The 121,896-nt window shown below is 46.2% G+C and overlaps 1 protein-coding gene across 1 annotated transcript; it reads right to left on the reverse strand.

Moving 5' to 3' along the window:
- Positions 1 to 17,851: 17,851 nt before the first annotated feature.
- On the reverse strand, positions 17,852 to 121,265 carry ULK3 (unc-51 like kinase 3). The gene is made up of 16 exons (XM_063926376.1): positions 120,965 to 121,265; positions 120,318 to 120,458; positions 119,314 to 119,434; positions 106,794 to 106,898; positions 104,776 to 104,919; positions 103,034 to 103,116; positions 100,362 to 100,517; positions 100,053 to 100,158; positions 38,333 to 38,373; positions 38,070 to 38,172; positions 37,217 to 37,281; positions 37,062 to 37,137; positions 29,366 to 29,406; positions 18,431 to 18,472; positions 18,249 to 18,315; positions 17,852 to 17,959 (listed from the first exon to the last, which is right to left on the reverse strand). The coding sequence occupies exons 1-16, from the start codon at positions 121,058 to 121,060 to the stop codon at positions 17,943 to 17,945; spliced, it is 1,404 nt and encodes a 467-aa protein (XP_063782446.1). The 5' UTR covers positions 121,061 to 121,265; the 3' UTR covers positions 17,852 to 17,942.
- Between the last annotated feature and the right edge of the window lie 631 nt (positions 121,266 to 121,896).

Raw genomic sequence — 121,896 nt, forward strand, 5'->3', positions numbered from 1 at the left:
ACGCACATCCTGTAAATCAGCAATCTTTCACTGAAACCATACAGTTAATGCTGATACTTGAACTCTCAAGGAAGCTACTTTCAAACCCTTATCCAATCCTGCTTGAAGGAAATCCAAAATCCTGGATACTTTAAAAGATCTTGGATTCAAACTTTTTCCACTACACCAATGAATATAGGCTTGCCATACTCGATGATAAATACGAGCTGAAGAAGGTTTTCTTGCTCTAAGCATAGTTTGAATTACTTGTTTTGAAAATCCTCTAGCTTCTAGGATAGAGGTTTCAACAGCCACACCGTCAAAGACAGACGAACCAGATGGCTGTGACAAGGACCCTGCATTAGCAGATCTGGATGTTGAGGGAGCAGTATCGGTGCTTCCACGGACATTCTCAGTAGATCTGTGTACCAATGCCTTCTTGGCCAAGCTGGAGCTATTAGAATAATGGCTCCCTTTGCTTGCTTTATTTTTCTCACTACTCTGGGTAACAGAGATATTGGAGGGAACAGATACGCCAGATGAAATTTCCAATTCACTGACAGTGCGTCTACAAGGACCGCTCCGGGATCCTTTGTTCTTGATCCGTACCTCGGAACTGTGTTGTTTAGACGAGACGCCATGAGATCTATCTCCGGTAGACCCCATCTGTTCACTATGGTCTGAAACACTTCTGGGTGTAATGTTCATTCGGTTTCCTGAACGGTGTGTCGACTGAGAAAATCCGCTTCCCAGTTCAGTACACCTGGAACAAACACTGCTAACAATGCTGGAAGATGGAGTTCTGCCCACTTTAGTATGGGAGTTACCTCCTCCATTAATCTTTTGCTGTGAGTTCCTCCCTGATGATTGAGGTACGCTACTGCTGTCGCATTGTCTGTGCGAATCTGGACCGGTCTTCCTTGCAGACTATACTTTGCCTGAACTAGCGCCATATAAATGGCCCTTATTTCCAACAGATTTATTGGCAGGCGACTTTCCCTTATGGACCATTTTCCCTGGAATCAAAGGCTTTCGAATACCGCACACCAGCCTTAAAGACTGGCATCTGTTGTCAGGACTTGCCATTCTTTTATCCAAAAGGGTCTCCCCTTGTTTAAATGGTCTGTCTGTAGCCACCACGCTAGAGACCTTTTTACGTTTACTGGAAACTTTATCATATGCTTTTTTATTGTCTGATGATTTCCATTCCATTTCTACAGAATAAGGTACTGTAATGGTCTGGAGTGGAATTGCGCATATTCCACCATGTCGAAGGTTGATACCATCAGACCCAACAGTCGCATTGCTGCATGGTCCGACATTGTCTGAGTGTGCAACGCTTCCTGAGTCATGACCTGCACCTTGACTATCTTCTTCTCTGGTAAGAAAACTCTCTGTAGACCCGAATCCAATATGGCCCCCAAATGAACCATCCGCTGTGACGGATTCAGAGACGACTTTTCCCAATTTATGAGCCACCCGTGTCTCTGTAAACAAACTACTGTCTGTTGAAGATGGCTCAAAAGTAACTCCTGCGAATGTGCTAGGATTGATAGGTCGTCGAGGTATGGAAATATTCTTATCCCCTGCTTGCGGAGATAAACTGCCATCACCACCATAATTTTGGTAAACACCCTGGGTGCTGTTGCTAGCCCGAAGGGCAAGGCTTGGAACTGAAAATGTTCCTGGAGGATGGCAAATCTGAGGTAACATTGATGGGACCGTGCTATAGGCACATGTAGGTAAGCATCCTGTATATCCAGAGACACCATGTAATCTCCCGGTTCCATAGCCAACATTATGGAGCGTAATGTCTCCATGTGGAACCTTGGAATCCAAATGTATTTGTTTAACATTTGGAGATTGAGAATTGGTCGGAATGACCCATTTGGCTTCTGAATCAAAAATAAGAATTTACTTACCGATAATTCTATTTCTCGTAGTCCGTAGTGGATGCTGGGGACTCCGTAAGGACCATGGGGAATAGCGGCTCCGCAGGAGACAGGGCACAAAAGTAAAAGCTTTAGGATCAGGTGGTGTGCACTGGCTCCTCCCCCTATGACCCTCCTCCAAGCCTCAGTTAGGATACTGTGCCCGGACGAGCGTACACAATAAGGAAGGATTTTGAATCCCGGGTAAGACTCATACCAGCCACACCAATCACACTGTACAACCTGTGATCTGAACCCAGGTAACAGCATAATAACAGCGGAGCCTCTGAAAAGATGGCTCACAACAATAATAACCCGATTTTTGTAACAATAACTATATACAAGTATTGCAGACAATCCGCACTTGGGATGGGCGCCCAGCATCCACTACGGACTACGAGAAATAGAATTATCGGTAAGTAAATTCTTATTTTCTCGGACGTCCTAAGTGGATGCTGGGGACTCCGTAAGGACCATGGGGATTATACCAAAGCTCCCAAACGGGCGGGAGAGTGCGGATGACTCTGCAGCACCGAATGAGAGAACTCCAGGTCCTCCTCAGCCAGGGTATCAAATTTGTAGAATTTTGCAAACGTGTTTGCCCCTGACCAAATAGCAGCTCGGCAAAGTTGTAAAGCCGAGACCCCTCGGGCAGCCGCCCAAGATGAGCCCACCTTCCTTGTGGAATGGGCATTTACATATTTTGGCTGTGGCAGGCCTGCCACAGAATGTGCAAGCTGAATTGTACTACACATCCAACTAGCAATCGTCTGCTTAGAAGCAAGAGCACCCAGTTTGTTGGGTGCATACAGGATAACAGCAAGTCAGTTTTCCTGACTCCAGCCGTCCTGGAAACATATTTTCAGGGCCCTGACAACATCTAGCAACTTGGAGTCCTCCAAGTCCCTAGTAGCCGCAGGTACCACAATAAGCTGGTTCAGGTGAAACGCTGACACCACCTTAGGGAGAAACTGGGGACGAGTCCGCAGCTCTGCCCTGTCCGAATGGACAATCAGATATGGGCTTTTGTGAGACAAAGCCGCCAATTCTGACACTCGCCTGGCCGAGGCCAGGGCCAACAGCATGGTCACTTTCCATGTGAGATATTTCAAATCCACAGATTTGAGCGGTTTAAACCAATGTGATTTGAGGAATCCCAGAACTACGTTGAGATCCCACAGTGCCACTGGAGGCACAAAAAAGGGGTTGTATATGCAGTACTCCCTTGACAAACTTCTGGACTTCAGGAACTGAAGCCAATTCTTTCTGGAAGAAAATCGACAGGGCCGAAATTTGAACCTTAATGGACCCCAATTTGAGGCCCATAGACACTCCTGTTTGCAGGAAATGCAGGAATCGACCGAGTTGAAATTCCTCCGTGGGGGCCTTCCTGGCCTCACACCATGCAACATATTTTCGCCAAATGCGGTGATAATGTTGTGCGGTCACCTCCTTCCAGGCTCTGACCAGGGTAGGGATGACCTCTTCCGGAATGCCTTTTTTCCCTTAGGATCCGGCGTTCAACCGCCATGCCGTCAAACGCAGCTGCGGTAAGTCTTGGAACAGACATGATCCTTGCTGAAGCACGTCCCTTCTTAGTATCTCTTGAAGTTCCGGGTACCAAGTCCTTCTTGGCCAATCCGGAGCCACGAGTATAGTTCTTACTCCTCTCCGTCTTATAATTCTCAGTACCTTGGGTATGAGAGGCAGAGGAGGGAACACATACACCGACTGGTACACCCACGGTGTTACCAGAGCGTCCCAGCTATTGCCTGAGGGTCTCTTGACCTGGCGCAATACCTGTCCAGTTTTTTGTTCAGACGGGACGCCATCATGTGCACCTTTGGTCTTTCCCAACGGTTCACAATCATGTGGAAGACTTCCAGATGAAGTCCCCACTCTCCCGGGTGGAGGTCGTGCCTGCTGAGGAAGTCTGCTTCCCAGTTGTCCACTCCCGGAATTTACACCGCTGACAGTGTTATCACATGATTTTTCGCCCAGCGAAGAATCCTTGCTGCCATTGCCCTCCTGCTTCTTGTGCCGCCCTGTCTGTTTACGTGGGCGACTGCCGTGATGTTGTCCGACTGGATCAGCACCGGTTGACTTTGAAGCAGAGGTCTTCCTAGGCTCAGAGCATTGTAAATTGCCCTTAGCTCCAGTATATTTATGTGGAGAGAAGTCTCCAGACTTGACCACACTCCCTGGAAATTTCTTCCCTGTGTGACTGCTCCCCAGCCTCTCAGGCTGGCATCCGTGGTCACCAGGACCCAGTCCTGAATGCCGAATCTGCTGCCCTCTAGTAGATGAGCACTCTGCAGCCACCACAGAAGAGACACCCTTGTCCTTGGAGACAGGGTTATCCGCTGATGCATCCGAAGATGCGATCCGGACCATTCGTCCAGCAGATCCCACTGAAAAATTCTTGCGTGAAATCTGCCGAATGGAATCGCTTCGTAAGAAGCCACCATTTTTCCCAGGACTCTTGTGCATTGATGCACTGACACTTGGCCTGGTTCTAGGAGGTTCCTAACTAGCTCGGATAACTCCCTGGCTTTCTCCTCCGGGAGAAACACCTTTTTCTGGACTGTGTCCAGAATCATCCCTAGGAACAGCAGACGTGTCGTCGGAATCAGCTGCGATTTTGGAATATTTAGAATCCACCCGTGCTGTCGTAGAACTACTTGAGATAGTGCTACTCCGACCTCCAACTGTTCTCTGGACCTTGCCCTTATCAGGAGATCGTCCAAGTAAGGGATAATTAAGACGCCTTTTCTTTGAAGAAGAATCATCATTTCGGCCATTACCTTGGTAAAGACCCGGGGTGCCGTGGACAATCCAAACGGCAGCGTCTGAAACTGATAGTGACAGTTCTGTACCACGAACCTGAGGTACCCTTGGTGAGAAGGGCAAATTGGGACATGGAGGTAAGCATCCTTGATGTCCAGGGACACCATATAGTCCCCTTCTTCCTGGTTCGCTATCACTGCTCTGAGTGACTCCATCTTGATTTGAACCTTTGTATGTAAGTGTTCAAAGATTTAGAATAGGTCTCACCGAGCCGTCTGGCTTCAGTACCACAAATAGTGTGGAATAATACCCCTTTCCTTGTTGTAGGAGGGGTACTTTGATTATCACCTGCTGGGAATACAGCTTGTGAATTGTTTCCAATACTGCCTCCCTGTCGGAGGGAGACGTTGGTAAAGCAGACTTCAGGAACCTGCGAGGGGGAGACGTCTCGAATTTCCAATCTGTACCCCTGGGATACTACTTGTAGGATCCAGGGGTCCACTTGCGAGTGAGCCCACTGCGCGCTGAAACTCTTGAGACGACCCCCCACCGCACCTGAGTCCGCTTGTACGGCCCCAGCGTCATGCTGAGGACTTGGCAGAAGCGGTGGAGGGCTTCTGTTCCTGGGAAGGGGCTGCCTGCTGCAGTCTTTTTCCCTTTCCTCTACCCCTGGGCAGATATGACTGGCCTTTTTGCCCGCTTGCCCTTATGGGGACGAAAGGACTGAGGCTGAAAAGACGGTGTCTTTTTCTGCTGAGACGTGACTTGGGGTAAAAAAGGTGGATTTTCCAGCTGTTGCCGTGGCCACCATGTCCGATGGACCGACCCCAAATAACTCCTCCCCTTTATACGGCAATACTTCCATGTGCCGTTTGGAATCTGCATCACCTGACCACTGTCGTGTCCATAAACATCTTCTGGTAGACATGGACATCGCACTTACTCTTGATGCCAGAGTGCAAATATCCCTCTGTGCATCTCGCATATATAGAAATGCATCCTTTAAATGCTCTATAGTCAATAAAATACTGTCCCTGTCAAGGGTATCAATATTTTCAGTCAGGGAATCCGACCAAGCCACCCCAGCGCTGCACATCCAGGCTGAGGTGATCGCTGGTCGCAGTATAACACCAGTATGTGTGTATATACTTTTTAGGATATTTTCCAGCCTCCTATCAGCTGGCTCCTTGAGGGCGGCCGTATCTGGAGACGGTAACGCCACTTGTTTTGATAAGCGTGTGAGCGCCTTATCCACCCTAGGGGGTGTTTCCCAACGCGCCCTAACTTCTGGCGGGAAAGGGTATAACGCCAATAATTTTCTATCGGGGGAAACCCACGCAACATCACACACTTCATTTAATTTATCTGATTCAGGAAAAACTACCGGTAGTTTTTTCACACCCCACATAATACCCTTTTTTGTGGTACTTGTAGTATCAGAAATATGTAACACCTCCTTCATTGCCCTTAACATGTAACGTGTGGCCCTAATGGAAAATACGTTTGTTTCTTCACCGTCGACACTGGAGTCAGTGTCCGTGTCTGTGACGACCGACTGAGGTAATGGGCGTTTTAAAGCCCCTGACGGTGTTTGAGACGCCTGGACAGGTACTAATTGGTATGCCGGCCGTCTCATGTCGTCAACCGACCTTGCAGCGTGTTGACATTATCACGTAATTCCCTAAATAAGCCATCCATTCCGGTGTCGACTCCCTAGAGAGTGACATCACCATTACAGGCAATTGCTCCGCCTCCTCACCAACATCGTCCTCATACATGTCGACACACACGTACCGACACACAGCACACACACAGGGAATGCTCTGATAGAGAACAGGACCCCACTAGCCCTTTGGGGAGACAGAGGGAGAGTTTGCCAGCACACACCAAAACGCTATAATTATACAGGGACAACCTTATATAAGTGTTTTCCCTTATAGCATCTTAATATGTAATAATATCGCCACAAAAATGCCCACCCTCTCTGTTTTAACCCTGTTTCTGTAGTGCAGTGCAGGGGAGAGCCTGGGAGCCTTCCCACCAGCAGTTCTGTGAGGGAAAATGGCGCTGTGTGCTGAGGAGAATAGGCCCCGCCCCCTTTTCGGCGGGCTTCTTCTCCCGTTTTTCTGACAACCTGGCAGGGGTTAAATACATCCATATAGCCCCAGAGGCTATATGTGATGTATTTTTAGCCAGCATAGGTACTTTCATTGCTGCCCAGGGCGCCCCCCCCAGCGCCCTGCACCCTCAGTGACCGTTGGTGTGAAGTGTGCTTGAGAGCAATGGCGCACAGCTGCAGTGCTGTGCACTACCTTAAGAAGACTGGGAAGTCTTCAGCCGCCGATTTCTGGACCTCTTCTTTCTTCAGCATCTGCAAGGGGGCCGGCGGCGCGACTCCGGTGACCCATCCAGGCTGTACCTGTGATCGTCCCTCTGGAGCTAGTGTCCAGTAGCCTAAGAAGCCAATCCATCCTGCACGCAGGTGAGTTCACTTCTTCTCCCCTAAGTCCCGCGTTGCAGTGAGCCTGTTGCCAGCAGGACTCACTGAAAATAAAAAACCTAACAAAACTTTTACTCTAAGCAGCTCTTTAGGAGAGCCACCTAGATTGCACCCTTCTCGGCCGGGCACAAAAACCTAACTGAGGCTTGGAGGAGGGTCATAGGGGGAGGAGCCAGTGCACACCACCTGATCCTAAAGCTTTTACTTTTGTGCCCTGTCTCCTGCGGAGCCGCTATTCCCCATGGTCCTTACGGAGTCCCCAGCATCCACTTAGGACGTCAGAGAAAATAGATTGGAGTAAAAACCCTGTCCCCTTTGTGATGGAGGTACTGGGACAATCACACCTGACTGCAGTAATTTTTGGACTGCTTCTTGCAAGGCATTGGCCTTCGACTCTATGCGAGACGGGCTGGTGCAAAAAAATCTTTGAGGAGATTGCCTCCTGAATGGGAACCCATACCCGTGAGATACCTTCTGCACCCAAGCATCTGTTGTCGACTGTTGCCATATGTGTGCAAAATGAAGGGGTCGACCCCCAACCCTGGAGTCCTCCAGGCGGAGGCCCGTCTCTTCAGGCTGAGGGTTTCTGTTCAGGCTTGGAAGCTGGCTTTCTATTAGCCCATTGCTTCTTACCACTGGTCGATCTATTGAACTGGGGTTGCTTAGACTCCTCTTTAGCCTTTGCTTTGCCTTGCCATCGAAATGGCCGAAACTTTGAACCCCTAGTATTAGGGTTATAACTAGCTGGAAATCTGACCTTTTTGGATTCAGCTTCCGATTCTAGAATATCAGATAATTGTTTCCCAAACAATATATTACCATTGAAAGGCAATGCTTCCAATTCTTTCTTGGATTCAGCATCTGCTTTCCAAGTGCATAGCCAAACTGCTCTACGAGCGGCTACTGTCAAGGCTGATGCTTTAGAAGCAATCATACCCATATCAATTGCTGCTTCTTCCATATATTGGGCAGCTTGTCTTAAACGGCCTAAATGATACTCCTGCTCCCTATTAAGGGAGGAGAAGCCATTCTCTAGTTCCTCCATCCATTCTACCATTGCCTTTGGCATCCAGGCTGAAGCCATAGCAGGCCTTACCACTGCTCCTGAGAGAGAATATATACTTTTCAAGAAGCTATCTACCCTTCTGTCTGTGACATCATTTAGTGAGGTAGATGACAATGGTAAAGCAGATTTATGCACCAGTCGCAGTACATGTGCATCTACTTTCGGAGGAACTTCTCTTTTTGAACAATCTGCAGCAGGAAATGGATAATAAGAATCCCATTTTTACTGAATCTTATATTTTTTACTGGGCGTCGCCCAAGATTCTTCCATCATTTCCGTCAGATCCTCTGACGCTGGGAATTCAGTCTTAACTGTTTTTGTTCGTTTAAACACACGTGCTTTAGATTTTGACACTGTTTTGGCTGTTTCTTCCAAAGAGAGAATAGCCTTCATTGCATCAATAAGTTCAGCTACATCCTCTGAGCTGAAACTCTGCGATTGATCATCATACGGAATATTTGAATATATTGTATCATCATCTGTTGTATCATCTTGTGTAGTCTGCAACATAGACGTATCTGTCTTAGTCTTACCTGTACCTTGGTTACTTGTAGAAGCTACTGGAACCAGACCGTAGGAAGGGAGCTGCATGTATGGGTTAATAGTGTAACCTATCCCCTGGGGTGGTGCTGCCGGAGTTAACCTGTCCGCTATTGAAGACAAAGTCTGTACGAACATACTCCATGGTGGCTCTGCTGACATTGTCATATGAGAATACAATCACCATCATAATAACTTACAAGTAAGTAGGAAAATTGTATTTCTGTTTTTAACTGTTTTTTTTTCAAACATCACATGCAGAACACAGTAATATACAGGTCTCATATGCAATATGTACCAAAATTAACAATTCATACTAACAAGTAGAGAGAATTTTTAGTACTGTATACCCTTCCTCCATAGAGCGGGATACAGGGAGGCTCACCACACTTCCATATCCAACAAATACGCTCGCAAGACGCTGAGTGGATTCAGATGCTACTGGTGTACACTGCCGTTCTGATAACGGATGAAAAGACACGGACGCTCACTAACGGACACGGACGCTCAGTGAATGCCATGTGTATGTAGACGCTAAGGCCTGCGACTCGGTCTGGCAATCTAGTGTACACAACGGCAGCATCTAAGCTGCGACCTAGTACCCTCGTGGTAGCGTCTGAGACGGAAGTGAGGTCATTCAGTTCATGGACGGGAGACGCACGGAAACTGGTCATGAACTTGGGGGAGGGGTGGCCAGGAGAGCGTCTGATTCCCCCGTTGACTTAAACTTTAAGGATCGCGGCCTCAACCTAGTCCTGGCGTCTATGATCCCTAAAGCATAGCGCTGTCGCACCTAAGAGTGTACGGCGCATCAACACACTGTTTGTAGTCTCCACCAATACAGTGTAGCTGTGTCCGGAACAACTAGTAAGAGGAAATCCATAGACTTACCTTCTCCCCATGCTCCGGCCAGAGCCTGGTTACGTTCGCTGGACCTGCTAGAACATCCGACACAGACGCCCGTCGAGACAGCACTGTACCGCGAAGGTAAGCGTTGTTGCGACCCAGTGGGGAGTTGTTGGAGCGACTCTTTCTAATATGCGTTTAAGACGCTGTTAAGAAAAGTCACCCAAAAAACCATAGTAAGACTATAAAAATAAATTAATAAAAAGCTACAGGCTGCTATAACAGCAGCCCTGTGACCATGGTCCGGCTCCTGCCGCACCAAACAAAAAACTGATTTGACTGAGTCAGTGGCCGGGATTATATGGTGAAGCCCCGATACATCCTGGGAGGCCAGAAAGCTCGTGACCGTTTGGCTCCATTTCCGCTGTCGCTCCGGCATATCCCAATGTTATCCTGTGGATAACCTGTGGACACAGCCAGAGAAAATAGGATTTTGGTACTTACCAGGTAAATCCTTTTCTTTGAATCCATAGGGGGCACTGGAGTACTCTTGGGATATGGACGGCTTCCACAGGAAGTAGGCACTGAATAAATTAATTTTGGAACTATACCTCCCCTCCATATCCCCGAGTACCTCAGTGTTTTTTACTGAGCCGAACAGGAGCGATAGAGAGGTTGACAATGGAGCATTACATATAACATAACGGACAACAATAAAGTTGCCCCAACATTACTGACAACTAACCAGTTGACACCATAACTTGTTAATCTGAACCAGTCGGTGAAAGTGTGTTACCATAAGATCTATTGAACCTACCCCAAACCAGGTAAACTGCTCTGGGTGGGCGTCCAGTGCCCCCTATGGATTCAAAGAAAAGGATTTACCTGGTAAGTACCAAAATCCTATTTTCTTTTTCATCCACTAGGGGTCACTGGAGTACTCTTGGGACGTACCAAAGTTTCCCCCCCGTGGGCGGGAGAGCTGTTTGGCACCTGTAACACTAGGCGGCCAAAGCTAGATGCTGATGCCGCAAACGTATCAAACTTGTAGAGGCGCACAAACGTGTGCACCGAAGACCATGTAGCCGCCCGGCAAAGCTGTGTCGTAGAAGCTCCACGACTCGCTGACCATGATGTTCCCACAGCACGTGTGGAATGAGCTGTTATTGATGTAGGCGGCTGTAACCTAGCATGAAGGTAAGCCTGACGTATGGTCACTTTAATCCAACTGGATAAGGTCTGCCTAGAAGCTGGCCAACCCATCTTGGCAGCATCATAGAGAGCAAACAACGTATCCGTCTTACGAACGGTCGACGTTCGGGATACATAAATGCGTAATGCGCGTACCACATCCAACCTACCAGAGTCTCCTGTTAACATAGGAACTACTATTGGTTGATTGATGTGAAAAGATGACACTACCTTTGGTAGAAAAGCGGAATTCGCCCGGAATTCCGCTCTGTCATCATGAAACACTAAATACGGTGGTTTGCACGACAAAGCACCCAATCTGAAACACGCCTTGCTGACGCTAAGGCTAAAAGAAACATTATTTTCCCAAGTGAGAAATTTAATATCCACTTGTTGTAAGGGTTCATAATAAAAAGACTAAGAAATCTAAAAACCAGATTCAAGTTTTATGGCGCAGTAGGTAGAGTGAATGGAGGCTGAACTCTGAGGACACCCTGCATAAAAGGTGTGAACAGACGGCAATAGGGCCAATCTACTATGAAAATAAATGGACAACGCCGATATCCGCACTTTTAGTGTGGATAAACTCAGACCTCTATCTAACCTAGGCACGCCACATTCTGTAATAATGAGCTGCCGTAACCGGCTTCCTAGCTCGTAACATGGTTGGAATACCTGATTCTGGAATGCCCTCTCTTCTTAAGAGGGCTGTCTCAACAGCCACCCCGTCAAACACGGCCGCGCTAAATCGGGTAAAAGGAACGGACCCTGCTGTAACAGGTCAGAACGTAGTGGGAGCGGCCAAAGACCGACTGCGAGTAGACCGCAGAAATCCGAGAACCAAGCTCTCCGAGGCCAAAGAGGCGCCACTAGTATAACTGTGACGGACTCTCCTTTGATCCGTTTTAGCCACAGAGGGAGCAGCGGAAACGGTGGAAATAGATACGTGAGACTGTATGGCCACGCGATTGTGAGAGCATCCACCGCCACTGCCTTTGGATCTCTCGTTCTGGACACGACCTAGGGCGTTTGATGATTGTGGCGAGATGCCATCAGGTCTACCTGCGGGTAACTCCACTTCTGGACCAGCATGTGAAATACTTCTGGATTTAATGCCCATTCTCCTGGATGAAAATTCAGACGGCTGAGATAATCCGCCTCCCAGTTGTCCACTCCCGGAATGACTACTGCCGACAATATCATTTGGTGATACTCGGCCCAATAGAGGATTCAAGCTACAGATGTGGCTACTTACACCTTTGCCTTTTTTTTTTTTTTTTTTTACAAATTTGGCACAACATGCAAAACACAGCTAAACTGTTTTTCATGAGAAGTGAGTGGATGAATTTTAAAATTTTTGTTTGCCATAAAATAATATGTATAAAGTCACATATTAAGGAGGCAAATTAAGAAAAAAAAACACAAGACATGACTAAATCTCTGAGTATATAGCATGCAAAACCGTGCCATACATGACGGGACACAGCAAAGATGCACGTGGACACATCTGTACCTCCAGCATTGCCATACGGCTTTTCGTTCCTCCTTGTTTGTTGATGTATGTGACTGCTGTCGCATTGTCTGACTGCACCTGAACAGCCTGAGCCTGCAGCCTGTGCACTGCTTGTCGTAGCGCATTGTAAATTGCCCGGAGTTCCAGGACATTTATAGACAGCAATCTTTCGTGATCCGCCCAGAGACCCTGGAGCTGATAATTTTGAACTACAGCTCCCCAACCTCTGAGACTTGCGTCTGCCGTGAGAATTATCCAATTCCAGGCACCGAACCGTTTCCCTGCGGTTAGATTCTGTACTTTGAGCCACCAGAGTAGAGACTCTCTGGCCCTTGGAGACAACCTCACTTCTGCAGTAAATCTGCAGATGCGAGCCCGACCACTGTGCGAACACATCCAATTGAAAAGGACGTGAGTGAAGTCCTCCGAACTGAAGCGCTTTGAAAGCCGCCACCAATGTCTAATAGGCGAATGCACAAGTGAACCGAGACTGTGCGTGGCTTGAGCACTAATTGTACCAGATGATGAATGACCTGTACTTTCTGTTCGGGTATGTAAATTCTTTGATTTACCATATTGAGAATCATACCTAGGAATTGAAGTCGTTGAGACGGAATCATTCAGGAATTCGCATAGACAATGGTAGAAAATCAGATTTTCCTCCCCACTTGGTCTGCGATCTATCTCGTTTGGAATCCGACTCCGCCTGTTAGGAACGTAGCCAAAGTGGACGTTATGCGCTACTAGCGAAGCTGAAAACGCAAGAACCAATTGCCAACGTCCAAAGAAGCTGTAGGCAGCAAGAAGTGTAAGGTGGTCTTTATTTAGGGCAAACCTGAACTGGAATGCCCTGCTATTACAGCCTTGTTACCTCAAACCCTTACCAAAGCAGGGTGAAGCAACAGCCCTACTGCTGTGTAGGGCAGGCATTCCCAACCACGGTCCTCAAGGCACACTAACAGTGCAGGTTTTTGTGATATCCAGGCTTCAGCACAGGTGACTTAATTAGTAGCTTAGTTATTTTGATTTAACCATCTGTGCTGCAGCCTGGATATCACTAAAACCTGCACTGTTGGTGTGCCTTGAGGACCGTGGTTGGGAATGCCTGGTGTAGGGTATACTCCGATATGTAGTAAAACACCCAATAAATGCAATTGTCTCTGATTGGAAATTGTTCAGCCTTCGCTGAGAACCTGACGTACTGGCCTGGTGCTATGAGGGCTGGCGGCAAATCGACCGCAACAATGTAACTGAAACTGTCTGTGCAGTCTTTACGCAGAGTACTAACCACTATACGATCACGGCAACTTAAACGAGCCAGGTAGGAGACGAACCTACAATCTTGTTATGCATAGTCAGATGCGTTATACATTGCGCCACTGGCCCAGATTCGTATTTGTCCGACACACTGTGTGACCGACTTTGCAGCGAAGCTGCTTGTTTGATTATGCATAAATGCATATAGCAGAGGATAGTTTCAATCTGCCTACCTCTGGGTTATGGGCCCAGCATGCTTCCATTGCAGTACTCTGCTGCACATGTAAGTGCAAGAGATCATGTACTCCAACCAGTAAGTACACCACGGAAGTAACGTGTGTATAAACCTGCATTACCGTGCATGTGGTTACCAGCAATAGTGAATCTTCCTGTAGAGTCATGCTGTACAAAAACAATTAATAAATTAAACTCCTAACACCCCGCTCATCCAGAGTCTAAGTGTTGTAGGGCAGCAACTTCCGAGAAAGAACCAGGAAGTAACATTACAAGAAAAAGTTGTCCTACCATGTTTTTTTTTTTTTTTTTTAAACACCTGTTAAACCAGGATCTGAACCAGTGTCATGCAAACACAATGTTCACTGTGGCCGGAAAGCCTAACCACTTGGCTACAGAGCCACCTGTAAAAACAATAAGCAAAGCTGCTGCGGTGTGGCCATGTTTGCAGTGCTCAACAGATACTGTTAATAAGCACTGAGTGCTGACCAATTATTCTTGCTTACTGCAAAATAGACTTTTAATGTCAGCATATTATATATATATATATATATATATATACACACACACACATACATACAACAATGTATATTCACACATGTTCAGACTTTAATAAATATATATATATGCATACATACACACATATATATATATATATATATATATATATATACCCCTATACACATATCCTGATACACAGGTATAATACATTTTTACAAGTCTGAAACTAAATGTGACCTCGCACAGGCTTAAAACCTGAGATGACTGCTGCTTGACCACAGCTTAGTTAATGGGCCCTTCTAGTGGCCGGCGCCGGGAGCGCGCTCTGGAGAGCTATCCTGACTGTAAAACCTATGGTAGGTTTATATTGATAGTGTAAGCCCAAACTGAGCTATTTTTAACAGTTTAAACTAGCCTGTATTAGTATGCAATCTAGTTGGATCACCAGTTTCCCCCAGATGGCAAAACAGTATGCAACCCTGCTTAGCTTCCAAGCTCAGATGAGTTTGGGCGTATCAAGTGTGGTGTGGCTGTAGATTAAAAATACCTACAGCACCTTGTACTCCCAGGTGGCTAATCAGGCCCAACACTGCTTAGCTTCCAAAATCAGATGAGATTGGGCGTATCCAGTGTGGTGTGGCCAAGTGAATTAAGCCAAAGTTGCTGCAGGTGAGACCTGAACTCACACTGCTCCACAGATACTGTTTTATAAGCACCATGTGCTGACCAATTGTTATAACATATCTTACTTTACAACACTGAACAAAGCCAGTATTTGGCTGCCACAACCATGATTCAGATTTGCAGTCTTTTGGATAATATCATTATAAACAGTTATGATATAAATAATTATGTATATCCAAGTTTTAGACATGGCAGGGAAACTGCTTATTAGTAATTGCTGGTGTCTTACTCATGCAGACAGACAATACAAAAAAAACAAACCAAAAACAAAGACAGACAACTTGCACGACTCAGTAAATAGCACTAAGGTGTCTCTATAAATATATATCTGGCCAAGTGCAGTGCACGCCAGCCATATGCCTGCTCCCAAATTCCCCTTAACACCCCTGCGCCTTCAATGGAGGAGAGATGTAACACAGGAAATTCTGGAAATACAACAGGAAACATGGTTAATCTTGTTTTAACAAAGACTTCATAGCCTTTTGTAATACATATGCAGCGCTGCTGTATTCCCTTATCAATAAGAGTTGAATCATGAGATTTTATCCAGTGACCCTGACATTTCTGTGTGCAGGGAACATCACTGTGGCAGCAAAGTTACTCACTAGGCTAAGAAACCTGCCTTTTGACTCTCATTTGTGTCCCCCCCCCATGCTCCGTATACCGTTCTCTATACACGGAGCCGGGCTATGGTGGAGAGGGAGCCCGAAGCGGCATCGAGGGCCTGGGCCACACACACACACACAGTATCCCACACAGTGGGGCGGCAGCGTGAGCTGACCGCCCCGTTCAACATACCTGGACCCTGTGGTGAGGGCTATGACGGGGCTTCTCTGTAAGTTCCGTCCAGCCTTTACTGCAGGTTTTAGTCCTGCAGGTGGTAGTGAGGGAGCTCTTTTTAGAGAGGTCCGACACCCACAGCTGCTAAAGCAGCCTTCACTTATCCCGGACCCACGCCTATTGGAAGGGGGGAAGGGATGTGGTAAATCGTTGAAAAAAGAAAAAACTTAGAAAAAATCCAATGAAATGTGGACCTCTGTGGCAGCAAAGCCACAAGCCTACTAACTGTGTCGAGCACAGAAAAAACACTGAGGTACTCAGGGATATGGAGGGGAGGTATAGTTCCAAAATTAATTTATTCAGTGCCTACTTCCTGTGGAAGCCGTCCATATCCCAAGAGTACTCCAGTGACCCCTAGTGGATGAAAAAGAAAAACACATTTACTAATTTACTAACATTTACATAATTGGATTTTTTTCTTTTCTTTTTTATGTACTCACCATAAAATTCTTTCCTTGTCATCCACCTGGGGGACACTGCTCGCTGATGCTGGGTTAAGTGGGTTGGTCCACAGCAGTAGGCACTAGAAGACTAATGTAACTGGCTCCAATCCCCTCCTGCTTCTCCGAAGCCTAAAGCTTGGTACACACTGGCAGATATATTGGCCAATCAATTGATCGGCAAATATATCTTTTGCTTATCTGCAGGTGTGTACAAGCAATATGTCTGTAAAAGATGTATTTCACAGATATATTGCATCTGCTGTGCAACACAGCAGATGGCCAATATATCTGCAGATATATTGCATCTGCTGTGCAACACAGCAGATGGCCAATATATCTGCAGATATATTGGTGCATCTTTCTGTGTGTATGAACAACCCCCATCTGCATATATAGCTGCAGATAGATTGAACAGCAGATATATCTTTAAGATATATTGGTGCATCTTTGTGTGTATGAACAACCACCATCAGCAGATATGTCTACAGATCGATTGAACTGCAGCTATATCTGCCAGTGTGTACCCGGCTTAAGTTATCGCTAACAAAGCTAACTAAAGAGCAAATAAACAAAGTGCATCAGCCACTAGGAAACAACTGAGGCTTCAGGGAAATGGGAGGGATAATGTGTGCAGGGATGGAGCCAATCAGATTAGTCTTCTAGGGCCTACTCCGCTGGACAAACCCACTTAACCCAGCGTCAGCTAGCAGTGTCCACCAGATCTGATGATGAGGAATTAATCTAAAAAAAAATCACCTGTTAAGCTGGGTTACACACTGGAGCCATGGGCATTCGTTCTGACATTGGAAACGAATGCCCTTGAGCCCAGGTTGAGTGTACACACAGGAATGAGTTTAATGAAGGCCTGAACGATCATGCCCTGTCCTTTATTAGCATAAACAAGATCACTAGCATTATCGCTAGGTTTGATGAGCAGCACATCAAACCTAGTGGCCATCGCTATCGCCTGCAGGAGCATGCAATCACCTGTACACACTAAGCAATGTAGGCTATTTGTCATTAAGAAGCAATAAATCGGCCCAACATCGCTCTAGTGTGTACCCAGCTTTAATAAATGTGTTTCCGCCCCTGAAACCCAACATCAATTGAGATCGATTTTCATTGGGTTATTTTAGTTGTCACTGATCTCTATGATAAACATGATCTCCATACTCAAGAAATGGACACAACCAGTGGTGACTCCAGAGGTGGGGGAGCCACACCGATCTCCAGTGAGTCCCGCCTGGTGATGTTTGGGTGGCAGTTGGTGTGGCTCCACTATGTGAATTTTGGACTGCGCTGCAGCCCCACCTCTGGACACAACTAATATTTTATAGCCTGCATTTTAGTGGCATTTAAGGCTCATGATGGTCTTGGTCGTCATATGGAACCCCCGTCTCAACAGTGGCAAGGTTCCAGCTTTCAGTGGAGACTCGAACTGTACTGGATGTAAAATGCTATTGCTTTACGCTGTGCATAAGCATCAGAAGAACTCCCACTTCTGAGTAGGTGGGCTGTTAGAATATAATAGACATGATGCATGAGAGTAAAAAATAATTTAATTAATACACAGTATCACTAAGACAAAACATACAAGAGAATTCCAGCTTGCTGGTAGTCCTAGCAGAGGTCACTGCACAGAGCACGCTGAAAGAGAGGGGAAGAAATGTCAGAGAGGAAAGTTCTCCCCAATGCACACCTTCACCTGTAACCCAAAGCACAATATTTCTTATTTCAGTATCATTTTCCTATAGTTATTACTGCATGGGGTTACAGCTTAAATGGCATAAAGTAATAAAACTTAAAGCTAGGGACCCCAGATGGTATGCTTCCTCTTACCTTGGACTTGTGAAATTAAATAGATTAGTAAATGAAGACAGACTGCTAAGTCAATTATTCATAAAATAAGTGTTATATGGTAATTTAGTGAACTTACAACTTCGCACAGACTCAGACAGCATTTCCTGCCCCAGAGATTCACATTTCCAGTCAGAAGTTTTCATCTGCAGGTAGAAAATGGAAGATAACACCTGACTCGCTGCACGGGCTGTCACACCCACTCCCTGGCATGTCATCAACACATTTGCTCTTTTCCTTTTAATGTACTGTTATTCTTACCTGCTCCTTTAGGAATTCTGCCCGTTTCATTAGTGTCTGAACCTGCAGGATAGAAGCAGATCTAGATTAAATCAGGTAATGAGAGATCTGCAGATCCAGAACGTTCCTTGAAAAATAATAAAAACAATCATGGATACTTTGTGTCCATTTAAAAAAAACTATACAGTGTACAATACAATGGCAGTGTAACAACAACATTGTATTTGTCCTGATGACGGAGCTTTGAGCTCCGAAACGATCGTTGACATGAAATATATGTTTTGACCTGCTGCTGTCTCAGAGTGCCGTCCTGTGACTGGACTTCTACATACTGAGTGTTCTGGCACCTGAGCAAGTTGACAGTTCTTAGGAGTGCCGGCTGCTGCTGCTGTATATATATATATATATATATATATATATATATATTCACACACACACACACACACACACACACACACACACACACACACACACACACATATATACACACATATACTTGTAGAATCCACCGACACTCTGCGTAACAGAGATAAATGCCTGGGTGCCCTCCTAAGAATGATACAACAATTAATCTTTCCCCACCTGTGGCTCAGGTGTTAGCAGCAAAGGAATAGAGGCGGCACTCCAAGGACTTTGTAGAACAAACATGCTCAAAGAAAGGTTACAGGCATCTTACAACGTTTCAAGGCATGGCAGCCTTTACATCAGGTAAGGTAACCCTATGCAGTGAAAAGAACCACTCTTTCTCCACTCGTTTTCACTGCACAGGGTTACCTTACCTGATGAAAACGTTGAAACGTTGTAAGATGCCTGTAACCTTTCTTTGAGCACGTTTGTTCATCTTGCCACATGATTTGAATACAAGTTTGTTCTACAAAGTCCTTGGAGTGCCGCCTCTATTCCTTTGCTGCTAACAACTGAGCCACAGGTGGGGAAGGATTAATTGTTTATATATATATCTATATCTATATCTATAGAGAGAGAGAGAGAGAGAGAGAGAGAGAGAGAGAGAGAAAGCCACTAGTATGAATTTTAATCTTCGAAATATACACATTGTGGGATTTGCTAATCATGTTAGACGGCTTGCCTCCACACATCTTCTCAGTCCCTGTGTGATCTTATATTACTGTACAATAGAGGACATACAGATGTGTCCTCATACACCTAGCCTCAATATGCCATCTCCTGGCTGTCCTCCTACCTCTCTGAACGTTCCTTCTCTGTCTCCTCTCATGACTCCACGTCCCCCCCACTTCCACTAACTGTAGGTTCGGTTGTTGGTCCTCTACTTTTCTCTCTCTATACATCCTCTTTAGATGAGATCATTGCTTCTTTTGACTTACAATATCATCTCTATGCTGATGATACTCCGTTCCACCTTTCCTCCCCGGACCTTTCTCTCGCTCTCCTCACTCGTATCTCTAGCTGTCTCTCTGCTATCTCTTCTTGGATGTCCCAGCGCTTTCTTAAACTTAACATGTCTAAGACTGAGCTGATCATCTTCCCACCATCCCGCACAACATTGAATAAGAAAAAGGGGGGTTTTAGGGTTTGTTGGCGCTGTGTACGTAGGTACAATTATAAGCCTGTATATCAGCAGCCACCTGATAAACAGGTAGCCAGCCTCTTCTAAATAGCAAAAACTAGGAGAAATGGAAAATATACCAGGTAGGCGCTTGATAACAGGACGATTTGATAAGAAAAAAATAGGATTTTGATTACCTATCGGTAAATCCTTTTCTCGTAGTACGTAGAGGATGCTGTGGTCCACATTAGTACCATGGGGTATAGACGGGTCAACCAGGAGCCATTGGCACTTTAAGAATTTGAGAGTGTGGACTGGCTCCTCCCTCTATGCCGCTCCCACCACACGCAGTCTAGAAACTGTGACCGAGGAGACGGACATCTTCGAGAGAAGGATTTTACACAGATAGTGGCGAGATTCAATCCAGCTCACATACAAGGCACATCAAGCTAACTAGCTTGAAACTCAGCACCCGCTGAAACATTACTTACCAAGTAACAAAGCAGTACTCAACTAAAACGAAGTTGTACTGAACCAAATAACAATAGCAGTAAAAATAAGCGCTGGGCGGGCGCCCAGCATCCTCTACAGACTACGAGAAAATAGGATTTTAATACCTACCGGTAAATCCTTTTCTCCTAGTCCGTAGAGGATGCTGGGGTCACATCAAGAACCATGGGGTATAGATGGGATCCACAGGAGACATGGGCACTTTAAGACTTTCAAAGGGGTGTGAACTGGCTCCTCCCTCTATGCCCCTCCTCCAGACTCCAGTTATAGGAACTATGCCCAGGGAGATGGACATTTCGAGGAAAAGGATTTATTGTTAAACTATGGTGAGATACATACCAGCTCACACCTCAAGCACGCCGTACAACATGGCATTTAACACAACGCAAGTCAACGGCATGAACAACATCAGCAACAGGTTGACTATAAACGTAACACAACATGTGTGTAACCAGAACTAATAACTGCAGATACAGTACGCACTGGGACGGGCGCCCAGCATCCTCTACGGACTAAGAGAAAAGGATTTACTGGTAGGTATTAAAATCCTATTTTCTCATATGTCCTAGAGGATGCTGGGGTCACATCAAGAACCATAGGGTTATACCAAAGCTCTAGAATGGGCGGGAGAGTGCGGATGACTCTGCAGCACCGATTGACCAAACATGAGGTCCTCATCAGCCAGGGTATCAAACTTGTAGAACTTCGCAAAGGTGTTTGAACCCGACCAAGTAGCTGCTCGGCAAAGTTGTAATGCGAGACCCCCCGGGCAGCCGCCCAGGACAAGCCCACCTTTCTGGTAGAATGGGCCTTCACCGATTTCGGTAACGGCAATCCAGCTGTAGAATGAGCCTGCTGAATCGTATGACAGATCCAGCGTGCAATAGTCTGCTTGGAAGCAGGAGCCCCAATTTTATTGTGAGCATACAGGACAAACAGAGCCTCCGTTTTCCTAAACTGAGCCATTCTGGCGACATAAATTTTCAAAGCTCTTACTACATCGAGAAACTTTAGATTCCAGCAAGGCGTCAGTAGCCACTGGCACCACAATAGGTTGCTTCAAGTGGAACGACGAAACCACTTTCGGCAGAAACTGCTGACGAGTCCTCAACTCTGCTCTATCTTCATGGAAGATCAAATAAGGGCTCTTGTGAGACAAGGCCGCCAATTCAGACACCCGCCTTGCGGATGCCAAGGCCAACAGCATGACCACTTTCCAAATAAGGAATTTCAACTCTACCTTCTGTAAAGGTTCAAACCAAGATTGAAGGAATTGCAACACCACGTTAAGTGCCACAGGGGGCACAAAGTAGGTTGGATGTGCAACACGCCTTTCACAAAGGTCTGAACTTCTGGAAGGGAGGCCAATTGTTTTTGGAAGAAAACCGATAAAGCTGAAATTTGAACTTTAATTGAGCCCAACTTTAGGCCCGCATCCACACCGGCTTGTAGAAAATGGAGAAAACGTCCTAACTGAAATTCTTCCGTAGGAGCCTTCTTGGATTCACATCAAGACACGTATTTTCTCCAAATACGGTGGTAATGTTTAGACGTTACTCCTTTCCTGGCCTGAATAAGAGTGGGGATGACTTCCTTGGGAACACCCTTTCGGGCTAGGATCCGGCGTTCAACCTCCAAGCCGTCAAACAAAGTCGCAGTAAGTCTTGGAACACGCACGGCCCCTGCTGTAACAGATCCTCCCTCAGAGGAAGAGGCCAGGGATCTCCCATGAGTAATTCCTGAAGATCTGGATACCAAGCCCTTCTTGGCCAGTCTGGAACAATGAGGATCGCTTGAACCTTTGTGTTCTTCTTATGATCTTTATCACTTTTGGAATGAGTGGAAGCGGAGGAAACACATACACCAACTGAAACACCCACTGTGTCACTAGGGCGTCCACTGCTATTGCTTGAGGGTCTCTCGACCTGGAACAATATATCTGAAGTTTCTTGTTGAGGCGAGACGCCATCATATCTATTTGAGGAATTCCCCAAAGACTTGTCACTTCTGCAAAGACCTCTTGATGAAGACCCCACTCTCCTGGATGGAGATCGTGTCTGCTGAGGAAGTCTGCTTCCCAGTTGTCCACTCCTGGAATGAAGATCGCTGACAGAGCGCTTGTATGCCTTTCCACCCAACGGAGCACCTTTGTGGCCTCTGCCATTGCCGCTCTGCTCTTTGTTCCGCCCTGGCGGTTTATGTACGCTACTGCTGTTATGTTGTCCAACTGAATCAAGACGGGCCAATTGCGAAGAAAATGTTCCGCTTGCAGAAGGCCGTTGTGAATGGCCCTTAACTCCAGGATGTTTATGTGTAGACACATTTCCTGGCTTGACCATCTTCCCTGGAAGCTTTCCCCCTGCGTGACTGCTCCCCAGCTTCGGAGACTCACATCCGTGGTCACTAAGATCCAGTCCTGGATCCCGAACCTGCATCCCTCTAGGAGGTGAGAGCTGTGCAGCCACCACAGGAGTGAGATTCTGGTCTTGGAAGACAGGGCTATCCTTCGGTGCATGTGCAGATGGGACCCGGACCACTTGTCCAACAGGTCCCACTGAAACACTCTGGCATGGAATCTGCCAAACTGAATGGCCTCGTAGGCCGCCACCATCTTTCCCAGCAACCGAGTGCATTGATGGATCGATACTCTTGCTGGTTTCAGCATTTGTTTGACCAGGTTCTGAATTTCCAGAGCCTTTTCCACTAGAAGAAAGACTCTCTGTAATTCTGTGTCCAGAGTCATTCCCAAAAACGACAGCCGTCTCGTCGGAACCAACTGTGATTTTGGCAAGTTTAGGAGCCAACCATGCTGCTGCAGAATTGTCAGGGAGAGCGTAATTGGTAATGACAATCCCGAACTGCAAACCTCAGGTAAGCTTGATGTGGTGGATAAATGGGAACATGCAAGTAGGCATCCTTTATGTCTGCCGACACCATAAAATCCCCCTCCTCCATACTGGAGATCACTGCCCAGAGAGATTCCATTTTGAATTTGAAATTTTTTTAGGTATAAATTGAGGGATTTGAGGTTCAGGATTGGTCTGACTGAGCCATCTGGCTTCGGGACCAAGAACAGGCTCGAATAAAAGCCTTCTCCCTGTTGTGACGGGGGAACCCTGACAATGAGAAGCTGGTAAGGCTGATTTGAAAAATCGGTGAGGGGGGACGTCTTGAAACTCCAGTTTTATCTTGAGACTCAGATTTATCCAATCTTTTATTTATCAGAGCCACATTTGCATTCAAAGCACTCAAAACATTCACCCAATCAGGTGTCGGCGGTGCCGACAGGGTTACTCCCACAGCCGTTTGTGTCCTTAACATAGTCTCCTCCTGGGGAAGAGCACTCCACCTCAGACATGCCGACACACACGCACCCACCACACGCAGATACACTGGGCCTACAGGGGAAAGACCCACAGTAAAGCCTGTTAGAGAGACACAGAAGGAGATATTGCCAGCTCACACCCCAGCGCCCAAACCCGGTCTGAAAACACTACAGAAAATGTCCCAGACCTGCAGCGCTTTTATAGGTTACATATAATGCACCAAAATCACTGTGCCCCCCCGTTTTTCACCCTGTTACTTGTACAGCAGTGTGAGGAAGGACCAGCATCTCTGCAGCCTTGTGTAGAGAAAATGGCGCCGGGCTGTGTGCTGTGAGGGCTAAGCACCGTCCCCGTAATGGCGCGCTTCAGACCCGCTCTTTTAAAAAAAAAAAAAATTATACTGGCGGGGGTCCGGACAGTGTCCTGGCACTTAGTCCGCTCTTGCCAGGTAGTTATTTGAGGCTAAAATGCTGCCCAGGGCGCCCCCCCCTCACGCCCTGCACCCTGTAGTGCCGCTGTATGTGGGAGCATGGCGCGCAGCGCGGCCGCTGTGCGGTACCTCAAAGCCGTCACTGAAGTCTTCTGATCTTCTTCTACTCACCTGTCTTCTGACTTCTGGCTCTGCAAGGGGGGGACAGCGGGCTCTGGGAACGAGCATCTAGGCGTACCTAGCGATCAGACCCTCAAGAGTTAATGGTGTCCTGTAGCCAAAGAAGTAGAGCCTTTAAACTCACAGAAGTAGGTCTGACTTCTCTCCCCTAAGTCCCATGAAGCAGGGAGACTGTTGCCAGCAGTTCTCCCTGAACATAAAAAACCTAACAAAGTCTTTTCAGAGAAACTCAGTAGAGCTCCTCAGTGTGCATCCAGTCTGCCTGGGCACAGATTCTAAACTGGAGTCTGGAGGAGGGGCATAGAGGGAGGAGCCAGTTAACACCCCTTTGAAAGTCTTAAAGTGCCCATGTCTCTTGTGGATCCCGTCTATACCCCATGGTTCTTGATGTGACCCCAGCATCCTCTAGGACGTATGAGAAAAGGATTTACTGGTAGGTAACCAAAATCCTTTTTTCTATTACGTCCTAGAGTATGCTGGGGTCCACATTAGTACCATGGGGATGTACCAAAGCTCCCAGAATGGGAGGGAGAGCGCGGAGGCTCCTGCAGAACTGATTGACCAAACTTCAGGTCCTCAGCGGCCAAAGTATCGAACTTATAGAACTTTGCAAACGTGTTCGACCCAGACCAAGTAGCCTCTCAGCAAAGCTGTAAAGCCGAGACACCCCGGGCAGCCGCCCAGGAAGAACCCACCTTACGAGTAGAGTGGGCCTTAACAGACGTAGGACACGGCAATCCTGCCGTAGAATACACAAGCTGGATAGTGAACCTGATCCAGCGAGAGACTGTCTGCTTAGAAGCAGGACATCCAAGTTTCTTGGGATCATATCGGATAGAGTCCGATTTTCTGTGACGGGCAGTCCTCTTCACATACATTTTCAGAGCCCTTACAACATCCAAAGACTTTGATGAAATTGAGGAGTCAGTAGCAACTGGCACCACAATAGGTTGGTCGATATGAAATGCCGACACAACCTTCGGAAGAAACTGCTGACGTGTCCGAAACTCAGCCCTATCTTCATGGAAGATCAAGTATGGCCTTCTACAGGACACAAAGCCCCCAACTCCGACACACGTCTAGCAGAAGCTAAGGCCAACAAAGCGACAGCCTTCCACGTAAGAAACTTGACCTCAACCTCTTGTAGAGGCTCAAACCAGTCCAACTGGGGGAACTGCAACACCACGTTAAAATCCCAGGGCACCGTAGGTGGCACAAAGGGAGGTTGGATGTGCAGAACTCCCTTCAAAAAAGTCTGAACCTCAGGGAGGGCAGCCAACTGTTTCTGGAATAAAATGGATAGGGCCGAAATTTGGACTTTTATGGATCCCAACCTCAGGCCCATATCCACACCTGCTTGCAGGAAGAGGAGAAAACATCCCAGTTGAAACTCCACTGTAGGAAACTTCTTGGATACATATTTTTTCCAAATACTATGGTAATGTTTAGACGTAACTCCTTTCCCAGCCTGCATCAGGGTAGGAATAACCTTGTTCGGAATGCCCCTCCAAGCTAGTATCCTGCGTTCAACCTCCATGCCGTCATGCTGCAGCAGGTCCTCCCAAAGAGGAAGAGGCCTCAGCTCTTCTAGCAGTAGATCCGTGTATCAAGACCTCCTTGGCCAGTCTGGAGCAATAAGGATCGCTTGAACCCTTGTTCTCCTTATGAGCTTTAGCACTCTTGGAATGAGTGGGAGTGGTGGAAACACGTAAACCGACTGGAAAACCCACGGAGTCACCAGGGCGTCCACCGCCACTGCTTGCGGGTCCCTTGACCTGGAACAATATCGCCGAAGCTTCTTGTTGAGAAGAGAGGCCATCATGTCGATTTGAGGTACACCCCAAAGATCTGTTCTCTCCGCGAACACCTCTGGATGGAGTCCCCACTCTCCTGTGCCTCCACCAACTTCTGGACGGCTGTCTGCAGCCTGATTTGAAGAATCGGTGAGGAGGGAGATCTTGAAATTCCAGCCTGTACCCCTGGGACAAGATATCTTGCACCCAGGGATCCAGGCCGGACGACACCCAGTCGTGACAGAAAAGCCTGAGTCTCGCTCCCACCGGCCCCACCTCCGGGGAGTGCAGTCCACCGTCATGCTTAGGACTTCGGCATACCTGAATCAAGTTCCTGGGAACCTGCCGCAGCCGGTTTCTTGGATTTGGGCCAGCCTCCCCTAAAGAAGGTGTTGGACGGTCTGGCCTTTCGTAGCTTGGCAGCCCGAAAGGGCTGTGATGCAGTTGAAGAAAAGGGTTTCTTCGTAGCAGGTGCAGCTGAGGGAAGAAAAGGTGACTTACCCACTGTAGCCGTGGAGAGCCACGCATCTAACGCTTCCCCAAAGAGAGCCTGACCTGTGTAGGGTAGGGTCTCCACACCTCTCCTGGATTCCACGTCGGCAGACCACTGTCGCAGCCACAGTCCTCGACGAGCTGAGACAGACATGGAAGAAATTCCTGCAGCCATGGAACCCAGCTCTTTCATGGATTCTACCAGAAATCCTGGCGAATCCTGAATGTTACGCAAAAACAATTCAACATCAGATTTATCCATAGTATCCAAATCTTCAAGTAATGTGCCTGACCACTTTACTATAGCTTTGGCAATCCAAGCACTGGCAATAGTGGGATGTAATATAGCCCCTGAAGTCATGTACATGGATTTGAGCGTATTATCAATTTTACGATCAGCCGGCTCTTCCAAGGCGGTGGATCCTGGAACAGGTAAAACCACCTTTTTTGAGAGTCTGGATACAGACGCGTCAACAATGGGCGGGTTTTCCCATTTTTTTTCTATCCTCCACAGGGAAAGGAAATGCCACTAGGACCATTTTAGGGATCTGGAATTTTTTCTCTGGGTTTTCCCATGCTTTTTCAAAAATCGCATTTAATTCTTTTGACGCAGGGAAGGTTAGCGAGGCTTTCTTATTTTCAGTAAGTCTCCTCAACCTGTCTCACCAATATTCCTTCATTCCAGGGGTCTGCCGTCCATTTCCTCCTAAGGAAGCCCTAGTGCACTGCCTTGAAGTAATCCTTGACTCCTCCCTCTCCTTCAAACACACATTTAGCACCTCTCACAAACCTGCCATTTTCATCTAAAAAATATTTCCAGGGTCAAACGCTCTCTCAACCAGGATGCTACTAAGACCACTCACTGGTCATCTCCAGACTAGACTACTGTAATCTCCTCCTGACTGACATCCCTGACAAATGCCTCTCCAATCTATCCTCAATGCTGCAGCATCTTCCTCACCAAACACACTACGTCCACCTTCCCTCTCCTACAAGCCCTTCACAGGCTTCCCTTCCCTTTCAGAATCCAATTCAGGCTTCTCACACTGACCTACAAAGCCCTCTCCCATTTCCCCCACATTTACATCTCTGACCTTATCTCCCTTTACACTCCCGTCCATCCTCTTTGCTCTGCTAATGCACGCTACCTCTCATGCCTGATTATTTCCTACCTCCAAGCTTTTTTACATGTTGCTCCCTTTCGCCTGAATTCTCTACCTCTCCCACTCAGACTCTACAGAACTTCAAACAGGCTCTCAAGACCCACTTCTTCACCAAACCCAGCCAAATCTCATCCTAGCCCTCTGCTCCACGCTCTCTGTCTACCCCATTTTGTGTCACCCCTGTCTGTCTAACCCTCCGCTTTAGAATGTAAGCTCTCACAGTAGGGCCCTCTTCCCTCATGTGCTTATCCTTATCTTACTTTAAACATCTTCGACTGCACCAAATTCTGTGTTTTTCTGCCACCCTGATACTTATTTCATTGTCGTCTGCTGATGTAGCTATGTTTATTTACCATGTACTGGTCCTATATTGTATTTCAACTGTAAGTAACTGTTTTACGGTTTTGACTATTTGTGTCACCATATACATAAAAGATAATAATAACAAAAATAATGATGCGAGATGCCTGGCATGAGTAAGTTGACAAATGACAATTGACCATTTGCTCCGAAATGCCAGAAAACGGACAAAAAACGTTATTCAGACAAATTGGTTAAATCAAATGGATTTAACCAATTTATCTCACTGGACATTTTTGCCTGATTTTCACTGCTTGGCAGAAAATGGTCAATTGTCATTTGCTCTCATCCATTACCAGATTTTCGCTCCAACCAGCCAGATCGGACAATAAATCTTTAGGTGTATGGCCAGCTTAAGGCACATTTTTGGGTAAAATAACACAAAATACATGCCCATCGCTATCAGAGTAGCACTAGAACGTGAGTGCCAAGAGAGGCATTTTGGCACGACTGCAGCAATAATGTATGAGGACACGGGAAGAATTGAGAACAATCCTACCACTTAAATAACACATAAAAATCCTGAAAGATCTGAAGTGTTTATACCAATTTAAATATATCAATTATGCTCTCATTCTCCTCACTATATACAAATTCTATGTTAGGGAGAAGGTGCTTTGCTAACTGAGCAGGCGTGAGGGACATTTCTGCAGGCCTGAAACTTTCTTTTGTGCTTGTATAAAAAGGTTTAGATATGACATACAGATGTGTCCTTATGCAGTGTACGCCCCACTATGCCATTTGGTTCAATAGGAGTAGTGTGCACATGTGCCCGCCTCCCAATGATTCCTATGGTAGCCGGCAGTGATGCGATCTGACGCAACATGCCACGCTGCGTTCACATTGCAGTCCCGCTACAGCACACTGCTATATACAGCAAGGCTGTAGCGGCACACATCTGTACTACAATTTTCCACTGTGGAGACTTTCTGCTCCATTTGTCATTTCACTGATCTCTGTAATAAGTGTTGCATGCTGTGACATTTTGTTTCATTGTCTGTTACATTATTATTGTCCACACTGTTTCTATTAGACATTGTCCATTGGTATTGTATGTCTAGATTGTATATTTTACTGCATGGAATGTGCAGTAAAAAAAATAAAAATTAAGGAACTTGCTAGTTTCCCTTTATATGTCATTCCAGCTCCACTCTATTAACCAAGAATCTGCACTTACTTCAGCATGCAATAACTCCCGTCTCCTTCCAGCTTGTTCTGCTGCAAAAGACCAAAATAAAATAGTCATGCAGTAAGCGCAAAATGTAAAAAAATGGAATTTAAAAACTGTTAATCATAAAAGTAAGAATTTACTCACCGGTAATTCTATTTCTCGTAGTCCGTAGTGGATGCTGGGGACTCCGTAAGGACCATGGGGAATAGACGGCTCCGCAGGAGACTGGGCACATCTAAAGAAAGATTTAGGTCTATCTGGTGTGCACTGGCTCCTCCCCCTATGACCCTCCTCCAAGCCTCAGTTAGGACACTGTGCCCGGAAGAGCTGACACAATAAGGAAGGATTTTGAATCCCGGGTAAGACTCATACCAGCCACACCAATCACACCGTATAACTCGTGATAGGAACCCCGGTTAACAGTATGATAACAACGGAGCCTCTGAACAGATGGCTCGCAATAACAACCCGGTTTGTGTAACAATAACTATTTACAAGTATTGCAGACAATCCGCACTTGGGATGGGCGCCCAGCATCCACTACGGACTACGAGAAATAGAATTACCGGTGAGTAAATTCTTATTTTCTCTGACGTCCTAGTGGATGCTGGGGACTCCGTAAGGACCATGGGGATTATACCAAAGCTCCCAAACGGGCGGGAGAGTGCGGATGACTCTGCAACACCGAATGAGAGAACTCCAGGTCCTCCTCAGCCAGGGTATCAAATTTGTAGAATTTTGCAAACGTGTTTGCCTCTGACCAAGTAGCAGCTCGGCAAAGTTGTAAAGCCGAGACCCCTCGGGCAGCCGCCCAAGATGAGCCCACCTTCCTTGTGGAATGGGCTTTTACAGATTTAGGCTGCGGTAGTCCCACCGCAGAATGCGCCAGCTGAATAGTGCTACAAATCCAGCGCGCGATAGTCTGCTTAGAAGCAGGAGCACCCAGTTTGTTGGGTGCATACAGGATAAACAGCGAGTCAGTTTTCCTGACTCCAGCCGTCCTGGAAACATAAATTTCCAGGGCCCTGACTACGTCCAGTAACTTGGAATCCTCCAAGTTCCTAGTAGCCGCAGGCACCACAATAGGCTGGTTCAAGTGAAACGCTGATACCACCTTCGGGAGAAACTGAGGACGAGTCCTCAACTCTGCCCTATCCATATGGAAAATCAGATAAGGGCTTTTATAGGACAAAGCCGCCAATTCTGACACACGCCTGGCCGAAGCCAGAGCCAACAGCATGACCACTTTCCACGTGAGATATTTCAAATCCACAGTCTTAAGTGGTTCAAACCAATGTGATTTCAGGAACTCCAAAACCACATTGAGATCCCAAGGTGCCACTGGGGGCACAAAAGGAGGCTGAATACGCAGAACTCCTTTGACAAAAGTCTGAACTTCAGGCAGTGAAGCCAGTTCTTTCTGGAAGAAAATCGACAGGGCCGAAATCTGGACTTTAATGGACCCCAATTTGAGGCCCAACGTCACCCCTACTTGCAGGAAATGCAGGAATCGACCCAGTTGAAATTCCTCCGTTGGGGCCTTCCTGGCCTCACACCAAGCAACATATTTCCGCCAAATGCGGTGATAATGTTTTGCGGTGACATCCTTCCTGGCTTTGATCAGGGTAGGGATGACTTCCTCCGGAATGCCCTTTTCCTTCAGGATCCGGTGTTCAACCGCCATGCCGTCAAACGTAGCCGCGGTAAGTCTTGGAACAGACAGGGCCCCTGCTGCAGCAGGTCCTGTCTGAGCGGCAGAGGCCAAGGGTCCTCTGAAAGCATCTCTTGAAGTTCCGGGTACCAAGCTCTTCTTGGCCAATCCGGAAAACCACGAGTATAGTTTTCACTCCTTGCCTTCGTATTATTCTCAGTACCTTGGGAATGAGAGGCAGAGGAGGAAACACATAAACCGACTGGTACACCCACGGTGTTACTAGAGCGTCCACAGCGATCCTGAGGGTCTCTTGACCTGGCGCAATATCTTTTTAGCTTTTTGTTGAGGCGGGACGCCATCATGTCCACCTGTGGTCTTTCCCACCGGTTTACCAGCATTTGGAAGACTTCTGGATGAAGTCCCCATTCTCCCGGGTGGAGGTCGTGCCTGCTGAGGAAGTCTGCTTCCCAGTTGTCCACTCCCGGAATAAACACTGCTGTCAGTGCTAACACATAATTTTCCGCCCATCGGAGAATCCTTGTGGCTTCTGCCATTGCCCTCCTGCTTCTTGTGCCGCCCTGTCTGTTTACATGGGCGACCGCCATGATGTTGTCTGATTGGATCAGTACCGGCTGGTTCTGAAGCAGGGGCCTTGCTTGGCTTAGGGCACTGTAAATGGCCCTTAGCTCTAGAATATTTATGTGAAGCGAAATCTCCTGATTTGACCACAGTCCTTGGAAATTTATTCCCTGTGTGACTGCGCCCCAGCCCCGAAGGCTGGCATCCGTGGTCACCAGGACCCAGTCCTGTATTCCGAATCTGCGGCCCTCTAGTAGATGAGCCCTCTGCAGCCACCACAGCAGCGACACCCTTGTCCTTGCCGACAGGGTTATCCGCTGTTGCATCTGGAGATGGGACCCGGACCATTTGTCCAACAGGTCCCACTGGAAAGTCCTTGCGTGGAACCTTCCGAATGGAATTGCTTCGTACGAAGCTACCATTTTTCCCAGGACTCGTGTGCATTGATGTACCGACACCTGTCCCGGTTTTAGGAGGTCTCTCACTAGAGATGACAACTCCTCGGCTTTTTCCACTGGAAGAAACACTTTTTTCTGGTCTGTGTCCAGAATCATTCCCAGGAACAGAAGACGTGTCGTCGGGACCAGCTGTGACTTTGGAATATTGAGAATCCAGCCGTGCTGTTGTAGCACTTCCCGAGAAAGTGCTACCCCCACTACCAACTGTTCCCTGGACCTCGCCTTTATCAGGAGATCGTCCAAGTACGGGATAATTAAAACTCCCTTCTTGCGAAGGAGTATCATTTCGGCCATTACCTTGGTAAAGACCCTCGGTGCCGTGGATAACCCAAACGGCAGCGTCTGGAACTGATAATGACAGTCCTGTACCACAAAGCTGAGGTACTCCTGGTGAGGAGGGTAAATGGGGACATGCAGGTACGCATCCTTGATGTCCAGGGAGACCATGTAATCCCCCTCGTCCAGGCTCGCAATAACCTCCCTGAGCGATTCCATCTTGAACTTGAACCTTTTGATATAAGTGTTCAAGGATTTTAGATTTAAGATGGGTCTCACCGAACCGTCCGGTTTCGGTACCACAAACATTGTGGAATAGTAACCCTTCCCTTGCTGAAGGAGGGGTACCTTGACAATCACTTGCTGTGAATACAGTTTTTGGATAGCCACCAACACTGCCTCCCTGGCAGAGGGAGTTGCTGGTAAGGCAGATTTTAGAAAACGGCGGAGAGGGGGGGGGGGGGGGGGGACGTCTCGAATTCCAGCCTGTACCCCTGAGATACTACTTGAAGGGCCCAGGGATCCACCTGTGAGAGAGCCCACTGTGTGCTGAAATTTCTGAGACGGGCCCCCACCGTACCCGGATTCGCCTGTGAAGCCCCAGCGTCATGCTGTGGACTTACCGGACGCGGGGGAAGACTTTTGCTCTTGGGAACTGGCTGTATGCTGCAGCTTTTTCCCTCTACCTTTGCCTCTCGGCAGAAAGGATGCGCCTCGAGCCCTCTTGTGTTTATGGGGCCGAAAGGACTGTACTTGATAATACGGTGCCTTCTTTTGCTGTGGGGTAGCCTGTGGCAAAAATGTCGATTTCCCAGCCGTAGCTGTGGAAACGAGGTCTGAAAGACCATCCCCAAACAGCTCCACCCCCTTATAAGGCAAAACTTCCATGTGCCTTTTTGAATTGGCATCACCTGACCACTGCCGAGTCCATAACCCCCTTCTGGCGGCAATGGACATTGCGCTTATTTTTGATGCCAGCCGGCAAATATCCCTCTGTGCATCACGCATGTATAAGACAGCGTCCTTTATATGCTCTACTGTCAGCAAAATAGTGTCCCTATCCAGGGTATCAATATTATCCGACAGGGAATCTGACCACGCAGCAGCAGCACTGCACATCCATGCTGATGCAATCGCTGGTCGCAATATAATGCCCGTGTGTGTATATATAGCTTTTAGGGTAGCCTCCTGCTTTCTATCAGCAGGATCCTTTAGGGCGGCCTTATCCGGAGACGGTAGTGCCACCTGTTTTAATAAACGTGTAAGCGCTTTATCTACCCTAGGGGACGTTTCCCAACGTGACCTATCCTCTGGCGGGAAAGGGTACGCTGCCAATAACCGTTTAGAAATTATCAATTTCTTATCGGGGGAAGTCCAGGCTTCCTCACACACCTCATTTAATTCCTCAGATGCAGGAAAAACTACTGGTAGTTTTTTCTCACCGAACATAATACCCTTTTTTGTGGTACCTGGGGTACTATCAGAAATGTGTAATACATTTTTCATTGCCTCAATCATGTAACGGGTGGACCTATTGGAGGGTACACTAGTCTCATCGTCGTCGACACTGGAGTCGGTATCCGTGTCGACATCTGTGTCTGCCATCTGAGGTAGCGGGCGTTTTAAAGCCCCTGATGACATTTGAGACGATGGAACAGTCACAAGCGGAGTAGCCGGCTGTCCTATGTCGTCAAACCTTTTATGTAAGGAGCTGACACTGTCACGTAATTCCTTCCATAAGTCCATCCACACAGGTGTCGACCCCTCAGGGGGTGACAACACATTTACAGGCATTTGCTCTGCCTCCACATCATTTTCCTCATCATACATGTCGACACAGCGGTATCGACACACAGCACACACACAGGGAATGCTCTGACAGAGGACAGGACCCCACAAAGCCCTTTGGGGAGACAGAGGGAGAGTATGCCAGCACACACCAGAGCGCTATATACCACAGGGATATCACCTATAAAGAGTGTTTTCCCTTATAGCTGCATATATATATTATACTGCGCCTAAATTTGTGCCCCCCCTCTCTTTTTTACCCTTTCTGTAGTGCAGGACTGCAGGGGAGAGCCAGGGAGCGATCCTTCCAGCGGAGCTGTGAGGGAAAATGGCGCCAGTGTGCTGAGGGAGATGGCTCCGCCCCTTTTTCGGCGGGCTTTCTCCCGCTTTTTGTGTTATTCTGGCAGGGGTAATTTACACCTATATAGCCTCTGGGGCTATATATGGTGTCAGTTTTGCCAGCCAAGGTGTTAATATTGCTGCTCAGGGCGCCCCCCCCCCAGCGCCCTGCACCCATCAGTGACCGAAGTGTGTGGTGTGCATGAGGAGCATTGGCGCACAGCTGCAGTGCTGTGCGCTACCTTGGAGAAGACAGAAGTCTTCAGCCGCCGATTTTCCGGACCTTCTTGCTTCTGGCTCTGTAAGGGGGACGGCGGCGCGGCTCCGGACGACGAGGTCGGGTCCTGTGTGCGATCCCTCTGGAGCTAATGGTGTCCAGTAGCCTAAGAAGCCCAAGCTACCACCACTTAGGTAGGTTCGCTTCTTCTCCCCTTAGTCCCTCGCTGCAGTGAGCCTGTTGCCAGCAGGTCTCACTGTAAAATAAAAAACCTAAACTATACTTTCTTTCTAGGAGCTCAGGAGAGCCCCTAGTGTGCATCCAGCTCGGCCGGGCACAGAACTCTAACTGAGGCTTGGAGGAGGGTCATAGGGGGAGGAGCCAGTGCACACCAGATAGACCTAAATCTTTCTTTAGATGTGCCCAGTCTCCTGCGGAGCCGTCTATTCCCCATGGTCCTTACGGAGTCCCCAGCATCCACTAGGACGTCAGAGAAAAGTCATTGCTAGAGCAAAAACTTACATAGAGTATGTGCAGTTTATTTGGAAACTACTGTATTTTAGATCTATGCCAGTACATTTAGAGATCTGCTTTATGCCAGCCTGTATGGACAGTAAACTCTCTAATGTTTCTATTTTCATGACAGTCCAGAAATAAAAAATATAGAAAAGAGTAACTTCCCTCTAAAGTGATTGTGGGTAATTAAAACTTACTGGAATAACTACTGATGCCTGTAATAGGGCTTCTACCTGAAATTACATGTTGAAAACTATCACAACTTCATAGATAGGTTTTTTAGTAACATATGTAACCATGGAAACAAACAGTGGGCTGCACTGACAGTGTCTAGCACAAATCCTATTTAAAGTGTCACAAGTTACTCAATATAGTTCGTTATAATACCCAGCACAATGATTCAGTTTAACATCATAGTGGATGTGGATAAGTGGATAATCACATAAGAGATTCTTCTTTGGAATTCTGTGTAAATATTTTTGGAATCATAATAGACAAAAATAAAATTCATGGGTTAGTTGGGATTATGCCTACTTCACTTCACTTTTATAATGGGTACGGAATCCCCACAGTCAGGATGCTTGTTGTCAGAGTACAGACAGTAGCATACCAACGGTCAGCATCCCAACACATTGTAGTAAGTCTGCTAACCCTTCTCCTTCCCCTCCCCCTAACCGTCCCCTACCTGCAGCCTAACTCTTCCACAGCCTAACCCTAACATTCCTGTCCCGCAGCCTAACCCTAACCCTCCTCCTAGTGCCTAATCCTAACCTCCCCCCCCCCCTTCCCAGTCTAACCCTCCCCCTCATACTTCCGTTCGGGATGCTGACTGCTGGGATTCCAGCGTCAGAATTCTGAGCGGTGTATGGATTCCGGCACCAGTCTACTGACCGCCGGCATCTTGACTGTTGGGATACCAACTACATCCCATCACTAGCATTAATAAAGGATAAATATGATTTACACCAGTTATGTGGCTGTCTGACCAGGGCCAGGTGCCATTATATTACATGGTCCTATAGACCCAAAGCAAGCACCTCTGTAATTCATGCATGCCTTATTAGTGGTTCTGCAGACAAACGCTGTGGCAGACGCTGCGCATATTGGAACTCCTGCTATTCATATGAGTGGCAATGTCACTCATGGCTCAGAGCTAAACCCAACTTGTATGATCTTATGTGATTTAGTAAATTCTGTATAAGCACTTGTCTGAATGAGCCCTGTATCTTCAACAAATGGCTATACAGGTTGAGTATCCCATATCCAAATATTCCGAAATACGGAATATTCCGAAATACGGAATTTTTTGAGTGAGATAGTGAAACCTTTGTTTTCTGATGGCTCAATGTACACAAACTTTGTGTAATACACAGTTATTCAAAATATTGTATTATATGATCTTCAGGCTGTGTGTATAAGGTGTATATGAAACATAAATGAATTGTGTGAATGTAGACACACTTTGTTTAATGCACAAAGTTATAAAAAATATTGGCTAAAATAACCTTCAGGCTGTGTATATAAGGTGTATATGAAACACAAATGCATTCTGTGCTTAGACTTGGGTCCCTTCGCCATAATATCTCATTATGGTATGCAGTTATTCCGAAATACGGAAAAATCCGATATCCAAAATACTTCTGGTCCCAAGCATTTTGGATAAGGGATACTCAACCTGTATTAAGAAGTAGCCAGCAATGACAGATGAAGTTTCCTCATTTCAGTGATATAATGTGCAAGAAATTATAGATATACACAGCACATGAACAACAAAAGAAACCCCATACTCCTAAGCAGTATCTGCAGTATTATTCAGATATTTACAAGCATTTACATACATTTCATCATCACAATATACCAAAGATCTTCACTGACCAGATAACATTAATATTAGTTCCCCAAGACTTTGCTGGTACAGGTCCAAAGCATCAGCTGCCATGCCCTCTTCATCCTGAAGTAGCGACAAAGGGATGAGTTACAGTGAAAGTTCACAAAGAAATGTCCTTATAACCTCACAGGTGGCTTCCTACCTTCAAAACAGCAGCTGAGGCCACATCCAAAGCAGCAAACAGACGTGGTTTGTCCTGGGACATTTCTAGATACCACACCAAATTGAATGGATTAGTATTCAGGATATATGGACGAAAGGACACGTAACATGAGATTTCATAGCAATAATAACTTTCATTAAAATAATACACAGATCTCTCTCCACTCTCAGAGCCTTGCTCCATAAGTTCCTGCCTTGCTATAAGAGAACCGGTCTTACATACCGTGATAACTGTAACCGTGAGACATGTGAGAAACATGAGTGTGGACTCAATACAAACAGTAGGCATACGATATAGATATATATATATATATATATATGGTCTGTGTGCGGACCGGCACTCCTCCTAGTGGGCTCAGGAGCTCTGGTGCCTCCAGAAAACATGTTTCTCCTTGACAAAGGGGTGTGCCAACCCCGAAACGTTGGATATCAGGTGTTATTTTTAATACACTAAGAATTTTGCATTAAGCCTCTGAGTGCCGCAGTCACTTTTGCTCGCGTTTTATATATATATATATATATATATATATATATATATATATATATATATATATATATATGTAGGACACAAATCATTTAGCTTTAATTCATCAAGTACAGTCTATAAAATCATAGCTAGAAGCCGATTGGTGCTATGGGCAACTTCACCAGTTCTCTTTAGGAGGTTTCATACATCTCCCCCATAGACGACAAATCTATAGAAGCACAACATTATTCCATTATTCCAACACAACTAAGTCCTTCATGGGAACAGTACCTAAAAGCACAAAGAGGGTCTATCTAGAGGTAAAGTAAACATTAAAATATCTTTCACAGAAGGAGCTGGTACTCACCCTTCAAGAGTTCCCGAAAGGACATGTCTTGCAATAGCAGAGTCTTGTTACTAGAGGACACCAGGACCTTTAGCTCCTCAGCTCTGGATATGTACTGACGAACCTGTAGTAAGTGTCAAGAGCAAATTCACTAAAAATAAATGTAAAAAAAAATATTGAAACCAAACTAATGTTGACTATAAAAATCTGCTGTCTGATAGATTTAGCTGGGTGACCAGAGAACATAACACAGGTACAGTGGATCTTGCATGATCAATACTAACCTTTGAGCGTATGACTTCTTTACGCGAGACATCTGTCTCATCTAAAAGAAAGAAACCCCAACAAGAGCAGATAAATAATAAGATTTTACTCACCGGTAAATCTATTTCTCGTAGTCCGTAGTGGATGCTGGGCCTCCGTAAGGACCATGGGGATTAGCGGCTCCGCAGGAGACTGGGCACAACTAAAGAAAGCTTTAGGACTACCTGGTGTGCACTGGTTCCTCCCACCAAGACCCTCCTCCAGACCTCAGTTAGGATACTGTGCCCGGAAGAGCTGACACAATAAGGAAGGATTTTGAATCCCGGGTAAGACTCATACCAGCCACACCGTATAACTCGTGATACTATACCCAGTTAACAGTATGACATATAACTGAGCCTCTCAACAGATGGCTCAACAATAACCCTTTAGTTAGGCAATAACTATAAACAAGTATTGCAGACAATCCGCACTTGGGATGGGCGCCCAGCATCCACTACGGACTACGAGAAATAGATTTACCGGTGAGTAAAATCTTGTTTTCTCTGACGTCCTAAGTGGATGCTGGGACTCCGTAAGGACCATGGGGATTATACCAAAGCTCCCAAACGGGCGGGAGAGTGCGGATGACTCTGCAGCACCGAATGAGCAAACTCTAGGTCCTCCTCAGCCAGGGTATCAAACTTGTAGACTCTTACAAAAATGTTTTAACCCGACCAAGTAACAGCTCGGCAAAGTTGTAAAGCCGAGACCCCTCGGGCAGCCGCCCAAGAAGAGCCCACTTTTCTCGTGGAATGGGCTTTTACAGAATTAGGGTGCGGCAGTCCAGCCGCAGAATGTGCAAGTTGAATAGTGCTACAGATCCAGCGAGCAATCGTCTGCTTAGAAGCAGGAGCACCCAGCTTGTTGGGTGCATACAGGAGAAATAGCGAGTCAGTTTTCCTGACTCCAGCTGTCCTGGAAACATATACTTTTCAGGGCCCTGACTACATCCAGTAACTTGGAATCCTCCAAGTCCCAAGTAGCTGCAGGCTACTAATGTAGGTTGGTTCACATTAAAAAATTATACCACCTTAGGAAGGAATTGGGAACGAGTCCTCAATTCCGCCTTATCCATATAAAATACAGATAAGGGCTTTTGTATGACAAAGCCGCCAATTCTGATACACGCCTGGCCGACGCCAAGGCCCACAGAATGATCACTTTCCACGTGAGGTATTATAGCTCCACGGATTTAAGTGGCTCAACCCAATGCGACTTCAGGAAATCCAACACCACGTTGAGATCCCACGGTGCCACTAGAGGCACAAACGGGGGCTGACTATGCAGCACTCCCTTAACAAAAGTCTGAACTTCAGGCAGTGAAGCCAGTTCAATTTTGGAAGAAAATCGATAGAGCCGAAATCTGGACCTTAATGGAACCCAATTTTAGGCCCATAGTCACCCCTGACTGTAGGAAGTGCAGAAATCGACCTAGCTGAAATTTCTCCTTTGGGGCCTTCCTGGCCTCACAGTACGCAACATATTTCCGCCATATGCGGTGATAATGGTTTGCGTTCACTTCTTTCCTAGCTTCAAATAGCGTAGGGATAACTTCCTCCAGAATTCCCTTTTCCTTCAGGATCCGGCGTTCAACCGCCATGCCGTCAACGCAGCCGCGGTACGTCTTGGAACAGACAGGCCCCCTGCTGCAGCAGGTCCTGTCTGAGCGGCAGAGGCCATGGGTCCTCTGAGATCATTTCTTGGAGTTCTGGTTACCAAGCTCTTCTTGGCCAACCCGGAACAATGAGTATAGTTCTTACTTCTCTCCTTCTTATTATTCTCATTACCCTGGGTAAGAGAGGCAGAGAAGGGAACACATACACCGACTGGTACACCCACGGTGTTACCAGAGCGTCCACAGCTATTGCCTGAGGGTCCTTGACCTGGCGCAATATCTTTGTAACTTTTAGTTGAGGCGGGACGCCATCATGTCCACCTGTGGCCTTTCCCAACGGTGTACAATCATTTGGAAGACTTCTGGATGAAGTCCCCATTCTCCCGGGTGGAGGTTTCTTAGTTGTCCACTCCGGGAATGAACACTGCTGACAGTGCTAACACATGATTTTCCGCCCATCGGAGAATCCTTGTGGCTTCTGCCATCGCCATCCTGCTTCTTGTGCCGCCCTGACGGTTTACATGAGCGACCGCCGTGATGTTGTCTGACTGGATCAGCACCGGCCGGTGTTGAAGCAGGGGACTAGCCTGACTTAGCGCATTGTAAATGGCCCTCAATTCCAGAATATTTATGTGTAGGGAAGTCTCCTGACTTTTCCATAGCCTTGGAAGTTCCTTCCCTGTGTGACTGCCCCTCAGCCTCGAAGGCTGGCATCCGTGGTCACCAGGACCCAGTCCTGTATGCCGAATCTGCGGCCCCCTAGAAGATGAGCACTCTGCAGCCACCACAACAGCGACACCCTGACCCTTGGAGACAGGGTTATCCGCCGATGCATCTGAAGATGCGACCCAGACCACTTGTCCAACAGATCCCACTGGAAAATCCTTGCATGGGACCTGGCGAATGGAATTTCTTCGTAAGAAGCTACCATCTTTCCCAGGGCTCGCGTGCATTGATGCACCGACACCTGTATACGTATTAGGAGGTCTCTGTCTTGAGACAACTCCTTGGACTTCTCCTCCGGGAGAAACCCTTTTTATCCTGTTCTGTGCCCAGAACCATACCCAGGAACAGTAGACGCGTCGTAGGAACCAGCTGCGACTTTGGAATATTCAGAATCCAGCCGTGCTGTTGTAGCACTTCCCGAGATAGTGCTACTCCGACGAACAAATGCTCCCTGGACCTCGCATTTATAAGGAGATCGTCCAAGTACGGGATAATTATTTCGGCCATTACCTTGGTAAATACCTCGGTGCCGGGGACAGACCAACGGCAACGTCTGGAATTGGTAATGACAATCCTGTACCACAATATTGAGGCACTCCTGGTGAAGAGGGTAAATAGGGACATGCAGGTAATCATCCTTGATGTCCAGTGATACCATGAAATTCTCCAGGCTTGCAATAATCGCCCTGAGCGATTCCATTTTGAACTTGAACCTTCGTATATAAGTGTTCAAGGCTTTCAATTTTAGAATGGGTCTCACCGAACCGTCTGGTTTTGGTACCACAACATTTTGGAATAGTAACCCCGGCCTTGTTGAAGGAAGGGTACCTTGCTTTCACCTGCTGGAAGTACAGCTTGTGAATTGCCGCCAGTACTACCTTTCTCCGAGGGCAGCCGGCAAGGCTGATGTGAGGTAACGGCGAGGGGGAGTCGCCTCAAACTCCAGCCTATATCTCTGTGATACTATTTGCAGAACCTAGAGATCCACCTGTGGGCAAGCCCACTGGTCCCTGAAGTTCCCGAGACACGCCCCTACCGCACCTGTCTCCACCTGTGGAGCCCCAGCGTCATGCGGTGGACTCAGAGGAAGCGGGGGAAGATTTTTGATCCTGGGAACTGGCTGCTGGTGCAGCTTTTTTCCTTCTTCCCTTGTCTCTGTGCAGAAAGGAAGTGCCTTTGACCCGCTTGCTTTTCTGAAGCCGAAAGGACTGTACCTGAAAATACGGTGCTTTCTTAGGCTGTGAGGAAACCTGAGGTAAAAAAATTTCTTCCCAGATGTTGCTGTGGATACGAGGTCCCAGAGACCATCCCCAAACAATTCCTCACCCTTATAAGGCAGAATCTCCATGTGCCTTTTACAGGCAGCATCACCTGTCCACTGCCGGGTTTCTAATACCCTCCTGGCAGAATGGACATTGCATTAATTCTGGATGCCAGCCGGCAAATATCCCTCTGTGCATCCTTTATATATAAGACAACGTCTTAAATATGCTCAATGTTAGCAAAATATTATCCCTGTCTTAGCGTATTAATATTATCTGACAGGGTATCAGACCACGCTGCAGCAGCCCTATTTATGCTGAGGCAATTGCAGGTCTCAGTATATAACCTGAGTGTGTAAATACAGACTTCAGGATCACCTCCTGCTTTTTATCAGCAGGTTCCTTCAAGGTGGCCGTATCCTACGATGGCAGTGCCACCTTTTGACAAACGTGTGAGCGCCTTATCCACCCTAAGGGATATCTCCCAACGTGACCTATCCTCTGGCGGGAAAGGGTACGCCATCAGTAACTTTTTAGAAATCACCAGTTTCTTATCGGGGGAAACCACGCTTCTTTACACACTTCATTCATTCATCTGATGGGGGAACAAAACACTGGCTGCTTTTTCTCCCCAAAAATCAAACCCCTTTTATGTGGTACTTGGGTTCATGTCAGAAAATGCGTAACACATTTTTCATTGCCGAGATCATGTAACGGATGTTCCTAGTGGATTGTGTATATGTCTCAACCTCGTCGACACTGGAGTCAGACTCCGTGTCGACATCTGTGTCTGCCATCTGAGGTAACGGGCGTTTTTTGAGCCCCTGATGGCCTTTGAGACGCCTGGGCAAGCGTGGGCTGAGAAGCCGGCTGTCCCACAGCTGTTACGTCATCCAGCCTTTTATGTAAGGAGTTGACACTGTCGGTTAATACCTTCCACCTATCCATCCACTCTGGTGTCGAAATCCCATTTATCGGCCTCTGCTCCGCCTCCACGTAACCTTCCTCATCCAACATGTCGACACAGCCGTACCGACACACCGCACACACACAGGGAATGCTCTGACTGAGGACAGGACCCCACAAAGTCCTTTGGGGAGACAGAGAGAGAGTATGCCAGCACACACCAGAGCGCTATATAATGCAGGGATTAACACTATAACTGAGTGATTTTTCCCCAAATAGCTGCTTGTATACATATATTGCGCCTAAATTTAGTGCCCCCCCTCTCTTTTTAACCCTTTGAGCCTGAAAACTACAGGGGAGAGCCTGGGGAGCTGTCTTCCAGCTGCACTGTGAAGAGAAAATGGCGCAGTGTGCTGAGGGAGAAGCCCCGCCCCTTTTTCAACTGACTTTCGCCCGCTTTTTCTGGAATACTGGCAGGGGTAATTTTACATCTATATAGCCTCTAGGACTATATATGATGTAGATTTGCCAGCCAAGGTGTCATATATTGCCCTCAGGGCGCCCCCCCCCCAGCGCCCTGCACCCATCAGTGACCGGAGTGTGAGGTGTACATGAGGAGCAATGGCGCACAGCTGCAGTGCTGTGCGCTACCTTGGTGAAGACCTAAGTCTTCTGCCGCCGATTTTCCGGACTCTTCATGCTTCTGACTCTGTAAGGGGGACGGCGGCGCGGCTCCGGGAACGAACACCAAGGTCGGGTCCTGCAGTCGATCCCTCTGGAGCTAATGGTGTCCAGTAGCCTAAGAAGCCCAAACTACCACCTGTTAGGTAGGTTCGCTTCTTCTGCCCTTAGTCCCTCGCTGCAGTGAGTCTGTTGCCAGCAGATCTCACTGTAAAATAAAAAACCTAAATATACTTTCTTTCTAGAAGCTCAGGAGAGCCCCTAGTGTGCATCCAGCTCAGCCGGGCACAAGAATCTAACTGAGGTCTGGAGGAGGGTCTTGGTGGGAGGAGCCAGTGCACACCAGGTAGTCCTAAAGCTTTCTTTAGTTGTGCCCAGTCTCCTGTGGAGCCGCTAATCCCCATGGTCCTTACGGAGTCCCAGCATCCACTTAGGACGTCAGAGAAATAGGTTTTACAGTATGTAAACAGCTAAACAAAACAAGTATAAACATCTAAGATCTGTGCAATGTTTAATCAACCCAAGTAATTGGATATCAAAATATTAAAGTACTGTTAAACATAAGCCACTTAGAAGAATTTGGCTATAAAATATGCAATATTAATGGGCCCTACACACTGGCCGATGTGTGCAGCCAATATGAACAATCCTGTTCAGTAATGAACGAGAAATTGTTCATATCTTTCAGTGTGTAGGCACCAACAATGAATGATGCGCGGCCCCACGGTCGTTCATCGTTGGTGCCGGCTCGTTTATACCTGCAAGCCAATATGGACAATATTGTTCATATTAGCATGCAGGGCTATGGGGTTAGGTGACGATAGAAAGTGAAGAGACTTCACTCCCCCTGTCACCCCCCGCGTGCTGCCAGGTCGGCCGCCGGGCACCTCGGCGGCTACGGCCAGTGTGTGGGGCCCATAAGACTTACAACTATAAATGCAAATGTTTCAGGAACTTGTCTAAAGTAAATCTATTTAATTAAAGAGTATAATCACGAAGCAGTTTTCCTAAGTACTTCTAGTTCTAATATGAGGGTTAGAGCCCTGCGTTGTACTTCCATCTGTCAGATGAATTCACATATTCCAGTCCCTCTGACAACTATTTGTGCTCCTAACTGAGTAAAGGACACAATGTGGTGTGATCAATTACATTCTCTTCCTCTTCCAGTATTTGTTTTAGAGTGTGTTAAACTACAGCACAAAACAAATCCTGGAAAGGTAGAGGAAAAACTTTTTACATTTGCAGTTTTCACTATTGTAATGCTATATAGGGTATGTAAACTAAACATTGTCTGATATTCTTATGCTGGCAAAAAAATGCGCAGTAACAAAAAAACACACCAACCAGAAACTGGAGGGTGGAACTTTATGAGCTTATCCTGTTAAAAGCAGAATCCCACCAACACTCATTATAACTATATTAAAATAAGAATTTACTTACCGATAATTCTATTTCTCGTAGTCCGTAGTGGATGCTGGGGACTCCGTCAGGACCATGGGGAATAGCGGCTCCGCAGGAGACAGGGCACAAAAATAAAGCTTTAGGATTAGGTGGTGTGTACTGGCTCCTCCCCCTATGACCCTCCTCCAAGCCTCAGTTAGGATACTGTGCCCGGACGAGCGTACACAATAAGGAAGGATATTGAATCCCGGGTAAGACTCATACCAGCCACACCAATCACACCGTATAACTTGTGATCTGAACCCAGTTAACAGTATGACAAACGTAGGAGCCTCTGAACAGACGGCTCACAACAATAACAACCCGAATTTGTTTGTAACAATAACTATGTACAAGTATTGCAGACAATCCGCACTTGGGATGGGCGCCCAGCATCCACTACGGACTACGAGAAATAGAATTATCGGTAAGTAAATTCTTATTTTCTCTAACGTCCTAAGTGGATGCTGGGGACTCCGTCAGGACCATGGGGATTATACCAAAGCTCCCAAACGGGCGGGAGAGTGCGGATGACTCTGCAGCACCGAATGAGAGAACTCAAGGTCCTCCTCAGCCAGGGTATCAAATTTGTAGAATTTTGCAAACGTGTTTGCCCCTGACCAAGTAGCAGCTCGGCAGAGTTGTAATGCCGAGACCCCCCGGGCAGCCGCCCAGGATGAGCCCACTTTCCTTGTGGAATGGGCCTTGACAGATTTAGGTTGTGGCAAGCCTGCCACAGAATGTGCAAGTTGAATTGTGCTACAAATCCAACGAGCAATCGTCTGCTTAGAAGCAGGAGCACCCATCTTGTTGGGTGCATACAATATAAACAGTGAGTCAGACTTTCTGACTCCCGCCGTTCTTGAAATATATATTTTCAATGCCCGGACCACGTCCAACAACTTGGAATCCTCCAAATCGTTAGTAGCCGCAGGCACCACAATAGGCTGGTTCAGGTGAAACGCTGACACCACCTTAGGCAGAAAATGAGGACGCGTCCGCAGTTCTGCCCTGTCCGTATGGAAAATCAGATATGGGCTCTTATATGATAAAGCCGCCAATTCTGATACTCTCCTGGCTGAAGCCAGGGCCAGTAGCATGGTTACTTTCCATGTAAGATACTTCAACTCCACCGATTTGAGCGGCTCAAACCAATGGGATTTGAGAAAATCCAAGACTACATTAAGATCCCACGGTGCCACTGGGGGCACAACCGGGGGCTGTATATGTAGTACTCCTTTTACAAAAGTCTGGACTTCAGGAACTGAAGCCAATTCTTTCTGGAAGAAAATCGACAGGGCCGAAATTTGAACCTTAATGGACCCCAATTTGAGGCCCATAGACAATCCTGTTTGCAGGAAATGTAGGAATCGACCCAGTTGAAATTCCTCCGTGGGGGCCTTCCTGGCCTCACACCACGCAACATATTTTCTCCAAATGCGGTGATAATGTTGTGCAGTCACCTCCTTCCTGGCTTTTACCAGTGTAGGAATGACCTCTTCCGGAATGCCTTTTTCCCTTAGAATTCGGCGTTCAACCGCCATGCCGTCAAACGCAGCCGCGGTAAGTCTTGGAATAGACACGGTCCCTGTTGAAGCAGGTCCCGTCTTAGAGGTAGAGGCCACGGATCCTCCGTGAGCATCTCTTGAAGTTCCGGGTACCAAGTTCTTCTTGGCCAATCCGGAGCCACTAGTATCGTTCTTACTCCCTTTTGCCGTATAATTCTCAGTACTTTTGGTATGAGAGGCAGAGGAGGGAACACATACACTGACTGGAACACCCACGGTGTTACCAGAGCGTCCACAGCTATTGCCTGAGGGTCTCTTGACCTGGCGCAATACCTGTCCAGTTTTTTGTTGAGGCGGGACGCCATCATATCCACCATTGGTTTTTCCCAACGGTTCACAATCATGTGGAAGACTTCTGGATGAAGTCCCCACTCTCCCGGGTGTAGATCGTGTCTGCTGAGGAAGTCTGCTTCCCAGTTGTCCACTCCCGGAATGAATACTGCTGACAGTGCTATCACATGATCTTCCGCCCAGCGAAGAATCCTTGCAGCTTCTGCCATTGCTGTCCTGCTTCTTGTGCCGCCCTGTCTGTTTACGTGGGCGACTGCCGTGATGTTGTCCGACTGGATCAACACCGGCTGACCCTGAAGCAGGGGTTTTGCCAGACTTAGAGCATTGTAAATCGCTCTTAGCTCCAGTAGATTTATGTGAAGAGACATCTCCAGGCTTGACCATACTCCCTGGAAGTTTCTTCCCTGTGTGACCGCTCCCCAGCCTCTCAGACTGGCATCCGTGGTCACCAGGACCCAGTCCTGTATGCCGAATCTGCGGCCCTCTAACAGATGAGCACTCTGCAACCACCACAGAAGAGACACCCTTGTCCCTGGCGATAAGGTTATCCGCTGATGCATCTGCAGAATGTGATCCGGACCATTTGTCCAGCAGATCCCACTGAAAAGTTCGTGCGTGGAATCTGCCGAATGGAATCGCTTCGTAAGAAGCCACCATCTTTCCCAGGACTCTTGTGCATTGATGCACAGACACTTTCCCTGGTTTTAGGAGGTTCCTGACAAGTTTGGATAACTCCCTGGCTTTCTCCTCCGGAAGAAACACCTTTTTCTGAACCGTGTCCAGAATCATTCCCAGGAACAGCAGACGTGTCGTCGGGGTCAACTGAGATTTTGGAAAATTCAGAATCCACCCGTGTTGTTGCAGCACTAGTCGGGTTAGTGCTACTCCGTCCTCCAGCTGTTCTCTGGACCTTGCCCTTATCAGGAGATCGTCCAAGTAAGGGATAATTAATACGCCTCTTCTTCGCAGAAGAATCATCATTTCGGCCATTACCTTGGTAAAGACCCGAGGTGCCGTGGACAATCCAAACGGCAGCGTCTGAAACTGATAATGACAGTTTTGCACCACGAACCTGAGGTACCCTTGATGTGAAGGGCAAATTGGGACATGCAGGTAAGCATCCTTTATGTCCAGGGACACCATAAAGTCCCCTTCTTCCAGATTTGCTATCACTGCTCTGAGTGACTCCATCTTGAACTTGAATTTTTGTATGTACAGGTTCAAAGATTTCAGATTTAGAATAGGTCTTACCGAGCCGTCCGGCTTCGGTACCACAAATAGCGTGGAGTAATACCCCTTTCCCTGTTGTAGGAGGGGTACCTTGACTATCACCTGCTGAGAAAACAGCTTGTGAATGGCTTCCAATACCGTCGCCCTGTCTGAGGGAGACGTTGGCAAAGCAGACTTTAGGAACCTGCGAGGGGGAGACTTCTCGAATTCCAACCTGTAACCCTGAGATACTACCTGCAGGATCCAGGGGTCCACCTGTGAGCAAGCCCACTGTGCGCTGAAATTCTTGAGTCGACCCCCCACCGCTCCTGAGTCCGCTTGTAAGGCCCCAGCGTCATGCTGAGGGCTTTGCAGAACCCTGAGAGGGCTTCTGTTCCTGGGCAGGGGCTGCTTGCTGCCCTCTCTTACCCCTTCCTCTGCCCCGAGGCAGATATGACTGTCCTTTTGTCCGCTTGTTCTTATAGGACCGAAAGGACTGCGGCTGAAAAGACGGTGTCTTTTTCTGTTGGGAGGGGGTCTGAGGTAAAAAGGTGGATTTTCCGGCAGTTGCCGTGGCCACCAGATCCGATAGACCGACGCCAAATAATTCCTCCCCTTTATACGGCAATACTTCCATATGTCGTTTGGAATCCGCATCACCTGACCACTGTCGCGTCCATAAACTCCTTCTGGCAGATATGGACATCGCATTTACTCTCGATGCCAGAGTGCAAATATCTCTCTGAGCATCTCGCATATAAAGGAAAGCATCCTTTAATTGCTCTATAGTCAATAAAATACTGTCCCTATCCAGGGTATCAATATTTTCAGTCAAGGAATCCAACCAGACGACCCCAGCACTGCACATCCAGGCTGAGGCGATGGCTGGTCGCAGTATAACACCAGTATGTGTGTATATACTTTTTAGGGTAGTTTCCAGTCTCCTATCAGCTGGATCCCTGAGGGCGGCCGTATCAGGAGACGGTAACGCCACTTGTTTTGATAAGCGTGTGAGCGCTTTATCCACCCTAGGGGGTGTTTCCCAGCGCGCCCTAACCTCTGGCGGGAAAGGGTATAATGCTAATAACTTTTTTGAAATTAGCACTTTTCTATCTGGGTTAACCCACGCTTCATCACATACATCATTTAATTCCTCTGATTCAGGAAAAACTACAGGTAGTTTTTTCACCCCCCACATAATACCCCTTTTTGTGGTACTTGCAGTATCAGAGATATGCAAAGCCTCCTTCATTGCCGTGATCATATAACGTGTGGCCCTACTTGAAAATACGTTTGTTTCATCACCGTCGACACTAGATTCAGTGTCTGTGTCTGGGTCTGTGTCGACCGACTGAGGTAAAGGGCGCTTTACAGCCCCTGACGGTGTCTGAGACGCCTGGGCAGGTACTAACTGGTTTGCCGGCCGTCTCATGTCGTCAACTGATTTTTGTAATGTGCTGACATTATCACGTAATTCCATAAACAAAGCCATCCATTCCGGTGTCGACTCCCTGGGGGGTGACATCACCATTATCGGCAATTGCTCTGCCTCCACACCAACATCGTCCTCATACATGTCGACACACACGTACCGACACACAGCAGACACACAGGGAATGCTCTTATCGAAGACAGGACCCCACTAGCCCTTTGGGGAGACAGAGGGAGAGTTTGCCAGCACACACCCAAGCGCTATAATATATATGGGAACAACCTTATATAAGTGTTGTTCCTTATAGCAGCTTAAATATATCAAAATATCGCCAAAAAATGCCCCCCCTCTCTGTTTTACCCTGTTTCTGTAGTGCAGTGCAGGGGAGAGTCCTGGGAGCCTTCCTCACAGCGGAGCTGAGCAGGAAAATGGCGCTGTGTGCTGAGGAGAATAAGCCCCGCCCCCTATTTCGGCGGGCTTTTCTCCCGGAGTTTTAGATATCTGGCATGGGTTAAATACATACATATAGCCTCAATGGCTATATGTGATGTATTCTTTTGCCATAAAGGTATTAAATATTGCTGCCCAGGGCGCCCCCAGCAGCGCCCTGCACCCTCCGTGACCGCTTGGTGTGAAGTGTGTGACAACAATGGCGCACAGCTGCAGTGCTGTGCGCTACCTTCATGAAGACTGAAGAGCCTTCTGCCGCCTGTTTCCGGACCTTCAATCTTCAGCATCTGTAAGGGGGGTCGGCGGCGCGGCTCCGGGACGAACCCCAGGGTGAGACCTGTGTTCCGACTCCCTCTGGAGCTAATGGTGTCCAGTAGCCTAAGAATCCAATCCATCCTGCACGCAAGTGAGTTGAAATTCTCTCCCCTAAGTCCCTCGATGCAGTGAGCCTGTTGCCAGCAGGACTCACTGAAAATAAAAAACCTAAAAACTTTTTCTAAGCAGCTCTTTAGGAGAGCCACCTAGATTGCACCCTGCTCGGACGGGCACAAAAACCTAACTGAGGCTTGGAGGAGGGTCATAGGGGGAGGAGCCAGTACACACCACCTGATCCTAAAGCTTTATTTTTGTGCCCTGTCTCCTGCGGAGCCGCTATTCCCCATGGTCCTGACGGAGTCCCCAGCATCCACTTAGGACGTTAGAGAAATTGTATTTACACTTGCCTATCTTGTAATGCAAAGATCCATCGTGCTTGCAGGACAGTGTAAATAACCACGGTACCATGCAGCTCCCGTACTTCTCTAGGATAATGTAATTTGCTATTTTTCATTGCACACTGGAGTGACTATAATTTGGTACACTATAGTGCCATAGAGAAGGTGTTGAGCAGCATGGTAAAGATGGACTACAACCCTGCCAAATACATAGCCATGGTGGATGCACGCTGTGCATCTGTGCTTGCATTGTCATTTTAGATCATCATGTGTACCTGTAGGTGGCTATCCTTAATGGTTTGAATAGTCACATTATCACTTGATTGATATTCATGTATTTAAATGACCTGAAGAATGCATTTGCATGTGCCAAAATATCAGTTTCCTTGTTTAAATAAAATGTTAATTTTAAGGTCTATAGTTTTTGACTGATGTCTTGCTTTATAACTGCCTTTAAATGCACCCATGAGGAAAGTGTACTATGCAATGAATGGCAACAGATGCATCTCACAGACCCTGCATAAAATAAGAATTTACTTACCGATAATTCTATTTCTCGGAGTCCGTAGTGGATGCTGGGGTTCCTGAAAGGACCATGGGGAATAGCGGCTCCGCAGGAGACAGGGCACAAAAAAGTAAAGCTTTTACCAGATCAGGTGGTGTGCACTGGCTCCTCCCCCTATGACCCTCCTCCAGACTCCAGTTAGGTACTGTGCCCGGACGAGCGTACACAATAAGGGAGGCAATTTGAATCCCGGGTAAGACTCATACCAGCCACACCAATCACACCGTACAACTTGTGATCTAAACCCAGTTAACAGTATGATAACAGAAAGAGCCTCTTAAAGATGGCTCCTTAACAATATAACCCGAATTTGTTAACAATAACTATGTACAGTATTGCAGATAATCCGCACTTGGGATGGGCGCCCAGCATCCACTACGGACTCCGAGAAATAGAATTATCGGTAAGTAAATTCTTATTTTCTCTATCGTCCTAAGTGGATGCTGGGGTTCCTGAAAGGACCATGGGGATTATACCAAAGCTCCCAAACGGGCGGGAGAGTGCGGATGACTCTGCAGCACCGAATGAGAGAATTCCAAGTCCTCCTTTGCCAGGGTATCAAATTTGTAGAATTTTACAAACGTGTTTTCCCCCGACCACGTAGCTGCTCGGCAGAATTGTAATGCCGAGACCCCTCGGGCAGCCGCCCAAGATGAGCCCACCTTCCTTGTGGAATGGGCCTTAACAGATTTAGGCTGTGGCAGGCCTGCCACAGAATGAGCAAGTTGAATTGTGTTACAAATCCAACGAGCAATCGTCTGCTTAGAAGCAGGGGCACCCAACTTGTTGGGTGCATATAGTATCAACAGCGAGTCAGATTTTCTGACTTCAGCCGTCCTTGAAATGTATATTTTTAAGGCTCTGACAACGTCCAACAACTTGGAGTCCTCCAAGTCGCCAGTGGCCGCAGGCACCACAATAGGTTGGTTCAGGTGAAACGCTGATACCACCTTAGGGAGAAAATGCGGACGAGTCCTCAGTTCTGCCCTATCCGAATGGAAGATTAGATAAGGGCTTTTATAAGATAAAGCCGCCAATTCAGATACTCTCCTGGCGGAAGCCAGGGCCAGTAACATAGTCACTTTCCATGTGAGATATTTAAAATCCACCTTTTTCAATGGTTCAAACCAATGGGATTTGAGGAAATCTAAAACTACATTTAGATCCCACGGTGCCACCGGAGGCACCACAGGAGGCTGTATATGCAGTACTCCTTTAACAAAAGTCTGTACCTCAGGAACTGAGGCCAATTCTTTTTGGAAGAATATTGACAGGGCCGAAATTTGAACCTTAATAGATCTCAATTTGAGACCCATAGACAATCCTGATTGTAGGAAATGTAGGAAACGACCCAGTTGAAATTCCTCCGTCGGAACACTCCGATCCTCGCACCACGCGACATATTTTCGCCAAATGCGGTGATAATGTTTCGCGGTGACTTCCTTCCTTGCCTTAATCAAGGTAGGAATGACTTCTTCTGGAATGCCTTTCCCTTTTAGGATCTGGCGTTCAACCGCCATGCCGTCAAACGCAGCCGCGGTAAGTCTTGAAAGAGACAGGGACCCTGTTGTAGCAGGTCCCTTCTCAGAAGTAGAGGGCACGGGTCGTCCGTGACCAACTCTTGAAGTTCCGGGTACCAAGTCCTTCTTGGCCAATCCGGAGCCACTAGTATTGTTCTTACTCCTCCTCACCGTATAATCTTCAATACCTTTGGTATGAGAGGCAGAGGAGGAAACACATATACTGATTTGTACACCCAAGGTGTTACCAGTGCGTCCACAGCTATTGCCTGTGGATCTCTTGACCTGGCGCAATACTTGTCCAGTTTCTTGTTGAGGCGAGACGCCATCATGTCTACCATTGGTCTTTCCCAACAGTTTACTAGCATGTGGAAGACTTCTGGATGAAGACCCCCCTCTCCCGGGTGAATATCGTGTCTGCTGAGGAAGTCTGCTTCCCAGTTGTCCACGCCCGGGAAGAACACTGCTGACAGTGCTATTACGTGATTCTCCGCCCAGCGAAGAATCTTGGTAGCTTCTGCCATTGCACTCCTGCTTCTTGTGCCGCCCTGTCTGTTTACATGGGCGACCGCCGTGATGTTGTCCGACTGAATCAACACCGGTTTTCCTTGCAGGAGTGGTTCCGCCTGGCTTAGAGCATTTTAGATTGCTCTTAGTACCAGAATGTTTATGTGAAGAGACTTTTCCAGGTTCGTCCATACCCCCTGGAAGTTTCTTCCTTGTGTGACTGCTCCCCAACCTCTCAGGCTGGCGTCCGTGGTCACCAGGATCAAATCCTGTATGCCGAATCTGCGGCCCTCCAATAGATGAGCCTTTTGCAACCACCACAGAAGATATACCCTTGTCCTTGGCGACAGGGTTATTCGCAGGTGCATCTGAGGATGCGACCCTGACCATTTGTCCAACAGATCCCTTTGGAAAATTCTTGCATGGAATCTGCCGAATGGAATTGCTTCGTAAAAAGCCACCATTTTTCCCAGGACTCTTGTGCATTGATGTACAGACACCTTTCCTGGTTTTAGGAGGTTCCTGACAGGTCGGATAACTCCTTGGCTTTTTCCTCGGGAAGAAAAACCTTTTTCTGAACCGTGTCCAGAATCATCCCTAGGAACAGCAGACGTATCGTCGGAAAACAGCTGCGATTCTTGGAATATTTAGAATCCAGTCGTGCCGTCGAAGAACTACTTTAGATAGTGCTCTTCCGACCTCCAACTGTTCTCTGGAACTTGCCCTTTTTAGGTCGTGCAAGTAAGGGATAATTTAGATGCCTTTTTTCTTTGAAGAAACATCTTTTCGGCCATTACCTTGGTAAAAAGGCCCGGGGTGCCGTGGATAATTCAAACGGCATCGTCTGAAACTGATATTGACAGTTCTGTACCACGAACCAGAGGTACCCTTGATGAGAAGGACAAAATTTGGACATGGAGGTAATCCTTGATGTCCAGGGACACCATATAGTCCCCTTTTTTCCGGTTCGCTATCACTGCTCTGAGTGACTTTATCTCGATTTGAACCTTTTATGTAAGTGTTCAAAACATTTTAGATTTAGACTATGTGTCACCAAGCCGTCTGGCTTCAGTACCACAATATAGTGTGGAAAAATAATACCCTTTTCCTTGTCGTAGGAGGGGTACTTTGATTATCACCTGCTGGATATACAGCTTGTGAATTGTTTCCAATGCTGCCTCCCTGTCGGAGGGAGCCGTTGGTAAAGCAGACTTCAGGAACCTGCGAGGAGAAGATGTCTCGACTCTCCAATCTTTACCCCTGGGATAATACTCGTACGATCTAGGGGTCAACTTGCGAGTGATCCCACTGCGCCCTGAGACTCTTGAGACTACCCCCCCACCTTGAGTCCGCTTGCACGGCCCCAGCGTCATGCTGAGGACTTGGCAGACGCGGTGGAGGGCTTCTTTTCCTGGGAAAGGGCTGCCTGCTGCAGTCTACTTCCCTTACCTCTATGTCTGGGCAGATATGACTGGCCTTTTGCCTGCATGCCCTCATGGGAAAGGAAAGATTGAGGCTGAAAAGACGGTGTCTTTTTTAGCTGAGATGTAACTTGGGGTAAAAAAGGTTGGATTTCCCAGCTGTTGCTGTGGTCCCCAGGTCCGATGGACCGACCCCCAAATAACTCCTTCCCTTTATACAGCAATACTTCCATCTGCCGTATGGGATCTGTATCACCTGACCACTGTCGTGTCCCTGACATCTTCTGGGAGATATGGACAACGCACTTATCTTGATGCCAGAGAGCAAATATCCCTCTGTGCATCTCACATACATATATATAGAATGCATCCTATTAAATGCTGTACATGAATAAAATATTTTCAGTCAGGGAATCCGACCAAGCCAACCCAGCACTGCATCTCCAGGCTGATGGCGATCGCTGGTCGCAGTATAACCACCGTATGTGTGTATATACTTTTTAGGATATTTTTCCAGCTTCCTATCAGCTGGCTCCTTGAGGGCGGCCGTATCTGGAGACGGTAACGCCACTTAATAAGCGTGTGAGCGCCTTATCACCCTAAGGGGTGTTTCCCAACGTACCCTAATTTCTGGCGGGAAAGGGTATAACGCCAATATTTGCTATCGGGGTAACCCTACGCATCATCACACACTTCATTTTATTTTATCTGATTCAGGAAAAACTACAGGTAGTTTTTTCACTCCCACATAATACCCTTTCTTGTGGTACTTGTAGTATCAGAAACACGTAACACCTCCTTCATTGCCCTTAACGTGTGGCCCTAATGAGAAATACGTTTGTTTATTCACCGTCGACACTGTATTCAGTGTCCGTGTCTGTGTCTGTGTCGACCGACTGAGGTAAATGGGCGTTTTTTAAAAACCCCTGACGGTGTTTCTGAGACGCCTGGACCGGTCCTAATAGATTGTCGGCCGTCTCATGTCGTCAACCGACCTTGCAGCGTGTTGACATTCTCACGTAATTCTCTAAATAAGCCATCCATTCCGGTGTCGACTCCCTAGAGAGTGACATCACCATTACAGGCAATTTCTCCGCCTCCTCACCAACATCGTCCTCATACATGTCGACACACACGTACCGACACACAGCACACACACCGGGAATGCTCTGACAGAGGACAGGACCCACTAGCCCTTTGGGGAGACAGAGGGAGAGTCTGCCAGCACACACCAAAAACGCTATAATTATATAGGGACAACCTTATATAAGTGTTTCTCCCTTATAGCATCTTTTATATATATACAATATCGCCAAAATCAGTGCCCCCCCTCTCTGTTTTAACCCTGTTTCTGTAGTGCAGTGCAGGGGAGAGCCTGGGAGCCTTCTCTCCAGCTTTTCTGTGAGAGAAAATGGCGCTGTGTGCTGAGGAGATAGGCCCCGCCCCTTTTTCGGCGGGCTCGTCTCCCGCTATTTTTGAAGTTAGGCAGGGGTTAAATATCTCCATATAGCCTCTGTGGGCTATATGTGAGGTATTTTTTGCCTCTAATAAGGTTTTTATTTGCCTCTCAGAGCGCCCCCCCCAGCGCTCTGCACCCTCAGTGACTGTTGTGTGAAGTGTGCTGAGAGGAAAATGGCGCACAGCTGCAGTGCTGTGCACTACCTTTATGAAGACTCAGGAGTCTTCAGCCGCCGATTTTGGACCTCTTCTCTCTTCAGCGTCTGCAAGGGGGCCGGCGGCGCGGCTCCGGTGACCATCCAGGCTGTACCTGTGATCGTCCCTCTGGAGCTAGTGTCCAGTAGCCAAGCAGCAAATCCACTCTGCACGCAGGTGAGTTCACTACTTCTCCCCTAAGTCCCTCGTTGCAGTGATCCTGTTGCCAGCAGGACTCACTGTAAAGTAAAAAACCTAAGCTAAACTTTCTCTAAGCAGCTCTTTAGGAGAGCCACCTAGATTGCACCCTTCTCGTTCGGGCACAAAATCTAACTGGAGTCTGGAGGAGGGTCATAGGGGGAGGAGCCAGTGCACACCACCTGATCTGGTAAAAGCTTTACTTTTTTGTGCCCTGTCTCCTGCGGAGCCGCTATTCCCCATGGTCCTTTCAGGAACCCCAGCATCCACTTAGGACGATAGAGAAAAATCTTATAATTCTGACAATATAACGCTGCCGTTTTGGAGCCTCCACACCATACTAAATCTTGCATCCTAATAAGTCATCCACCATGGGTATGTCTGTGTACAGAGATGCAAGGGAGGAAGTTGGAGCATACATGCCTTTCCACTAAGTTACATTTACTCCATCTTGACTCCCATTAAACTCAGACCATTTAATAGATGGGCTGTACACACTCCAAGTATCCCCTCATTTAGATTAAGGGTCAGGCAACCCTTATGGGGCAAAAGGTTCTCCCTCAGTGCCCTTATACTCTTTATGTAAGGAAAATGGCAGCAGTTAGAGGAGGATACTTAGGTGTGTGTGAGCTCAGTGGAGGACACTACCGCTTCCAAATCCATCTTGATTCAAGGGTGGAGATTTATCAAGTCTTGGCAAAAAATAAAGTGCAGAAGTTGCCAAAAGTAACCTATCAGCTTCTGTCATTTTATAGATTGTGCTAGATAAAATGACACAAGTTGATTGGTCGTGATAAATGTACCCAATGATCTGCAAAGCCTGGTGCAGCTAAACAGCCAGGATAATGAATACAAAGAATGACATGAAGAGCACAATGCCCACAATCGACATGTTAAAGGTTTATTAAGGGATTCCTAAGAAAAAACCTTCTGCAATTAAATTCTCTCTTCTCTAGCTATATCACTGAAGTAAAGTTGTAGCATGCCTTTAGTGGTCTCCATCCTCATACTGTAGTTCTGCATGTCACCACTGCTTGGCACAAATATAGAAAGAAAAAGTACAAATAGCCCTGATATCCCTTATACCAAGTTGCAAATTCCCTATATAAATTCAAAAAATACTCCGTTCTCCACTGAGTCAGATAAAATTATATATTTATTAATGAATGACATTAATACAAAATAATAATATTTAAATGACATTTCCTTATTCAGTGTGAAGGGATGACACGGTGCGGTCCCAATACTGCCTCACAGCCCTGAGGTCATCGGTTTGATTCTCACCATGGCCCTAACTGTGAGGAGTTTGTATATTCCCCTCATACTTTTGTGGGTTTCCTCCAGGTATTTTGTTTTTTTCCCACCCTCCAAAAATATACTGGTAGGTTAATTGGCGCCTGACAAATAATTAACCCTAAAGTCTAAGTGTGTGTGTACATGGGCAGACTAGATGGGCCAAGTGGCTCTTATCTGCCGTCACATTCTATGGTACGAGTATATTAGTGCTCTTGGTGGTTTTTCTTTCTATACCATAATGAAGTGCAGTGCTTCCTTCTGACAGCAGCTTTACGTCCAACTATTCCTTATACTCAGTCATCATAGAGGAGTCTCCATATTAATAAACTAAATATCCCATGTCCTATAATAATACTTATTATCTCAAACCCCAAGTGCTTGATTGAAATAAAACAAATAGTTTAGACTCCTAGTGTTCATTCTAGCACCCTGCACCTGTCACAACCCATGCAGTTCCTCTCTCCTGCCTGAGGTGTCACTCTCTGTTGTGATGCTTCTAGCACACTTTGGTCTGTATCTCAGCAATAAGATACAGACTAGAGTGTGCTAGAGCAGCAGAACAGAGAGTGACACCTCAGGCAGGAGAGAGGAACTGCACGGGTTGTGACAGGTGCAGGGTGCTAGAATGAACACTAGACTCCTAAGGGTAACATACCGCAACTGGATTTAAAAATGGCAATATTAAATGCAGAATACATATACATAGCTTCTTGAATTCTTTCATGTACAATGAATGGACACATTTCATGACACTGTAGTATAATTGGACTTTAATGAGTCTCTTAGGAAAATAGCTAGCTCATTATGTCAAATGAAGTTATAATACTCCTTTCACACTGATAATACCTGGGTCCCGGCTCAGTATGAAAGGGTCTAACTGTATCCAAATTGCCAGGGCCTCAATCCTGGTTGCTATCGGGGTTATTGATGGGTCCAACCCTGGTAGCCTCCAGTGTGAAAGGCATGAACCGGGTCACCCCTAAAAAGAGCTGACTAGTGGGCTCAAGCGCTTGGAGATGACATCATCTCCAAGTGTTCGCTGTTAGACGGAAGACCAGTGTTTGGAGTGAATGGCGACGACACAGGGTCCATCCCCCAGTATGAAATGGGTAAGTAACCCAAAACCCGGCTCCAGCCTCATGTGCAGTGTCCTGGGTTGGAGCTGGGCTTTAAGTGTGAAAGTGGTATAATTCTGCTCCTTGTTTTATTGATCCTGTTTGAAGCCAATCAGCTGTGCCTGCTACTACTTGAAAACAGAAGTAGTAAAATCTAAAATCCCAAAGAGTCAAATCTTAGGGATAATAATTTCTGAGTGTTAAATTGGGCATACACTATACAATTATTTGGCAGACCATCTGTTCAATCTGGCTGGTTGGAATGAAAATCTGGTAATGTATGGGGGCAAATGACAATTGACCATCTGCTCCCAAACACTAGAAAATGGACAAAAATGGTTGTTCAGACAAATTGGTTAAATCTGTGAGCTACCATTGGTGTATTCATATCTTGGTGTATTCATATCTTTTTACCCTTCATCTTGTAAAGCGGTTATCAGCAAGTCTTCTTGACAACCCGAGAACTCGTTTCTGGAATCCCAATTCTGGGCCCTGGTGCATATCTGCAGAGCAGTATAGCAGTTATATTGATGAGATTAGCTTGGAAGCTAATGTCAATCCTGTCTTCAAACTTAGTTCTACAGTACCTTCCAATTACCACATCATGATGCTCTTCAACCTCTTCTGCTCATCCTAAAGAACCATATTCTTGTAAATTAGAAGTGTAAAAATGACACCCATAAAAATGATAATTTCTTCCTTCATATGCAGGCCTGCATCACACAGGATACATGTGAAGGAAATAACTTTGCTGAGCAGTATATTCCGTGTGTTCTTTCCTCAAAATACAAGTCTTTAAGATATTCTGCAGCAGGATTTATTTCATTCCCACTTGTTTTGTCTCAGTTAAAGGCCCGCCATTTCAGATCAACTCTCTATCACCCTTCAAGTGATTTATATTCAGTAACACTAAGACACACCATTATATAAATACTTGACTATGGCTGTACATAAAAGCCCAGGTGATACATGCTACTAGACTAGGCCACAGGAAGAGGATTTGAAGACTACTGCCTTTGGCCTAGTCACACGCAGATAAAATGACACGGATCTCTCAGTCTGATTTACTGGCCCCTCACGCACGGCTAGACAAGACGCAAGCTCACACCTATTTTCACAATTGAATAATGGATTCCATAAAAAGCTGAGCATGATATGCAAATATAGAAATTACTGTATCAGTTCATACGAACAGATTGTGTTTTCTGTGATTTGCTGTTGCTAGTTTAATGGCAGTTAATAGACTGTGTTAATATGTGTGATTTGCTGCTGCTAGTTTAATGGTAGTTAATAGACTGTGTTAATATGTGTATTCTGTGATTTAATTAGCTTGTCTGTTTATAATGTGTATACTCCATGAGCCTCCGATATAGTCAATATTGGCCCTGCCTGCAGTCTATTTTCCATGCGATGCCGATCCCGAGGGACCGCGCATCGGAATCGTAAGGTGTTTCTACCAATATGGACTATATAGTCAATATCGGTAGTCAATATTGCACCGTGTGGAGGCCCCTTAAGTAACCGTTTTCTTGTTTTGCTCATTTGTTTATGTACTTTGTTACAGTACATGCTGCGGAACCCTTGTGGTGCTATATAAATAAAAGATAATAATAATAATACATAATAATAATAATAATAATAGATGGTAATAAAGGATATTAATCATCATCATAGGTCTCACTGTATGTGCCAAGGTGAGTTTATGTAAAATGGACACCCCACTGCTCTGCTCCCCTTTCCCTCCTTGTGTCCACCCATTTCTTCTCTAGAATGTAAGCTCTCACGAGCAGGACCCTCTCTCCTTTTGTAGTCTATAAATATATGAGTATGCAATTAGTAAGTGCAATTATGTTAATGTGTGTACTTGCATTAAATGCCATAGCCTCAATGAATGATACTGTATAGCAATTACTAGCATGTAAAAAAGGGGCATATTGTTAAAGTGAGGTTCAAATAATGCTGATAATTTATTTACAGTATCATGTGCTTAATTTCCTAGTTTATGATGCTTACACTGGAGTTTGCCTGATGTAGTAATAAGTAATCAGCATTGTAATGATGTTTATTTATGGTATTAAAATCAGCACAAAAATATTGAAGAAAACACTGCATTCAAGGCATTCTAAGTGCACAGTTCCAGGTGGTCTCTCTAAACAGTGTGAACAGTTTTTTTGTTTTTCAATAGATGACTTGTTGCTTGATTTCTAAAAACAAACTACCTCCCACTCAGCATATGTTTAAGCAAGAATTTCCGGAGTTACCTCTCCCTTCTCCTTGGCTAAAAAGATGTACAGTAGTGATTATCAGACATATATGTATTTCTCTTGAGTGCACTACTGCTGTTTGCACAAACAGTTATGCACAGCTGCAAAAGTGACAACAGATAGTCATCCACACTAAGACATATACATACAACAGGCATTTCAATTCACATGAAATATACGTTATGGTAAGAACTTACCGTTGATAACGGTATTTCTCCTATGTCCACAGGATAACATTGGGGAATGATGGAGCAATAGCGGATTGGCACCAAACGATCACAAGCTTTCAGTCCTCCCAGGATGCAACGGACCGTCCATATATCCCCGCCCACCGGCTCAGGCAAATCAGTTGGATTCCAAAGCAATTAGGCAGGAGCATCATGTAGAGCCCTATTCAGGTGAGAAGTACACACATGCACACCCTTCCGTACAAGAAGGAAGAGGTTAGTGAGTAGAAAGATACTCAAATCAGGTGCGTCAAGGTGGGATCCCTGTGGAACCTGTGGACATAGGAGAAATACCGTTATCAATGGTAAGTTCTTATCATAACGTATATTTCTCCTGCAGGGTCCACAGGTTATCCACAGGATAACATTAGGATGTCCCAAAGCAATTTAGTGGTGATGACGCTCCTAATTGGAGAGAAGAATCCTTCACCCGAATTCAGCGTCCTGAGAGGCAAAGGTATCAAAGGCATAATGAATGTGTTAATGGAAGACCACGTGGCTGCCTTACATATCTATTCTGCTGAATCACCACATTGTGCTGCCAATGACGGACCTACCTTACGAGTAGAGTGAGCAGAGACATTAGCCGGAACAGGGAGATCAGCTTGAGAATATGCTTCTGAAATAGTCATTCAAAGCCACCTTGCCAGTGTCTGCTTGTCAGAAGGCCATCCTCTCTTGTGAAATCCTTAGAAAACGAAGTGTGTGTTTTTCTGATGGCACTGGTATGATCTACGCAGATCCTTAAGACACGGATTATGTCCAACAATGCATCTCCCGCAGAAAGGTCCGGCCCTTGGAAGGCCGTGACTACAATATCTTCGTTAAGGTGGAATTAAGACACCACCTTAGGAAGATACCCAGATTTGGTTCTGAGAACCGCTCTATCTGGATAAAAAAAAATCAGAAAAGGAGGGCGACATAACAATGCCCCTAAATCTGAAACTCTTCTAGCTGAAGCAACAGCCAGTAGAAAGAGAACTTTAGCTGTCAACCATTTAAGATCCACTCATTTTAGTGGTTCAAATGGGGCAACTTGAAAGGCTTTTCGAACTAAACTTAAATCCCACGGTACTGTAGGAGATACAAAAGGAGGTTGAATGTGCAGCATTCCCTGGAAAAAAGTGCGCACATCCTGTAGGTTATTAATTTTCTTTTGGAACCATACAGTCAATGCTGACACTAGCACTCTCAAGGAATCCACCCTTAGACCTTTGTCCATTGCTGCTTGAAGGAATGCTAGGACTCTGCAAACTCTTAAAGACCTAGGGTCAAATTTCCGGTCACTGCACCATAGAATATAGGCTTGCCTTATTCAGTGATAAACGCGAACTGAGGAAGGTTTCCTTGCTCTGAGCATTGTTTGAATTACCTGTCATGAGAAACCTCTTGCCTTCAGGATGGAAGTCTCAAGAGCCACTCCGTCAAAGACAATCGATCCAGGTGCTTGTGATAGCAAGGACCCTGACACAGTAGATCTGGACGTTGAGGGAGTAGGAATGTAACATCCATCGACAGCCTCTGCAAATCTGTGTACCAATGTCTTCTAGGCCAAGCCAGAGCTATTAGTATCACGGTGCCCCTTCCCTGTTTTGCCTTTTGCATCACCCTGGGTAACTGGGCGATAGGTGGAAACACATAGGCCAGATGAAAGTCCTATCTCACTGACAAGGCATCCACAAAGATAGCTTTGGGATCCTTTGTTCTTGACTTGTATGCGGGAACTTTGTTGTTCTGATGGAACGCCATGAGATCTATCTCCGGTAACCCCCACTTGTCTACAAGAATTTGGAAGACCTCAGGGTGTTAAGCCCATTCATTTGCATGAATGGCGTGTCGACTGAGAAAATCTGCTTCCCAGTTTAGGACTCCAGGAATGAACACAAGGCTGGATGATGACGTTCTGCCCTTTAATGTGTGACTTACTTCCTTCATTGTGTTTTGGCTGCGAATTCCTCCTGATGGTTGAGGTACGCTACTGCCATTGCACTGTCCGAGCAGATTTGGACTGCTTTCCCCAGAAGGATGTCCTTTGCATGAATAAGTGCCATATATATGGCCCGAAGTCCCAATATATTTATTGGCAGGCAACTTTCTTCCTTGGTCTACTGCCCCTGGAAGCAACTCCTTCCTGATACCGCTCCCCAGCCCTGAAGGCTGGCATCTGTTGTCAGAATTTCCCAATCTGTATCCACAAGGGTCCCCCTTTGTCCAGATGGGATGTCTGTAGCCACCAGGCTAATGACCTCCTTACTTCCAGAGGAAGGACCATAGTCTGCGTTTTTATTGTCTGATGAAAACCATTCCATTTGGAAAGGATCAGACGTTGCAGGGGCCTCGAGTGGAACGGAGCGTACTCGACCATGTCGACACTATCAACCCCATCACACGCATTGCTGCGTGAATGGATACCTTTTGACTGTGTAGCAGCTCCTGAATCCTTGACTGAATTTTGGATATTTTGTTCAGAGGTAAAATTACTCTCTGAAGACTCGAATCCAACACAGCACCCAAGTGAGTCATCCGTTGTCAGGGACGACTTTGCCCAATTTATGAGCCAACCGTGTCTCTGCAAACAAGCTATTGTCTGTCGCAATTGACACTGAAGCAATTCCTGAGATTGTACTAAGATTAATAAGTCGTCGAGGTATGGAAAAATCCTTCTCCCCTGCTGACGGAGATAAGATGCCATTACCACCATAATTTTGGTGAACATTCTGGGAGCTGTGGCCAGTCCAAATGGTAGAGCCTGAAACTGAAAATGTTGCTGGAGGATACCAAACCTGAGACAGCGCTGATGAGACAGTGCTATAGGAACATGAAGGTAAGCGTCCTGGATATCCAGGGACACTATAAAATCCTCCGACTCCATTGCCAAAATAATGGAACGTAAAGTCTTTATATGACTGAGCACTTTGAGATTGAGTATGAACCGGAACGACCCATTTGGTTTCTGGACTAGAAACAAGTTGGAATAAAAACATTGTCTTCTTTGTGCAGGAGGAACTGGAATTATCACTCCTGACTGAAGCAACTTCTGAACTGCCTCTTGCAAAGCCCTGGTCTTCGTTTCTACTGATGACGGGCTGGTACAAAAAACCTTTGAGGAGGGTGTTTCTTGAAAGCAAACGCATAACCATGAGATACCGCTTCTTGCACCCAGGCATCTGTGGTAGACTGCTGCCAGATCTGTGCAAACTGAAGAAGTCGGCCTCCCACCCTGGGGTTCCCCAGGTGGAGGCCCGCACCATCAGGCTAATGGCTTATCTTCTGATTTGGAAGCCGGCCCTCTGGTAGCCCAATGATTTTTAGTCTTACCAGACTTGTCATATTGAGACTGTTTGCCATAACCCTTCCCTTTTGCTTTTCCTTGAGTCCGAAAGGGCTGGGCTGAAAAGCTGGAAATCTAGGCTTGGATTTGTGTGTGGAAGGAAACTTCACTTTCTTGGAGTCTGCTTCTGACAAAATACTGTTTAATTCCTTACCAAAAATAATATCTCCAGTAAAAGACAAAGACTCCAGAACCGTCTTGGATTCTGAGTCAGCTTTCCCTGTACGCAGCCAGACAGCTCTGTGAGCTGCTACTGCTGAGGCTGATGCCTGAGAGGCAATTGTACCCATATCCAAGGCTGCTTCTTCCATAAAAATAGCTGCCTGTTTGATATGTGCAATATGGGATTTTTGCTCTCTAGATGCCATTGAAAGGTCATCCTCCAATGCATCAGCCCAGGCTGCCACTGCTTTTGCCATCCAGGCTGAAGCCATGGCTGGTCTTATGATTGCCCCAGACAAGGAGAAAAGGGTTTTAAAAAAAACAATCTATTTTCCTATCCATGACATAATTTAATGATGTTGAACGCAGAGGTAATGTAGATTTTCGCACCAATCGGATGACATCCGTATCTACTTTCGGAGCCATCTCCCTTTTTAAACTGTCCCAAGCCGGAAGAGGATAATGGGAATTCCATTGCCTTGGAATTCTAAACTTCTTACTGGATGTAACTCAAGCCTCTTGCATAAATTCCGTCAGCTGTTCTGACCCAGGAAACTCAGTCCTAACTATTTTGGGAAGTTGAAACACAGGTGCCTTAGATTTTAACCAAGGCTCTACTGCCTCCTCTAAGGATAGAATGACCTTCATAGCACTAATTAGCTCAGGAATGTCCACTGAGCTGAGGCCTTCTTCCTTGTCTCTGTATGCAGACCCAGAGTATGGTGAGTCCTCATCCTCCGACGAATCCTCATCTGAAACGTGTAGACTGTGAAGATGTTGTTTCATGTCTATGTGATTTACTTACCACCAGCCTTTCAGCCTGCTTTTGTTGAGTGGCTGCCGATTCCTGTACTGGATGTGATAACCCCCAGGTGGAATGTTGCATGTAAGACCTATCCCTGGTATAGGAGCTGGCATAATCCGCTCAGCTATACTGGATAATGTCTATGCAAAAGTAGCCCATGCTTGTTCAACTTGAACCTGTGCCTGCCTTGTATTATTCAAGAGTCTTAGGTGAAAGCTAAAACAATTTGCACATAATCCAATTTGAACCAAGGTGGGTCATTCCGAGTTGTTCACTCGCTAGCAGTTTTAACAGCCGTGCAAACGCATAGTCGCCGCCCACGGGGGCGTGTATTTTCGCTTTGCAGGAGTGCCAACGCCTGTGCAGCAGTGCGCCTGCAAACACATTTTGTGCAGAACAAGACCAGCCCTGTAGTTACTTATCCTGTGCGATGATTGCTGCGACCAGTGACACGGTAATGACGTCAGATACCCACCCAACAAACGCCCGGCCACGCCTTTATTTTTCCAAACACTCCCAGAAAACGGTCAGTTGACACCCAGAAACTCCCACTTTCTGTCAATCTTCTTGTGACTGCCAGTGCGACTGAAAGAGTCGCTAGAACCTGTGCAAAACCACGATGCTCGATGCACCCGTATGTCGCGCATGCGCATTACGGTGCATACACATGCGCAGGTTTGCTGTTTTTTTAACTGATCACTGCGCTGCGAAAAACAGCAGCGAGCGATCAACTCGGAATGACCCCCCAGATCCTGAGAGGTTAACCCAGCTTTGCAAGACAAACATGACATGAGTGTTTGTGCTGCTGTGGAGAGTGTATCCTCCTCACCCTTGCCTCTCTTACACATGATAAATAAATCACACACCTTTACAGTGTTAACTACACAAATTGTGACTGCAATCACTTTAAAATTTGTTAAAGTAACATATAATCTGATCCCTCCCTGCTTTGCACCAGCATTGAGGAACAGAATACACAGAAACTGACAGAAAATAGTCAGCAATCACACTAGCAATCAGTCACAGGTTATACATTAGTATAATAAGCAATATGAGCACATAATCTATTACAGATAGATTTCAAGTATGTAGGAGAAACATATTACAGGTTGAGTATCCCATATCCAAATATTCCGAAATACGGAATATTCCAAAATACGGACTTTTTTGAGTGAGAGTGAGATAGTGAAAACTTTGTTCTTTGATGGCTCAATGTACACAAACTATGTTCAATACACAAAGTTATTAAAAATATTGTATTAAATGACCTTCAGGCTGTGTGTATTAGGTGTACATGGAACCTAAATGAATTGTGTGAATGTAGACGCACTTTGTTTAATGCACAAAGTTACAAAAAATATTGGCTAAAATTACCTTCAGGCTGTGTGTATAAGGTGTATATGTAACATAAATGCATTCTGTGCTTAGATTTAGGTCCCATCACCATGATATCTCATTATGGTATGCAATTATTCCAAACTACAGATAAATCCCATATCCAAAATACTTCTTGTCCCAACCATTTTGGATAAGGGATACTCAACCTGTACTGCATTACCTTATATAGGAGTTTAGACATATTCAGTCGCACAGCAAAAGAAACAGCAGCAATAGCATATGCATCAGGCACTTATCCAACTATTCGTACCAAAGGTAGATAGAGACTTAGAGCTGTATCACCCAGCTCAGGAGAGTGGGATACAGGGAGACTTCACCGCCCTTCGAGGATCGATCAATACGTTAGTGAATGCTGAGTGGATCCAGACACTATTAGTGTACACCCCGTGAACATACAGTGAACACCGACGCACCAGTCATACAGCCGTCTATGCTGCGACTGGGTCCTTTTAGATACACAGCGTCTCAGATGGAAGCGGGAACTCAGTTCATGGCGGGAAACGAGCCATGAACCGGGAAGAGGGGCGACCAAGGGAGAGTCTTACTCCCCACTGCTGACATCAACCCGAGGGATCGCGGCCTCATACTACCCTGGAGCTTATGATCCCTGAGGGTTAGCGCTGGTACACCCGAGGTGGCAGCCATGTCAGCAACTGTTCGGTAGTCTCCATCCCAAAACAGTGCAGCTGTGTCTCGTGTTTCCCCTACTAAGCGGAACCAATGCCTTACCTTCTCCCCGTGCTCCGGCCACAGCCTGGTAACGTCTGCTGGACTTGCTAGTACCTCCTACACAGATGCCCGCAGAAACAACACTGTACACATGGGTAAGCGTTGTTGCGACCCGGCGGGGAGTTGTTGGAGCGACTGTTTCTATAAGACGCTTTTTAGAGAGATTGCTCAAAAAAAATAGTAAGACTATAAAAATAAAATACAGAAAGCTTATGGCTGCTAAAAACCAGCAGCCCATTGACCATGGTCCGGCTCCTGCCGCACCAAACAAAAAACTGAATTGCCTGAGCTAGGAGGCGGGGATATATGGACGGGCTGGTTGCATTCTGGGAGGCCAAAAGCTCCCAGAATCGTTTGGTGCCAATCCGCTGTCGCTACCTCATATCCCAATGTTATCCTGTGGATAACCTGTGGACCCTGCAGAAGAAATTGTTACTTATCGGGGATTTGATTCTGCACTAAATCCCTAATAAGCACCAGCATTGGAGCTAATAGGATAGCCCCGGGTGAGTCAATTAGCCATGGCTGAATTAAAGGATGCCTCCATGGACATGGAGTCATGAAGTCTATAAAATTTGATAAATGTATGAACTGAGGACCATGTCGCTGTTGTACATAACTGCTCTGTGAACGTACCATGTTGAGCCACCCCCAAGTTCCAAATAAATGGAATGAGCTGAAATCCTGCACTGAGACAGGTCATTCAGCACCCTCATATGCATGCTAATTTGTGGGCCTTATCCATCCAGCTATGGTCTGCTTGGATGCTGGGCATTTCTTTTTTTAGCATCATAAATACAACTATCAATCTTCTTATAATGGTTATACTTAGGGGGTTAATCAATTGGCCATGAAAAGGCTGTAATGTACCACGAGTAAACTCCATACCTATGAAGAGTTACTTTTCGCCAGTATGCATGCTCCCAGTTTTTGATTTATTGAATTGCAAATGTGCGGAATGTCAAAGTCAGAAAAATATCACTCTGCACGTTGCCATATATGCACCTCATGCGCGTGCCTGCTGCACGTGCACATTCTCTCCCGTGCGTGCGGATACTCGCAGCCGCCCATGGCGCCTCGGCCATGCGCTCGAGCGCGTGGTATGTGCATTTACGGTAGACTTTGTGTGCGTCTAGCGGGCGACTCAATCGTTTAATAATAGAACCAAATAGCTCGTTTTATAGATAACGTTCCCCTTAATGATAACTGTAAGTTTGGTTAATGTGACTTGTTCACGGACTTGGGAATCCCTCTTTGCGTGGTACAAAGGATCTGATTAAGGTTGAACAGTGGTGTCTGGTACCTAACCGAAGAGTATTTTAATAGCAATAATCCGGTGTTGGTTAGGTAAAGATTAATCGCTCCTGCGTGTAGTTATGGCCATTAGTAGTTTCTGGACATATTCTATATTTGCAGTTCATTATCCATGCGGCGGGAATCCGGAGATTCCCACCCACCTGAGCTGTTTGAAATAGTCACAGCCCACCTGTTCAAATCCACCTATGACCTTTTGTTATAGTGCAGAGAGACATTCCGGTGTCCTATGAACAATAAGGTTGTAGGGCCCTTTGAAGTACACTGTATGTTGTGTATATAAGGGTCACTGTCCCCAGACCGGCCAGTACTCTCTCTTCAACAGTTATCGCTGATAATTGGAGGACTGGATTCCGGTTGCGCCTGCGAGTGTTCCCCGTATGGTATGTTTCTCTGTTGCCACTTTGTTACCCGTGTAATGTTAGCCATTCATTCTTAGTCTATGTATTTGTATTTGCGATTGTTTACTATTGTGTATATTTCTGTCTAGATATCCTGTTAGAATTATATGTTAGCCTGTAGTGTATGACTTGTTAACTGTTTCTCTTTTCGATATAACTAAAAGCTTGTTAGTAAAGGTGTTGGATCCTTAGCACGGTATCGTGTGTTCATTACATTGCAGTGGGTAATAGGAGCGGCACGATCGCTCAAACAGCTTTAGTGTTAACAAGGTTAAGCAGCGTTATATCGCTACAGTGTTTCAGTACAAGATTTACAGTATAAGAGTATCCTTTCTGTGTGTTACATTCAAGGTTTACTGATTGTCATCTTGTGAGCGTCTGCGCCGCTCGTGATCTCCTCGTGGTCTCGAGCGTCCGCTACGCTGGTAGCGTAGCATTACGGTAGTCGCTCGCCTATAGCGTGCTCGACACCACGCATTAAGCTGTGAGCGAGCGTGCCGCATGTGCGTCTCGATCACAGCCGAGCGTATGCTACGCTAAGTGCGTACCCTTACGGTACCCCATACGCCAATTGCGTACTGTGTCTCTTACCCATAATTGTGAAGGTTATAAGGTAATCAAATCAGCATTATCAATTGAGGGCTCGTCCGTCCTCCACATATCCTCACTACTGTAATCAGACTTTATCTGTCAGCAAAGGGCGGGAACGCAGTATCCCTTCGTATCCGTATTGGTGGTGAGGGATACAGTGGTGCTGACTAGATAAGCGTCTGTTACGCTACGTTGTAGGAGTGCTGGGGTGGAATCCGGAACCAGAGGTAAGAACAATACGTTAGTATCTTTTAAAAACTGTTTTATTCTGTTTTGCATACGCACACACGCACGCTCACATCTACATTGTTGCAGCTCACTTTCTTGTTGCCATTAGAATTGATTATTAGACACGTGCTGAAGAAATCTGGTGCTATTTAGTTGAGATTAAATAGGATAATTTTTAAGGGAATAATTGTAAAGGACACGCACACAGCATAGCAAATACTGTGTGGTGTACGGTAAGCGATCATAGTTGAATATCGTTTACATTGATAGAAGCGTGTTGATTGTGTCGCTGTGGGCATATCTGCACTTTGTGCATACGTGTCTCGGACAACGTGCGAGATCACGTAAGTGACGCAAAGGCATACGCACGCGGCGTGTTTTACACAACGGAGCGTACGGATACGCCCACTGAGACTCAAATCACACAATAACCTTGTTTAGGGTGGGCGGTATAGTACAGCCACCTGATAATAGCACACGGTTGTTCAGTTTTGTTCCCCCAAAAAGTATTAGTTAAAAGAAAACCTTTTTCTACTGCAAAACCCAGGGATTAGACCCCTACCTGTATGACATTATGATTGTTTACAGATATGGCAACAGGAAAGTGAAATACAACAGGAATTAGCTCAGAAAGCAATTCCAAATCCTGGTAGAAATCTAGTAGCAACGGCACCACCACCATATATAGTAGGGGACAAAGTGGCTACAGAGAATGACATGCGGGTGTACGATAAGAGTGCACTTAATCAATGTAGTAGTGATAAGGTTAAGATAAAAGTTAATGCAAATGTTGATACTAACGCTAACCCATGCAAGTTGTATCCTATGTTAAACTTCCCCCAGGAATACGACCAAGAAGATGAGCCCACTACGATTTCAGCTCTCTCTCTAGCGGCCACCATAAGCGATACTTCAGTGGGCATCGCCCAACCAGTAAGATTGGCATCTAAAGCCCATAGTTCAGGGACAGGTGAGGTTGTGTCTACAGGTAAGTACGGCACTGTACAATATGCTGAAACTATTGCACCATACACTGAAGAATCAAACCAGAGTGAAGTAATTAATATTAACCCTGTTAGAGTAATAGCGGTCCCCAATGGTAAAACTGACACAAATGGAGCCACACCAATTAGGAATATTGCTATGCACTGTCCCTGGTCCCGAGCAGAATTAAGAACAATTTTGTCTGAATTTCCTGATCCCAGAAAAGATTTAGCCGCATGCCAGAGGTTCATTAAGGACCTAGGTAACTCCACTGAACCTAACAACAAAGATTGGCGGACACTACTGCGGGCATGTCTGCCCTCTAGTATTGACCCCATAAAGTTTATAGCCGACTGTAAATTAGATGAGGAGGTACCCCTTACGGACGAATATAATCAAGACAATGTAACCAGAATCAATCTGCAGTTGGGAATATACTTCCCAGCTGTAGTAAAATGGAACAAAATATTCTCCATTAAACAAATAGAAGGGGAAACTGCCCCTGACTATTTCCACAGGGCATTGGAGGAAATGGCTAAATATACTGGGGTCGTGGACATTGAGGCAAATATACACCATAGAGAGGTAGCGGTGTCCGTCTTGATGGACGGTTTAAAGGAGGTATTAAGGAGTAGAGTACAAACTACTCAACCTAACTGGAGAGGTATGTCGGTGGCCGCCTTAAGAGAGACTGCTGTTGGGCACGACAGGAACATCACAAGACGCAGGGAGTCACAAAGTGATAGACTGATGGCAATAAGTATCCAGGCCCTTACAACAAGGCCGCCTCAGTCCCGATCACAGACCCCTGGTGGTAAGCCGCATGTGGTAAAATGTTACAATTGTAACAGGGAAGGACATTTTGCACGTAACTGTACAAATAACTCACATAATGCACATAAAAACCCTAGACAACGACATGACATACGAAATTGAGATCAAGGACCGCAGAGACGGAGTTATGAGCCACATGCAGGGGAAATAAGAAGGTATCCCCCAAAAAGAGACTGGCAAGTCTCTGATAATACCCATTTACCCCCTTCACAGGTAATAGCAGCCACTGCAATCCAGGGAGGTCACCACGCACCATAGGGGTGTGGTCACACCAGTAATCTGCAGCCAGTGAAATTGATTGCGAGCCTTGGAAGTGAACCCGAGGTTACAATTGATGTAGCTGGTAAATCTCTAAATGTCCTTGTAGATACGGGGGCGGCTAAGTCAGTGATAAATTCGACCGTGGGCATGAGAACCACTGGTAAAACAATTCCAGCCATGGGAGTAACAGGAGTAGTACGACAATACCCTTTAAGCAAACCAACAGAGGTTACGATAGGGCCTTTGCATACCAAGCATTCTTTTCTGCTGGCTGCATCGGCTCCGACTAATCTCTTAGGGAGAGATTTACTGTGCAAAATGGGATGCGTCATATACTGTACTCCTGAAGGTGTGTTCTTGGACATACCCGAAAACCACGCTCAGGAAGCACAAGATATGTTAGACTCCCCAACAAGATTAATGTCACACACTGTTGCTGTAAATAGGTGTCCGTCCAGGGTAGAAGAAATGATCTCCCAGATACCGGAGTCACTTTGGACCAAAGATGGACAAGACACTGGATTGATGGCAAATGTAGCCCCAGTAGTTGTGCAAGTAAAAGATGGTAGGATAGCTCCAAAAATCCCACAATATCCTCTGAAGCCAGAGGTGGAGTTAGGAGTTTACCCTGTAATAGAGCGCTTGCTACAACAGGGCATTCTGGTAAGGACGTCCAGCACTGCAAATAGTCCCATCTTCCCTGTTAAAAAAAGTGGGGGGAGGGGTTACCGATTAGTGCAGGATCTAAGAGGGATCAACAAAATAGTTGAGAGTCAATTCCCCGTAGTGCCTAATCCAGCTGTCATCCTAATGCAAATCCCTCCCACTGCCAAATTTTTCACTGTGATTGACCTCTGCTCCGCTTTCTTCTCGGTACCTCTACACCCTGACAGCCAATACTTATTTGCATTTACATACAGAGGAGTTCAATATACATGGACTCGCTTACCCCAAGGTTTCATAGACAGTCCAAGTATTTTCTCACAAGCTCTGCATGATTGTTTACAGTCTTTCCAACCAGTGAGTGGATCAGTATTGATACAGTACGTGGACGATTTACTACTGTGTTCAGATTCATTGGAAGCGTCCCTGAGAGATACGAAACAGCTCCTGTCTCATCTTTCAGACACAGGACACAAGGTTTCCAAAGACAAGTTACAATTATGCCAGACCCGTGTGAAGTATTTGGGACACTGTCTAACACAAAGACTGAGACACCTTACCGCTGATAGAATTCAAGCAATTCGTGACATGACCCTGCCCAAACCCAGCAACAGATCAGAACGTTTTTAGGAATGTGTGGGTATTGCCGTAACTGGATCCCAGGTTTTTCCATACTAGCCCTACCTTTGCAGGAGATGGTCTCATCAAGTAAACCTGATCGGATTTCGCACACAGACGAATCCGAGATGGCATTTGAAATACTAAAACAGTGCCTAACACAGGCACCAGCATTAGGTATGCCTGACTATGGGAAACCCTTTGAGCTGTACGGAACAGAGAGTGCTGGTTGCGCAGCAGGTGTCCTAACCCAGAAACATGGTGATGCCAGCAGGCCGGTAGCCTACTACAGCGCCCAGCTTGACACGGTAGCGCGATCCCTCCCCACATGCTTGCGAAGCATTGCAGCAATAGCATTGCTAGTCACGAAAAGCGAAGATGTAGTGCTAGGATACAACCTCACAATTCATACACCACATGCAGTGTCAGCCTTACTAAATTCTGCCCAAACCGGACACGTCTCATCAGCGCGGTTTACAAGATGGGAATTGGCATTGATGGCCCCCGTAAACATTACCATAAGGAGATGTAGCGCATTAAATCCTACAACGTATCTCCCAGGTGTGCCTGGACAGGCACAAAGGGTGGGGGATGAGAATAATGGTGAAGGAGGATTTAATACAGAGGATGACACACGATTGTTTGGAATATTTGACCCAAAATTTCACGGCAAGGCCTGACATCAGTGACAACCCACTGGAAGATGTAGATTTTACTTTCTACACTGACGGTAGTTGTCACAGACAGACGGACTCGGGAGACTTGTGTACTGGATACGCAGTCGTAGATGACCAAGGTACCATAGAAGCAGAACCGCTAGGCCCACCTCACTCAGCACAAGTTGCTGAACTGGTTGCCCTGACCAGAGCATGTGAATTGGCTAAGGGCAAGTCAGCCAATATCTACACAGATTCTAGGTACGCATTCGGAGTAGTCCATGATTTCGGAGCCCTATGGCGCCTCAGAAATTTCATGACGGCAGCTGGCACACCCGTAGCGCATGCAGCCCACATCAAAAGACTTCTAACAGCGATACAGGAACCCGACAGAGTGGCTGTTATCAAGTGTAAAGCTCACACATATAGCCAAGACCCGGTATCACTTGGTAACAGCCGAGCAGACGAAGCTGCTAAATCAGCAGCCGGTACCCCCAGACAGACAGACACCACACAACTGATGGTATTTAATACTGTAAACACACAGAAATTGTGTGAAATGCAAAATTTGTGTTCCCCACAGGAAAAGGCAGTTTGGAGGTCAAAAGGATATGGCCAGGAGTCCTCAGGACTCTGGACAGATGGACATGGTAAACCAGTGGCACCAAGAGCATACCTTCCAAGTCTAGCGGAAGCAGCACATGGGCTGACTCATCTAGGCAAAGAAGGGATGTGCAAGCTAGTAAGAGCTTATTGGTGCGCCCCAGGATTTTCTTCCCATGCGGGTAAGAGAGCGATGACATGTCTCACCTGCTTGAGGAAGAATATCGGAAAGGCAATACCGACAGAGCCATCTCATATCCCTCCAACAGATGGCCCTTTCCAGGTGATACAAACTGATTTCATACAATTGCCACCTTGTAGAAATTTAAAGTATGTTTTGGTCTGTATTGATGTGTTTTCAAATTGGGTCGAAGCATTTCCTGCGGCCACAAATACCGCTGTATTTACTGCAAAGAAAATTGTGCAGGAATGTGTGTGTAGGTACGGTATCCCTAGAATAATTGAAAGTGATAGGGGTACCCACTTTACAGGTGAAGTCTTTCAAACAATGTGTAAGTTGATGGGAATTAATAGTAAGCTGCATACTCCGTATCGCCCCCAGGCGAGCGCGAAGGTGGAAAGAGTAAACAGCACTATTAAAAATAAATTGAGCAAGGTAATGACTGAAACAGGACTGTTATGGCCTGAAGCTTTGCCAATCGTATTATACAGCATCAGAACCACTCCCAGGTCCCCTCTTAATCTGTCTCCTTTTGAAATTCTGTTTGGTCGACAACCCCATGTTATGATTAACCCCCAGGATGATTTGAAATGTAACAATGAAGTCACTGTAAAGTACTTGGTTAAGATGAGTAAGCAATTGAGGAATCAGAATGATAATCTAAAATTGGTGATTCCTGATTTGCCAGACAGTAATTGTCATGACATTGAACCTGGGGATTATGTAATGATACGGAATTTTCTACGCTCAGGTTGCCTTATTGACAGATGGGAAGGACCATATCAAGTCTTATTGACCAGCACAACTGCTTTGAAGGTTGCCGAGAGAGAGACTTGGGTCCATTCGTCTCATTGTAAAAAGGTCACTGACCCAGAGAGGTCCCGTGATAAAGAACAGACGGTAGAGGTTGTATCACTAGAGTGTCTGTTCAGGGAAGATTGAGACGACACCTGAGCGCTGAGAATAACAAGACCGGAAGCTTGTCGAGCCAGATTTCTTTTTCCCATTTGTTATTTTCTCCAGCTCCCACCCCCCTCCTATTTCCTTTCCCCCTTCTTAGTTTTCTCCTTTTACTCCTCTAAGATGGACTTGCCCCAAGAGACTGTGATCCGGATTTTCCTGTTGACCCTGATGTTGACCAGAGCAGTCTGTTTCGGTGAGAGTACCATGGAGGTCGAGAAAGGATCAGGAATGGGTTCTGATGACCAGGATGCAGGCGTAGATTTCCAAGAACAACATAATCTCCGAGTAAAGGCGAGTATCAGAAAACGATCTGGTAGCATTGACAATAGAAGGAATTGTGAAGGATTGTTAGCTGAAGAGAACTGCATCTGTAGGCATTGTGACAATATAGTTGAGGATGGGTGCATAAAGAAATGTCAGTCCAGTTTTAATGTCCACATGGACCGGCATCCATTGAGTGACTATCACTCCTTAGTGGGTAAAGTGTTAAATCAAACAGACTGTTGGGTATGCTCTCAAGTACCTCAAGGCCATAGCAAATCAGGATTAGTACCATTCCCTTTAACGGTAGGAGAGGTACTTGAGCTAAGTGGTGGGAGGCCGGTGGACAAGAGGTTTAATATCTCTAGTCCTCCTAGTTTGAAGCTCCACCAATATCATGTGGATAGGTCCTTAGTGTGCTTTAACATTTCCAATCCCCGAAAGCCGGGAAATTGGGAAGTGTCATGGAGTAATCAAACCATGACATTCTCACATAGAGCCGACAGATTGCCCATAGACACAGAACTTATACGCCAGATAGCCGACCATAGGAAATTCTTTCGGTATAGGTACACCTTAGGAAGTAGGATCATGCGAGTTGGAGAAGTATCACCAGGATACTGTGCACAGATCGTACAAACTGATACGTGTACTAAACAGATGGAAGAATTAGGGTTAGGAGAGTTCACATGGAAAATCTGTAATATGGTTATGTCACACTCCGTCCCATATGTTCTCCCCGATGATGCATACTTCATATGCGGGAGGAAGGCGTATAAGTGGCTTGCCCCAAACTCAGAAGGGTTATGTTATATTGGAAAAGTACTGCCTGAGGTAATGACTGTATCCCACACTAAAATGAAAGATATTCACCGTGGTGCCCAAGCTAATTATACTCACACTCATTACGAGCACATCGTTAAACGGCACCTGATAGAAAGAACAGAGCATTCAGCCTCTGACCTGATCCATGAATCCACCGGGATTCAATTCCTACTCGCGTTAGATATCACTCGTACCGCTAGAGGAGTGATAAATTATAAATATATATCTGCGCTTGCAAATTTATTAGACAGCATCACCGAAATGTATGACGACACCTTCAGGTACACTGGGAAAAAGAGTTACAAGCCTACAAAACAGAACTGGTTCAGCATAGGATGATTCTCAATTACCTCACAGCTGTGACAGGCGGGTATTGTGTAACCCTGGCAACTCAATATGGAATCAAGTGCTGCACGTACATTACAAACAGCACGGAGGACCCAGCCGAGGTCATAGACCAAAAGATGGATGACATTTTACAATTAAAATGGGAGTTCCGAAGGAAACACAATCTCACCCTTGCTGCTGTGGGTAATGAGCTGACCAGTTGGGTGTCATGGTTGAACCCACGAAATTGGTTCTCTGGTTTAGGAGAATGGGCCCAAGGTATTATCATGGATGTAGGGAAATTTCTTTTGTGTATTTTGGGAGTCATCATATTGGTCGGTCTGATATTTAGATGCGTTCGGGTTTTAGCGAAGCGTAAAAGTAATACCAGGGTGATGAGTCTAAGGAACGAGGACACTGTATTAACAACGATTAATTTGATATATGACCCAACAGTAGAGACAATGTTGTGATGAAAATGTGATTCCACGGTCCGTTTCTTTCACCCGTTTCTCCTTTGTTTTCCTCCAAGGTACAAAGACATCCGCTTGGAAGAAGAATTTGACAACCTTTTACACAGACCATTGATGGACAATGCCATAGACCCCCCATTTTCCCTAGTGACTCTAAAATTTTACGATAGCCCAACACTTCAAAGATTGTAAGTCTATGGACATTGAGAAAGCTTTTTGCTCAAGCAATTATAGCAAAAGCATCGGGAGACTACAGTCAACATGTACATCGAGACAAGACCTCAAGCAACAAATGTACATTAAACTCACATAGTTTACGACTGCATTTACCATAATTGCTTCTTATCTTCACCTCTACAACCTTCAGGTAATGACACACATAGTCGATAGGGAATATAGGCACAGATATCAGCACTCACATATCCCCCCATTCATGTATCATCAACTAAAATGTGCTCCCCCATTTTGTTGCAACCAAAAGCCGAAAAGAGCTCAGTAAAGTTTGACAGCCCATCCACAGACCCGTAATACGGGATAAGAAGGAATTCAAATGTATACTTCGCAATACCTCGAAGCTTGATTTAAAACACGTACGGCACGATGATACATGACCCCTCAAACATGGACTCATACATACATGCTTCTACTATCTCACTAGGTCATACCTTTTTCCCACCTTCTTCTCTTCTCCCTTACCCAATCATAGAAATGTATTTTTACATGACATATATTTTTCTCTTTTTGAACTGTTTTCAGGAAGTGGCAGTTATTGATGACTGCCAAAGGGTGGACTGTCAAAGTCAGAAAAATATCACTCTGCACGTTGCCATATATGCACCTCATGCGCGTGCCTGCTGCACGTGCACATTCTCTCCCGTGCGTGCGGATACTCGCAGCCGCCCATGGCGCCTCGGCCATGCGCTCGAGCGCGTGGTATGTGCATTTACGGTAGACTTTGTGTGCGTCTAGCGGGCGACTCAATCGTTTAATAATAGAACCAAATAGCTCGTTTTATAGATAATGTTCCCCTTAATGATAACTGTAAGTTTGGTTAATGTGACTTGTTCACGGACTTGGGAATCCCTCTTTGCGTGGTACAAAGGGTCTGATTAAGGTTGAACAGTGGTGTCTGGTACCTAACCGAAGAGTATTTTAATAGCAATAATCCGGTGTTGGTTAGGTAAAGATTAATCGCTCCTGCGTGTAGTTATGGCCATTAGTAGTTTCTGGACATATTCTATATTTGCAGTTCATTATCCATGTGGCGGGAATCCGGAGATTTCCACCCACCTGAGCTGTTTGAAATAGTCACAGCCCACCTGTTCAAATCCACCTATGACCTTTTGTTATAGTGCAGAGAGACATTCCTGTGTCCAATGAACAATAAGGTTGTAGGGCCCTTTGAAGTACACTGTATGTTGTGTATATAAGGGTCACTGTCCCCAGACCGGCCAGTACTCTCTCTTCAACAGTTATCGCTGATAATTGGAGGACTGGATTCTGGTTGCGCCTGCGAGTGTTCCCCGTATGGTATGTTTCTCTGTTGCCACTTTGTTACCCGTGTAATGTTAGCCATTCATTCTTAGTCTATGTATTTGTATTTGCGATTGTTTACTATTGTGTATATTTCTGTCTAGATATCCTGTTAGAATTATATGTTAGCCTGTAGTGTATGACTTGTTAACTGTTTCTCTTTTCGATATAACTAAAAGCTTGTTAGTAAAGGTGTTGGATCCTTAGCACGGTATCGTGTGTTCATTACATTGCAGTGGGTAATAGGAGCGGCACGATCGCTCAAACAGCTTTAGTGTTAACAAGGTTAAGCAGTGTTATATCGCTACAGTGTTTCAGTACAAGATTTACAGTATAAGAGTATCCTTTCTGTGTGTTACATTCAAGGTTTACTGATTGTCATCTTGTGAGCGTCTGCGCCGCTCGTGATCTCCTCGTGGTCTCGAGCGTCCGCTACGCTGGTAGCGTAGCATTACGGTAGTCGCTCGCCTATAGCGTGCTCGACACCACGCATTAAGCTGTGAGCGAGCGTGCCGCATGTGCGTCTCGATCACGGCCGAGCGTATGCTACGCTAAGTGCGTACCCTTACGGTACCCCATACGCCAATTGCGTACTGTGTCTCTTACCCATAATTGTGAAGGTTATAAGGTAATCAAATCAGCATTATCAGGAAACAAGATTCAGGCGAATCCTTGCAGGCAAAACTAGAGGAAAGTGTACATGGAAATGAGGAAATCTGCCTGTACCCCAAAAAAGCCAAAATAATATAACAGTATAGAAGTGCAACAGTGGTCATAATAAAAGTAATTGTGGTAATTAAATTGGGTCAAATGGCTGTTATATGCATTTTTCTCAAAAAGTAAAAAAATGACATAATTAGTGGGTAATTAAAAACCTCTAAGTGTCTGATTAGTCATTAAAATAAGAATTTACTCACCGGTAATTCTATTTCTCGTAGTCCGTAGTGGATGCTGGGAACTCCGTAAGGACCATGGGGAATAGACGGCTCCGCAGGAGACTGGGCACATCTAAAGAAAGATTTAGGACTATCTGGTGTGCACTGGCTCCTCCCCCTATGACCCTCCTCCAAGCCTCAGTTAGGACACTGTGCCCGGAAGAGCTGACACAATAAGGAAGGATTTTGAATCCCGGGTAAGACTCATACCAGCCACACCAATCACACCGTATAACTCGTGATAGGAACCCCGGTTAACAGTATGATAACAAAAGGAGCCTCTGAACAGATGGCTCGCAATAACAACCCGATTTGTGTAACAATAACTATTTACAAGTATTGCAGACAATCCGCACTTGGGATGGGCGCCCAGCATCCACTACGGACTACGAGAAATAGAATTACCGGTGAGTAAATTCTTATTTTCTCTGACGTCCTAGTGGATGCTGGGAACTCCGTAAGGACCATGGGGATTATACCAAAGCTCCCAAACGGGCGGGAGAGTGCGGATGACTCTGCAGCACCGAATGAGAGAACTCCAGGTCCTCCTCGGCCAGGGTATCAAATTTATAGAATTTTGCAAACGTGTTTGCCCCTGACCAAGTAGCAGCTCGGCAAAGTTGTAAAGCCGAGACCCCTCGGGCAGCCGCCCAAGATGAGCCCACCTTCCTTGTGGAATGGGCTTTTACAGATTTAGGCTGCGGTAGTCCCACTGCAGAATGCGCCAGCTGAATAGTGCTACAAATCCAGCGCGCGATAGTCTGCTTAGAAGCAGGAGCACCCAGTTTGTTGGGTGCATACAGGATAAACAGCGAGTCAGTTTTCCTGACTCCAGCCGTCCTGGAAACATAAATATTCAGGGCCCTGACTACGTCCAGTAACTTGGAATCCTCCAAGTCCCTAGTAGCCGCAGGCACCACAATAGGCTGGTTCAAGTGAAACGCTGATACCACCTTCGGGAGAAACTGAGGACGAGTCCTCAACTCTGCCCTATCCATATGGAAAATCAGATAAGGGCTTTTATAGGACAAAGCCGCCAATTCTGACACACGCCTGGCCGAAGCCAGGGCCAACAGCATGACCACTTTCCACGTGAGATATTTCAAATCCACAGTCTTAAGTGGTTCAAACCAATGTGATTTCAGGAACTCCAAAACCACATTGAGATCCCAAGGTGCCACTGGGGGCACAAAAGGAGGCTGAATATGCAGAACTCCTTTGACAAAAGTCTGAACTTCAGGCAGTGAAGCCAGTTCTTTCTGGAAGAAAATCGAAAGGGCCGAAATCTGGACCTTAATGGACCCCAATTTGAGGCCCAACGTCACCTCCGTTGGGGCCTTCCTGGCCTCACACCAAGCAACATATTTCCGCCAAATGCGGTGATAATGTTTTGCGGTGACATCCTTCCTGGCTTTGATCAGGGTAGGGATGACTTCCTCCGGAATGCCCTTTTCCTTCAGGATCCGGTGTTCAACCGCCATGCCGTCAAACGTAGCCGCGGTAAGTCTTGGAACAGACAGGGCCCCTGCTGCAGCAGGTCCTGTCTGAGCGGCAGAGGCCAAGGGTCCTCTGAAAGCATCTCTTGAAGTTACGGGTACCAAGCTCTTCTTGGCCAATCCGGAACCACGAGTATAGTTTTCACTCCTCGCCTTCGTATTATTCTCAGTACCTTGGGAATGAGAGGCAGAGGAGGAAACACATAAACCGACCGGTACACCCACGGTGTTACTAGAGCGTCCACAGCGATCGCCTGAGGGTAACTTGACCTTGCGCAATATCTTTTTATTGAGGCGGGACGCCATCATGTCCACCTGTGGTCTTTCCCAACGGTTTACCAGCATTTGGAAGACTTCTGGATGAAGTCCCCATTCTCCCGGGTGGAGGTCGTGCCTGCTGAGGAAGTCTGCTTCCCAGTTGTCCACTCCCGGAATGAACACTGCTGTCAGTGCTAACACATGATTTTACCGACACCTGTCCCGGTTTTAGGAGGTCTCTCACTAGAGATGACAACTCCTCGGCTTTTTCCACTGGAAGAAACACTTTTTTCTGGTCTGTGTCCAGAATCATTCCCAGGAACAGAAGACGTGTCGTCGGGACCAGCTGTGACTTTGGAATATTGAGAATCCAGCCGTGCTGTTGCCGCACTTCCCAAGAAAGTGCTACCCCCACTACCAACTGTTCCTTGGACCTTGCCTTTATCAGGAGATCGTCCAAGTACGGGATAATTAAAAACTCCCTTCTTGCGAAGGAGTATCATCATGTCGGCCATTACCTTGGTAAAGACCCTCGGTGCCGGGGATAACCCAAACGGCAGCGTCTGGAACTGATAGTGACAGTCCTGTACCACAAACCTGAGGTACTCCTGGTGAGGAGGGTAAATGGGGACATGCAGGTAAGTATCCCTGATGTCCAGAGAGACCCTGTAATCCCCCTCGTCCAGGTTCGCAATAACCGCCCTGAGCGATTCCATCTTGAACTTGAATCTTTTGATATATGTGTTCAAGGATTTTAAATTTAATATGGGTCTCACCGAACCTTCCGGTTTCGGTACCACAAACATTGTGGAATAGTAACCCTTTCCTTGTTGAAGGAGGGGTACCTTGACAATCACTTGCAGTGAATACAGTTTTTAGATAACCACCACACTGCCTCCCTGGCAGAGGGAGTTGCCGGTAAGGCAGATTTTAGGAAACGGCAGGGGGGAGACGTCTCGAATTCCAGCCTGTACCCCTGAGATACTGTTTGAAGAACCCCGGGATCCGCCTGTGAGAGAGCCCACTGTGCGCTGAAATTTTTGAGACGGGCCCCCACCGTACCCGGGTCCGCCTGAGCAGTCCCAGCGTCATGCTGTGGACTTACCGGACGCAGGGGAGGACTTCTGCTCTTGGGAACTAGCTGTGTGTGCAGCTTTTTCCCTCTACCTTTTCCTCTTGGCAGAAAAGATGAGCCTCCAGCCCTCTTGCTTTTCTGGGGCCGAAAGGACTGTACCTGATAATACAGTGCTTTCTTGAATCAGCATCGCTTTTACATAGCGCTTATTTGTGATGCCAGCCGGCAAATATCCCTCTGTGAATCACGCATGTATAAGACAGCGTCTTTTATATGCTCTATTGTCAGCAAAATATTGTCCCTATCCATAGTATTATCCGACAGGGAATCTGACCACGCAGCTGCCGCACTGCACCTCCATGCCGAGGCAATAGCTGGTCTCAATATAATGCCCGTGTGTGTGTATATAGCTTTAAGGGTAGTTTCCTGCTTTCTATCAGCAGGTTCCTTTAGGGCGGCCGTATCCGGAGACGGTAGTGCCACCTTTTTTAATAAGCGTGTCAGCGCTTTATCTACCCTAGGGGGTATTTCCCAACGTGACCTATCCTCTGGCGGAAAAGGGTACGCTGCTTAGAAATTATCAATTTCTTATCGGGGGAAGTCCACGCTTCCTCACACACCTCATATTAATTTCTCAGATGCAGGAAAAAATAAGAATTTACTTACCGATAATTCTATTTCTCGGAGTCCGTAGTGGATGCTGGGGTTCCTGAAAGGACCATGGGGAATAGCGGCTCCGCAGGAGACAGGGCACAAAAAGTAAAGCTTTAGGATCAGGTGGTGTGCACTGGCTCCTCCCCCTATGACCCTCCTCCAAGCCTCAGTTAGGATACTGTGCCCGGACGAGCGTACACAATAAGGAAGGATTTATGAATCCCGGGTAAGACTCATACCAGCCACACCAATCACACTGTACAACCTGTGATCTGAACCCAGTTAACAGTATGATAACAGCGGAGCCTCTGAAAGATGGCTCACAACAATAATAACCCGATTTTTGTAACTATGTACAAGTATTGCAGATAATCCGCACTTGGGATGGGCGCCCAGCATCCACTACGGACTCCAAGAAATAGAATTATCGGTAAGTAAATTCTTGTTTTCTCTATCGTCCTAGTGGATGCTGGGGTTCCTGAAAGGACCATGGGGATTATACCAAAGCTCCCAAACGGGCGGGAGAGTGCGGATGACTCTGCAGCACCGAATGAGAGAACTCCAGGTCCTCCTTAGCCAGGTTATCAAATTTGTAGGAGTTTACAAACGTGTTTGCCCCTGACTAAATAGCCGCTCGGCAAAGTTGTAAAGCCGAGACCCCTCGGGCAGCCGCCCAAGATGAGCCCACCTTCCTTGTGGAATGGGCATTTACATATTTTGGCTGTGGCAGGCCTGCCACAGAATGTGGAAGCTGAATTGTACTACACATCCAACTAGCAAAAGTCTGCTTAGAAGCAAGAGCACCCAGTTTGTTGGGTGCATACAGGATAACAGCAAGTCAGTTTTCCTGACTCCAGCCGTCCTGGAACCTATATTTTCAGGGCCCTGACCACATCTAGCAACTTGGAGTCCTCCAAGTCCCTAGTAGGCGCAAGACACCACAATAAGCTGGTTCAGGTGAAACACTGACACCACCTTAGGGAGAGAACTGGGGACGAGTCCGCAGCTCTGCCCTGTCCGAATGGACAAACAGATATGGGCTTTTTTGAGAAAAAAACCACCAATTTTACACTCGCCTGGTCCAGGCCAGGTCCAAGAGCATGTTCACTTTTCATGTGAGATGCTTCAAATCCACAGATTTGACTGGTTTTAAACCAAGGTGTTTTGAGGAATCCCAGAACTACGTTGAGATCCCACAGTGCCACTGGAGGCACAAAAGGGGGTTGTATATGCAATACTCCCTTGACAAACTTCTGGACTTCAGGAACTGAAGCCAATTCTTTCTGGAAGAAAAATCGACAGGGCCGAAATTTGAACCTTAATGGACCCCAATTTGAGGCCCATAGACACCCCTGTTTGCAGGAAATGCAGGAATCGACCGAGTTGAAATTTCTTCGTGGGGCCTTCCTGGCCTCACACCACGCAACATATTTTCGCCACATGTGGTGATAATGTTGTGCGGTCACCTCCTTTCTGGCTTTGACCAGGGTAGGAATGACCTCTTCCTGAATGCCTTTTCCCTTAGGATCCGGCGTTCCACCGCCATGCCGTCAAACGCAGCTGCGGTAAGTCTTGGAACAGACATGGTACTTGCTGAAACAAGTCCCTTCTTAGCGGCAGAGGCCATAAGTCCTCTGTGAGCATCTCTTGAAGTTCCGGGTACCAAGTCCTTCTTGGCCAATCCGGAGCCATGAGTATAGTTCTTACTCCTCTACGTCTTATAATTCTCAGTACCTTAGGTATGAAAAGCAGAGGATGGAACACATACACCGACTGGTACACCCACGGTGTTACCAGAACGTCCACAGCTATTGCCTGAGGGTCTCTTAACCTGGCGCAATACCTGTCCCGTTTTTTGTTCAGACGGGACGCCATCATGTCCACCTTTGGTAATTCCCAACGGTTTACAATCATGTGGAAAACTTCCCCATGAAGTTCCCACTCTGCCGGGTGGAGGTCGTGCCTACTGAGGAAGTCTGCTTCCCAGTTTCCATTCCCGGAATGAAACACTGCTGACAGTGCTATCACATGATTTTCCGCCCAGCGAAAAGTCCTTGCAGTTTTTGCCACTGCCCTCCTGCTTCTTGTGCCGCCCTGTCTATTTACGTGGGCGACTGCCGTGATGTTTTATCCCACTGGATCAATACCGGCTGACCTTGAAGCAGAGGTCTTGCTAAGCGTAGAGCATTATAAATTTACCCTTAGCTATATTTATGTGGAGAAAAGTCTCCAGACTTGATCACACTCCCTGGAAATTTTTTCCTTGTGTGACTGCTCCCCAGCCTCTCGGGCTGGCCTCCGTGGTCACCAACATCCAAAACTGAATGCCGAATCTGCGGCCCTCTAGAAGATGAGCACTCTGTAACCACCACAGGAGAGACACCCTTGTCCTTGGATATAGGGTTATCCGCTGATGCATCTGAAGATGCGATCCGGACCATTTGTCCAGCAGATCCCACTGAAAAGTTCTTGCATGAAATCTGCCGACTGGAATTGCTTCGAAGGAAGTCACCATTTTTTTACCATGGCCCTTGTGCAATGATGCACTGATTTTAGGAGGTTCCTGACTAGCTCGGATAACTCCCTGGCTTTCTCTTCCGGGAGAAACACCTTTTTCTGGACTGTGTCCAGAATCATCCCTAAGCACAGGAGACTTGTTGTCGGGATCAGCTGCGAATTTGGAATATTTAGAATCCACCCCTGCTGTTGTAACAGTATCCGAGATAGTGCTACTCCGACCTCCAACTGTTCCCTGGACTTTGCCCTTATCAGGAGATCGTCCAAGTAAGGGATAATTAAGACGCCTTTTCTTCGAAGAAGAACCATCATTTCGGCCATTACCTTGGTAAAGACCCGGGGTGCCGTGGACAATCCAAACGGCAGCGTCTGAAACTGATAGTGACAGTTCTGTACCACGAACCTGAGGTACCCTTAGTGATAAGGGCAAATTTGGGACATGGAGGTAAGCATCCCTGATGTCTCGGGACACCATATAGTCCCCTTCTTCCCGGTTCGTTATCACTGCTCTGAGTGACTCCATCTTGATTTGAACCTTTGTAAGTGTTCAAATTTTTTTAGATTTAGAATAGGTCTCACCTAGCCTTCTGGCTTCAGTACCACAATATAGTGTGGAATAATACCCCTTTTCTTGTTGTAGGAGGGGTAATTTAATTATCACCTGCTGGGAATACAGCTCGTGAATTGTTTCCCATACTGCCTCCTTGTCGGAGGGAGACCTTGGTAAAGCAGACTTCAGGAGCCTGCGCAGGGGAAACGTCTCGACATTCCAATCTGTACCCCTGGGATACTACTTGTAGGATCCAGGGGTCCTGTACGGTCTCAGCGTCCTGCTGAGAGCTTGTCAGAAGCGGTGGAACGCTTCTGTTCCTGGGAATGGGCTGCCTGCTGCAGTCTTCTTCCCTTTCCTCTATCCCTGGGCAGATATGACTCTTATAGGGACGAAAGGACTGAAGCTGAAAAGACGGTGTCTTTTTCTGCAGAGATGTGACTTAGGGTAAAAACGGTGGATTTTCCAGCAGTTGCCGTGGCCACCAGGTCCGATGGACCGACCCCATATAACTCCTCTTCCTTTATACGGCAATACACCTTTGTGCCGTTTGGAATCTGCATCACCTGACCACTGTCGTGTCCATAAACATCTTCTGGCAGATATGGACATCGCACTTACTCTTGATGCCAGAGTGCAAATATCCCTCTGTGCATCTCGCATATATAGAAATGCATCCTTTAAATGCTCTATAGTCAATAAAATACTGTCCCTGTCAAGGGTATCAATATTTTTAGTCAGGGAAACCGACCAAGCCACCCCAGCTCTGCACATCCAGGCTGAGGCGATCGCTGGTCGCAGTATAACACCAGTATGTGTGTATATACTTTTTATGATATTTTCCAGCCTCCTGTCAGCTGGCTCCTTGAGGACGGCCCTATCTATAGACGGTACCGCCACTTGTTCTGATAAGCGTGTGAGCGCCTTATCCACCCTAAGGGGTGTTTCCCAACGCGCCCTAACTTCTGGCGGGAAAGGGTATACCGCCCATATTTTCTATCGGGGGGAACCCACGCATCATCACACACTTCATTTAATTTATCTGATTCAGGAAAAACTACGGTAGTTTTTTCACATCCCACATAATACCCTCTTTTGTGGTACTTGTAGTATCAGAAATATGTAACACCTCCTTCATTGCCCTTAACGTGTGGCCCTAATAAGGAATACGTTTGTTTATTCACCGTCGACACTGGATTCAGTGTCCCTGTCTGTGTCTGTGTCGACCGACTAAAGTAAACGGGCGTTTTAAAACCCCTGACGGTGTTTTTGAGACGTCTGGACCGGTACTAATTGTTTGTCGGCCGTCTCATGTCGTCAACCGACCTTGCCGCGTGTTGACATTATCACGTAATTCCCTAAATAAGCCATCCATTCCGGTGTCGACTCCCTAGAGAGTGACATCACCATTACAGGCAATTTCTCCGCCTCCTCACCAACATCGTCCTCATACATGTCGACACACACGTACCGACACACAGCACACACACAGGGAATGCTCTGATAGAGGACAGGACCTACTAGCCCTTTGGAGAGACAGAGGGAGAGTTTGCCAGCACACACCAAAAACGCTATAATTATATAGGGACAACCTTATATAAGTGTTTTCCCTTATAGCATCTTTTTTATATATTTCTAACGCCAAATTAGTGCCCCCCCTCTCTGTTTTAACCCTGTTTCTGTAGTGCAGTGCAGGGGAGAGCCTGGGAGCCTTCCCTCCAGCCTTTCTGTGAGGGAAAATGGCGCTGTGTGCTGAGGAGATAGGCCCCGCCCCTTTTTCGGCGGCCTCGTCTCCCGCTCTTAACGGATTCTGGCAGGGGTTAAATATCTCCATATAGCCCCCGGAGGCTATATGTGAGGTATTTTTAGCCAAAAATAGGTTTTCATTGCCTCCCAGGGCGCCCCCCTCCCAGCGCCCTGCACCCTCAGTGACTGCCGTGTGAAGTGTGCTGAGAGGAAATGGCGCACAGCTGCAGTGCTGTGCGCTACCTTAAGAAGACTGAGGAGTCTTCATGCCGCCAATTCTGGACCTTCTTCTTGTTTCAGCATCTGCAAGGGGGCCGGCGGCGAGGCTCCGGTGACCATCCAGGCTGTACCTGTGATCGTCCCTCTGGAGCTAATGTCCAGTAGCCAAAGAAGCCAATCCATCCTGCACGCAGGTGAGTTCACTTCTTCTCCCCTAAGTCCCTCGTTGCAGTGATCCTGTTGCCAGCAGGACTCACTGTAAAATAAAAAACCTAAGCTAAACTTTTCTAAGCAGCTCTTTAGGAGAGCCACCTAGATTGCACCCTTCTCGGCCGGGCACAAAAATCTAACTGAGGCTTGGAGGAGGGTCATAGGGGGAGGAGCCAGTGCACACCACCTGATCCTAAAGCTTTACTTTTTGTGCCCTGTCTCCTGCGGAGCCGCTATTCCCCATGGTCCTTTCAGGAACCCCAGCATCCACTAGGACGATAGAGAAACTACAGGTAGTTTTTTCTCACCAAACATAATACCCTTTTTTGTGGTACCTGGGGTATTATCAGAAATGTGTAGTACATTTTTCATTGCCTCAATCATGTAACGGGTGGACCTATTGGAGGGTACACTAGTCTCATCGTCGTCGACACTGGAGTCGGTATCCGTGTCGACATCTGTGTCTGTCACCTGAGGTAGCGGGCGTTTTAAAGCCCCTGATGACATTTGAGACGCTGGAACAGGCACAAGCTGAGTAGCCGGCTGTCCTATGTCGTCAAACCTTTTGTGTAAGGAGTTGACACCTTCCATAAGTCCATCCACACAGGTGTCGTCCCCGCAGGGGGTGACATCACATTCACAGGCATTTGCTCCGCCTCCACATCATTTTCCTCATCATACATGTCGACACAGCAGTACCGACACACAGCACACACACAGGGAATGCTCTGACAGAGGACAGGACCCCACAAAGCCCTTTGGGGAGACAGAGGGAGAGTATGCCAGCACACACCAGAGCGCTATATATCACAGGGATATCAGCTATAGAGAGTGTTTTCCCTTATAGCTGCATTATTATAATATACTGCGCCTAATTTTTGTGCCCCCCTCTCTTTTTAACCCTTTCTGTAGTGCAGGACTGCAGGGGAGAGCCAGGGAGCGATCCTTCCAGCTGAGCTGTGAGGGAAAAGGGCGCCAGTGTGCTGAGGGAGATGGCTCCGCCCCTTTTTCGGCGGGCTTTCTCCCGCTTTTTGTGTTATTCTGGCAGGGGTAATATACACCTATATAGCCTCTGGGGCTATATATGGTGTCAGTTTGCCAGCCAAGGTGCTATTTATTGCTGCTCAGGGCGCCCCCCCCCCCCCAGCGCCCTGCACCCATCAGTGACCGCAGTGTGTGGTGTGCATGAGGAGCAATGGCGCACAGCTGCAGTGCTGTGCGCTACCTTGGAGAAGACAGAAGTCTTCAGCCGCCGATTTTCCGGACCTTCTTGCTTCTGGCTCTGTAAGGGGGACGGCGGCGCGGCTCCGGGAACGGACGACGAGGTCGGGTCCTGTGTTCGATCCCTCTGGAGCTAATGGTGTCCAGTAGCCTAAGAAGCCCAAGCTACCAACACTTAGGTAGGTTCGCTTCTACTCCCCCCCTTAGTCCCTCGGTGCAGTGAGCCTGTTGCCAGCAGGTCTCACTGTAAAATAAAAAACCTAAACTATACTTTCTTTCTAGGAGCTCAGGAGAGCCCCTAGTGTGCATCCAGCTCAGCCGGGCACAGAAATCTAACTGGGGCTTGGAGGAGGGTCATAGGGGGAGGAGCCAGTGCACACCAGATAGTCCTAAATCTTTCTTTAGATGTGCCCAGTCTCCTGCGGAGCCGTCTATTCCCCATGGTCCTTACGGAGTTCCCAGCATCCACTAGGACGTCAGAGAAAGGGGGTGTACCAGGGTTCTGAACCAAATACCAAAATTTGTATCTTAAAATAGGGATTTTCCCAAACTTTTCATCTGCTCAGAGGTGGTAAAAAAAAAAAAAAAAAATTCTGTTAAAACCTATGGAGAATCATCACAGGTAATTTTTCATAGACAATTGAATAGCGGCTCTTCTCGGGTCGTGATAAAAGCCTTTTTTTTTATCATGAAAACTGGATTTTGCAGAACAAAAGTGGAGTTTATATACCCTAAAAGGTTAACCTATTAAGTGCTGGATCCTCAACCCTCACTATACCCCATGGTCAGTGGATGTATGCTGAGACGGAGGGATAGGTAATTTTATTGTCAATTTTACTTTCTGAAAGTAAAACTTGGTCATTGCGTTCAATTGTCTTATAATATATTATGACTGTGCAGGGGCGTAGCCAGAACTTTGTGGGCCCCATAGCAACATTTTTAAGGGGCCCCTGTCCCAATACTTCTAAAGAGAATCGTCTCCGCAGTAGTTAATGTTATGCCCTATTTAATTTTCTGAACTATAGTATTGCCCTAGTTCGCCACCTGGGGGTGGCGAGCCTAAATGCGCTAAAAGTGACCCGTTTGAGCACTCAAATGGGATTTTTCATTTTGCGCCCATTAGTTTAGTCGGGTCTAATGGGTGCGATGAATAGCATCAATTGAGTATCACCAATGTAATCTCCTGTCACTGTAGACGGGAGATCGGGCAGCGATATCAATTGAATTACCCTCATAGAGTCTAATGTATCAGTGGCATAGAAAGACCTTTATGGGTGCCATGGGAACTTTGTGGACGCCATTTGTCCGAATGCTTCTAGAGGGACACCTCTCTGCAGTAGTTGTTAATGCTATGCCCCATAGTAGTACCCTACTTCATTTTCTGAACCATAGTAGTGCCTTAGTTCACGTTACTCACATTGTAGGGCTGCCAGTACACATTATGCAACATAGTACCTCCAATTGTGTCACATTACAGTGCCCTAACTTTATATTATGTAACATTATAATGCCCTCCTGTTTTATTCCACATTACAATGAGCAGGTCCAGGAGCATAACTAGATATATTGTGGGCCCCAAGGAAAAAGTTTCTAAGAGCCCCTATGTACCACCCATTGGTGAAAAATGTATATAACACGTGAAACAGTGACAGGAAAGCACTCCCTGCACCTATGGTAGATACACCATTGTGACTGCTACTCCCTTTGAGGGCACAGTCATGCCGTATGTTGCTAGTTTTTATTTTAATGTGCACCTTGTCCACTCATCTCCCTTAACTATTCTTCATCCTAAATTAATGTTTATGTTAGATTATTTTTTTTATGTGTGAATTGTTTATATAGTAATAAAAAAGCAATATAGTTTAAATTAACTAAAAGGACAATAAATAAATGACATTTAACACAGTGGAGAGAACCATGACCTCAGCAGCTTACATGAATCACTGGTGTTAACAATATGCTATTTAAATAAAAAAGATACTTTGAACGGGCACACTATTTCTATAGAAACTAAACATGCCCTAAACTTTATTACTTTGTAGAACATTCTGGCAAATGATTAACATGTGATTTAATTTATCACTTGAGCCGTGTTTCAGTGCAGTGTGTCTAGATTCTTATTGCCAATATTTCCTCACTAAGGGACAGATTTATCAAAGCTTAGAGAGAGATAAAGTACTCAGCTCCTAACTGCCATGTTACAGTAGTGTTCATTCTAGCACCCTGCAACTTTCAAAATCCGTGCAGTTCCTCTTTCCTACCTGGGGTGTCGCTCTCTGCTGTGATGCTTCTCAGCACACTCTGAACTGTTACTCAGTGCTGTGATACAGACCTGTGTGTGCTGAGAAGCACCAGAGCAGAGAGCGACACCCCAAGCAGGAAACAGGAACTGCACAGGATTTGAAAGGTGCAGGGTGCTAGAATGAACACTATTACAGGCTGTGTTTGAAAAATGACAATAAGTAGCTGGTTTGTTGGTACTTTATCTCTCTCCAAGTAATGATACACCTCCCCCTATATCAGTTATTCTTACTTTTTACTGTCATACAAGACAGACCTAGGCATTGCTGAATGCACAGATAAAGCCACTCCAGGTTGTAAGTAAATACCGAATTTTGGATAAGGGATACTCAACCTGTATGTCTTTTCCACATACACATTTCAAAACTTGCACCAGTCCTATATTTCTGTTTTCGGGATTACTATTTGGCTGAATAGGTACAAGCCCAAACAGCCTTTGTAGCATAGCAGCAGAGACATTAACTGGGCATAAGTAGGGACTGGCTGGTGGCTGCGGAAGCTGACAGGTGGTACCAGGGTTGGAATCGACCGCAGGAGTATAGTGGAAACCCTCGGTTGTGTCAAACATTGCTTTCACCACTCAGACTTAAGTATCAGAGGCAGGAATACAAAGAGTTTATTTACTTAAAGATCCATGTTATGTTAACCATTTCAACCCCTGGAAAGTGCACAAAGGCCTGGCCAGGCAGGACTATCAGGATTAGCCTTGGTATAGTGTTTACGAAGTATGATAAGAAGTATGATAAGAGTATGATGTTGATGTTTAGAGGTATAATTCATCACCGAATGAAAATTAACTGAAGGTAATTTAAAGTTCTAAAATACCCTGCGTGTAAGATTGCTGTATTTTGGTGGTATTAACCTTAGAAGTAGTTAAAGTCACCCGTAGTCTGCTCACATTAGTTATAGTAAGCTATTCAAGAATTAATTTTCGGTAGAATCTTATGAAATTATGTGATACATTTAAATTCAAACTGTAACGACCTGAGCAAACCTATCACTGGTATTAAAATGCCAGACTTTCCTCTAAATTCCCTACTATCCTGACCCATTCCACAAACTTCGCAACTATTACAGAAGTTTGCTTGTATCATTTTATGGCACTTTTTTATGCTTCTGTTTAGTTCTTGACTGTGCTTTGTGGCCCTTGTACCATTTATATTTTTTTCCCTACCCAATTCTGTATACTGCATATTTGAAAAAGTTTCCATGAATAGATAAAAAAAAATATTTCTAATTGTAACTAAAATATATTATAGCGTGAAACATTATTGCTAAATACTTGCAAAGGTGAATCAGCATTGTAGAAGAGTTCCTGATTAATAAAATAGACATTATTTTATATATTGTGTCATTTATGGTGTTGGGTTTTAGGGAACACCTATCTCCCTGCTGTGGCGTGGGAAGTACAGAAGACAACAGGTACGCATTAGACAGGGGTGTTTCATTTGGATATGTTGCTTTTGCAGCACTTTCTTAGAGTTATATACTCACAGTATTTCCCTATCCTCTTCAGATAGATAATTTCCACCATCAATAAGGAAACTAAAAACAGACTAACTTGCTAAGGCACTTCCCCATCTCCCTGTAGCCATAACCCCCCCCCCCCCCCTCGTTATTCTTTTCTTGTTTCTTCACCCATACAATATTCCGTTACAATTGCCACTATAAAAGTGACTTTTTAATTTCACATGCATTTTCAATGCTTATCCACTAGTCAGAATGTGTAGCCTGTCTGTTTTACAGATTGTTTTATTTGGATTCTTTGGAGGGTATTCAATTGTTTGAAAAGTCAGTTGGGAGTCTGTTTTATCCTATCTAATAGACATGAAGAAACAGACACCCAACCAACTTTTCAAACAATTGAATATCCCCCTTTATGTTCTGGAATTTGCTGTGACTATTCTTGTCTTTACAACAAACTTGAAGTTTAAAACTAAAAAGACTACCTTACACATATCCTAAAAAAAAGGCATATTTTATTGTGGCAATAAGTAAATGCATCCTAGTATTTAAACATAAAACAATGTGGAAAGGGGATATAACACATCAGATTATCTACAGTTCGCCTATCGATCGAATTGGTGTGTCGAGGATGCACTCAACCTGGGCCTACAACACTACATTCTAAAACACCTAGACATTCCCGGTTCCTATGCAAGGGGTCCTATTTGTCGATTTCAGCTCGGCCTTCAATACAATCGTCCCCAGCATCCTCCACCCCAAATTACTTCAGCTAGGGGTCCCTGAAGCTACCTGTTCCTGGATAGTAGACTTTCTGACAGCTAGGACACAGGTGGTGAAAGCGGGGGAATTCACCTCTCAAGTGCGGTCCCTCAGGCTGTGTCCTCTCGCCCCTGCTATTCTCCCATTACACAAATGACTGCACCTCAGAGGCGCAATCAGTAAAGATCATCAAATTTGCAGATGACACCATCATTATCAGCCTCATCAAGGACGGGGGTGAATCGCCTATAGATGGGAAGTAGACCGGTTGGCCCAGTGGTGCAGCCACAACAACCTTGAGCTCAACCCCCTCAAAACTGTCTAGATGATAGTGGACATCAGGAAGAAGTCAGCTAGTGCACCTCTGCTAATGATGGGTGTAGTACTGGTGACCGGCGGTCTCCTGACCGCCGGTCACCTTACCGACGCCGGGATCCCGGCAGCATACCGACGCCGGGATGCCGGTGGGGAGGGGCGAGTGCAGCAAGCTCCTTGCGGGCTTGGTGGCGACCTGCGATCGCCACGGGTTCTATTCCCACTCTATGGGTGTCGTGGACACCCACGAGTTAAAATAGTCCCTGTTGGTCGGCATGCCGACCATCGGGATAGTGAGCCGTCGGGCTCACGGAGGAGGTCATGTGACTGTCGGTCAGCTGACCGGCGGTCACATGAATACCACCCCTAATGATAGCTGACAGTGTGGTATCGCTAGTGGATTCCTTCAAGTTCCTGGGTACCACAATCTAACGGGACCTTAAATGGGTGTCCAACACTGACGCCACTGTCAGGAAAGTGCAGCAGAGGTTGTTCTTCCTTAGGCAACTAAGGAAGTTCAACATCCCACAGAAGCTTCTGCTCCTCTTCTACTCTGCGATTGTGGAGTCGGTACTGTGCTCCTCGGTACTGGTATGGTACAGCTCTGCCAGCGCGAGGGACAGATGTAGGCTCCAAAAGGTGGTCAGAACCGCAGAGAAGATTATCGGGGCCGACCTTCCCTCTGTCCAGGACCTGTACCTGTCTAGAGCTAAAAAGCAGGCAACGAAGATAGTAAAGGACCAGCAACACGCCGGCCACAGCATGTTTAACTTGCTTCCTTCAGGCAGGCGTTACAGGGCCGGGTCCATCAGAAGCCTCAAAAGTTTCTTTCCTCAAGCGGTCCGCCTGCTGAACTCCTGAACATTTACTGACCCCCCCCCCCCCCCCCAACCCCGCTTATCTGTTACCTACTTGGATGTTGTATAGCAAACCGAAGACAAATTCCTACTATACGCAAGTATACCTGGCCAATAAAGCTGATTTTGATTCCATATAAATAAATGCGAAAGCCCTTACTCACTCACTGATTGACTGACTCGTCACTAATTCTCTTCCTTCCCTATATGTTGGGAAGATGAAATTTAAGATAGGTATTCTTCAGGTGGAAAATAGGAAAACTACGAAATTAGAGTTTTAATAAACCTCCCCTAAGGGGAGGGACATAATGACATGATTACCGATGCGTGGCTTGTGTTGCGTGAACGATAACGCCCAAACGGACAATCAGATCAAAATTTGGATTGCACCTCCAGTGGGTAGAATTTAATAAACTACAAAAGTGGTCCCGTCACTTTTTACCGTATTGTCTACAGGTGCCACTTGGGTAACGCCAAGAACCATGGATTAATATTTACTTACATTAAGAAGGTCTAAAACTTGCAGCTCTATAGATTTACCAAATTTTTAACACTCATTTATATTTACAACCATGAAAATCAGAAACTACCGTGCGAAGAATGGGTGGAACAGCTAGTGGAATATAATAAAGTACAATATTAAAGGAAAAACAGTAATCCTATCTTCTAGTCTCTCCCCCACAGAAACCAATGTAACAATACCATTGTCACCTAAACTATTTTTAATAAAAGTATAATTCATAGGGGTATATGCAATTAGCGGCGAATCGCGGCAAATTATCGCCGTTTTTAAATTAGACACAATTCGACCGTCCAATTTCGGCAAGTGGTTGCCGAAATTCACCATATTCAATGGAAAACGGATTCGACAGTCCCGCAGCCCAAAAACGGCCGATTTGATGGATTTTGCTGCGATTTAAAAAAAACGGGAAAAACCCGAAAAAAAATGGCGTGGGGTCCCCCCTCCAAAGCATAACCAGCCTCGGGCTCTTCGAGCTGGTCCTGGTTCTAAAAATCCGGAGGGAAATTGGACAGGGGATCCCCCGTATTTTTAAAACCAGCACCGGGCTCTGCGCCTGGTGCTGGTGCAAAAAATACGGGGGACAAAAAGAGTAGGGGTCCCCCGTATTTTTTACACCAGTATCGGGCTCCACTAGCTGGACAGATAATGCCACAGCCGGGGGTCACTTTTATACAGTGCCCTGCGGCCGTGGCATTAAATATCCAACTAGTCACCCCTGGCCAGGGTACCCTGGGGAAGTGGGGACCCCTTCAATCAAGGGGTCCCCCCCCAGCCACCCAAGGGCCAGGGGTGAAGCCCGAGGCTGTCCCCCCCATCCAAGGGCTGCGGATGGGAGGCTGATAGCCTTGAGGAAAATGACATGAATATTGTTTTTCCCAGTAGTACTACAAGTCCCAGCAAGCCTCCCCCGCAAGCTGGTACTTGGAGAACCACAAGTACCAGCATGCGGGAGAAAAACGGGCCCGCTGGTACCTGTAGTACTACTGGAAAAAAAATACCCAAATAAAAACAGGAGACACACACCGTGTCAAGTACAAGTCAATGACAGCTGTCACGGGGGTGTCTGCATTCGTGGAAAGGGGTCTCATGTGTCAACATGGGACCCCTTTCAGTCCGCTGGTCGGGTGTTCGTTTTGTTGTTTTGACAAGTACGAGGATTTATCTCTGGACCCTGGATCAGGTGAGTATAATTATCTTTTATTTTCAGGTACCCGTGGATTCTACTTGGAGAAGAGGACCGACTACTTTGTGTCAACATAGGTAAGTATGTGTGTGTCGGCAGGTGTGCAATAAAGTTTTACTATCAAGGTGTGTGTCTCCTGTTTTTATTTGGGTATTTTTTTCCCAGTAGTACTACAGGTACCAGCGGGCCCGTTTTTCTCCCGCATGCTGGTACTTGTGGTTCTCCAAGTACCAGCTTGCGGGGGAGGCTTGCTGGGACTTGTAGTACTACTGGGAAAAACAATATTCATGTCATTTTCCTCAAGGCTATCAGCCTCCCATCCGCAGCCCTTGGATGGGGGGGGACAGCCTCGGGCTTCACCCCTGGCCCTTGGGTGGCTGGGGGGGGACCCCTTGATTGAAGGGGTCCCCACTCCCCCAGGGTACCCCGGCCAGAGGTGACTAGTTGGATATTTAATGCCACGGCCGCAGGGCACTGTATAAAAGTGACCCCCGGCTGTGGCATTATCTGTCCAGCGAGTGGAGCCCGATGCTGGTGTATAAAATACGGGGGACCCCTACTCTTTTTGTCCCCCGTATTTTTTGCACCAGCACCAGGCGCAGAGCCCGGTGCTGGTTTTAAAAATACGGGGGATCCCCTGTCCATTTTTCCCCCGGATTTTTAGAACCAGGACCGGCTCGAAGAGCCCGAGGCTGGTTATGCTTTGGAGGGGGGACCCCACGCCATTTTTTTCTGGGATTTTACCATTCCATCTAAAAAAAAAAATATATATATATTATTTTTATAAATATATAAATAATACTTGTGCCTCCAAAAAAGACAAACCAAGTACCTAATCCCTTCTAATATAAATAGATATGCTATTACCAAGAAAAAAAAACACAAAAAAAACATGTTTTTAAATTTTTTTATTAGTTTCACCCACCAAAGTGTGGCGGATTGAAAATGACGAATTTACTGTCTAAAAGCACTGTTGTCGAATTTCCAAACTTCAATTGAATATACTTTGGTCGAATTGCAGCACTTGTATCATTGCAGAAAAGTCGAATTTGACAAAAGTCGAATTTCAAAAAGTCGAATTTTGAAAGTCCGTTTTTTTGACGGAAAGTACTGAATTGCACTGTCGATTTTTTTTTTTTGGCGAAAAAGTCCCGAAATTTGACAATTTCGGGAATTCGACCGCAATTGCATATACCCCATAATATCTGCACAAAACCTGTCAGGGAACATTGATAAATATCTGTTGTACAGCTAACCATGTTGAAGTAGTAATGTAGTCTACAGCTACTACTCAGATACTTGGTGTCATTTGCCAAACTGTAGCTATATGCTGCACCTCCCTTTTCACACAGTGACCTATGGAAGAGCATTCTGTCCCGATCTTGTCATATTCGGGTGGTCTTCTGTATGCCGGCGGTCGAGCTCCCGGCGCTCAGTATACCGGCGCCGGGAGCCCGACAGCCGGCATACCGACACTTATTTTCCCTCGTGGGGGTCCACGACCCCCATAGAGGGAGAATAAAATAGAGTGGCGCGCGTAGCGCGCCACCGTGCCCGTAGCGTGGCGAGCGCAGCGAGCCCGCAAGGGGCTCATTTGCGCTCGCCACACTGGCGGTAAGCCGGCGGTCGGGCTCCCGGCGCCGGTATGCTGGTCGCCGGGAGCCCGACCGCCGGCCAGCCGTAGTGAACCCGTCATATTCACATAGAAGAGCTATACAGAACATGTTGGGGGATTTTTATGTAAAACCGCTCCAAAGGTAAATGTACAGAAAATATGCTACTGCCCAATGCAACTGGAATCTATCTGTAAGCGCTCTAGTACAGTTTACTAAATGAAGGTTTCATTGGCTGCCAATGGGTTATTGCACCATTTTTCTCACAGTTGATGGTGAACATTTTAAAAATGTAATGTCTTCCACATTGGGGCAGATGTATAAAGCCTGGAGAAGTGAGAAAGAAGTGAAAAGTGTGAGGTGATAACGAACCAGCCAATCAGCTCCAATATGTACAGTTAGGAGCTGATTGGCTGGTGCATTATCACCTTGCACTTATCACTTCTCCAGGCTTTATACAGCTGCCCCATTATTTCAAAAAGACAATGACGTTTCCAGGCAATCTTGCCTTCAAAAGAAGGGATACGTATAATAGATGTTATATTATAAATATATATGTATAATACGTTCATGCAGTACATTTCTAGGCACACACTCACAGTGCAGGGCAGGGATGAAGTATTCCATGGCTCGGCAGTACAGAGTGAGGGCGGCTGAGTGCTCTCCTGCTCCATCTTTCTCTACTGCCTTTACCACCAGAGACGCCTGTTTACAGAAGGCAAAGATCAACAGAAGGACATGGAGAGAGGGAAACAGTGGCCATAGAAGACCATTGGAACAGTAAACCAGAAAATACAGAAGATAACCAATTTGTGAAAGTGGATATTGCTACATTTATACAATACACAGAGAACAAAAGGTTTGGGGGGTGATAGAGGCAGGGGGCAGATCACTGAAATGCTACTCACGGCTTTCTCCAGAGACTCTGCACAAGGCATGTGCTCCAAGTCTACAAATGAGTGGTTGAAGAAATCTGGGAAAGAGATACGCTGATCTGGGTCTCTCTCCAAGAGCCGCTGAAGTAGATCCCGGCATTCAGGTGAGACCCGCGGTCTTGCTGGGAGCTACAGACAAGAGACCATAGAGAGTGAAAGGAATAAACTGTGTGCGCAAAAAAAAAAAAAAAAAGTCAGTCAAGAAGTGGGCATTTTAAGCAGTGTACAATAGATATTTATGTTTTAATACCAGCACTCTTACTATCATAGCATGCACAGATAACAGTATAGTAGTAACAGGTAAATATCTGTAAAAGTGGCATTTAAACACCAGGCTAAACTAACCAGCAATCTATCATTTGTGACAACAGCACACTGACTCATCTACTTGTGACAGTCATTCACTGATAGCACCTGAGGCTAAAAGTGATCATTCACAGGGCGCGGTCACTGGAGCACATCTGCTTTTATTCCTGGTAATTTATGTGTAGAAAGGATTTGATCTCATAGACCCCTCTTAATTACACATGAAATAATCATTTATGTTTTGAGTTTGGTTTAGCATTTGGCCACATCTTCAGAATCCTAACTCATGGAAGTGCCATTATTTGCATTAACCTCAAATTCTCTTGGCGAGGTTCTTCAGCCACACTAACAGATTCCTGTGTTCATAATAATACAGAGCGCCACACAACTGCACAAATAATTCTAAGAGGCAAAGTTACCATAGTTATTTTGCAGCAAATTCCCAGTAACCAGCCTAGATATAACAAGGAGGGGGCCACACCTGTTAATTATTGAATACAGGTGCCTCAATCAGACCCATTGCCACAGGTGTATAAAATCAAGCACCTAGCTATGCAATCTTCATTTGCAAATATTTGTGATATAAAATGGGTCGTTCTGAAGAGCTCAGTGACTTCCAGTGTGGTACAGTGATTGGATGCCACCTGTGCAATTAGGTGGTTCGTGAAATTTCATCCCTGCTGGATATTCCACGGTCAACTGTAAGTGATATTATTAGAAAATGGAAGGGTTTAGGAACGGCAGAAGACCATGTTAAGTCACAGAGCGGGGTCAACAATTGCTAAGGTTCGTAAAAGTCACCAACGCACTGCTGATTCCATATCTGAAGAATTCCAAACTCACACTGGCATTAATGTAAGCACAAAAACTGTGCTGCGGGAACTTAATGGAATGGGTTCCCATGGCTGAGCAAGTCCAATGCCAAGTGTCAGATGGAGTTGTGTACATCACACTGACACTGGACTGTGGAGCAGTGGAAACATGTTCTGTGGAGTGACAAATCACGCTTCTCCGTTTGGCAGTCAGAAGGAGAGTCTGGGTTTAGCGGATGGCGGGAGAACGTTACCTACCTGACTGCATTATGCCAACTATGAAGTTTGGTGGAGGAGGGATAATAGTGTGGGGCTGTTCTTCAGGATTTGGGCTAGGCCCCTTATCTCCAGTGAAGGGCAATCTTAATGCTTAAGCATACCAAGACGTGTTGAACAATGCTATGCTTCCAACTTTGTGGCAACAGTTTGGGGAAGTCCGTTTTCTATTCCAACATGACTGTGCCCCAGTGCACAAAGAAAGGACTATAAAAACATGGGGGCAAATGTATTATGCCTGGAGACGGCATAAAGTGATAAACCAGTGATAAGTGCAAGGTGATAAACGCACCAGCCAATCAGCTCCTGGTAATTTACATATTGGAGCTGATGGGCTGGTGCGTTTATCACCTTGCACTTATCACTGGTTTATCTCTTCCCTATGCCTTCTCCAGGTTAATACATCTGCCCCATGGTTTGATGAGTTTGGTGTGGAAGAATCTGACTGGCCCACACAGAGCACTGACCTAAACCCCATTGAGCACCTTTGGGATGAACTGGAACAGAGATTGCAAGCCAGGTCTACTCATTCAACATAAGTGCCTGACCTCATAAATGTTTTACAGAATGAAATTCCCACAGAAACACTCCAAAATCTTGTGGAAAGCCTTCTAAGAAAAGTTGTAATAGCTTCAAAAGTGGTGCCAACTCCATATTAAAGTATATGTATTTAAATACAATGTCATTACAGTCCCTGTTTGTGCAATGGTCAGGCATCTGAATACTTTTGTCCATATAGCGCATCTCCAATATAAGTGTCTTTGGAGGCTGCTAAACGGTCAGATTTACCATGCTCCAGAAGCTTATGCCATCTTCCGATAGTGTTAGTAGCCTACTGTCTACTGACAACACAATTATTTTCCGAGAGGGATCTTCCAGATACCTCTTTGCTGACCCCCAATAACATATGTCCAGACTACCAATTGTGTTGTGTTCAGGTCTGAACCCGATAGCGGAAGCTTATTATATATCCCTTTGATTAAGTAGGGTTACATCAGGTTAGGGTCATCCATGGCCTGCTTTCATTGTACAGTAGATGCTGTACAATGACATGACTGTCTGAACACACTTTAATATAGCATAATGACATGTCAGTAAAACATAGCCGTAAGTTTTTCAAAAAAACTGTCTGCAAATTATTTTAAAAGATTGATAACAGAAATTCCTCTCCTGAGAAGAGTGCAGTAAACGTGTCACTATTCAGAATATTCTTATTTTATTCTCTGTAAGAACACTCTTCTCATTTATTACCTCAATTGTCCGGACACTTCGGATTTTCTCCTCCAGTTCTGAGAATGATCTGGATGCAAATGGTGCTCTCCCAAACAGTGCCTCTGGAATGTTAGAAAGATCATTGTTACTTTGTAAGTTGCAGATAAAGCATAGCAACACATGGTGTAGGTAACTCATATCAGACCAGTCTTTTGCATTTTTACAAAGACTGCTTAGATTTTGCCTCTTACTTTCCTTACAGTGTCCTATCCTAGGTACTAAGGATACGTATTCTTGCAGCAAAGCAATTGGTATAAAAGCCCTAATTCAGCATGAATCACTATTGCTACTAAAATTGCGATCTTTTTGCAAACTCAATCGCAAAGAATCGCACAGGTTGTTGTCACCTAGAAATGGAAAAAAGACGCCCACTGCAGTGTTTGCGATGCATATGCAGTTGCATATACATTGCAATCCATACACAAAATCCAGAATATCGTAGAGGTCAATTCAATCTCTGTGAAGCCAGAGCATCCACAAATCTGCACATGTTGTTGCATGCAAGTGATCGCAGATGATGTCAGAGACCTGCCTGCCAAACGACCATGACACGCCTGCGTTTTTGCCACCACTCCCACAAAACACCATGTTACCACCCTTAAACGCTCACCTCCCATCAATCACTGTGCAATTAGTTCACTTTACTATTGCGATCCATGCTGAATTAGGCCCAAAGTCACAAATTAAGCAAATGATGCATGGTGCAGGTCACTTGTAATGGATCTTTTGCCTTTTTACCCTAGATTGTATACTTTATCCTCATATTTGTGTCATAGTCCGCTTATTGGGGGAAATTCCAAGTTGATCGCAGCAGCAAGTTTGTTAGCAGTTGGGCAAAACCATGTGCACTGCAGGGGAGGCAGATTTAACATGTGCAGAGAGAGTTAGATTTGGGTGTGGTGAGTTAAATCTGCAATCTAAATTGCAGTCTAAAAGTAAAGCAGCCAGTATTTACCCTACACAGAAACAAAATAACCCACCCAAATCTAACTCTCTCTGCAAATGTTATATCTGCCCCCCTGCAGTCCAGATGGTTTTGCCCAACTGCTAAAAAATTTCCTGCTGCGATCAACTTGGAATTACCCCCATAGTGTACTAGGTATTTAGGATTAATATTTTGGTGCCGCTAAATCACAAATTCCTTGGCTTGCTAAATTGGGCTATTAGAGGATAGGTGTATATGGATACATCGCTAATGCCTACATTTCCTTCCACACAGAATGTGCACACAAAGTAAATATAGGTACATCCCAAAATACTAAGGCAGGACATTACGGGTACACTGGACACTATTAAGGGGGTGACGTAAATCCAGCTACAACATTTCTATGGGGGGTATACAATTACCCGCGGTCGATGACTGTGGGTAATTGTATCGCCGGGGGCTATCCTAATAGTCCAGATGCAGTGTGTTCCTCCCCCCTCCCCCCAATGCCGGCACTTATCTCAGGCACCCGAAGCACAATCCGCGATAAGTGGCTGCTGGAGCTGCAATAACACATGGGATTGGGGACTTAACCCTGATCCCATGTGTTATCGTGCAATCGCAGTCCGTTTTCGCCCGATGAAAACCTGTAACCCATTGGTCATTGATCGTGATATCCTGCAGTTTTTCACAAGGGGAAAATAGATTGTGGATAATAGGATACCCCCCTATGTATCTATTTCCATGAATGAACTAGTAGCAGAATACAGTTATTATTTCTGAATTGCCTTCTTACCATACAGAATAACCCCTACAGACCAGAGGTCGACACGAGCATCGTAGTGCCTACTACACACCATCTCAGGGGCCATGTAGAGTGGAGATCCTCTCAGTGATTGATTCTCATCCCGTGATGTCATGTGCTGAGCAAACCCAAAATCTAGTAGGAAGATAGATCCAAGATGTCAGACTAGCAATTCAGACCATGCATCAGCTTCATCACATGCACACACATATCTAAAGTTCAGTGGAATGCATACTGCTAACCAGTGGTCAGTCTGTAGCTGCAATACAAAGAAAGTACTTTATGTGGAGAATACCGAATATCGATATGTAAAAGGAGTCAAACCATTATGTGCATAGCAGCTATATAGTATGATATGGCCAGTCCCAGTATGAGGATATCAGGACTATGTCAATGTTGCGTTTATCAGTGAAGCATTGAAGTGGTGTTTAACTGAGGGAAGGGTGCGGCTTAGCACTTCGGAAGTGCTAGACATGTCCCCAAAGGGAGACCCATCCATACCTCTTTTTGCATACACAAGTGATGGGAGGTATGTACTACAGCGCTCTCCTACTGATTATTCATGCATAACTATCCAAGACTTGAGATTAGGCAGTAAATGAGTCAATCAATAAATAAATTCAAATTTATTTTCCACTTACTTATAAGTTTAATTTACTGGCATATATAGCATTTTCTGTAAGTTCCACTAAATACACATCATTAGCCTTCAGGCTTATGTGTTTTTTACTAAGGCATTAAAATCATCCATATCTGTACTTTCCTTGAAAAACAGAGAGCTGCTTTCTAGGGGGTGTGGTATGGAAGATCTACAATGTCTACAGTCATTAGGTCGTCCCCATATCAACATGCATTAGGTGGACAATGACAAAAGGTCGACCTATGAAAGATTGAGACATGAAAAGGCTAACACAGGAAATGTTTGACACAAAAAAGGTCAACACAACAATTTTTATCTGTCTCGTTTTCACGTAAGAGCACAGGAAACCCAAATTAGTGTACCTTGCCCGCAGCATGGCGAGCGAAGCGGTACCTCGCTCCGCTAATGCTGTGCTTGGCGCAGGTTGCTATACACAATCGTAGTCCACTTGGATTGTAAAGTATGAAAAAGGTGTAAAAAAAAATGCAAAAAAAATTAAAATTTCAAAGTTGGATCGACAAGTATCGATCATATGTATGTCAACCATTTGAACTGGTCGATCTTTTGTCTATGTTAACCTTCTATGAGGGTCGACCTATTGACTGTTTATATATTGACCACTTTCTAGGAGTTACCGTAAATAATCCTGGGAACAGAGCTGGGGCTGAGGTGTACTGTATCTGTCTAGCTTATATAAAACCTGATTACAAAGCACAGAAAGAGAACATGAAGAAAAAGTAATGTTTGAAATAACATTGTAGAAACTGAACTACAACCCCTTTAACCACTTGCCTGGCATGGTCGCATCAGATGCGACCATGCCTGCAAGTGCTCTATCTGACCTGGTCGCACAGGATGCGACCAGTCAGATAGAGAGTGCTAGCAGCGGAAGGGAAACTTCCCTCCGCTGCTACTGTCAGAGGGACCGGAAGGTCCCTCTGCCTCCCTGCACTCTCCCCCTGTGTCTGCCGTGCTGCCGACAGGATCATCCCCCTCCAGCGGCTGCAGACAATAGCAGCCGCTGGAGAGTGTAAATAAACCCTCCCTAGCTGCCCCCAGACCCCCCCCCCCCTGCATACCTCGAGGCTGTCCCAGCTTTCAAAATGAAAGCCGCGATGGTCGCGATGTTTTGATGTTTGGGTGGAAACATTTTTTTTTTTAAACAAATAAATAAAAAAAATGTTTGTTTGTTTTTTTTTAACTAAAATCATTTGGGATAGGGTTAAATTCATGTTCTTCACCTAATTAACTCATAAAAAAAAAAAAGAGCGGTTTTTGGCAAAATAAATTGTCAGTTAAGTGGTTAAAGTGATATTAGCTTTATATACATCTGCTCTTTCTATTAGTACTAAGAGATGCTGACACTCACCAGCCAACTTGAGGTGGGGTCTATCCAGGTTGCTAAGGAGAATATTCTGAGGCTTCAAGTCCAAGTGTGAAATATTTTTCTCATGCAGGAACTTCAAAGCACTTGCTGCATAATACATAAGGCAATAGTGAGCGATAATAACGCAACACATATATGTGATCCTCCCTGCAAGCTGCTTATAGTGCAGAAGGATGGCAATATAAGAAAAAACAAATAGGATTTTAATTACCTACCGGTAAATCCTTTTCTCGTAGTCCATAAGGGATATTGGGGGAATCAAGTACGATGGGGTATAGATGGAATCCAAAGGAACCGGTGCACTTTAAATTTCTTCAACTGGGTGTGCTGGCTCCTCCCCTCTGTGCCCCCTCCCACAGGCAGTTATAGGTAAAATAGTGCCCGAAGGAGAAAGGATATACTTGAGAGAAGGAACAAACGAGTAGTGAGATTTACACACCAGCACACCACTAACATAAAACGACCAGCAACAGCTGGTAAGAAAATAGCAATAGCTGAACAGGTAACCATAGAAAAGAGAACCTGCAGAAAAGCCAATGCACTATGGACCATGAGAAAAGAATTTACCGGTAGGTAATTAAAATCCTATTTTCTCTAGCACCATAAGGGATATTGGAGGAATCTAGTATGATGGGGACGTCCCAAAGCTTCCAGAACGGGCAGGAATGTGATGAGACGTCTGCAGTACCACCTGCCCAAACTGGGAATCCTCTTTGGCCAGGGTATCAAACCTGTAGAACTTCACAAAAGTGTTCTTCCCCGACCAGGTAGCAGCTCGGCATAGTTGCAAGTCCGAGACTCCACGGGTAGCCACCCAGGAAGACCCGACAGATCTTGTAGAGTGGGCCTTCAGAGACTGCGGAACAGGTAAGGCTGCCGACACATAGGTCTGTTGGATAGTAAGCCTAAGCCAAAGAGCAATGGATTGCTTAGAAGCAGGGAAACCCTTTTTCTGCGCATCATATAGCACGAACAAGGAATCTGTCTTTCTGATCCGAGCTGTTCTCTTGACATAGATCTTCAAGGCTCGCACAGCATTCAATGTCTCCAGAGGAGCAGAAGTGCCAGAACTTGATGGAACCACAATAGGTTGATTCAAGTGGAACGCAGCAACGACCTTCGGCAGGAACTGCTGCCTAGTCCTGAGCTCCGCTCTTTCCTCATAAAAAACCAAGTTGGGGCTTTTACACGATAAGGCCACCAATTCTGAGATACGCCTAGTAGAGGCCAGAGCCAATAACATCACCATCTTCCAAGTGAGGTATTTGTCTTCTACCGTCGTCAGAGATTCAAACCAGGAGGACTGTAGAAATTTCAACACTACATTCAAGACCCAGGGTGCCGTGGGCGGCACAAAAGGAGGTTGAATGTGAAGCACCCTTTGCAAGAAGGTCTGAACTTCTGGCAATATTGCCAATTTCTTCTGGAAGAAAATTGAGTGAGCTGAAATATGGACCTTAATGGAACCCAGACGCAAGCCCTTAACTACACCAGCCTGTAGGAAACGGAGGAACCATCCCAAGTGATACTTCGCAGGAGGATATGTACAGTCCTCGCACCAAGAGACATATCTCCTCCAGATATGATGATAGTGTTTTGACGTCACAGGTTTCCTGGCCTGCACCATGGTAGCAATAACCTTTTTGGAAAGGCCCTTGTGAGCTAGGATGTTCCGCTCAACCTCCATGCCGTAAGTCCGGGTAGACGAACGGTCCTTGTTGAAGAAGATCTCTTCTCAGTGGCAGAGGCCAAGGGTCTTCGACGGACATATCCAGAAGATCCGCGTACCAAGCCCTCTGAGGCCAATCCGGGGCAATCAGAATTGCCTGGACTCCCTGATTCATTTGAGCACCCTTGGGAGCAACGGAATCGGAGAAAACAGGTAGACCAGCTGGTAAGGCCAAGGCGACGTCAGTACATCTACTGCCATCGCCTGAGGGTCTCTGGTTCGTGAGCAATACCAACGAAGCTTCTTGTTGAGTCAAGCAGCCATCATGTCTATTTGTGGGAAGCCCCACCGGTCGATGGTCTGCTGAAACACCTGATGGTGAAGCCCCCACTCTCCCGGGTGGAGATCGGCGCGACTCAGGAAGTCTGCTTCCCAGTTGTCTACTCCCAGAATGAAGATTGCAGACATTGCTCTTGCATTTCTTTCTGCCCAGAGGAGTATCTTTGACACCTCTCACATGCAGGCCCTGCTTTTTGTCCCTCCTTGTCAATTGATGTATGCCACTGCTGTGGCTTTGTCGGACTATACCTGGATCGCGTGATCCCTAAGCAGAGGAGAGGCCTGAAGCAGAGCATTGTAGATCGCCCAAAGTTCCATAATGTTGATCGGGAGGAGGGCTTCGTGGGCAGACCACCTGCCCTGGAACTGAGCCCCCTGGGCGACAGCTCCCCATCCTCTCAGACTTGCATCTGTCGTGAGGAGGATTCAATCCTGAATCCCAAAACTTCGGCCTTCCAGTAGGTTGGAGGACTGTAGCCACCACAGGAGAGAAATCCTGGCCTGAGGTGACAGCCAAATTATCCGGTGCATTTGAAGATGTGATCCAGACTACTTGCTCAGGAGATCAAATTGAAAAGTCGTTGCATGGAACCTTCCATACTGGATTGCCTCGTACGAGGCAACCATTTTCCCCAACAATTTTATGCAAAGATGGATGGATACCGGAGTAGACCAGAGAACCATGCGGACCATCTCCTGAAGTGTTCTCACCTTGTCCTCTGGGAGGAACACTTTTTGGGCCACAGTATCCAGCAACAATCCCAGGAACAGGAGCCTCTGAGTTGGCTCCAGGTGGGACTTCTGTAAATTGAGGATCCACCCATGGTGTGACAGAAGCTGGATAGTGCGGTCTATATGGAGCAATAAAAGCTCCCTGGATCTTGCTTTTATCAGCTCATCCAGGTAAGGGATAACATTGACCCCCTGGACCCGGAGTTGGAACATCATCTCCGCCATCACCTTCGTGAACACCCTCGGAGCTGTGGACAGGCTGAAGGGTAGCGCCTGGAACTGGTAGTGATCGTTCAGCAGGGCAAACCTCAGGTAAGCCTGATGCGGTGGCCAAATCGGGGTATGGAGATAGGCGTCTTTTATATCCAGGGAGACCATGAACTCCCGTTCTTCCAGGCCCGCAATCACTGCTCGCAAGGATTCCATCTTGAACTTGAAAACCTTTAGGTAAGAGTACAAGGATTTTAGATTTAAAATGGGCCTTACTGAACGGTCCGGATTCGGTACCACGAACAGGTTGTAGTAGTAATCCTTTCCCTGTTGTTGCAGCGGCACTGGAACAATGACTTGGTATTGGACCAAGTTTAGGATGGCCTGTTGCAGTGTAACATGCGTATCCTCCAAAGCTGGTAAGCTTGATTTGAAAAATCGTTTGGGAGGAGCACTGTTGAACTCCAACTTGTAGCCCTGAGAAATGAGGTTCTTGACCCAGGTATCCTGGCAGGAACTTTCCCAGATGCGGCTGAAGTGACGCAGCCGAGCTCCCACCTGGAGATCCCCTCGGGGTGGGTGGGCACCGTCATGCTGAGGCCTTAGTGGAACCTGCACTGGTGCTCTCCTGAGAACCGGAGATCACTGGTTTTCTTGTCTTACCTCTGGTGCCTCTAGCAGCATTGGAGGCACCTCTGGCGCTAGATCAAAATCTGTTAGACCGAAAGGACTGGTTAGACGGCCCTGGGTAGGAACGTCTAGTCAGCGGGGCCCCAGAGGGGAGAAACGTGGATTTCCCTGCAGAAAGTTTAGAAATCCACGTATCCAATTCCACCTCAAAGAGCCATTCCTCCAAAAAGGGGAGAGACTCGACACTGCGCTTGGATTCTGCGTCCGCTATCCACTGACGCAACCACAAAGCCCTGCGCACCGACACTGCCATAGCAGCAGTCCTAGCATTAATATTGCCTATCTCCTTGAGAGAGTCACACAGGACATATGCAGTGTCCTGTATGTGCTTCAGGAGAGTCACCATAGTGACCAGGGGCATATCCCGCAAGAGACCCTCCTGAATCTGAGTAGCCCATGTATGAATGGCATGAGTCATCTAGCAACCTGCTATGACCGTTCTTTGTGACATACCCACTGCTGTGTAGATAGAGACTATACTGAAGTCTATCTTCCTATCCCCAGAATCCTTTATGGTGAAGGAGCCCAGGGCTGGCAATACCACCCTTTTAGACAGGTGCGAGACTGATACGTCCACAGCCGGGGTTTTTCCCAAAACTATCTGCCTTCAGGAGCAAATGGGAAAGTGTATAAAAACCGTTTTGACACTTGGTATTTTTTATCTGGATTTTTCCAGGTCATCTAACTCTGCAGAATCAGGGAAAGTGACACTGAGCTTGTTTTGTGTGAAGAAAAATGACTGCTGTGTCACAGCGTCCTCTAGAGGGCGTTTTAACAAGTTTCGTATAGCTAAAATGAGGGGTTCAATACCCTGTGAAGAAGGGGAATCCCCAGTAACAGGATCCAATTCCCCCTCTCATCCTGTATTTCCTCATCTGAATCTGAGAGTAATGCAAGTAACCCACGTTTTAGTGGTCCTGAGTTAGAGAAGGGGGGCTGCGGAGCCTCTGCCCTAGCAGCCAGGTCTGCAACAGCCTACTGCAACTGTTCAGTTTTCTAAGCATTAGCAGTGAGCTGTGATGAGCTATCCGACATCATGGTTTTTATGGCACCTAGCCAGGAAGGCTCTTGACCCTCCCCCCCCAGTTCCCTCACTGAGCTGTGAGGGCTGACTACATTGTTCACATGATATTGAACCAGACGTAGAGGGAGAGAATCTGGTGCGACATTCACTGCACAATTGGCGTTTTACCATGTTTACAGTAAACAACCCTTACATACACATACACACAGACAAGTAATACAATAGCAAGCCTGTCCTTACTGTATGTGAGAGGGAGACAGCACACCCAAACTAAACAGCCCCAGTGAGGCTGCAAGCAGTTATATCATAGTGAAACACTGGAGTTTTTGCCCTTTCAGGACACAGATTGTGTACAATAGCGGCTCTCTCCCTTCGTTACACCCCTGTACCAGTTTTCCTGCGTATCCTGAGTGTCTGGCAGAGCTGTGTGTGCCTGCTGCTGCAGCTGTAAGCAGAGGAAGACGTCAAAACACCGCTGGTCTCGCTCTGCAGAAGCTTCGCCCCCTGTAATGGAGCCAGAGTTTCAGTAATCTTTATACTGGCAAAAGTCTCCCTGAGTATAAAACATCACACAAGTTCTAGTTTTACTCAATGCTGCCAGTGTACACAAGGGGGCTATAGCGGGTCCCCCCCAGGAGGGGCCCGTATGCCACCCCAGCATTTTGCCGCACCATGAACCAGGGGACCCCGCTAGCGGTTCCTCTGGTTTGTACTCACCACTGATGTCACCTTCAGGATTTTGTTAGGGGTGTGCGGCGTACTGCGATTGTGACCGCCAAGGCGTAGTGCCCCGCTGTACAACAACCCCTCAGGACGGCGGTCCTGCAGCGGGGAAGCGGCTCTGACACCTTGCAAGGCCGGTAACTGTCCCCACCCCCTCTAACTCCCACGGTGCAGGTGTGCTGTTGCCCAAACAGCATACCAAAAATAACAAAGATTGAAAAGAAACTGAAGAAAACTTTCTGGAGCGCCAGAGTGTGCATCCTCTCCTGAGGGGCACTTTTTTCTAAACTGCCTGAGGGAGGGGGCATAGAGGGGAGGAGCCAGCACACCCAGCTGAAGAAATTTAAAGTGCACCGGCTCCTTCGGACCCAATCTATACCCCATCGTACTAGATTCCCCCAATATCCCTTATGGATGTTAAAGAAATAAGAAATTAAGTAAAATTGCAGTACCAAAGTGCCAAAAAATAGGAGGAACAAAGTAAGAATACAGAGAGCAAGGGACTGGAACTTATCATAAGCCAACAATACTGAAACATGAATAAAAGGTAAGAAAGCACATGTGCAAAACACAAAAATCCTTGATACTTAATATAGTATGAAGGGTACTATAATGGAAACTACTGAGGAGGAAAGGGATTTAGGAGTCACTATTTCAAGTGACTTGAAGGCAGGAAAGCAATGCAACAAAGCAATGAGAAAGGCAAGTCAGAGAGGAATCACAGTAGCAGGAAAAAATAGGATTTTAAATACCTGCCAGTAAATCCTTTTCTCGTAGTCCATAAGGGATATTGTGGACACATTAGTACGATGGGGTATAGACGGGGTCCAAAGGAGCCAGTGCACTTTAATTTCTTCCACTGGGTGTGCTAGCTCCTCCCCTCTATGCCCCCTCCAACAGGCAGTTATAGGTAAAACAGTGCCCGAAGGAGAAATGACATACTTGAGAGAAGGAACATAACAATGAGAAGTGTGGTGAGATTTACACACCAGCACACCATAACACAACTGGGCCAGCAACAGCTGGCAACATAAACAGCAACTGCTGAACAAGTAACATCTAACAGAGAACCTGCAGAAAGTCACCGCACAGAGGCGGGTGTCCAATATCCCTTATGGACTATGAGAAAAGGATTTACAGGCAGGTATTTCAAATCCTATTTTCTCTAACATCCATAAGGGATATTGGGGACACATTAGTATGATGGGGATGTCCCAAAACTTCCAGAACGGGCGGGAACATGCAGAGACATCTGCAGCCCCCCGCTTGCTCAAACTGGGTATCCTCTTTGGCCAGGGTATCAAACTTGTAGAACTTCACAAAGGTGTTCTCCCCCGACCAGGTAGCAGCCCAGCACAGTTGCAAGGCCGAGACTCCACAGGCAGCAGCCCAGGAAGAGCCCAAAGATCTAGTAGAGTGGGCTTTTAGAGACTTAGGAGCAGGTAAGGCTGCCGATACACAGGCCTGTTGGATAGTAAGTCGAATTCAACGAGCAATGGACTGCTTAAAAGCAGGGCAACCCCTTTTTTGCGCATCATAGAGCACAAACAAGGAATCAGTTTTCCTAATCCAAGCTGTACGCTTGACGTAGATCTTCAAGGCACGCACAGCATCCAATGTCTCTGGAAGAGCAGAAGCATCAGAACAGGACGGAATCACAATAGGCTGATTCAGATGAAACGCCAAAACAACCTTTGGCAGGAACTGCTGTCTAGTCCGGAGCTCCGCTCTGTCCTCGTAAAAGACCAAGTACGGACTTTTATACGATAAGGCCCCCAATTCTGAGACACGTCTAGCAGAAGCCAGGGCCAGTAACATCACAGTCTTCCACGTGAGGTACTTCTACCATCATCAGAGGTTCAAACCAGGAGGACTGTAGAAATTTCAACACTACATCCAAATCCCAGGGTGCCGTAGGCAGCACAAAAGGAGGTTGTATATGGAGTACTCCTTGCAAGAAGCTCTGAACCTCTGGCAACACTGGCAATTTCTTTTGAAAGAAAATGGAGAGAGTTGAAATCTAGACCTTAATGGAACCCAGACGTAAGCTCTTATCCACACCAGCCTGCAGGAAACGTCCCAAGTGAAACACTGCAGGCGGATACATGCGTTCCTCGCACCAAGAGACATAGGGGGTCATTCCGAGTTGTTCGCTCGGTAAATTTCTTCGCATCGCAGCGATTTTCCGCTTAGTGCGCATGCGCAATGTTTGCACTGCGACTGCGCCAAGTAAATTTGCTATGCAGTTAGGAATTTTACTCACGGTTTTTTCTTCGTTCTGGTGATCGTAATGTGATTGACAGGAAGTGGGTGTTTCTGGGCGGAAACTGGACGTTTTATGGGTGTGTGTGAAAAAACGCTACCGTTTCTGGGAAAAACGCGGGAGTGGCTGGAGAAACGGAGGAGTGTCTGGGCGAACGCTGGGTGTGTTTGTGACGTCAAACCAGGAACGACAAGCACTGAACTGATCGCAGATGCCGAGTAAGTTTGAAGCTACTCAGAAACTGCTAAGAGGTGTGTAATCGCAATTTTGAGAATCTTTCGTTCGCAATTTTAAGAAGCTAAGATTCACTCCCAGTAGGCGGCGGCTTAGCGTGTGCAAAGCTGCTAAAAGCAGCTTGCGAGCGAACAACTCGGAATGAGGGCCATAGCTTCTCCAGATATGATGATAGCGTTTTGACGTCACAGGTTTCCTGGCCTGAACCATGGTTGCAATAACCTTTTAGGAAAGGCCCTTGTGAGCTAGGATGCTCCGCTCATCCTCCATGCAGTCAAACGAAGACGCCGTAAGTCCGGGGTCCTTGTTGAAGAAGATCTCTTCTGAGTGGTAGAGGCCAAGGGTCTTCAACGGACATGTCCAAAAGATCCACGTATAACGCTCTCCGGGGCAAGCAGAATTGCTTGTACTCCTTGATGCCAGATACTCTTGAGCACCTTCGGGATCAACGGAATAGGAGGATCCCAGAGCAGAAGGGAGGCCTGAATCAGGGCATCGTAGATAGCCCAAAGTTCCAGGATGTTGATCGGAAGTAGGGCCTCTTGGGCAGACCACCTTCATTGGAACTGCACCTCTTGGGTGACAGCTCCTCATCCTCGCAGACTCGCATCGGTAGTGAGGAGAATCCAATCCTGAATTCCGAAGCGTTGACCTTCTTGGAGATTGGAAGACTGCAGCCGCCACCGGAGTGAAATCCTGGCCCGGGGTGACAGTTGAATCATACGGGGCATCTGAATATGGGAACCGGACAACTTGTTCAGGATGTCCAGTTGAAAGGGTCTGGCATGGAACCGTCCATACTGAATGGCCTCGTACGAGACTACCATCTTTCCCAATAATCTTATGCAAAGATGAATGGATACCCGAGTTGGTCGGAGAACCATGCAAACCATTTCCTGGGGAGTTCTCACTTTGTCCTCTAGGAGGAACACTTTCTGCGCTACAGTATCCAGTAGCATTCCCAGAAACAGGAGCCACTCAGATGGCTCCAGGTGGGACTTCTGTAGATTGAGGATCCACCCAAGGTGTGACAGAAGGTGTATAGTGCGATCTATACGGAGCAGTAGGCGCTCCCTGGAACTCGCCTTCATCAGGAGATCGTCCAGGTAAGGGACCACATTGACCCCCTGGACCCTGAGCTGGAACATAACTTCCGCCATCACCTTCGTGAACACTCTCGGACATGTGACAGGCCAAACGGTAACGCCTGGAACTGGTAGTGATCGTTCAGCAGGGCGAATCTCAAATAGGCCTCATGGGGAGGCCAAATTGGGATATGAAGGTAGGCGTCCTTGATATCCAAGGACACTAAGAATTCCTGACGTTCCAGGCCTACGATCACTGTTCTCAAAGATTCCATCTTGAATTTGAAAACCTTTAGGTAAGGATTCAAGGACTTCAGGTTCAAAATCGGCCTCACAGACCGTCTGGTTTTGGCACAACAAACAGACTGGAGTAGTAACCTTTCCCTTGCTGTTGCAGGGGAACTGGAACAATGACTTGGGACCAGACCAACTTTGTGATGGCCTGTAGCAGTGTAACATGAATATTTTCCAAAGCTGGTAAGCTTGATTTGAAAAATCATTGGGAAGGAGCACCAATGAACTCCAGCTTGTAATCCTGAGAAATAAGGTCCCTTACCCAGGCGTCCTGGCAGGAACTTACCCAGATGTGGCTGAAGTGACGTAGCCGGGCTCCCACCTGGAAATCCTCCCAGGGTGGATGGGCACCGTCATGCTGAGGTCTTTGCAGAAGCTGAACTGGTGCTCTGTTCTTGAGAGCCGGCAACAGCTGGTTTCTTAGGTTTACTCCTGGTGCCTCTAGCTGCATTTGATGCACCTCTGGCCCTAGATAAAAATCTGGTGGACCGAAAGGACTGAGTAGACGGTCCCGGGTTGGTACGTCTAGCTGACGGGGCCCCCGAAGAGAGAAACGCGGATTTGCCAGCAGTAGCTTTGGAGATCCATGCATTCAATTCGCCTCCGAAAAGCCATTCACCTGAAAAGGGAAGAGATTACACATTGCGTTTGGAGTCAGCATCTGCAATCCACTGACGTAACCATATGGCTCTGCGTATTGACACCGCCATAGCAGTAGTCCTAGCATTAATATTGCCAATCACTTTTAGGGAGTCACAAAGGACTCTTGCCGTGTCCTGAAAGTGTTTTAGGAAAGTCACCATAGTAACTAGGGTCATGTCACCCGAGAGACCCTCCTGAATTTGAGTAGCCCAGGAGTAAATTGCATGTGTCATCCAACAACCTGCAATAACCGGTCTTTGAGATACGCCTGCAGCAATGTAGATGGATTTCAGTGTAGCTTCAATTTTCCTAACCCCCAGATCATTTACATTAAAGGAGCCCAGAGCTGGGAGTACCGCCTTCTTAAAGAGGCGAAAGACTGAAACGTATACAGCCAGAGATTCTTCCCAAAATTTTCTACCCTCAGGGGCAAAGGGGAATGTATGCAAAAACCGTTTTGACACCTGATATTTTTTATCTGAAAAACGACTGCTGATTTGCAGCGTCATCCAGGGTGAGCTTTAGCATATCCCGAATAGCTAAAATGAGGGGTTCAATACCCTGTGTAGGAGTGGAATCCCCACTTAAGGGATCTACACCGTCCTCATCATTCTGTACATCATCATCAGAATCTGATAGAATTGCAGGCGAAGCACGTTTTTGTGCAACTGTATAAGACAGGGGGGATGGGAGACACCAGCCCTGGCAGCTAGATCTGCTACTGCTTTTTGCAGTTCTTGTGTTTTATTATCATTGGCAGTGAGCTGAGCTTACATATCAGACATCATAGTTTTGATCATAGTTTGATAGCCCCCAGCTAGGTGGGCTCATGACTCTTCCCCTCATGGTCCTCAGCATTTTGTGAGCATTGACTACACTGCTCACATGATATGGAATCAGATGAGAGAGGGGAAAATCTGGTATGACACACGCTACATAACTTTTATTTTACCATTATGAAAACACACAGTACACATACAACAGACTGATAATAATGCAAGCCTGTCCTATTGCATGCGAGAGGAGACACAAATAAGAGAGGACCCAGCACACACCATGCTGCAGAGCCCCAGTGAGGTTGTCAGTGTTTCAATCTAACCGTGAGAACTGTTTTTACAATGTAAATCCCTCAGAGGAATTAATCTGTGCACAAATAGCGGCTCTCCCCCTAACTTTAAACCCTGTACCAGTGATCCAGTGCGTGACAGTCTGGAGGATCTGTGTAAGGCTGCTGCTGCTTATGCAGAGGAAGGTGTCAAAATGCTGCTGAGCCCGCTCTGATGTAGCTCCGCCCCCCGTAATGGCAAAGGAGCTACCTATATATATATATTTATACTGGCCTTGTCTCCTAAACCTGCTGTAGCTATACATGAATGCTAGGTACAGCCATTGGTTGCCAGTCTCATGCAGGTGCTATAGTGGATCCCCCCAGGAGGGACCCGTATGCCTCACCCACGCTGCTGCTGCACCAAGAACTGGGGGACCCCCACTAGCGGGGCCCCCAGTGTGTACTCACCACCGACAATCACCTTCAGGCTATGTCAGGGGTGTGCGGCATGTTGCGGTTGCGAAAGCCAAGGCACAGTGCCCCGCTGAACAAACAACCCCTCAGGACAGTGGTCCTGCAGCGGGGAAGCGGCTCTGCACCTCAGGAGGCCGGTGACCGTCCCCTCCCCTAACTCCCACGGCGCAGGTATGCTGTTGCCCAAACAGCATACTGAAATAAACAAAAGTTTAAAATAAATTGAAGAAAAACTCTGGAGCTAGCAGAGTGTGCATCCTCTCCTGAGGGCACTTTTTTCTAAACTACCTGTAGGAGGGGGCATAGAGGGGAGGAGACAGTACACCCAGTTGAAGAAATTTAAAGTGCACTGGCTCCTTTGGACCCCCATCTATACCCCATCGTACTAATGTGTCCCCAATATCCCTTATGGATGCTAGAGAAAAGAAGTAATAATGCCACTGTATAGGTCATTGGTATGGCCCCATCTGGAAAATGGTGTCCAGTTCTGGAGACCATATCTCCAGAAGGATATAAATACATTAGGGAGTGTACAAAGAAGGGCAACTAAAATGGTGCATGGCCTACATCACAAAACTTACCCGGAAAGGCTAAAAGATCTTAACATGTAAAGTTTGGAGGAGAGAAGGGAAAGGGGGGACATGATAAAAACTTTCAAATATATCAAGGGTCTTAACAAAGTTCAGGAGGGAAACATTCTTCAAAGGAAGAGAAGTATTAGAACTCGAGAACATACACTGAAGGCAAAATTACTTCACATAAAGTGTAGTGGATAAGTGGAATAGCCTCCCATCAGAGGTGGTAGAGGCTAAGACTGTAGTGCCATTTAAACATGCTTGGGAAAGGCATATGAATATCCTTACAAAGAATTAAAGGTTCAAAAAGGGTTGAGATTACCTTAAAGAGAAAAAATAAAAGGGGTAGACTAGATGGGCCAAGTGGTTCTTATCTGCCGTCAAATTCTATGTTTCTATGCTTAATGCAAAGTGAGAAAGCCAACAAAGTGATCCTGTAAGTATGAGAGCGAGGATTATGGCTTTAAAATTGGAAGACTGCAAACAGGAGAACTACCCACCGAGTTGCTGCAGGAAGATCTGAGCAACTTTCTCTGGCAGAATCCTTCGAGTTCTGATAAAACGGGAAAGGTCTCCCCCTGCGCAGTACTCCGTGATCAGGAATATGTGATCCCGGTCCCACTGAAATAAGACAATAATCAAAATGAGTATGACAAAAAATACAAGGAAAATATATGTGTATGTGTGTATTTGTGTGATACTCAAATAAAGGATGTATAAATAAAAGATGGATGCACCAAAAAAACAAAAAACTTTCTGCAGAAATGGTACACCACTCATGTTCACATGTTCCCAATACAGGTTGAGTCTCCCTTATCCAAAATGCTTGGGACCAGAGGTATTTTGGATATGGGATTTTTCCGTATTTTGGAATAATTGCATACCATAATGAGATATCATGGCGATGGGACCTAAATCTAAGCATAGAATGCATTTATGTTACATATACACCTTATACACACAGCCTGATAGTAATTTTATCCAATATTTTTTTATAACTTTGTGCATTAAACAGAGTGTGTGTGCATTCACACAATTCATTTATGTTCCATATACACCTTATACACACAACCTGAAGGTCATTTAATACAATATTTTTAATAACTTTGTGTATTAAACAAAGTTTGTGTACATTGAGCCATCAGAAAACAAAGGTTTCACTATCTCACTTTCACTCAAAAAAGTCCGTATTTCGGAATATTCCGTATTTCGGAATATTTGGATATGGGATACTCAACCTGTACCATACCAGTTACTATTTGTTCAGTCCATCTTTAAACAGTTCAAAAGCATCAATCATTTTGGTCAACTGGAAGATTTCTGTCAAGGAATATATATATATATATATATATATATATATATATATATATATATATATATATATATATATATATAGGTAGGTAGGTGTGTGTGTGTGTGTGTGTGTGTGTGTGTGTGTGTGTGTGTGTGTGTGTGTGTGTGTGTGTGTGTGTGTGTGTGTGTGTACATATTCATGGACTCTGACCTGGAAGTCCTTCAGCTCAAGGATATGTGGGTGATGGACAGTTTTCAAGATCTCAATCTCCGTCAGAAGGTTCTCCACAGATACTTTGTTCAGACTTTTCTTGCCGACACATTTAATGGCCACTACCTCACGCGTGTTCCGCTAACATTTTAGAAAAAGCATTGGTGGTACATTTTATACACTAGAATGATTATAAAGACTCATTAACGAAGTACTTAATTCTATTGGTCTAGATTTTGTAGAATGGTTGATATTGCTTTAACTACGCCTAGGTAATTACATAGTTTATTTCCATATGTTTTTAGTCAGAGGTAGCTCTTAGAGCAAGAGCTATAGGAAGTGACAGCTGAAGCATGGGATAAATTAAGCAGTGGATACAATGTTATAAGAAATAGGGAGGTCATGGGATCATGTATTATAGAAACATGATGTAGGAAGGGGAAAACAGACAGCAAACATTTGGGTAGTTACTAGAACAAACATTTAAAGCAGTGTAATAGGTGTTTTTGGAGGAATTACATGAACCAGTTTAGGCAAAGACGAAAGGGAGTTTAAAACCCACCCAAGCAGTACACACACAGCAAAGCTTTTCCTACAGCACAAAGCATCTTATGTTGTTCTGTTCCTGCTGGGCTGAGCAGATTTACCTTCCTGTAGGCCTTATAGACGGTGGCATAGGTGCCGCTGCCCAGTTTGTCAGTCAATATAAAATCATCCAGCCGAGGAGGAGCCCAGCCTGCCATAATGTGCCATGTACAAGCTGCGTGTTTCCTATGTAGCACATTGACTGGTGTGTACGCGTAGCCCTCACTGTATAGGAAGACAGCCTGGCATGGTGAATTACTATGGAGGAGCTGTCACTCTGCCTGACACACTGCAGGTTGTGTCTATCTCCCTGCTCCTGCTGCTGCTGCTGCTGCTGCACTTCCTTGTTGATACAGGAACAGGAAGCGCCCGGCAGCACCGCACACTGACAGCTAGAAACATGAAATCTCTCGCCATCTAGTGGTGGAAAATAGATATTCTCTAATAACTCAGAAATTCAGCGTTTTAACTTTATTTTATTTTTCTAGTGAATCTAGAAAAGTTAGAAAGAGAAAGTATTTCGTATATTTTTACAGATAACTTTTTCCTTTGAAAATGTCAAAACAGTTGCTCTGCAGCTAATGCTATAAAAGAAAACTAGAAAAGTTAGACCGAAAAATCACTTGACATACAATATATGTAAATGAATATATATATATATATATATATATATATATATATATATATATATATATATTTTCCCTTAAAAATGCCAACGTAGGGGACTCCAATAGCAGATGAAGGGTGAGAGTTGCCATTGCAATGGCGTTGAAATGTATCGCACCCCGATCACAGCCCACTCTCCCCCCCGAATCTGCACAATATTGTACGCAGCCCGGCAAATAAAATTGGTGAGTCTGGGCTGCTGTACATTGCATCTGTCGCTGCACTACCTCACAGGAGCGAAAACTTCACCCGTAATTGGATACGCCCAATAATAATGTTGTTCATCGATATGCTGCTAATGCTAAAAATAACTGCCATGTTTGGTAGT

This window comes from Pseudophryne corroboree, chromosome 6, assembly GCF_028390025.1.
Source record: "Pseudophryne corroboree isolate aPseCor3 chromosome 6, aPseCor3.hap2, whole genome shotgun sequence".
In the NCBI taxonomy this organism is placed as follows: Eukaryota; Metazoa; Chordata; class Amphibia; order Anura; family Myobatrachidae; genus Pseudophryne; species Pseudophryne corroboree.

Excerpts from the sequence above, each read along its gene's own strand:
- ULK3 (XM_063926376.1), bottom strand. The coding sequence starts at position 121,060 with ATGGCAGGCTGGGCTCCTCCTCGGCTGGATGATTTTATATTGACTGAC. Across the intron at positions 100,518-103,033 it reads GAAGTGTCCGGACAATTGAG|CTCCCAGCAAGACCGCGGGT; the intron begins GTAATAAATGAG and ends TCTTGTCTGTAG. Across the intron at positions 38,374-100,052 it reads CTTCATCCCTGCCCTGCACT|ATGAGACAGATGTCTCGCGT; the intron begins GTGAGTGTGTGC and ends TCTTTCTTTTAG.